Here is a 144179-nt window from a genome sequence, read left to right as displayed (position 1 = left end):
AGATCAGGCAAAATGTAGAACAAGCCAAGGAACACACAGACAAAGCAATAGAGGTACTTAAGAAGATTAGAGAAAAGCAAAATGACAAATATAATAGGCTGAAGGAATCCATAGAGAGACAGCAAACAGAAATCCAAAGGATTAACAATAAAATTACAGAATTAGACAACTCAACAGAAAGTCATAGGAGCAGAATTGAGGCAATGGAAGTCAGAATTAGTGAGACTGGAGATAAAGTACTTGACACCAACTCATCTGAGGAAAAATCGGATAAAAAAATTTAAAAAAATGAAGAAACCCTAAGAATTATGTGGGACTTTATCAAAAAGGAAATTATGAATAATTGCAGCACCAGAATGGGGGGGGGAGACAACGAAAAATACAGAGAGAATTGTTAACGATTTGTTGGCAGAAAACATCCTTGATATCCTGAAAGATGATACGATATCTATCCAAGTAGCTCATTGGACCGCATACAAGGTAGATCCCAAAAGAAAGTCAACAAGACATAATAAAACTTGTCAAAATCAAAGATAGAGTATTTCAAGAGCAGTTAGGGATAAACAAAAAGTCTTCTATGAAGGAGAGTCAATAACATTAAGCTGAGACTACTTAGCAGAAATCATGTGGGCAAGAAGGCAAAAAAATTGCCAGCCAAGAATTATATATCCAGCAAAACTGTCTCTCAAATAAGATTGATAAATTAGGGCATTCCCAGATAAACAGAAGTTTAAGGAATTTGGAAAAACAAAACCAAAATTATAAGAAATACTAAAGGGAGTCCTCCAGTTAGGAAATCAATAACATCAGATAACAACCCAAGACTAGAGCACAGGATAGAGCAACCAGATATCAAACCAAATAGAGAAATCACAAAAATAAATCAAACTAAAACACTGAAAGCAGAGAAACAGACACATCAAGCAATATGTAAAAGATGACGGCATTAAAAAAAAGAGAGAGACTAAATAATGTAGTAATAGATCTTTCATATGAAGAGGAAGTCAAGACAATATAAAGAAATAAAAGATTGGTTTAAATGGAAAAATAGAGGTAAATATTAAGGTTACTACAAGGGAAACTAACAATCCTACACATCAAAAAAAGTGAAACCAATTACATTCTACAAAAAAAATTTTAGATGGTCCTTTTCCAATAGAGCTTAAATTGACTTTCAGAGTTATATATCGATTGAAAATCCTATGCCTTTTTTCTACATGAACAAATACTGGAACATTTTGATTAAAGCAATTAACATGATAGCATTCTGCCCCAGCTAGCTGAAATCATAGAAATGGTAAAAGTAAAGTATATAAATATTGTATCATTCAAAATCCATTCAAATGGGCAAAAGGTCATATACAAGGAACAGGTGAAATAAAATATCTTAGAAGCCCTGGTGGTTCAGTGGTTAAAACACTTGGCTGCTAACCAGTAGGTTGGTGGTTCGAGCCCACCAGGGGCTCCTTGGAAGAAAAGACCTGAAGATCTGCTCTTGTAGAGATTACAGCCTTGGAAATCTTATGGGCAGTTCTACTTTGCCCTATAGAGTCACTATGTGTCTGAATCAACTTGACAGCACATGACAACAACAGAGAAAGAAATAATATATTTCCTCTGGCCTAGCAAACTTCTCCCATTAAACTCCCTTCCAGAGCTGGCTGTATCTGTTCCCAAAGCTGACCCCTGACCATTCTGCACCCAGCCTCTCCCTGCACATCCTGGGGTGGTTACCTCAAACTGCACTTTCTTTACCCCTTGGTACCATGAGAAGATTGAAAGAGCTGGTAGGCAAACAAGTGAAAATAATAGCTATAATTTGCCCCTCCTCCACCCATAACCCGTATTCTCAGCTCTTTTTATACTATACCTCTCTACAAAGAACCTGCTGGCACCTACTTCTTTAATTTTTTCTACTACTTGCCTTTTCTAACACCTTCCAAGCATGTGATAAAAGTTTTAGGATCATTTAAACAGACAGAAACTTCTTCCCCTTCAGAGTAAAAACAAAAGACTTACAATAGCTTATAAGACCCCAATAACATTCCTCCTCCACCACCCAACACACACTTAACATCTCTTGGACTTCATGAAACACGTATTTGTCGCACTGAGTGTATTCACTTCTCCTTTAAAAGACAAGAAAACAAATGAGAGTGATGCAAATCATTAGATGTGTTAAGCATAGATAATTATTTACCTGGGAGATATGTTAGAAAAAATAAGTAGAGCATATATGTGTGAACCTAGATAGAGGGGAATGGAAGACCCAAATAAATACTAAATATTAATGATGTACTTAATATACATGAGATGCACGAAGCACTGAATATTTATTGTATCCTAAATATACATGAGGATATGAGGCACTCAGTATCCATGAGGTCTTGTTTCAGCCACTCACGGGTGACACCCATGCAGAGTTCTACCTGCCCTCTGCCCTGGGGATGCAAATAAAGTCTAAAGCTGCTCCTGAGGTTAACGCTACAGCTCTTGGCCAAGCTCTGCAATGGCAAGCGCGTGTTGACTCCAGGCATCTTTCATTTTCCTTACCCTGTACTCTGGCCCCTGCATCACACAATCAGTGGAGAAGATTAGGGCAGCAGAAAGACACAGGACATACGAACATCATGTAACACAGAATTCAGGTGGTGTGGCCCTTCCATTTGCTCGTAGCCCAGTCTAAGTGTGTTAACTCATTCCATGTCTTTATACCTGCTTCTCACTGTATACATTAAATTAAATTGCTTCAATAAAGTGTGTGATATATGCAAGTTAATTCAGAATGTGAGCTTTCGGGTCCATGAGTGTAAGACTGCTTGCTTGACTATGTATTGATGGTACGGATGGAACTGTGCTTCCCCCAAAATATGTGTTGTAAATCCTAACAACCTCCAGGAGGGACAGTCCTAGGTCCTATAAGCCTGGCCCAGCTTTCCCAAGTCTGGCGTAGCCACATTTGGTTATTCCAAGGACAGAAATCCAACAGATTTGGGATAGGAATTTGGAGTACAAACTAAGAGCCTGGGTCAGTTAGGTGATGGTAAAATATGGGCCAGAGTCAGCTCCATAGCAACCTAAGCCACGTTCCATTACAGGAGCAGGGAGAGCATGAGCAGGAAAAAGCAGGCAGTCTGTTAACCGAAGCAGAATAGAACAGCCCCATCAAAAAAGCAGAGGAGAGAGATTAATGTGAGATTTAGGGGTTTTCCAGATACTGTCACTGACTTGACTGTAATTCCCTTCCTATCCTTGGGTATTATGAGGCTGCCTCTTATACACTTTCAATAAACCTTCTTAGTAACTAAAGTGGTTTGAATGGGCCTTTGTTCCTGGTCATCATATTCCTTGGACACAGAGTGTGGTAAGACTGGCCAAAAAAAGCCAAAATAGGGGCCAACTTAGCAACCTGTTCCCACTCCTAGGTAGCCCAGCCATGACTCCTTTAGCAAGGGCAGGTCCTGGCAATCATGTTTTTACTATACCTGAAGACTCTTCTGGCTCACTGGACCCAAGCTAGGCCACTTCCTTCCCCTCTCCTGGGAATTTAAAACTGGAACTGAAAGATGACAGCTCCATGTGTTTGGAGAATCTGAGAGACCAAGTGTGAAAACAGAGAAGGAATGAGGTAGTAGAGGGGAGAGAGCAGAGGCAAGAGGTCATGATGAATGAGAGAAAGAACAGAAAGAGAGAAGCTGCCAACATACCTGAAGCCTTCATAGGTCCCAGTGCCATCCGTCTTGAATCCTGTACACACTTCCCACCTTACTCCCGTAAGAAGCCCTCTATCCTTACATTAATGTTACCAGGTGGTGCAAACAGTTAAGATTTTGGCTGCTAACAAAAAGGTTGGTGGTTTGAGTTAACCCAGAGGTATCTTGAAAGAAAGGCCTGGCAATTGGCATCTAAAAATCAGCCATTGAAAACCTTATGGAGCACTGAAACACATGGAGTCACCATGAGTCAGTCAACTCAGCAGCAACTGGGTTACTGGTCCTTACATTAAATATGCCTGTTTTGCTTAAGTTTGTTTAAATAGGTTTCTGTCATTTACAACTTGCAAATCTTTGATGAAGACATGGTTGCACTGGTAAGTAGGAGCACAATGTGGGGCCTGGCTTGCATTCAGGAGTGGACAAATATCATGAAGATGCATCAGTGGCCCATGGGGCAGCATAAAGATGAGATTAGAGATTAGAAATATGTGGCCTTCTAGGAGATACTGCATTCATATTCAGTATTAATTCATCAATTTCCACCCCTGAAATGCTGAAAAGGAAGGCACTCTGGCTGACCTTGAGAATGTTGCTTGGTCACTGTGATGGCTAAGGTTGAGTGTCAACTTGTCTGGGCCATGATTCTCAGTGAGTTGGCAGTTATATATGGATATAGTTTGGCAGTTATGTAATGATATAATTTGTCAGTTATGTAATGATGTAGTTATCCTCCATTCTGTGATATAATGTAATCACATTGATGATGTGATCTGATGTGACCAGCCAATCAGTTGTAAGGGGAGTTTCCTCAGGGGTGTGACTTACATGCAATATATATGGATTTTCTGACAAAGCTCGCTGGCTTTTGCTTGCTCTGGATCCTGCATCTGGCTCACCATCATCTGACCTCCAGTTGTTGGGATTTGGTGACCTTCACAGCCTGTGAGACAGCACCCTGCTGTCTGACCTACTGCTTTGGGTTCGTCAGCCCCTGAAGTTACATGAGTCAGGAAAAGACTCCACCCCTGATGCCTGACTCAGTGACTTGGGACTTGCTAAACTGTATAACTGTATGGGGCATTTCCTTGCAATAAATCTCTCTCTCTGTCTTTCTCTCTGTTGCTCTCTCTATCATATATATCCCAGAACCCAGAGCCGATATATATATATGCTTCTCTGGTTTGTCTTCTCTATAGAACCCAGCCTAAGACACTCTCTTGGTCCTGAGAGTGGTTCTAGAGAAACAGAATTGTAAGGATGAGTTTTCTAAATTGGTGCTCAAGTCTGGTTAGTCTTAAAGATGTTGATAACTCTGCTTCCAACAGCAAAAAGGACACTACTAATTCATGGTGTGAGGTAGCAATAGAAACACACAAAATATCACTACTGATAAATCAAGTATTGATAAGAGTTGAGGCTCTGGGTGATTACATGTTTGATAATTTTCTACAGTTTTGTCAGAATGAGAAGTATGAGAAAGTTGGTTGTTTGATCTTAGCTTCACTAGACAAAGTGGTAAAAGAAAGAGATGAGTTCAGGGTTTCAAAGTTACAGCTCAAGTGTTGCATAAATGACCTCAAAGTTGCCACATGTGCCATGAAAGAAAGCCTTGTTTCTTGTAGTAACAGAGCTGATATTGTAAAAAACCTAACCCAGAGTCTTATTGTAATAGTGGCTGAATTACAACACAAAATCAATTCCCAACCTCCAGTGGTGTCTGAAGTTAAAGTGAGGGCATTGATTGGGAAGAAATGGGATCCTGAATCTTGGGATGGAGACATACGGGCAGATAATCAGGGAACTAGAAACATTGAGTCCCTAAATTCCGTTAATCACTCATGCCAGCATAACCAGTCCTTTCACTCCAGTCTGAAGAGTTTATTCCATCTTTTTCTGTTAAGCCATCCTCCCCATTAAAACCATTAGCCCTTCCACCACCAACTGATGAGATTAACACAGCTGTGTCTGAAGAGCCTTTGTCTGAGATACCACCAGGGGCAGTGTGTGAGTCATCACCTGGGGAGGTGTCTGAATCATTGCCTGGGGCATCACCTGAGGCAGATGCCTTATAAAACATTGCTGAGTGTTCCCAGAACACATCCCAACCACCCATTTTTGCTTCCAGACCTATAACTATACTGAAGCCCCAGTGAGCCTCAAAAGGTGAAGTCCAAAACGTGACCCAGGAAGAAGTACGCTACACTCCAAAAGAGCTGCTTGACTCTTCTAACATGTACAAACAGAAATTTGAAGAATATTTGTGGGAATGGCTATTAAGGGTGTGGGATAATGGTGCAAGGAACAAAAAGTTGGATCAGTCTGAGTTTATTGATATGGGTCCACTAAACAAAGATTGTTCATCTAATATTTCAGTTCAAGAGGTTAGGAAAGGATCTAATAGTTTATTTGGTTTGTCACTGAAGCATGAATTATGTGGTGGCCTGCACTAAATCAAGATGAAGTACCAGACCTGCTTGGAGTGCTGTAGAAGAAGATATCCAAAAAAAGGCTTAAGGAAATTGAAAAGTTGGAGTGGACTTATCAGGTTGGACCCACACACACACATAGAGTGTCCAGAGGACACATCTTTTACCACAACGGTGAGGAACAAAATTGTGAGGGGAGTTCAAGGATCCTTGAAGACTGCTGTGATGTCTATTTTATATAAGTCAGATTTGACAGTGGGAACTGCCCTAACTGTATTAAGACACCTAACTACAATGGGGCTAATTGGATCCAGTGGTGGTAGGGGCCCATGACGTAGCATTCAGTAAAGAAAGACAAGGTGGGCATGGTTACCATAATGAACAGCAGAGTCAAAGCAATAACCAGAATATCCTGTCTTGTATGGGTTTATAGCATTGGCTACTTAGTCATGGTGTCCCTAGGAGTGAAATAGTTCAGAAATCTACTAAATATTTACTAAATCTGAACAAGTGGAAGAATTCTGGGTCAAGAGAACAGCAGTCTAACTAAAATCGCTAGAGAGTCACAGCACCTCAATCAATTCCCAGACTTGAACAAGTTTAAAGACCCACACCTCTTGAATGAAAGTGAGGCCAGGTTACCTTGAGGAATGACCCCACTATACTGCCAAAAACTTATACTGTTAATCTTTCTCCCATCCTTTCCCAAAGGGAACTACAGCCTGCAGATAACTACTCTCCTTTTGAGAATCAGCTTTTGGCTTGTTAGGGGGGCCTTAGTAGAGACTGAACGTTTAACCATGGGCCACCAAGTCACTATGCAGCCTGAGGTCCCCATCATGAACTGGAAGGTGTCTTACCCACAGAGTCATAAAGTCAGACATGCACAGAAGCACCCCATCATTAAATGGGGTGGTATACAAAATCCGGCCCAAGCAGGACCTGAAGGTACAAGAAAAGTGCATAAGGAACTGCTCCAAATCTCCATGGTCTCCACTCCTGTCACATTACCTGCCCTTTCCCAGTCTGCACCTACGGCCTCATGGGAAGTTTCTTATGATCAGCTGACTGAAGAAGAGAAAACTTGTGCTTGGTTTACAGATGGTTCTGCATGATATGCAGTTACCACTTGAAGGTAGACAGAAGCAGAACTATGGCCACTTCCTGGGACCTCCCTGAAGGGCAGCATGAAAGGAAACACTCCAATGAGCAGAAGTTCAGGTGCTGTACCTGGTTGTTCACTTTGCGTGGGAGAAAAATGGCCAGATGTGCAATTATATACTGATTCATGGGCTATGGCCAATGGTTTGGCTGGATGGCCAGGGATATGGAAGGAACATGACTGGAAAACTGGAGACAAGGAGGTATGGGCAAGAGGTATGTGGATAGACCTCTCTGAATGGGCCAAAGGAGTGAAGATATTTATCTCTCATGTGAATGCTCACCAAAGGTTGACCTTCGTAGGAGAGAATTTTAACAATCAAGTAGGTAAGATGACACATTCTGTGGAAACCAGCCATTCTCTTTCTCCAGCTACTCCCATCATTGCCCAGTGGGCTCATGAACAAAGGTGGCCATAGTGACAGAGATGGAGGTTATGCATGGCCTCAGCAACATGGACTCCACTCACCAAGGCTGACTTGGCTCCAGCCACTGCTGAGTGCCAAATCTACCAGCAACAGAGACCAGCACTGAGTCCCCTCTATCGCACATTCCTCGAGGCAATGACCCAGTGACCTCGTGTTAAATTGATTATATTGGACCACTTTATCATGGAAATGGCAGTGTTTTGTTTTTCCTGAAATAGACATTTACTGTGGACACAAATTTGCCTTCCCTGCACACAATTCTTCTGCCAAAACTACCATCCACGGATTTATAGAATGCCTTATCCAATACCATGGTATCCCACACAGCATAGCTTTGGATCAAGGGACTCGCTTCACAGCAAATGAAGTGTGGCAGTGGGCCCATGCTCATGGAATTCACTGGTTTTACCATGTTCCCTATCATCCTGAAGCACTTGGCTTGGTAAAACAATGGAATGGCTTTCTAAACACAATTATGGTGCCAGATAAGTAGTAATAATGACTTCTTCATTGAAAAGACCTTTTTTTCACCAACATGGATGGCAACTATACACATGGACCTCACCAGATGGAATGCTCAGGAATCAAGGCGACTGCATCTGTGGAAAGAGACGATGGAAAAGCTCAGTATCAACGGTCAGAACGAGGCTAGAGGCCGACTGTGGAGCTCGTATCAATTGCTCATATGCCAGTTCAAGTTGAAGCTGAAGAAGGTTAGAGCAAGTCCATGAGAGCCAGGGTATGATCTTGAGTATGCTCCACCTGAATTTAAAGACCATCTCAAGAATAGGTTTGACACATTGAACACCAATGACCAAAGACCAGGTGAGTTGTGGAATGACATCAAGGACATCATATATGAAAAAAGCAAGAGGTCATTAAAAAGACAGGGAAGAAAGAAAAGACCAAAGTGGGTGTCAAAAGAGATTCTGAAACTTGCTCTTGAATGTCGAGGAGCTAAAGTGAAAGGAAGAAATGATGAAGTAAAAGAACTGAACAGAAGATTTCAAAAAGGGTGGCTCAAGAAGACAAAGTAAAGTGTTATAATAACATGTGCAAAGACCTGGATATAGAAAACCAAAATGGAAGAAAACGCTCAGCATTTCTCAAGCTGAAAGAACTGAAGAAAAATTCAAGCCTCGAGTTGCAATAGAGAAGGATTCTACAGGGAAAATATTAAACGACACAGGAAGCATCAAAAGAAGATGGAAGAAATACACAGAGTCACTATACCAAAAAGAATCGGTGGATGTCCTACTATTTCAGGAGATAGCATATAGTCAAGAACCAATGGTACTGAAGTAAGAAGTCCAAGATGCACTGAAGGCACTGGCAAAAAACAAGTCTCCAGGAACTGATGGAATACCAGTTGAGACTTTTCAACAAGCAGATACAGCACTGGAAGTACTCACTCATCTATGCCAAGAAATTTGGAAGACAGCTACCTGGCAAACCAACTGGAGGAGATCCATATTTATACCTATTTCCAAGAAAGATCATCCAACTGAAAGTGAAAATTATCAAACAATATTATTAATACCACACATAAGTAAAATTTTGCTGAAAATCATTCAAAAGCGGCTGTAGCAGTATATCAACAGGGAACTGCCAGAAATTCAACCCAGGCTCAGAAGAGGACGTGAAATGAGGGATATCATTGCTGATGTCAGATGGACCCTGGCTGAAAGCAGAGAATACCAGAAAGTTGTTTACCTGTGTTTTATTGACTATGCAAAAGCATTCAACTGTATGGATCATAACAAATTATGGATAACATTGCGAAGAATGGGGTGGGTATGGGGATGGAAATTCCAGAACACTTAATTGTGCTCACAAGGAACCTGCAGTAGTTTGAACAGAACAAGCGGATACTGCATGGTTTAAAGTCAGGAAAGTTGTGTGTCAGGATTGTATCCTTTCACCATTCTTTTTTAATCTGTATGTTGAGCAAATAATCCGAGAAGCTGGACATACGAAGAAGAATTGAGCATCAGGATTGGAGGAAGACTCATTAACAACCTGCGTTATGCAGATGACACAACCTTGGTTGCCGAAAGTGAAGAGAACTTGAAGCACTTACTCATGAAGGTCTAAGACCACAGCCTTTGGTGTGGATTACACCTCAGCATAAAGAAAACAAAAATCCTTACAACTGGACCAATAAGCTACATTATGATAACAGAGAAAAGATTGAAGTTGTCAAGGTTTCATTTTACTTGGATCCACAATCAACATCCGTGGAAGCAGCAGTCAAGATATCAAAAGATGCATTGCACTGGGCAAATCCGCTACAAAAGACCTCTTTAAAGTGTTGAAAAGCAAAGATGGCACCTTGAAAATTAAAGTGCGCCTCACCCAAGCCATGGTGTTTTCAGTTGCCTTATATGCATGTGAAACCTGGATGATGAATAAGGGAGACTGAAGAAAAATTGATACCTTCGAAGTGGGTTGTTGGAGAAGAATATTGAATATACCAAGGACAGTCAAAAGAACAAATAAATCTGTCTTAGAAGAAGTACAACCAGAATGCTCCTTAGAAGCCAGGATGGCAAGACTATGTCTTAACTACTTTGAACATGTTGTCAGGAGGAATAAGCCTCTGGAGGAGGACATCATGCTTGGTGAAGTAGAAGGTCAGTGAAGAAGAGGAAGATTCTCAACAAGATGAATTGACACAGCAGCTGCAACAATGGGCTTAAGCCTAACAGTGATTGTGAGGACGGTGCAGGACCAGGCAGTGTTTCATTCTGTTGTATATAGGGTCACTATGTTAATTTTTTTTTATTTTTTTTTTATGAGTCAGAACCAACCTGATGGCACCTAACAATGACAGCAACGGGTGGCAACACCTTGCAGTGTTGGGGCAATATTTTCCAGGAAGTCGAATATGCTGTAAACCAGCATCCAATATATGATGCTCTTTCTCCCATACTCAAGATTTATGGGTCCAGGAATCAAGTGGTGGAAATGGAGTGACACCACTCACTATTACCTCTTGTGTCCTACTCACAAAATTATTGCTTCCTTTCCCTGTGACCCTATGCTCTGCAAATTTAGGGGTCTTAGTTACAATGGAAGGAATGCTCGCACTAGGAGATACAACATGGGTTCCTTTCAGCTGGAAATCAAAAATGCCTCCTGGCCATTTTGGATTCTTTGTGCCTCTGGATGAACAGACAAAGAATGGAGTGATTGATCCTGATTACCAAAGGGAAATCAGACTGATATTACATAATGGAGGTTAAGAAGAGTATGTGTGGAATACAGGAGGTCCCTTACGACATCTCTTAGTACTAACATGCCCCGTGATTAAAGTCAATGGAAAACCACAGCAGCCCAATTCTGACATGACTACCAACGACCCAGACCCTTCAGGGATGAAGATTTGGGTCACGCCACCAGGAAAGAACCACGATCAGCTGAGGTGCTTCCTGAGGGTGGAGGGAATACGGAATGGGTGTTGGAAGAAGGTCATTCTAAATACTAGTTACAACCGTGTGACCACTTGCAGAAATGACGACTGTAATTGTTATGAGTATTTCTTCCTTGTAAATCAAATATTTTTGTTTTCTTTGCTTATAAAACATATGATGTAAACAAGATTAGTTCATTTTCAGTTTTAAGCATGCTAGTTGTATCGCGTTAGGTGCAAGTATAACTTTGTCATTGTCTTTGCTTGGAGATTGTGTATGGTTTAAGAAGATGTGTACAGGTGCCAATTTGACAAGGGGTGGAGTGTGATGGTTAAGGTTGTGTGTCAACTCTGCTGGGCCATGATTCTCAGTAGTTTGGCAGTTATGTAATGATGTTGTTATCCTCCATTTTGTGATATAATTTAATTATCTCCATGATGTGACCTGATGCGATCAGCCAGTCAGTTGTAAGAGGAATTTCCTCAGGGGTATGGCCTTTTTCCAGTATATATATGGACATTCTGGCAAAGTTCTATGGCTTTTGCTCACCCTGGATCCTGAATCTAGCTCACCATTATCTGACCTCTGGTTTTTGGGATTCATCAACCTCTGCAACCCATAAGCTAGCAGCCTGTCATCTGACCTGCCAATCTTGGTTTCTTCAGTCCCTGCAGCTACATGAGTCAGGAGAAAGCCCTTGGCCAATGTCTAACCCACTGACTTTGGACTTGCAAACCTCTACAACCGCATGAGCCATTTCCTTGAGGTAAATCTCTTTCTCTCTCTATTTCTATATATACATGTATACACACACACATATATATATGTACATATATACGATTCACTGGTTTTGCTTCTCTAGAGAACCTAGCCTAAACAGATATTTACATGTATAAACCACACCTCACCCCTAGACTCAGTCGTAGGAACACTCCCAGGCCCCATAAACAGTCACTTTAGATTTCAAAAACTGCATTGCCGGAGCGTTAGGAATCTCAAGATACAAACTATATTTTGGACACTAAAAGGCATTGGGGGCTTCCCTCAGCTGTGTGGTACTATTCTACCACCGACTCTTTCCCTGCCACTCTCCTGATGATACTGACAGAGTCCGGGAAAGTGGAGGGAATGAGTCACTGCTTCTTTCTACTTCTAGGCACATCCACAGTTTCCCAGCAGCCCATTATGGCCAGAGCTCATAGACTTCTGGCTCAGAGGGTCTCCTTGACCTGCCTGCTGGGGCTCCTCAATGACTTATCCTGGCTTTGACCCTCATACTGGAGGCAGCCCTGACTCTGGGACTGTCTGGTCACCAAATGGTAGTCAAACAATCCATCTTTTATTGTACACCCTGTATATCTTATCACTGAGGATATGGTAAGAATTTGAGGGCAGACACAGAGGCACCTGGAGAATTCTGAGACTGAGCACATCAGGCTGGAAAGTTTATGAGCTTTTGATGCAGAGTGCGCAAAGTGAGTGCTCATCTTCACTTCAGATCTTCCTGGCAGTGATGGGTCTGCAGAGTTGTGCTTGGCTTAGTTCTGCAGAGGCATCCAGCTTATCCACAGACAAGAGGATTGTCCTTTCGGTTTACAAGGGCTTCACGGGGAGGGTCTTAGCTGCAGCGGTCAGAACCCCATCCCTAGGAAAGGCTTGGCTCTTAGTAGGTACTCGGGAAATATTTCCTGATTGAATTCTGCTTTATTCCTGTTCACCCAGTTTCTAAATTCCTTCTTTTGAAGGAATTTAACCCCACTCCAAGTATTTCCAGCCACTAGACCTTTTGGGGGTGTCCACTAATCTCCCTCCTCACCAAATCAGGGACCTCCATGTGGGACAGTCTAATTTGCCATCTTTCACCCTTAAGTATGTTACTCCTTTGCACACTAGAATCCAGGGAAGTTTGATGGAGAGGCAGAAAAGCAAGGCTGCTAGTTTACCTTCCTCCCTACTATACCAGTTCTGCTCCCCTTTTTGAGCACAGAGAAGGGACAAAGGTAAAAAGGATTATGTCCTCACCCAAATGGAATACCTAGGGGCTACTTCCCTAGTCTTCCTCTTCCAGCAACAGCTAGACCGTTTTTCAGAGACCTGGTCTAAGACTCTTTCTCTACCTAAAGTCTTCAATAATTCTAAGTCAATGATCTCAGTCTAAAGCCTGGTTTTTCTTCCTGCTCACGGAATCATTCTTGTCCTAATGTGCGAAGATTCTCACTCTGCCGGTGGGTTAATCTGTCCTTTTTCTTTCCAATTTCAGTATACCAGTGCTGACACATGCCCTTTCTAACATTCTAGCCCTTCTCCCCCCTATAAAACAAAACAAACCAGTTGCTGTTAAGTCGATTCCAACCCATAGAGACCCTAGAGGACAGAGTAGAACTGCTGCAAAGGGTTTCCAAGGACCAGCTGGTGGATTTGAACTGCCGACTAGACAGTTTGGTTAGCAGTCATATTACTTAACCAGTGCGCCACACCCCTCTTAATTGTATCTATATTCCAGTAAAAATGGTCCTAAACACTTTTTTTTTCTCTCTCTTTCTCTCTGAAGAGTGCAGGCTTCTTGCTTTAAGGATAAAGTATATTCCCTCTTTCTTATACATTGGGAGTTCTGGGGAACCTGGGCATGCGGATGGAAGTATGTAACTGTGTGTGTGTATTTGTTAGGAAATTGGGGTGGAGAGTAGCACGTTCTCTCCCCCCAGTAGCTTCTCACTTGGCTGTGTGCTATGGAAGAGAGGGAAAAGAAATACAGTGGGTTTCTTAATTCCTTTGGATTTCTTTGCATGTTCTGTTTAACTCAGTGACATGAGTGCCTCACCACCCTAATTCTGCCTAGTCACCAGATTCCCTAAGGGAATATCAGTTACAGTGGAGGATCTTATTGAGTTCTGCTTGAGTATAAACAACTGCCAGCCCCCCACCCATACCCCACCCAAGATGCAGATTTACATGGCAAGAGAATTGGGCAGGATGCCAGAAGAATTTTTCAAGTCCCACACCGGCCTAAAGGAAAGGTTTATGTCTCTGACATTCATCTTCCCCTTCTTTCTTCCTAATAAACCCCTAGTTGTATGCCATGGTTCACCCCTCCCATGAATGAGTGAGGCCAGATTCTCAACCTTCCTAGCTGAGAAGGTCACAGCAATCTCATATATCTCTTGCCCACGATGGTTTAGGAGTGAGCATGTGACCCAGTTCTGGCCAAGGAGACATGAAAGCATCTGTGACAGAGGTGTCTGAGAAAGCTTTCTTCCCTCCTAACAGGGAGACACAAGAAGAGGCAGGCCTCTGCCCTAGACACGTGGGTGTCTCTGGATGTCTTAGTTATCTAGTGCTACTGTAACAGAAATACAAGTGGATGGCTTTAACAAAGAGACATTTATTCTCTTACAGTCTAGGCTAGAAGTCTGAATTCAGGGTGCCAGCTCCAGGGAAAGGCTTTCCTTCTCTTTCGGCTCTAGGGGAGGGTCCTTGTTATCAATCTTCCCCAGTTAAGGAGTTTCTCAGTGAAGGGACCACACGTCCAAAAGAAGTGCAATGCTCCCAGTACTACTTTTTTGGTGGTATGATGTCCTCATGTCTCTCTGCTCGCTTCTCTCTTTTATATCTCAAAAGAGATTGGTTTAAGACACAGCTTAATCTTGTAGATTGAGTTCTGCCTTATTAACATAACTGCCTCTAATCCTGCTTCATTAACTTCATAGAGGTAGGATTTACAATACATAGGAAAATCACATCAGATGACAAAATGGTGGACAATCACACGATACTTGGAATCTTGGCCTAGCCACGTTGATACATGTTTTGGGGGGACACAATTCAATCCACGACACTGGATATGACTCCTGGAACTCCTGTGGCCATAAAACAGGAGATAAAGCAGGGGCGAACCGAGCAAAGAGTATTGCAGAGAAACAGAGCCTGGGCCTGAAGGGCTGTGTCTGGAACTCATGCTGCTCCTGGCTTTGGGTTATATGTGAGAATACATGTCCTTGTGGTTTAAGGCAGTTTGAGTCATAGTTTCTGTTCTGTTATCTGTAGCTAAAAACATCCAACCTTGTTAGCGATGTCCTTCCTCTCTGTCATCGTCCTGCTGAAAGGTCATCCCAGCTAGGCTGGTGATTCCTTCCCTCTGCCCTCCACCTGCTAATCACCACCCTAGAAATAAACCCTGGACAACTTTTGGATCTGATCAGGGATGATGGGGTGGGTGGTGGACCACCACCTCTGAAGAGTAGAGGAGAGATGGGGCCACCTTCTCCTTCTGACCTGCAGTTCTATAACGAGTGAAGTGGGCTTAGAATGCCTTAAGCCACTGTTCTCTGCTACCCTTATTAGGAAAAATTCCTGAATCAATTAGCATTTCCTGCTCCCAGCATACACCATCTGGAACACAGGCCTCTTGGAGGCCAAGAAAAATCTAGGCCATTCATTTTTTGAGGTTCCTGCCATGTAAAAATAAACAATTCCAATACAAGGTTACAAAAATTAGAGTGTAGCTTAAATGTTTACATTTTACAAACAAATATGTTTCACATAACCACCTCTCTGATCTCTCCTCCAAACGCACACAAAATGCATAAGTGAAGAATCTGGTAATGGGAAATGAGTTTCAAGTTGGAGTTTGAATGTCCTTTTCTAATCTTTTCAGAAATCTTCTGGGACGATAACCATAACCTCATTTGGAGATAATTGTAAGTCTAAATTTGAGACCCTTTTTGGATCACATGCTAATCTCTGCCAGAAGCAGAGATCCCCATCAGCCTCTGACTCTTAAACACCAATTTCCCCCAAGCCCCACCCTTGTATTCTGAGCATCTAGTTATCAGATGTATGAGCTAGAGTATTGAAGGTGACAAGGGCTGGTTTCTGTCTGGTTCATTGCTCTATCCTTGACACCTATAGTGCCTGGAACGCAGTTCTTAATATCAGACCTCAATACATTAAAAGCAAATTTCAGTTCAGTTAAATGATTTCTAGATGGGGATTTAAATCAGTAGATGTATAACTTCTTAAATATTTAGCCCAGACCTAAAGTGGGCACAGCTCAGAGATTAAGCATCAAAATTAACAGGGATTTCAGTTTAGGCATTGAATTCACAGTTCACACACACAACTCAACATCGTTAATTAGGGCCTGTTGCACATTGGGGCACTGCAGCGGATGTTATTAAATTCAGCAAAGTCATACATACACACACGGAACTGTGTTTTTTTTTTTTTTTTCTTAAAGAGCAAATGAGATAGGTAGTTTCAATTCATCTATTTAACACAGGAACGTAACATAAAACAGGATTTGTATAAGTTAGGGAAAGTGTGATACTAAGAATTTCAGACAAATTAATTCAATGTACATCACTGATCCAAATTAATTCAGACCGCAGCCTCATCTCACTGCTCTTCTCCAATTGTAGGGTGATTTTCTTTGTATTATTCAGAGTATCCTCCTCAGCTACTCAGTGATTTATAGACAGTGGTTCTATTTTTCTTTTTTTTTTTTTCCCTTAACTGTTCCATTGTGTTTATAGGACATATATTTAAAAAACGAAGACAAACCAAATAAGTAAAATTACTTGATGACAGTATTTTCCTAGATTAAAACATACACACATATCATATATATGTGTGTATATATATATAATTTGTCATTGTTAGTTGCCATTGAGTCAGTTCTGACTTATGGTAAACCCCATGTGTGCAGAATGGAACTGCTCCATAGGGTTTTCAAGGCTGTGATCTTTTGGAAGCAGATTGCCAGGCCTGCCTTCTGAGAAGCCTCTGGGTGGGTTGCAACTGCCAACTTTCACCTAGTAGTCCAGAGCTGTGGATTAAGATTGTCTGTTAATTTGGCTGGACTATGCTTCTCAGTGTTTATATGTGATCACTCTCATGATGGGATCTGTTAAAAGGGAATTTCCTTGGGCATGTGGCCTGCATCCGAACATAAGCAGACGTTCTGGCTTTTGCCTGCTCTGGGTCTTGCAGCTGGCTCCAGTTCATCTCTACTTCCGGTTCTTGGGACTTGAGCTAGCAGTTTACCTGCCAATCTTGGGATTTATCGATCTTCACAGCCTATGAGCAAGAGCACTGCTCTCTGACCTGCCGATCATGGGTTCACCACTCCCTGTGGCTACATGAATCAAGAGAAGCCTCTATTCTGATCCATGGACTTGGGACATTCCAGCCTATATAATTGCATGAGCTGTTTCCTTGATATAAATTCTCTCTATATTTATAAACTTTAATGGTTTTGCTTCTCTAGAGAACCCATTCAAGTGCTTAATGGCTTGCACCACCCAGGGACTCTGACTTTCTCTGCTATTATATATACATATATATACATAATTTCCAGAAGGCTTCAAATAATCCATTCCAGACAACATCCATGTGAAATCAACTGGTGGAAATTATTGTCATCCTCATTTTAAAGAGCGTTTCTGTTATTCTAGATGCTTTGCTGTGTTTAAAATGCTTCATTATAAAAGCGACTGTACAAGTTCATGTATCATATAGCAGTACTAGGGCAGAAATTGAACCCAACGATCTAGGAATCGACTTGACGGCAACAGGTTTGGTTTTATTGGGTATCTAATACTTTTTAATACTAGGCCAGAACTTTATCTCCCTGATCATATAGTTCTGGCCTTGATTTTTTTTTTTTATATACATGTATAAACCATTTACTTTTTATATTCTTTTGTAGGGGAATCAGAATCAAGAATCTACTATGTAAAGCGAAGAATTCTAATGATGGGGACGATGACAAATGTAAGCTCCTTCATATTAGGGACTATGTTTTAATCATCCCCGGTGCCTCATAGAACAGTTTACAAATGGCAGAAACTCAATGTGTATTTGGATAAAAATGACATGGATACAACAAAAAGTAATTATCATCTGGCCTTAAAGCCCAAATGTAGGTATCCCTCTGTACAGAAAGCTGAGACATCCGTGAACTGCTAAACAATCTGGAGAATACACAATGATAGGATAGGTGATATTCATTTCCTAATGAGGAAGCGGAAAGGCTTGAGCCAGGTTTATAGGGGCATGGTAGGGGGAGAGGATGGGCATTGGGGGGTATCTTTTACCTATCTTGGTACCTGGTCCTGGAGTGAACACTAGGATTGTAACCAAAGTCAGTTTAGATTGAGCATGTAGAACAGTGCTTAGTTCACAGTACATGTTCAATAAATATTTATTATATAAATGAAACATGAGCTCACTAATGGGAATAGGTTGTTATACAGCTTTACATGCAATATCTTATTTAAGCCTATACTAATCCTATGTTCAATAATTGCTGTCTTACATTATAAATGTGCTATAGGTCAAACAGAATGTACAAACCCAAAGATATGAATGGATATCAAAACATCAGCACATAGTTTTTCCCTCCTCCAAGACTATACGTGGTTGGAGTAGGTCCATTTAAAAAGTATAGGAAACAGGAAATATCTACTCTCAAAGAGTTTGTTTATAACTTAATTTCCTCAAGGGGATAATTAATCACTGCCTTTCATCCAGACGTCCCTATAGTTTGGGTTTAAGCCAATTCTCAATTTGCAGAAATGTTCCATTTCGGTAACTAATGGTGGTTTTGTGTGGAGGGGATGGCAGGTGGCAGGTCTATTCCATTGTTTTAAATAATGGGCTCTGAAAACTAAAACCCTAGAAAAGTCTTCCTTTTTGTCTAGAAAGTAATCTAGGAAACAAATCTAATAATGTATACTGAGACATTTCCCAAACCAAGTGAACTTGGAATGGTAGGAGTAAATGTAAAAGAAAGAAAACCAACTTCATAAATCAGTAGGAAGATGGATTAATAGAGAACAATTCTGGTTCCCCAACTTTTCTGACTAGAGGACTAATGGTTGATTTAAAATGTTGAAGGTAAATGAATACTGTCCAAGTTTTTCAACAGTGGAAAGGGAGTTTAGAGTTAAGACTGCTGATCTAAGCATCAGAGGGTACCGAAGCCCTTATCCTGGCCTTAAACGGCACAAGGGGTGGAAAGATAGGAGGTCATGATTCTGTTCCTCAGGAAGAACTCTGTTGCAGAAGTGCCAAACAGCCTTCATTTTGCATGTCAACTTTGATCTATTAGCCACGGCTGCCTAGAGAGCTGAGCTAAGAAATTTGTGAGGTCTCACCCATGCTCAGCTGGAGAGAGAGAGAGCTGTAATGATTAGTGATGTCTCTCAGACTCAGGTAACGGAGTTTGTCCTACTTGCCATTTTGTAGACAGTAGTGTGATGACAGGTGGGCCAGGGCCAGGCCACATTCTGATCAGACCAAACACCTGGACTTTGAACCTGCACATACCCGTGGGCATTGCCAGTACCTGTGTTCATGGCCCTGGAGATCTTTATTTTCTCCATATCACCCATTTGGTCACGTTTCCTGTATTTTTGAATGTATAAACTTAATTGGAAAAAAGAAAAAGCTTCATTGAAATGTAAAGGCATCTGCGAATCTCCCAGTTTATTCCTTGGCATGAAATAAATGGCTCTTCCTGTGGGAAGAGGATCTGAGTTCTACTCTCACAACTCACTTAAAAATTACCCATTTTCCAGTTTTCCACTTGAAAGCCTTCATTCTGTGGGAAGATAGTATGTCTATTAGAGGGCTAGTGTGAGGATTTAAAACAACATACATGAAGCATATGTCATTGATTGGTGTTCTGGGAGCTGAATCCAGCTCCCAGACATGGCTTTAAATTGAATTAATTTTCAGTCTATGTTGTTGTTGTATGCTGTCAAGTTGATTTTGACTCATAGTGACCATGTATGACAGAGTATAACTGCCCCATATGGTTTCCTGGGCTGTATCCTTTATGGGGAAGGAGCCTTGGTGGTGCAATGGCTAAGTACTCAGCTGTTAACCTAAAGGTCAACAGTTTGAATCCACCAGCTGCTCCACTGGAGAAAAGACCTGGTGATTTGCTCCCATAAAGATTACAACCTAGGAAACCTTATGGGCAATCCTCTTCTGTCCTATAGGGTCGCTATGAGTTGGAATTGACTCAACAGCACACAACAACACAAAGGTCTTTACCGGAACAGATCACCAGGTCTTTCTCCAGCAGAGCCATTGGTGGGTTTGAACTGCCAAAGTTTCAGTTAGCAGCTGAGTGCTTAACCATTGTGCCACCAGGGCTCCTTTTATCAATGTATAAAGACTGTTAATTATCACGATAAAATCTGTATCATCCAATTCTCTTTAAAAAGCTGGAAGATCTGGCCCAGCTTTGACTACACTGGTCAAAAAAACATCTTCATTATATTTTCATGGGTTACCAGGAGCCGCTGATGGCTTTCTAACCTTCTAAAGCAATTGAAAGCAACAGAATTCAGCAGTCCAACTGTGGGACAGGGGTTAAGCAGCTCTAACTTTCATATGATCTGTTGGTTGTCAGAACTTGGCGGGGGGGTGCTCCTGGCATCTGGTGGGTAGTGAATGCACAGAATAGCCTCCCCACAAGAGAACTGTCCAGTCCAAATTGTCAACAGCGCCATGGTTGAGAACCCCTGCTTTAGAGAGTGATTTTTAAGAAACTTTAAAAAAAGAAATCTATGAGCAAGCACTGCTAATAGTCTGACTGAGGGGGTGTCGCTTTTTTTGCCCCCCTCTGAAAGTTAACCAAAAGTAAACACCATTTATGACACAGGCTTCTGCAGGAAGCAGGGATTGGATGACTGTGGTTAGTAACAAAAACAATAATAAATGCTTTTGCCTGTCTTGTCCCTTTTTCAGAGTCAGGGATGAGATGAAATGGTCAGTAATTATCATTCAAACTGCTGTTTTATCCTGTATCTATCAGAGCTATTCACTCTGGTTATTCAGAGACACTTGATCAGAAGCCATGCTAAATCAGGGTCAAAGCCAATATGAACATACAAGGCCTGCCTTTTTACCATGCAAGCAAGCGTTAATGACCTGGGCTAAACACCAATGGCAAGTTTCCATGAAAGAGCAATCTGAGATCCTAATCTAGGAATAAATGGTTCTATATGGAATCTATTACCTTGTTGTTAATATTCTGATTTCAGCGGGACCACAGCTGTAAACAACTCTTCACTCCCATTTCTGCAGGAAGTTAATTTGTACTGTGTCAGCACTGCAGGCTTTTTGCATATGTTCAGGACAAGCTGATATGAGCAGGCCTGAAATGAATAATGTTTGGTAAAATCAATAAACCCTATTATTAGTCACTAAGGGGCCTGATTTTATGTCTATAAAAGTCAAACAATTAGAACTGTATTAATGGCAGATTCATCATAGTAATATAATGGAGCCAAGTATGCTTGTCTTTTGGGAATCTTTAATTTACCATTCGGTACTAACTACGTAGTCAGTCAGAGGAACGGCACACATAATATAAACAAGCTCTGGCCTTTGGCAATTCATGTTGTCATCAGCAAAGACAACACTAACAGTAAAAGGAAGAAACAAAACTTCGTTTAGTGATTAACGTAAACCAGTCATGAATAATGTTCCAGTAAAAGCCTAGGGAAAAATTCTTCAAATCGCATTGTACTTTTGTTCTTACGTTTTCTGTATTTATCAGCATTCCTGTTCATTACAGTAGCAGAGTTAAGCATGGTCTAATGCACCAGTTTATAACCCTATCTTATTTAGCCGCCTAACTGGAAGTGATTAAAGCCTGGTAAGTAATAAACATACATCCAGTCATTTTGCGGTTGTAGGTAAGGCTGGTTTCACTATGTATTACTAAAACAAGGACAATCGTCAGTAATTTACGGTATTTCCCACCCACCAAGAGGAACATAATTCCACTGGTGATGCTGTAAGCTGACCTCAGATCTGCTCCCCTGTTTCAACAATAAAGCCTGAGTACATCAGAGCCCTGGTGGCACAGTGGTTAAGAGCTTGGCTGCTAACCAAAAGGTCAGTAGTTCGAATTCATCAGCCGCTCCTTGGAAACCCTATTGGGCAGTTCTACTCTGTCCTCCTGGGACGCTGTCCGTGAGTCAAAATTGACTCAATGGCGACCAGTTTGTTTTTTTTTTTAATCAGTACATCAAGATGTGATCTAAGGACTGAGTAAATTTAATAGCTTTAAAAAAATGACAAGAAGAGTGTGAAATAGTCTTAAGTGTAAGAAAAAACACCCTTTACAAAGCTGTTTATGAAATGCTACACATGGGTGAAATTTTTTAAAAACTTAAAAGTGTTAAGAATATGGACTAGACCTATAAGACAAGCAGCAAATGCAACAGTTTAAGGTGGTCTTTCGAAAGCTGGCAGAAGGAACATACCTTTTTGATGGCAAAATTCTATTCGTTTATGAAGGAAAGGCTTCTAAGTAAGAGAACTAATCAAACGATACTAAGACAAATCCTAGCAACTTAACTTTTTAGCAAACCAAGCCATAGAATGGTCACTAGTAACTGCAGTAAAAGCAGAGAAATTTACAGCTGGGATGAATTGTCGAAATCAACTAGTCTGAACTCACTAGTCACATTCCCACTTCAGAACTTTCGCACTTGCTTTTTCATCTGCCTGAAACATTCTTCCGCCATCTATGTGCATGGACCCTGTTAGGGGGGAATTCTGTCTCCCAAAAAGATATGTTGAAGTCCTAACCCCCGGTTACCTGTGAATGTGACTTCATTTGGAAATAGAGTTTTTGCAGGTGTAACTAGTTAACAGGAGGTCAGTTCGCAGTAGTGCGGGCCTTAATCCAACATGACTGGTGTCTTTATACAGAGAGAGGAGGCACAGACGGACAGACACGCACAGAGGGAAGACCGGTAACGATGGAAACCGAGATGAAGTTAAGCTGCCACAAGCTAAGGAGCATCTGGGGAGATCAGAAGCTGAGAGTGTCAAGAAAGGATCTTCCTCCAGAGCCTTCTGAGATAATGTGGCCTTGCCGGCACCCTGAATTTGGACTTCTAGTCTCCAGAAATGTGAGACAAGAATCTTTGTTGTTTTAAGCCACAGAACTCTGGTAATTTGTTACGGCAGCCTTAGGAAATGGACACGAACCCTTTTCCTCACCTCCTCTTACCAAGGCCTTCCCTGACCACTCTATTTACAGTTACAAACTCTCACACATTTTCTATCCCCTCCCCCTGCCTCATTTTCCTCCATAGCATTTATCAATTATGGAACATACTCTATATTTTATTTATATATTTTATTGTATGTTCACCCCACTCCCTACAGAAAGCACAAACTTTGAGGACAGGAAGTTTTATCTGCTTTGTTCATTGCTATCTATAACCAGGACTGAGTACGATGTCCAGCATAAAGTAGGCACTCAATAAAAATTGTTAGAATGGATGAATTAATGAAGCAGTTAATTTTGTGCATTTGGTATATGCTGGTAAACCAATTTAATGACAGATTAAATAAATGGTTAATTGGTTAACTGACTTTTTACACATTTTATCTATTGTCCTTACCATAAGATTTACATCTTTGGGATATCATAGAAACCTGTAACTCCCAATTTGTAGCAATAGACTGTTCCATGTTTGGATGTAAAAGTAGTAAGTACCCTGTGAATAGGTATACATTCACTGAAATAAGAAAAGTACCTGTGTATCATATCTTGTATATTGCACATTCATAATATTAAGAAACCCTTCTTTGAAAATTACGATCATCAGCCAGCTAAAAAAAACATGAGACAGACAAGAAGCCATTACAAAAAAAAAAAAAAAAAAAAAACCTTTTTTAATTCTGATTGCCAAATTATTTAAGGCAGGTATAAAAAGGAAAGCATTCAATATACATTTTACATAAAATAAACTAGATTACAGCATAAAACAAGTAACCAGGCAATGGCATTAAAGTCTCTCTCTTCTAAAACCGGATAATTGTAAACATTAAAAAGAAAAGAAAAAAAAAAGACTGCAGGACTATTCAAGTAATAGAACAATCAGATGTTTCTGGTACGCGGGCTATTGGGTTATTTGCCATTCAAGATTATCAAAAAATGACACCTCATTATTCACAGATGCTCATTATTTCCCCCATTTTAATCTTTACATTATATACAGCACAGTTTTTGTGGTACTGGCAACCCCATGCCTTCCAAAAGTATATTTTCCACAATACACAAGAACAATGAAACAGCGACTACAGGAACATTTTAACACCAATGCGCTTTTAACAGGAGCCACCAAATTGACATCTAAATTGTACCAAAGTGTCATCATCACAGTTAGCCTTTCTGAGGGGCTTACAGGAAATATCTGAAGGGTATGCAAGGATCAGGCACACTGATACATAACATTATTTATTTACAATTTAAAAGGAAAAGGAAAAAAAAAGTAAACAGCCTTTTGTGGCTAACACTTTTCAACATGACAAATACATTTTTTATTTCCATTACTGAGTGGTTTGCGACTTGGCAGCAGACCCTGTGTGTGCGAGCCTGGTTACTGATACAAAAAGTAAAGAATATATATATATATATGTATATATACATATATGTATACGTATATATATATAAAACAGAAGTTTAATTACAGCAACATTTGTTACTCTGTGATAAAATCTGTAATTTACAAAAATGAAATGACTGGTTTTTGCCTGCCATTAAGGCATTTCAAAATTAACACCATGGAACTGATGTCTGTATAAAGCGCTTCCCCATGTGATCCAGTCACATGACAATGTACATTTCCAATCTTGTTACTCTCTGCAAAAGAAAAGAAAGCTTTAGCATAGGGTTCTATCAGCATTTAACACTGAAAACATGAAAACCATAAGACTGGTAGTTTTTTACTCCTATTCATTTTGTAAAGCGCAAGTCTATAGAATGTAAATAAACACAAGGAAATAATATAGTGTGAAACACAAATTATTTCCCTTTTCAAAACAATTTGTGGGCTAACATCAAAATAAATATCAAAGAATAAACATTATCTTTAGCATAATCAAAATAAATTTCTCTATCTGCAACTTTATTTTTAATAGAATAAAGCAAAGGAAGTCATGGTGAATTATATACAAAGCTGTGGGGATAATCTAAAAAACCTGATCAGTTGATTGCTAATTTACATTAGAGTCAAGGTTCATGGAATATAAATTATATATGAAGAGTAGTAGCATAGTAAGCAAATCCACTTCAGTGATACAAAACCTTAGGAGATAAATTTTTGCTCTAAAAAGAATATATACTTTGCTATTTTTTCCTGCCTATCCATCATCTCCATTAAAATACCTCTGTCTAGAAAATTTAAAATATAGAGGATATTTACCTTCTTTGTGCAGGAAACATTCCTGATGCAGATGCCTGGGCAGCCACCTGCTGAGAGGCAACTAGGGCAGCAGAGGTCAAGCCTAATGGGGGAAAAATGCAGGGTTTCTATGAGATTTAGAAAGATAAGAGTAGATACAGGCTCAGTGGTGAAGGGCTGCAGATTCAAAAGTGGCAATTTGTCCTTTCCTAAACATGCACATGAAATGTTTCACGGAGCAAGGAAGGTGTACAAAATGCTTGGTCTACCTAATATCTATCTCCTTATCCAATTCATTGCAGTTTTCTTAACAGCTATTCAAAGAGAATACAGCACTCCATCTCTTGGGCTCTGCATGGTACTAAATAGTTCACATGCATTCCTGAATAGGAAGCTCAAGAGAAATAATAGATACCAGCTAACAAAGGGAATTAACAGTCGCAGTGAATTAAAGAAGTGACATGCTATTTGCTTAGAATACCATACTTTCATAATAACTTTTATCATTTTAACATTTTTTCAGTGACTGAACATAATGCATCCCATAAGGTAAATGGAATCAGTGAATCAAATTTAGAAATAGTCTTAATTTTACCCTGGAAGAGAAAGGTAGCATGAATGAAACAGCTCCAAATGACATGAAGTTGCCTAATAGGAAATTCCTTTGAATTCTATAGAAAACAGTCCTGGGAAAAAAAATTTAAGAGGTGAATGCAAATCAAGGAAAGATTACTCTCTCCTATGTCATCTGCTTGGATATACTCTATTTTCCCAGGGGCAACTTAAGACATTACAATAATAACATCTTGAACGTGACAAGATTTTCTCCATACGCACACATACTTTATTTATATATACATGGAACGTGTTACAAATAATACATAATTTCTTTTCCAAATTCTTCTCACACTCAATAACAAGTTGATTAGGAAACAAGGAGTGCTCTCTTTTAACAACATTATTTGACATCAAGTAGCAAGAATTAAACAAATACGTGGAACAAAAAATGTACAGATACATGTTGTTGTTAGGTGCCATCAAGTCAGTTCTGACTCATAGCGATCCTATGTACAACAGAATGAAACACTGCCCAGTCCTGGGCCATCCTCACAATCGTTGTTATGCTTAAGCCCATTCTTGCAGCCAGTGTGCCAATCCATCTCATTGAGGGTTATCCTCTTTTTCGCTGACCCTTTACTTTGCCAAATATGATGTAGTTCTCCAGGGACTGACCCCTCCTGACAACATGTCCATAGTATGTGAGACATAGTCTCGTCATTTTTGCTTCTAAGGAGCATTCTGGTCCTACTTCTTCCAAGACAGGTCTGTTCGTTCTTTTGGCAGTCCATGGTATATTCGATATTCTTCTCCAACACCAGAATTCAAAGGCATCAATTCTTCTTCCATCTTCCTTATTCATCGTCCAGCTTTCACATGCATAGGAGGTGACTGAAAACACCAAGACTTGGGTCAGGCACACCTTAGTCTTCAAGGTGACATCTTTGCTTTTCAACACTTTAAAGAGGCCTTTTGCAGCAGATTTGCCCAATGCCATGTGTCTTTTGATTTCTTGACTGCTGCTTCCACGGGTGTTGATTGTGAATCCAAGTAAAATGAAATCCCTGACAACTTCAATCTTTTCCCTATTTATCATGATGTCACTTATTGGTCCAGTTATAAGGATTTTGACTTTCATCAGTAAGTGCTTCAAGACCTCTTCCCTTTCAGCAAGGAAGTTTGTGTCATCTGCATAACGCAGGTTGTTAACGAGTCTTCCTCCAATCCTGATGCCACATTCTTCTTTATATGGTCCAGCTTCTCAGATTATTTGCTCAGCATACAGACTGAATAGGTATGGTGAAAGGATACAACCCTGACGCACACTCTTCTGTTGACGCACACTCTTCTGTTCTGTTCGGACTGCTGCCTCTTGATCTATGTACAGGTTCCTTATGAGCACAACTAACTGTTCTGGAATTCCCATTCTTCACAATGTTATCTGTAATTTGTTATGATCCACACAGTTGAATGCCTTTGCATAGTCAATAAAACACAGGTAAACATCTTTCTGGTATTCTCTGCTTTTAGTCAGGCTCTATCAGACATCAGCAATGATATCCCTGGTTCTGAATACTCTTCTGAATTCAGCTTGAATTTCTGGCTGCAGCCGCTTTTGAATGATCTTCAGCAAAATTTTCCTTGCGTGTGATATTAATGATATTGTTGGATAATTTTCACATTTGGTGGGATCACCTTTCTTGGGGATAGGCATAAATATAGATCTCTTCTAGTCGGTTGGCCAGGTAGCTGTCTTCCAAATTTCTTGGCATAGACAAGTGAGTACTTCCAGCGCTGCATTGGTTTGCCGAAACATCTCAATTGGTATTCTTTCAATTCTTGAAGACTTGTTTTTCACCAATGCCTTCAGTGCAGCTTGGACTTCTTTCTTCAGTACCATTGGTTCCTGCTCATATGGTACCTGCTAATGCCAACCAATTCTTTTTGGTATAGTGACTCTGTGTATTCCTTCTATCTTCTTTTGATGCTTCCTGAGCCGTTTAACATTTTCCCCATAGAATCCTTCAATTTTGCAACTCGAGGCTTCAATTTTGTCTTCAGTTCTTTCAGCTTGAGAAATGCAGGGTGTGTTCTTCCCTTTTGGTTTTCCATCTCGAAGGTCTTTGCACATGTCATTATAATACTTTGTCTTCTCGAGCCACCCTTTGAAATCTTCTGTTCAACTCTTTTACTTTATCATTTCCTCCTTTTGCTCTAGCTACTCTGTGTTCAAGAGCAAGTTTCAGAGTCTCTTCTGACATCCATTTTGGCCTTTTTCTTTCTTTCCTGTCTGTTTAATGATCTCTTGCTTTCCTCATGATGATGTCCTTGATGTCATTCCACAATTCATCTGGCCTTCGGTCATTAGTGTTCAACAAGTCAAATCTATTCTTGAGATGGCCTCTAAATTCAGGTGGGATAGACTCAAGGTCGTACTTTGGTTCTCAGTGACTCGTTCTAATTTTCTTCAGCTTCAACTTGAACTTGCATTTGAGCAATTAATGGTCTGTTCCACAGTCCGTCCCTGGCCTTGTTCCGACTGAAGATATCGAGCTGTGTATTCCATCTGGCAAGGTCCGTGTGTATAGTCACTGTTTATGTTGGTGAAAAAAGGTATTTGCAGTGAAGAAGTCGTTGGTCTTGCAAAATTCTAACATGCAATCTCTGGCATCATTTCTATCACCAAGGCCATATTTGCTAACTACCAATCCTTCTTTGTTTCCAATTTTCTCATTCCAATCTCCAGTAATTAACAATGCATCCAGATTGTGTTTTCGATCAATTTCAGGCTGCAGAAGTTGGTAAAAATCTTCAATTTCTTCATCTTTGGTCTTAGCGGTTGGTGCATAAATTTAAGTAATAGTCATATAAACTGGTTTTCCTTGTAGGCCTATGGATATCATTCTATCACTGACAGTGTTGTACTTCAGGGTAGATCTTGAAATGTTCTTTTTGACGATGAATGCAACACCATTCCTCTTCAAGACGTTGGTCCCGACATAGTAGATAACATGATTGTCCTATTCAAAATGTCCAATACCAGTCCATTTCAGTTCATTAATGCCTAGGATATCAATATTTATGTATTCTATTTCATTTTTTGAGGATTTCCAATTTTTGTACATTCCACATTCTGATTATAATGGATGTTTGCAGCTGTTTCTTCTCATTTTGAGTCATGCCACATCAGCAAATGAAGGTCCTGAAAGCTTGACTTCATCCACGTCATTAAGGTCAACTCTACTTTGAGGAGGCAGCTCTTCCCCAGTCATCTTTTGAGTCCCTTCCAACCTGAGGGGCTCATCTGCCAGCACTACATCAGACAATGTTCTACTGCTATTAAAAAGGTTTTCACTAGCAAAATCTTTTCAGAAGTAGACTGCCGGATCCTTCTTCCTAGTCTGTCTTTGTCTGGAAGCTCAGCTGAAACCTGTCCTCCATTAGTGACCCTGCTGGTATTTGAATACCAGTGGCATTGCTTCGAGCATCACAGCAACATACAAGCCCCCACAGTATGACAAACTGACAGACACGTGGGGGGTACAAATACATAGATTTGTCTAAACTCTCCACTTTCAAAGTACCTTTACAGTTATTACGTTACCTTATATTCACACAACAGGTGCAAAGGAACTTGCAAAGATCCTAGCGAGTGTATCTGGTGGTAACAAGAGTGCCACTATCCGTACTCTGTGAGGTGACAAAGCCAGGACAAATGGCACATGCTCAGCTAGTACACTATGAACTGAAGGCTCCCTCACGGGAATTTTGTGGCTTCTAAAAAAGTGTTTCTCTTTTTCAATTCTCATCTTTAGTGGAGGAGTCATAGCAGTGAAGAGCCATGAAGAGTCCTTGAATTAGGTTGCAAAAAGCGTTAAACTTAATCATGTCACTCCCAGTGCTTCTACAGGAAAAGAGCAACTTAAATGGCCAGCAGAAATCAGGACAAGTAATTTCACCTGACTCTCTCCATCCCTCCCTTTTTATCCTACAATTCCCTTGAAGTAGATATCTGATCTTCTGATTGTTACATTCACTGCCCTAGACACTGGCCACCATTTTTAGCCTGTGAGATAACAGTAAGCTATTGATAACATCAAGCAGTGACAATTATTAAGTAGTAGCTATTTCATGCCTCAGTAGAATACAAAGACGCAAGAATAGCCTTAGCTGTGTCCCTAGGACATATTGCTAAAAACCCTCCCCAGAGCAAAGTTTAACTCAAAACCTCGATATTTTTCTTTTAAGAGATTAAAGGCAGTTTTATCAACCATTTTCCAGAGCAGAATGAATGAAGGCAGAATCACAATAGACCTGCTGACCTTGAAAAGGGTCATATTGACCAGGGATGAGTGGGTAGCCCATGCCAACGTGGGTGTGGTGATGTGTATGCAGGTGCCGCTGGCCGAAGGGGGAATGGCGATCCCTTTCCCTTTCTGCTTCCCGTTCCCGCTCGGTGGTACCCTTTTCCACAGGCTGCAATAGAAAAAGAGAAAATTTCCCCTCTTTAATCATCTGAAAAGAGCCCTGCTGGCACAGTGGTTAAGCACTCTGCTACTAACTGAAAGGTCAGCAGTTGGAACCCAACAGCCTGCTCTGAGGAAGAAAGACGTGACAGCCTTGGAAACCCTATGGGGCAGTTCTACTCTGTCCTAGGGGGTTGCTGTGAGTCAGAATGACTCGACAGCAACAGGTTTTTTTTTTTTTTTTTTGGTTTAATCATTGAAAAACAACCAGTAAATGCTCGAAACTGCCTCTGTTCCTTTGATGATATTGGGTTAGTAATTAAAAAGTAGACCTATAAACACTTCAGATTTTTTATTAATTGAAGGTAATTTCAAAAGGCACACATTAATTTCAGTTGAAATTAGCCAACACTAAAGAACTGCTACACCCAAAGTGAACCACATGGAATCAATGTTTTTCCTCCAATGACTGAAATAAGAGGACTTCTCTCTACACTCACTCATAAATGCAGGTTTAAAATCTACCCAGTTTCTTCCCAGAAGCAACATTTACACACAGATCAAGGAAAAGTAGTTTCTCCTGTTTCTTTAGGGTTAAGTTCTCTAGTTACATTTTCATTCGATTTACATTTTGTGGGGAGAACCTATCCTGTGGCTTTAAACATAAACTGTATCCATTTTAAGGAGCACTGGTGCCACAGTTGTTAAGAGTTCGGCTGCTAACCAAAGGTTGGCGGTTCAAATCCACCAGCAGCTCCTTGGAACATGATGGGGCAATTCTACTACGTCCTATAGGGTTACTACGAGCCAGAATTGACTTGACAGCAGTGGGGTTTGATATCCATTTTGTTCCACTGCAAATGTTCTAAAAAGTCCAGGAACACCAGTGTTCTATAAAGTACAGGAACTCATTACCATTCACAAGAAATGCCTCAGGAGGCAATCCGGAATTACTAAAATTTTGAATGCTCATACAGAAACTCCAGTTTTCTCAAATCACAATTTGGTTAAGGATGGTGTGTTTCCTATATGTTTCTACCCACTAGAACTTAAACAACCTTTCACTAAAGTTCTCTTTCTCATTTGAAAAAATCTTTGCCTCTGAAGGAGTACTCGCTGAAACAAACTCATGAATCACCTTTTCTAGACTCTGTTATAGAGTTTTCAGTAGACTCATTCACATCACAGATCCTATATTCTAATTTATTCCAAAGTTCTCTTTTCTAGCCGAGAACTATCACATCCTTTTCTTGAGTTTCTCTTCACAACAGTCTCTAGGACTAGCAGTTGCTGTTTATGGGAAGAGAGCCATCTTTCACAAACACACAACATTTGCATTACTTCAGCTGAGTTATAGGAATGCGACAATGAGTCAAACAAAAAATAGCAGATGCAGCCACCACTCTTTAGCTAAGTGACTCACTCTTGCATTTGAACTCCACACTGTGCAAAACTCAAAATCTATGCCTGAGTAAAATTACCAGCTATTACATGGCATGGACCCTTAAGCATTGCTTGCAATGAGCCTGGAAACATGTGAATACCAAGGCTCAACAGAAGGAGCTGAACACTCAGATCTCTACAGACGCCAAGCCAACAACATCGATGAGCAGAGCAGGCTGGGCAGGTTTTACTTGTACACATGCTTATACTGATGGGGAGCATGACAAACTGCCTAGAGAGGGCTACCTGCTTCCATCAATTACTGCCACGTGATTTTGGACCAAATTTTATATTTTCTTAACAGAAAGAAGAAATCTGAATTGGAATGTGAAATATCTGACTTTTAAAAGTTGTCTCAAAAGAAAGGGCATTTTAAAAGACTCAATTTGCCCAAGAGGTCAATACTTTGTGGCCTCTGAACTACTCTGTCACAAAATGCTATAGAGTTCTATGTTTTATCAATAATATCTTGGTGGTTTCTATAAATTTCATATCCACCTAACAAGCATCCTCCTGCGTATGCAAGGTATACTAGATTTTGCCACAGAGAAGCTTGCTGCCACACACGCCTTAACATTTTTCCCCCTCACATGTGAAAGCATCATACATTTGAACACTCCATTCTTTATGTATCAGGATAAAAATGGCAGTGAAATTGCAGCTGGGTTCCAAAAACCATTTATATTTCAAGATTGTTTTCTAGTTTGTCCCCTTTTCTGCCCCCAAACATGGCCCTTTTAAATAGCCACAAAAGGAGGCGTACGGCAGGAGACTTGCTGCGGTACTGGTTGGCGTGCTGCTGGAGCAAATCCAGTGCTTTCGATTCAGTGGTGGTTTTCGTGCTGATGCTAGGGCTGGTATTGACTTTCTCTGCCTCTTCTCTCCCTGACATCTTCCCATAAACAGGATAATGAAATCCTGGAGAGAGATAGGCTCCTGCAGATAAACAACAAATGCCACATCAAGTTATAGGCTCCATCTTTTAAAAAAAAAAGAAAAGAATCATTTGGATTACATGAATTTGGGATAAGAGTCAGAGATCTTAAAATAGAGGATTATGTTAAGAATGGGCTACATCATTGTTACATTTTATCTGGGCTCTCCGATTTTCTTTTCCCAGTGAATTCATCCTGATGAACGGAGGTTATAAACAGAATTGAGCTTACAGTCATTTCATACATCTATGTGTCCGCTTAAGTGAAAGGAATAGTAACTATAATGATTATGACAGTAAGTGCTTAGAATATTTTCATAGACAATAAAGTATCTGTCAGTCTAACAGCTACAGCAGACCATCAGAGACTCTGGAAACCATAGCTGAGAGCTGACAGTTCACTTAAAAAAAATATATATATATATATGTTTCATCTTTGGAACTTTAAGTAGCATAAAAACAAGCAAAACAAATGGTATTCTTGAAACTTCCAATTTATCTGGAGTTCTTAATAGTTAATATTTGAACATAACCTCTTCCCTCCAATGTCATTAGAATCCACAACACGTACCAGGGTAGCTGTGCATTAGCACGGGAGAGACAGCGCGGTATGCAGGGTGGCTGGGGTCATACATCTGTGGGTAAGGATAAGCATGCAAGTACTGTATGTATGACTGATGCTGACTCATGGGTGAGGAGACAGCCACCCTTGTTCCCCGAGAGTCCTTCCAGTTCACAGGCGTCTTCCGGTCATCGTTTTTCAGCTTATTCTCTTCCATTGACTGAGAATCGGGACGCTTGGCCTCTTTAGGCTCCTCTTTGATGCTTGTTAATGATACAGGAAGGCTGGACACACCACTCTCTTTATTAGGAGTTTTCCTGGGGCTATCCTCTTTTAATTTTTTCTCTCTATCAAGTTCTTCTGACTTTTGCTGATCCAGGTATTTGGGCTGGTATACGTAATGATGCCATGTCCTTGAATCTGGATCCTGATTAAAACAAGAAGATTTGTTTAAAGTTTTAACATTTATATATGTGCTAGGCACTATGCTAATAAAAAAAAAAAACGAAACCCAGTGCCACCGAGTCGATTCCGACTCATAGCAACCCTATAGGACAGAGTAGAACTGCCCCATAGAGTTTCCAAGGAGTACCTCGGGGAGTCAAACTGCTGACCCTTTGGTTAGCAGCCATAGCACTTAACCACTACGTCACCAGGGTTTCCGCTATGCTAATAGCTTTGCTTATTTTTATTTCTCTCACAAGTTAGTAATGGCTGAAGTACACATTATTATTGATTGCTTTTACAGAAGAGGAAACCAAAGCTTTTATATCTTACACAGGTACAAAGAATTTTCAAAACTCAAACCCAAGCTAGAAATGGTAAATTTAAGTCATTATTATAGCCATTAACATCATTTAGAGAAAAAAAAAAAAAAAAAAAACCTTGGTTTCCTAATACATTTTCTTCATCTACTGCAGCTATGGCTTAATATATTGGCTCACTTTTCATTATGTACTAACATCTTAAACAAAACAAAATTTCAAATTAATGGCACACATTATAGCTTTAGAAAACAAAGCCATCTTTAAACCACAAAAGTTGTATACTTCTTTTGCAACCCTGTGAAGCAACAGCCTGATTAAGGGCCCCAGAAATGGAGAAACTGAGGATCCTAAACGGCCTTTGTGACTCCATTCCATTCACGGTATAAACCCCTTGGGTATACGGGTCCTAAGTGAACACTCGAAAGTTGGGTCTAAGCCCATGTGGCAGAAATGTGTGTGAGAAAAGGATTCTGTCACTCTGGCCCCCCAGGGAATAGCTAAGAATGGGGGGCAGGGGAGGGGGAGAGCTTAAGGGGAACCTGGAGATACCAGAACTAATGATCACAAGGCCACAGTGCATCAGAATGTCTGAACCCTGACAGGAAATGCTAGCACATGTGTGGTTCCACGGTGCCTGATTTTCAGGTGTTTACACCTTCTCTTCACTTATGGACTATCTCGTTATCTGACATTTTGCATTTGTAACAGTAGTAAAAAAATCTACTGTGACAATTTTGTACATTAACGACATACATCTGGCAGTAGCAAATGCCAAGGTACGAGAGTAACACTGGCTGATGGTTAAGGTTATGTGTCAACTTGGCTTGGCCGTTATGGAAAAATGTAGTCATCCTCCACTTTGGCGTAACGCCGATTCTGCATGACTGGTCTTTAGAACCTAACGTTGTCAATAAGTGAGGAGAGGGATGTACACATTTAACTCTGGTTGGCTGACCACACAGGCTCTGGGATGACCATTAAGGTCCACGTTCCTGAACTGCCTCACCTTCCTCACAAACGCTCAGTGCTGAGCTTTACTTTGGGGCATTTTAGACATAAGGTAAGACAGAAATCTAGGTCTCAGACACTAAGTGAAAGACATCTGGGCCCCAAATTTTAGTAAAAGGAGGATATGAGAAATGGGCATTTAGGGACCCAGTTTTAAAACTCCTAGAAGATGCTAAAAGAAATCTGGAAATCTGGTGTAAGAACACATATTTTAGAGATCAGACTCAGAATCTCAGTGTTACATGGGAACTCAGTGGCCATGTGGTTAAACGCCCTCGTTTCAGACTAAGTAGGGAATTAAGGGACCTAGTTAGAGTCACAGGGTCAAGTAAGGGCATGAAGCACAGGCCTGCAAACCTCACGCCCGTAGTTCCTTTTATTACACAACGTGACAGAAAGATGGTGAATCATTTACATTTTAGAGCGACCCAGTAACTCCTGAGAATCTCTAAAAATATTTTTCAAGAGAAGGGAACAAAACCTAATGCTGGCTCATTTCCTTTTTGCGACATCCAACCACAGCAAGCCCAGACATGTACAATGCTCAGACTGCTCTCTCCCTGTTGGGGCCACGCTCCACAATCTTACTTGTTTAAATCTCGAGGTTGGGTCTACACCTGTCTGCTTCATAGAGTCCATGACAGATTTCATTTCTACAGCCTCCTTAATAAGCTGGTGGTTTTCCATCTGCTTAGCTTTGAAGCTGTCGGCCTGAAGCTGCTGCTGGTGATTGGAGAGAAGCTGCGATTTACCTGTCTCCTCAGTTTTATTAGGCACTGATGGCCCTAGTTTAGAATGGTTTTTGTTAGGCTCCGGAGTAGAGGGAGCTTTTGAGATTGTGGCCGATGGCATGTTTTTCTGCTTACTATCCTCCTTGCCCAGCTCCTTCAAAGGGAGATCACTTTTCCTTTCACAGTCTCCTCTCCCAGCTTGGGCCATTTTCTGCTCTGCCAGCCTCTGGTCCTCATAGTACTTCTCATACTGCTGTCTGTAGGCAGGGCTGGTGGCCATCAGGGACTTCTGGTCCATATAGAGCCCATAGGCATACTGGCCGTAATACAGGGACTGAGCCAGGGCAGGGTGTCTTTGTGTGATCACTGACTGGTGCTGAGGCTGTAAGGAGGCAGAATTATGGTCCACTTTCTTAGACTCTAACTGCTCTGCCCTGTCTTTCTTCTCAGCATCTTCCTCAGACTCCTTCTTGATCTTCATTCCCTGTGTACTCCCGCTGTTGCCAGCTGCAGGGGCGCCGACCTGTCCAGGGTGCATGTAACTTGGAGAATAATAAGGATCATACCCATGGTAATAGGGAGAATGGGACTCTTTCATTTGAGATGACTGGGCTGTAGTTGAAGAATGCCCTTTGATAACAACACCATCCTTACTAGAAATAATATCTGCTGGAGAACTGGCCTTTGACCTCATGCCCTCCGACCTGCTGTCAGAACCACCATCATCCACGGCATCAGATATATCCGAATAGGCAGGGCTGCTCGTCTTTGCCACTGAACTCTCTGTCCCATTTTGTGTCAACACATGCAGTGGGGCCATTGGCGCCTGCCCATTCACCAAAGTGCTGCATTCCATTCTTGAGGCGCTCCCTATTGAAGGGCTGGGGGCATTGTCTGTGAAAGTGTAAACCTTATCAGCTTCAGCTTTGATACTAGCCATTCGGCTCTCTTGAGACTCTGACAGTCCATTAGCCAGCCCTTCATTCTTGTTGAGATGGTCCTTTAAAAAATGTCCAGACAAATCTTTCCCAGTCCCCTTGGAGTCCTCTAGCTTCCCCAGCTTAGCATCCATTTTTGGGCTTGCCGTCTCTTTCCCTTCTTTGTCCTTCAGCTTTCGCTTCTCCTTTTTCTTTTTGTCTTTGAGTGACACAAGAGCTGGGTTTACAGTGATGGGCTCTCCCATAATTGTGGGCTTTGGCTGAATGGGTTTCAATGGAGGACTCTTTGGTGTCGCCTGAACAACAGTCGTCGTGAGGGAGGGCAGGCCAGGTATTGTCCCCGTGGTGGTGGTTGTAAAGGCTGCAGTAGGTATCGCAATTAACTGTGGGGGCGTGGGGGCTGGAGCAGGGGCAATAGGCCGGGCAGCTTTAAGTTTAGAAAGATTTTTGTCCATTTTGCAGTTGTTTGCTTTTTTGCCCTTTTCTTTTTCTCCCAAGTTTTTCTTGTCAATTAATCCTTCTGCCTCCAGTTTGGGCATTTCAGCAACCAAATTGCCATCTGCTGTAGAGCAACTGTCCAACGTAGCCGCCATATTGGAGATTACCGGAAGGTTGTTCAGTTCACTGTTCAGGCCCTTCTTTTTGCCAGAATTCTTCCCAGCTTTAGAGCTGACAATAGAACCCAGGCCATTGCTCATAAGCTCTCTCTTTCCTTTTGGAGTCCCAGGGGGGTTCCCAGAGCCAGGGGATGCTGGTGTCTTCACCTGGTCATAAGTCGATACACTTGTGCTTGCCTCGCTGCATTCGAGGGCCACGTTACTCAATGCTTCCTCGCAGTCTGAGATCTTGTCCTCACTGTCAGGCTCGAACTCCAGCTTGTTTTCTGGGTCTAAGTGTGCGTGAGCCTGGTGGTACCTCAGGCCGTTAATGTGCTTGTACTTTTTGTTGCAGTTTGGGTGGGGACAATCAATTAACACTGGAGAAGAGCAGCCTTGGTCCAAAAAAGTAGTCTCTGGTTTTCCTTGAGGGGTGGTGGGAGTGCTTCGAGAATTTGTGCGGACACGCTTCCCAGGTTTGCTGTCCTCAGAGCTGGAGTTCAGGTCCAGCTCCATCGGAGGCTTGTTTTTCCTTTTGTTGGTGGAAGAGGGGCTGGCTTTGATGTCCTCGGCAGCACAATTTGGGGGGGTCCTTCGGCCACTGGCGTTGAGACTGCCCCGCCTCCCTTTCCCATTGGCGCCCCCTCTGTTCTTGTTCTGCAGCCCCCTGGACTCTGTGAAGCTGGCCTCCGAGCCCGGGGCAGCTGCAGCAGACCGTGCTCGCTTGCCTCTGCCCCGGCCCCCTCTCATCTCCAGGTCGCTTGTCGGTGACTCACAAAACCTAGGAAGCAAGTAACACAAGTTAAAAGGAGCATCTCTAAAAGGGCCAGGAGAAATCACAAAGTACACAATGCAGCAAAGAGCAGACAGGACCTCAATAGCTCGAGGGCTGGGCCCAGCCCAGGGAAGGACACCCTATTCTTCCATCCAGAATTTCCACACCTGCAAAAGACCAGGCTACCACCAGCTCCTATTCTTCCTCAGAATTCCAGAGAAAAACAGCTCAGATAGCTCGCTGTTCAAAGTTCTCTTTTGAGGAAAAAAAAAGGACAACAAAGGAGGGAGAAGAGATCTCCTGCTATGAAAGAAACCCAGCATCTGCATTTTACTGTGTTCAGTCCTGAACTGCTCATTTCTCTTTTGTCTGGTTTCAATTACAAGCAGACTTTTATGTATTATTAATCTCTCTATATAGTTTCCTTGTAAAGAGAGAGTGGAGGAGGGAGAGAAGAAGGAAAGAGGAGGAAAAACAGAACCTGAAATAAAAGGCCTTGTGCCTACCTGGGAGGGGCCCAGTCGTGCTTGGTGCAGTCCAGCAGGGTCCCCACGTAAGTTTTATTCCTCCATGTAACATTGACCACTAGGACACCTGTGGGGGTAGGAAATAAAGAAAGACCACAGTTAGTACCTATTACTCTACTTCCGGTCTATTTATTTTCATCATCGTTATTATTTTTACCAGCAAAGTTCTATTCTCATTTGCTTTCAAAAGCTGTGGTTTGCATTCTTCCTCTTTCTGGTTTCAGTGACCTCAAGTTAAAACCCACAGGAAACAGGGTGTATGTGTGAGTGAGTGAGTGTGTGTGTGTGTGGACACGTGCATGTGCATGTGTGGTACAAAGGGGTGAGCCTGTGTGACAGTGTAATCAAGATACTGCTGACAGAAGGAAATGGTTTTTGCCATGTCCTGCTGTAAAACAGCAACACTCACCTCTTAATTTTTCTATTATTACACATAATTGCTTTCGTTTGGCAAGCAGCCAACATAAACTAAGCCTCAGTTACCAGGGCTTAAACCAGAAGGTGACTGAAAAGAATCAGTTTTGTTTCCAATTCAATAATATAATGGTGATTTTTATTTATTAAAAAAATTATGCAGGGTCATAAAAATAGGAATAGAGGGGAAAGTGAGGGCTCAGACAGAGTCCGCATAGCAGACAGTCAGCTATGATTTCTCATTCCAAATCCCTCCTTGACCTCGTGAGACAAGAATCAGCCTTGGAATGGTATCTGTTTCACTGTTTGGTCTTGTTTCATATTAAGGACTCCTAAAATAGCCTCTTAAGAAAATAAATATGCACAATAGATTTGCTCTTGAGGTTATCTTTAGAATCAACCTTAGTAAGCATTTGCCACAGAGGATTAGAAAAAAAAAATCTCAAAACCAACACACTTGTTTCCTGCAAGCCTTTCTGCTTTTCCCAACTGCTTTGCAGACAATTTAATTTAGCACTGCATCTGTGAATTCCTAAACGTAAGTGCACTTAGTATACCAAATGTCACAGAGAACGAAATATAACATCCTCTTTATTTCTCTAGAGTACAAGTGCCATATTTAAAAAAAAAAAAAAAATCAATCCTTTAAAGCATACTTTAAAAGGGCCTAGATTTTGAGACATACATAAAATATTAGGGTAAGGAAATGAAATATTTAAGTGAGCCTTTGTTTTCTTTTCTGCACCGACCCACAATCTATCTTGGAAATGCCAGGGGACATTACTTAAAGTCCATTTCTAGTTAGTTTGCTTACTTGCCTTACCACTGCCATTTTGAATTTTATAGAAACCTGTATTGAGCTCCTTTATGGTAAGTGAAATCTCACAAGGTAGGCCTCATTTCCTTGGGAACATTTTAACAGCGGGTAAAATATTTGCGTGTTTGGGACTCAAGTACTGGGGAAGGAAGGATTTCTTTCAAAAGTCTCAAAAGAAGAGTTTAAAATTGTTTCCCATATGGCCTACGTAGCTTTTACTTAGGTGACAGCTGAATTCACTCACTGCTGCAATAGTCTAGCAGACAAAAAAAAATCTAGGATGAAGCAAAGCAAGCATTGATTCTATTGTAATTCCCTCAGGAAATTTTTTTTAACCGCTGAGTATAAAAACTCACATTGAGATGAGAATCAATGGTAATTAGGCATTTGGTCCAAATTTGCAGAAGACAGAACAATTGGAGGAAAGGATTCTTTATGAGCACATCCCGTCAGGAAAAGGGAGGGGGTGGAAGAGAAGGAGATGGGGAAGACAGAGCTGGTTTTCTCATCATCTGCTCTCTGGGGCACTGTGTGTGGTGTCAAAGACCTTTCCAGCTGTTTAAAATTCTTTAGCATGTCAGCTATATTTACAATCCAGAAATGTGTCTGTATTGCCAGGAGGTTACTGCATTTTAGCTTTAGATGCAATAGGCTGAATCACTGCGTTCCAGAGTCCCTGATGTAGCACAAATGTATAATTAAAATAGCATGAAAGGAAACATGAAAGAAACAACAAACCCTCCATTCTTGCTGTAATAAAATTAAAAACAGGAAAAGTCTGCACAGACACTTAACGTTTGTCTGCAGTGAAAGGCTTTTGTTATTGCTTTTCCCCTAAGGGTTTCGCGTTTCCAGCAAAAGCTGGCCGCGGATTGGCCAGCGCCAGCAGCGAACGCTAGCCTCTGATTGGCTGGGCCGAGGGTAGCCGGCCGGGGCACCCGAGGCAGCGGCCTGGGATAAATGAGTTTCGCGGAGGAAAGAGGATGCAAACCTAGCCACCGGCCGGACGCGCGAGGGAGCCTGGCCCTGGCGGAGGTGGCGGAGATCGTGCGGGAAAGCCGGGGTTCATGGGCAGGAAGCGCCCCGCAGCGAACGCTGCCGGTGCTTGCTTTCTAGCTCTGTAAATCAACACTGGCTTGTTTGCACTAACAAGGCCCGTCACTGTGATGAAAGCGTGTTGTGTTTACCCACCGAGCCCCACACCACTGTGCGGCACCAGATAACACTCTAGCGCATTCAGAACCCTCAGAACCGAACTCGTTGTCTCAGAACAGGATATAGAGAAGTCGGGGCTGGGTAGAAGGAAGGGACTCCAAAGCAAGCAATGAATCATTGGTTATAGAGGGCTGCACTTCGAAGCTGTCACAAAGGCGAAACTGAAGATGCAACTTCGACACTATAAAACTATTCACATCGCCTGCTACTATTTATGGAAGATACAAGAGCAGATTTCTTATCTAAGTACAAGTGATCTTTCTATTACTACTTTTGCCCTCTGTGGGAATAAAATCCTGTAAAGAAAAACCCATTTTCAACTTCAAACGCCCTAAAAAATAAGTCACCCTTATTTTCCAAGAAGCCCTCTGTATTTAAAGGGGCCCTGGTGGCTTAGTGGTTAAGAGCTCCGCTGCTAACCAACAGGTTGGCAGTTCAAATCCCCCAGCCGCTCCTTGGGAACCTATGGGGCAGTTCTACTCTGTCCTATAGGGTCACTTTGAGTCAGAATGAACTGGACGGCAATGGGTTCTGGATTTAAAATAGTCAAAGTAAACGCGCTACTCCAGGGGAGATTTTGAAGTTTCCATCAATCAGTGCTAATTCAATACATGCGTGTATGTCTATTTTTATTTATATGTACAGGCAGCTTCAGAATGCCGCAAAGCACTTAAATCTGCATAGAATTCACGTGCAGATAAACACATGGATATGTTTATATAACTAAATTTGCCTCTATGTTGTTGGAATGAAGGCTTAAGGAATGTTTCTCATATAAACTACAAAGTGTATTGTTTCTTGGTAGGGAAGTCTATGTTTAGAAAACATCGTATTGTGATGGACCGTATAAAGGTGATGTTTTAGCTCTCAAAGATGTAAATGGTTTACCATTTCACTTTAGTCTCAAAATCTTGAACATCTTGTAACCTGTGGCCATAGAAAACAAACTATACCTTTTTTAAAGGAGTAAATGCTCAAAATGAAAATTAGTTCTTTAAAAGTACAAGTCTGAATTTATAAATCTGGGAATAAAGTTATACTTCTCTGTTATCTTGTGTAAATTGGAAATACATGTACATTTAGCCCAAAAAGATTTAATATTTTCTTTTAATGTGCGTTTATTCACTCAACCACCTAGCCTGTCAGATAAGGACACTCTATGCAAGTCCTTTTCATTTTTATATTCTCAAGTACTCCACCAAGTTTACTATCTTCCCCTCTCTACCCATGGAGATGATTCCCCGCCCCCGCCCCCCCCCCCAGAGAACTAGTGCCTGCCCTGTAACATTTTATATTTGAAAAAATATCTGGATATCTAATATTGAATATCACTAATAAAGTAAGAATACAGCTGACAACAGCAATGGACGGTTTGGGAGTGTGCTCTCCACACCGGGTTTTCTTCTTTGTATTGTTAACATTTTGTCTCAGATACTGATACAGAATCTAAAATGCCTCATATGACATATTACCTGTTGTTGTTAGTTGCCAGTGAGTTTATTCCAACTCACGGCGACCCCATGTGTGCAGAGTAGAACTGCTCCGTAGGGTTTTTAAGGATGTAACCTTTTGGAAGGAGATCGCCAGGCCTTACTTCTGAGGTACCTCTGAGTGCATTTGAACTACCAACCTTTTCAGTTAGTAGTCCAGCGCTATGGAAAAAATATCGAAATTGTCAAGGATTTCATTTTATTTGGATCCACAATCAACGCCCATGGAAGCAGCAGTCAAGAAATCAAACGATGCATTGCATTGGACAAATCTGCTGCAAAAGACTTCTTTAAAAGGTTGAAATGCAAAGATTTCACTTTGAGGATTAAAGTACACCTGACCCAAGCCATATGCATGCAAAAGCTGGACAATGAATAAGGAAGACTGAAGAAGAATTGATGTCTTTGAATTACGGTGTTGGTGAAGAATACTGAGTATACGATGGATTGCCAAAAAGAACGAACAAATCTGTCTTAGAAGAAGTACAGCCAGAATGCTCCTTAGAAGCAAGGATGGTGAGACTTTGTCTCACATACTTTGGACATGTTATCAGGAGGGACCAGGCCCTGGAGAAGGACATCATGCTTAGTAAAGTAGAAGGTCATCAAAAAGGGGAAGATCCTCAACAAGATGGATTGACACAGTGGGTGCAACAATGGGCTCAAACACAGCAATGATTGTGAAGATGGCGCAGGACCAGGCAGTGTTTCATTCTGTTGTACATAGGGTCACTAAGAGTTGAAACAGACTTGAGGGCACCTAACATCAACAGTCCAGCGCCTAACCATTTATACCACCCAAGGGCTCCTGGACACATTACCTATAGGACACTTAATAAGAACACAATCTTTATCACATAGCCTCAGTCCATTACTTCTAAAAGGCAGAATAACCTAAGATCTCAAAAGTATTCCACAGTCACTATGTTCTAATTATTATTTCCTCCTGTCAATATATAGCAGTTAATTATTCCCATTGTCTGGCCTATCCTTGAGAAGCATTGGTGATGCAGTGGTTAATAAAGCACTCAGCTGCTAACTGATAGGTAGGCAGTTCTAACGCACCAGCTGCTCCATGGGAGAAAGATGTGGTAGTCTGCTTCCATAAAGGTTACATCCTTGGAAGCCCTAAGGGCAGTTCTAATCTGTCGTATAGGGTCTCCACGAATCAAGATCTACTCGGTAGCAATGGAATGGGTCCCATCCTCATCAAGAATTTACTGTACCCATATAGGGTAAACAGTAGGTACCTATGTGGCACTATGAAGTCCTCCTGTTTTGGCTGAAACTCAATCTAACCTCTATACTCCAGGAGTGAAATTTTCTAACAGTCATACATTATAATCCAAAAGTGGAAGTAGGGTTTTGCATATTACTCATACCTATAGAGAAGTCCCCTTATTCCACCACATTAAATTACAGCCTGGACATGACATTCATACTGCCTATCCTGCTCACAGTCCCTGCTCTGTGGGTAGCCCTGGGTGACCAGGTCCTACACCATGTAATCCTAACCCTGGCTCCAGTTGACTGAGCCAGTGATGGGCACCGGATGCAAAATCAACCAAACAGGGACTTATGACCAAATAAACAAATTCAATGTTATTTCTTCTATGAATCCTCTCTAATCATATACATATCATGCACACCACCAAAAGACCAACCATGCTGTTATGCACTGGACTGTGTCTCCCAAAGAGAAATGTGCAAATCTTAACCCCTATACCTGTAAATATGACCCTGTTGGAAATAGGTTTTTTTTTTAAGTTATGTTAATGAAGTCATACCGGGGTAGGGTGGGTCCTAAACCTAATTATTTCTGAGTGAGTCCTTATAAACAGCAGAATAGTCACAGAGACACACAAGGGGAATAGATCATGAGGAACCATCTACAAGCCAAGGAATGCCAAGGAATACCCAGGGCTAGAGCTGATGCCCTGATTTGGACTTCTAGCCTCCTAAACTGTGAGAAAATAAATTTGTTTGTTAAAGCACCCACTTGTGGTATTTCTGTTTTAGCAGCACTAGGTAACTGAGACAGAAGGGCAAGAGAAAAAAGAAGGCTCTCTCTCTCTCTCTCTCTCTATTGGCTCTGGGGGAAGTTCCTTGTCTCTTTTCAGTTTCTGTTTCTTGGTTCCTTGGAGTTCTTATGTGGCGTGGCATCTATCTTCGCAGTTCCCCCATCTGTGCTTGCTTGCTCAATCTGCCCTTTTTATATCTCAAAAGGGATTAGTTTAAAACAAACCTTACACTAATACTGCCTCACTGACATAACAAAATCTATTCCCAAATGGGATTATAACCACAGGTATACCCAGTAAACCCAGTGCTGTCGAGTCGATTCCGACTCATAGCCACCCCAGGGTTTCCACAGGTATAGGGGTTAAAATTTACAATACATGTTTTGTGGGGGACACGATTCAATCCAAAATACTTCTGACTGCCTAGGCTAGAGATGAGTACAGTAACCTTGGAGGACACAAGTTGAAGACAGCAGAGTCTCCATCTGGGACCCTAAAACTACAACGAGAACCCCGCCCACCAGGGATACCCAACTGAGTCTATTAGGTGAGCAACACATAAACTCTTCCTGTGTTTGAACATTGTGGAGACCATTTGTGTTACCCTAATCCTTAGTCCTTTTAACATTTTACTCTGCTCATAAAAACAGTACACCCATTTCTTCCAACAAGGCCATACCCTTGAAGTAGGAGAAGTATCTGCACCTACAGCACCTGTGAGCACGGTGCCTAGTATATGGTAAGAGTTCATTAAACGCTTGGTAACCAACTGGATGGTGACTGAAGAGAATCTAGGTTTGCATACTACTCAGTCATTTCTTTTTGCTATTTTCATACTTTCTCAATATGCATAATCTCCTACTAGTTTACAGATGACAGAAAGTCTCTGTGGAGAGATTTTGCTTTGAAAGATGTTATAAATATGGTCTGTGAATTATTATTTCTGGTATTTGTGAGGATGTTTCCTCAAGAACTGGGCAAATGCCTGATTTCCCAGTGGATCAGCATAACTCTGTTTGTACTACAGTTTAGAGACTGTTTCAGAGTGTTTGGAGTGCCTCATCCCTGGGACAGAAGTCTTTGCCAAGCATTACAAACACTGAATTTGGAATCAGAGGTAGTGTTTTTGAACTCTTATTCAGACTACCACATCTGGACAGACTGGGCATGATGCACTCAGATGGAAAACATAAGCCTCACTCTAATAACACCAAAATATAACCCATTAGCCATAATCCTTTTTTTTTTAAGTTTACACATTTCTTTCCTTTTATGCTTTTTTTTTCCTAGTAGAAACTTTAGTGACAATAAAAATGCCACCATATGCTGGTTTAGTGAGTACAGGATAAAGTTCATACATCTCAGCTATCATATTACTCTTTATTTTTACTCTATGTGACTACTGTACCAGGTATGATTTATCACCATTTCTTTGTATACAGCTACCTTCCCCTCAATATTGTGTTATGGTTGTATTGTTTTATTCCCATCCTGGTACTTCCTAAAATGCTGAACGTTGAATAGTATACTTGTTCATTGTTCTAGCTTTAGAGCTTTTACCTTCAGATAGGTCTTACAAGTACAAGGTTGAGTTTATAATTATTTAGGAAACGTTTTAATTGACAGCTAAAACTGCCCATAAAAAACTTGCCAGCCAAAAAGGAGAGAGACTTTTCTATTACCTATGCCAAGTATATATGGAGCACTATAACAAGAAAAGTAAACGTTGTCACATGACCAGAAAATGCAGTATTTTTTTAAAGAGCCCTACCGCTGGGCTGCATGTTTGAAGAGGCGCTTTAACCACATCCTGTAATCAAACCATCTGGAACACAGCGCTGCGATTAGTCACCCTGAACATTGGGCTTTATCTGAACAAATAGTGTACGGCAATGGAGCTCGGGAGATAGGGCAGTACTAACAAAGAGAAATGTAATGAAACACTTTATGCCCTAGTATGCCGCCACCCCAGTCATAAACCCCAGAGACACACTGCTCTGGTGTTAATGTACTACTTTTTGAAAGCGCAGGGAGCTTAAAGATTAAAGGACTTAAGGGCTAAAAATTGCTGGTTTGGGTAGATCTTCTCTGTCGGTGGCTGGAATATGTTGGCATCACTCTACTCTATCTATGTTAATTATAACCTCTCAGACGATAGTTCAGCATTCCTATTAGGGTTTGGTGTTATTTTCAGGGCATTATGAACAGGGTTCTTTTACGGGAGGATAGTCATGATTCTTTATTGGCCAGAGGTTAATCTGAACACGAAGACATTCTTTTTGGTTCATCTCAACCCTCAACCCTACAAAATAACAAGAAAAAACAAAACCTTAATCCAAAGAAATATGCTACACCAGTACCAAAATGCAAAAAACAATGCCAAAACGCTGTTCTAATCTATCCTTTAAAAGGTGGTAGTCTTTCTTACTCTACCTGTGTTTATTTCTTTCGAAACAACATTTGATCATCAGGATTCAATCTATGGAGATCTTAAAAAAAAAAAAAAAAATTCTGAAAGGATTTTCTACCCTAACTACACTGAATAATACTTAAAAAAAAAAAAAGAAACATAGCTGAAGCAACCTTGTTTCCCCAGGGGCCTTATGGTTTAATACACAAAAGAACACAGAGCCACTTCCATCACTGTCACCTCCCCGAAGCCTTTGTTCTGAGTCCTGATGAGCTGTATTGATTTGGGAAAATCATTGAGCTTCTTGGAAAACTAGACTCTCGCTTATTCACTGCCATCTATTTCTTTCCCATGAAGACAGGTGGTCAATATCCAGTTGACTGGTCAGCTAAAAGAAGCTCTTCGGCTTTTCTTTTTCTTCCTTCCCTAGTAACATTATCCTTTTCCACTTCTAGAAAACACAATGGACTGTTAAGAAGTCTTGTGATTAAAGAGAAGGTTTTGTAACACACCACCAGGAACACTGAAATGTTGTCCCATACATTTGCACAGGCGCCTGCGCGTGTATCTGGATGTTGGCAGTGTTTTTACCAATCACCTCTTACACATGTTTAAGCACTAATGAAAACTTTGATAATCCAAGATATGACTTAAAAATATATCAAATCAAAACAGATCATTAGAGCTTAATTAATGTTTACTGCAGGCAGAGATGCTTTACTTCTTTTAAAGATTAGCACATAAGTTTTAACAAGTTTCCTAGTTTTAAAATGTCATAGGTGCCATTACAGACATTTTGGAGAGCAAAAGGCATAATTAGAAGAAAAAAAAAAAAAGAGGTCTTTAGAAAGTAATTTTTAAAATGATCAGTAACACTACATTCTTTGAGTTATATAGCCATTCTCCCCCGCACCCCGAACTGCACATGTAGAAACTGTTGAATTGGTGTACAAACAGCAAAATAAATAAAATTTAGAGAAAAAAACTAACAACAACAACAAAAGAATCATTTGGGGATCTAGTTAAAATGTAGGTTCTGATTTGGTATATTGGGGGTGGAAATGCAAATTCTCAGGCGGGAGCTTGTTAGAAATTCAAGTTCTCAGCAGGGGTTCAAATGGGAAGGAACCAGCCCTGAAAATAACTCCAGGGAAAAGACACATGGAAGTAGGTTCAAAGAATGCTGCAAAGTATTTACTACCACAAGCAGATCCCACCAGAGCAACACCAGTCTACCTGATAGGGAGGCTGAGAAGGCTTTCTTAATTCCACTACATTCAAGTGAAGAATAAATCTGCAACACCAAATAAAGAACAATAAGAACGTCAACAAGGGCAAACAATAGGAATGGCATTTTAAGGGCTGAAAAAGCCAACTGTAGGTTTTGCTCCAACTGCATATAAAGGACAGTGAGATATACTTCTGATCTTTGTACCAAAAAAAGGAGGGGACACGTTATAAAAGGTATACACACACTTAATTGAAAAGCTCTTCTCAGACACTGCCACGTTTGATTTCCATTTTTGTAGGAAAAAATGATCAGTAACAAAATTTTGCTGTAAATTAGGCAGGCATACATATTCCAAAGCAGCATTGTGCTTGATGGACTGAGACCATTCACATCTCAACATGCAATCCTTAACGCTAGCAGTTCCTATGCTAGTTTCTGCTAAGGTGTCCAGGGACCCTACTTGGGGACAGACAGGAGGACAGGTTTGGAATGTGACTAGCTCTCCAATGACAGTGTGTTGGGGGGCGTAAGACTTGAGGGGGGCAAGACCCCGGAGCTTGCTTAAGCAAGGGCAGCAAGCCAGACGCTTAAGTAGACTGCATCAAAAGCCACCCCCTATAATCCCCCAAGAAGGTTTTCAGGCTGTGGTCCATCAAGGCCCAGCCAGCACGCAGCAGGGCATGGTGATAAGCTCAAGTAAAAAACACAAGATGAAGGAGAGGGAAGACAGAGGGACAGGGAGTCAGAATAGAAAAAACACAAAGCCTTCTGAGACAGACATTTGGGGCAATGTAAATGCATAAAATGTATAGGCGCATGTAGGTGTCAAGTATCTATATGTACACACAGATACATTTGTATAAAGAGATTTCATTTCTTTTCTCTGATTAAGCTTTCCAGTAAGTAGTAACTGCTTTCCTTTGAGGCCTGGTAGCACAGAGATAACCAAAAGCAATGCTCTGATCCCTAGTGCCAAGTTCAAGGCTTTAATTTTCTCCTGGCTCCTTGATTAGGCACCTACTGGTTTATCTGAAATCTGAGGAGTTTAGCCGATGATTTCTAGTGCTGGCATTCCCCCCGCCCCAAACACCACCCACCCCCCTCACGGCCTCACCCCCCACCTGCTTTGGAAGCACATTTTTCTCATTAGGGTAGCGGGATGATTTCTGTTTTCCCTAATTTCTTTCTCTCTTCATGGGAAGGCAAGGGTTCAATGCCAACTATAACAGAATTGACTCGCCTCCCCCAATCCAGCCTCACAAGATTTTATTATTAGCTTATTAGGAGATCATTTATTCTTCCTTTACATAAAACCACTCAAAAATTTGGAAAAGGCATTTTATAAGTGTTTACTGACCTCCTATGAGCCATAATAATGATATGGTTCTTATTACCTCCTAATACAAGGTTCCTCTTTTAAGGGTGTTACATTGGAAGACTGCTATGTACAAGGAAGCCCAGCCACAGAGGACACGGCCAGGCTCTCTCACAGTGAAGGGGAAGCAGCCTCCACTGACTCCCACTTTCAGACTCACATGTCACTGAAGATAAGCAACTGAAAGAATGCAGGCCTTTCAAATCATCGGTCCCAGTCGTTTCCTGCAGTTAATATTAATTACAGAGTCTTTTCAGCTAACAGCATTTCTACCCCAGCTCTCCACAATGCCATTACTTCAACTGGAAAAACAGATAAAGAGAACAACAAAACCAGACAAAAATAAACTATCTGGAAGGCAAAAACAACACAGGATACTCCCCAAAAAGAGATACTCTAAGGCTAATGGGAAGGGGGGAGAAGGATGTAAAATACTCAGAACTTGAAGTCATTTAACTGGTATCTGCCACTTCCCTATTTTCTGGTTCAGGCAGCCAGCCTGCTTCTTGCCAAATGCTACCTCCATGGAAGGAGCATGGTAGGGAGAGACAAGCAAGGGGGCAAAATAATCACTGAGATGAAGGAAACTAGAAGATGCAAAGGAAATGAAATATAAGAATGAAAGGCCTCGTACACCTTGGAGGGAGGGAGAAGGACAAGGAAAAGGCGGTATGGAGGTATCCATCCTCCCAACATTTCTAATCACCAGTCTTCCTCACAGGCCCACTGCCTCTTGTAGATCAGACACCAGTCTAGGTCACAGGTGATTAGCAGAATTTCAGGTTTAAACGTTATTGAATTGCTTGTCAAAATACATGTAATACAACAAGAGATTATAGGGCTGTGTTTTAAAGTAATTTCTTATCATCCCCAGTCTCGAGATATAAGGAGGCAGTGGGAACCAATTGACAATTATGCTCCACATCAAAAAGCTGCTGCCGATCCATAAATCTCACTGGGATTGGAGAGCCAGCCTTCATATAAATTACGATGCTTTATTTAAAGTCAGAACGCTTATTTGCTTTTGTGCCAGCTCTGGGCCCTTTTCATCTCTAGCTCTGCCCGGCCCAGGAGAACACACATTCCTACAGCTCTGCTGGCCACCAGCTGTGTCTTCCATAAATCATAAAACCTCTGAACAAGTCATTTTTTTTACAAAGGCCAGCAGCATTTACTGGAGATGATCACCCTGCTATTATTCTACTTGTTGAAATTTAAAATAGCAATTTACAACAGCAGCTGAAAACAGGGAACTGGCTCTCTTAACTGTGTGTGTGTGTGTGTGTGTGTGTGTGTGTGAGAGAGAGAGAGAGAAAGAGAGAGAGAGAGGAAGAGAGTGTGTGTGTGTGTGTACAGGAGGGATCTGCATGTGTTTGACATGCCAAAGAGTACATTTTGTGTGTCAACAAAAAAACACCATCTTTGCAAATCTGAAGGGAGCCCCGGTGGCGCAGTGATTAAGAGCCCGGCTGCCAACCCAAATTGTCAGCAGTTCGAATCCACCAGCCACACCTTGGAAATCTTGTGGGGCAGTTCTGCTTTGTCCTATAGGGTCGCTATGAGTCGGAATTGACTCGAAAGCAACGGGTTTCTTTTTTTTTTTTTCAAACTGAAAGGGAAATAGGAATGCTGATAGAGAGAAACTAACCTCAGTGCTCTCACAGTGAAAGGTGAATGAGGTTTATGTCATTGGTAAAACACCCTGTTCTCACTGGGAGGCGGCCTGGCTCTGCAAGCAGAGTGGGAGGTAGTTCACACACTGGTAGTTGAAACCACATAATTATGGCTCAGGTTCAGAATGTAATAAGGAAAGCTGAAGAAATGAACTCTAATCAAGTTTAGTCTGCAGTCAATTTTACTTTGAGGACTAGGGAGGAAGAAAGAATAAGAGTCATCAGTGGTCAAATGGAGCACCCAGACCATCTGAAGGAGTACCTGGGTGATGCAGAAGGTTCAGTGCTCAGCTGCTAAATGTGAGTGGAGGTTCTAGTCCACCAAGACACGCCTCAGAAGAAAGGTCTAACAATTTACTTCCAAAAAATCAGCCAATGAAAACGCTAGGGAGCACAGTTCTACTCTGACACACATGCGGTTGCCATGAGTTGGATCAAATCAAAGCAACTGGATAAGCATCTGAAAACATGACTTTGGAGACAGAACCACCTGGTTCAAAGCCTGCTTTGTATCTGCTTCATCCTGAGCTGACCTAAACCTCCCTGAGCCTAGGTCTCTACATCTATAAAATACAGATAATAGGAATATTAAATAAGCTGTGATTTATGCAGAGCATTTAATAAGGGGACTGGCACAAAACAGTCACTCAGCAAATGTACTTTGTCTTCTTCATCTTTTTAAACTCTCCTATAACCCAGGTCACAAACTGAAGAATGGAAGCAGCTACCAAAATAGTAAGAATTCCACATCCAGAAATGTACCCAGAGGTAAGTTCACCTGCATTCCTTCCAGGTGCAGCAGTCTCAGATATGGGATCTGTACTATGTTGTTGTTGCTGCCATGTGCCATAGAATGGATTCTGACTCACAGTGACCCTACAGGACAGAGTAAAACTGCTCCATAGGGTTTCTTAGGCTGTAAATCTTTACAGGAGCAGGTCACTAGGGCTTTTCTCCAGAGAAGTGGCTGGTGGGTTCCAACTGCCGACTTTTTGGTTAGCGGCTGAGTGCTTAATCACTGCGCCACCAGGGCTCCTTACTTACTGTATAGATGTGGTTTATCCACCTTTTAGAGCTGAGAATTCTACCCTTAAGGGCTTTCATTAATTCTATAACCACCCAATTTCAACCAATACAAGTATCTTTCCTAACAGATTCACAGTTTGAAGCCAACGCTTCCTCATCTGACCACTAAATGGTAATCAAAGCCAATTGAGAAATGCAGTTCCAAATCACTGAAGCCTCCTCTGAACATTTTGAGAGTTAGGAAGCCTCCGTTCAAGTTTTCAGGAACAGCTAACTGAATGCCTGACATGTATAAATTATAAAAGGCAAAATTGAAGCTCCCCAATAAGGCGACAACAGAAACACTGCACGCAAGAAGGCTTTGGCGGACACAGATAGGCCAGAGCAGGTTAAAGACAAACTCATCTTTCCAGTTCCCATCTGAGCAGACCCGTTTTCTTGACAATGGTCACAGGCTGCCTTCCCACCCTCCCCCAAGCCACATTCCAAAGTTCTTATCTTTCAGGGAAGAAAAGGGCCCAACAGAGTTACAAGTATTTCAATAACGTGCTTAGAGACCAGCTCTTTACTGTAAACAAGCCTAATGAAGTGTGACTAATAGTGCTCTCCTAGAGCCCAGCGGAGGTAAAAGGGCCTTTGTTAGCACTTACTGGAGCAGAGTCGTCATCTTGCTGGAGCAGAACAAAACTTAGCCGGTTATTGATTGACCAGCCTCGTCTGGTGTCACTGCTTTACTGTTTCTATATAGTGTGTGTATAAATACATGTGTTTATACAGACACAGAGATGTTTTGCAGATACACACACCCCCACATACACAACCACACGCAGCCGTCAAAGCTAACTTTTTGTGATGTTTCTCTGCAAAGCAGAAGGCATGTTCAAGGCCTCTGAGTGAAATCTAATTCCTCTCTGCTATTTGTATCTCTCCTAGTACTCCACAGTACCTAAATAACACTTTCTCTCAACGCTGTCAGGGTCAGGTGCCTCAGTTTCAGAGACTGTAAACCCACAATCCCTATGGATCTGTAACAGTTTCCAAAGTCATGATGATTTAACCTAACCTGGTTATGACATTCTAGAGGTGATTTACTTTTGTTTTTTAATAAATTCAAAATTGCGGATATCTCCTTTCCCGAAAGCAGGATTTCATCTACCGATTCTGAAATTTGGCTCCAAACAATAATCGCTAAATTATTCTCTGATGACTTCAATTCTCTTCTTCAGTTGTCCTAGTATTATCAATATACATGGCAGGAATACCTGGAATTGGCCCAGACTTCTTTTTTGGACAGACTGAGAAATTCAAGTCATAACCTGCTTTGCTTGGGAATCTAAGCGCAAATATCTGTATAAATTATTGACTGCTCTTTGGCCTCATTTGAAACATTAGCCCTCCAGGCTGATAAGTTCTGACCCCAGGTGGCACATCAACCGTCTCAGAAGAGGCAGCAACATTAGTGCTTTGCACTGGGGACTAAGGCGTGAGAGCCAATCAATCAAGCTCTCTGACAGCTTTTAGGGCCTCTGCGCATTAGGCCCAAGTCGAACTCCAAGACTTCTATTGTTCACATTATGCTCTTCTTCTCTGGTCTGATGAAGTTAGGGTTAAGTCCAAGGCTTCAGTCAGAGAGAAAGGCTATTGTTAGTAACTCAGTCTTTATTGACTCTGACCTGTAGGGCAGCTGACTTCAAGTCTTTTCCAGAAAGTAATGCACTGTTAATTGCCGTTCATCATCAGGGTGTGTTTTATACACCTCTTTCCACTGAAAGAAGACCTGACTAAACATTCCAGTCTTTCCAGGTTGCCTTGTAATTCTCTCAACAGTTATACACACACACACACACACACACACACATACGTGTTCTGGCCAAAAACCTGAATTGTACCCACTGCACTCCCTCAATCACTAAATCTAATACCAATGTAAACATGGAATGTTTGGCTGGACAATGTTAACACTTGTGAACTGGTATAATCAAAAAAAACCAAACCCAGTGCCATCAAGTCGATACCAACTCATTGCCACCCTACAGGACAGAGTAGAACAGCCCTGTAGAGTTTCCAAGGAGTGCCTGGAGCATTTGAACTGCCGACCCTTTGGTTAGCAGCCGTAGCACTTAACCACTACGCCACCAGGGTTTCCGTGAATTGGTATATAGAGCATTAAAAAAAATTTTTTTCATGGCATATATCTGTGGGGATTAGTACACGAGGCAGGAAAATGCTTGATGGAGGAGTGAAGCAGAAACTATTATTTCCTTCTGATGGCCTCTGCTTAAAATCACTGAAGATCTTTTTCAGTTGAAACTCTTGAGAGCGGCAGTGAAAGGAGGAGACTGTTGGCTATATTTGTAAGCAGCCAGCAGCAGACTGCATGGCCTCAGGGTGAAGAGAACAAAATTCCATTCAGGCTTCATTTGAAGAATTCAGCACTCTGAAAGGGTGGCAGAATTATTGGTCCAAAGGCTTTCAGGGTTTCTTTGAAAGAGAAAACAGGAAAACCATTATCTCCTGTTACCCAAACAGGCCTCTCAGGGCAGGAAGAGGGGAAGGCAAGTGGCCCAGTAGAAGGTAAGCACAAGCAAGCCCAAACCTTATGTGTTTTTCACTGCATCAAGGTACCTAAGACCAGGTCTGCCACACGGAAGCACCAAGATGGTGTTGAACAACTGGCTAGAATCTGAATGCTTCCAAGGAGAAATCAGATGTCACATTTTGGAACTAGAATTCCTTGGATACTGAAACAATTACAAAAACCAAAGGGCTTGGTCTTTCACTTAGCTTTTGATTCACACATTTTCTGCCACAAAATCCTTCGACATTAGCCAAGGGATTATCCTATTTTAGAAAATCCTGGCATAGAAATTAGTATATACGAACTAGTGCACTGTTCTAAACATGTAAGTGGAAAGCCATTTTTCAATTAAATTCTCTTCCCTTTGAGTGTTTGATACTGTATTGACCCTAAGATACGTGACCATAATACTAGATTTGATAAGCTTTCTGAAAAGGTCCTGGTTAAGAGAATAGTGCTTCCAATCCTGATAATGTTTCATGGTGCAGAAGATTACATTTTCTGGTGCCATTCAGTCCCACACAACTTTAATTAATATTAAAGATAATTAGATCAAGAAAAACTAAAATCTGCAATTAATCCTTTACCTTTAAAGTCCTGTTTTAAATTTTTTAGAAATCCCTAAGTTTTAACAGTCAAGAATGTGCGGTCATAGCACATTAAACTCATAATGGGCTACCAGGACCAAAAAATGAAAAGTATTCAAAACAAAAGTGAATGTATAACCTGTCTGTTATTATATAAAAGGACTTTCCCCTTGGTAGGCCCATTTCTTACAGCCCAGAAATAAGTTAGGAAAAGATTCAGAGAAAATCAATGAAAATATTCAAGGAGCTACTATAGAAATAAAATGCCCCAGTCAATAAAGAGAGGGGAAATTGAAGGAGACAAAATATTGCTAAAATTTTAAGCCTAAAGACAAACTGAACCTAAGATCTGCTCACTCACTCAATCTTGGTTTTAGCAGAATTTGGGACCTCCTCTGAAGCTTCAAAGACAATTCAAAACTAGTAAAATAAGCACTCTTTTACAGAATAGTAGTTAACATTTGTGTTGTAGTCCCCAGGGGGTAAAGGCAGAAAAGTATAGAGAACATTGATTGAGTGCTTTACTATGTGTTGTTCTCAAAAATAAGTGTTTTTATACAGACAACCTATTTTACTTATTCTTCATAGCCTATGTCGTGGGTTACTTTATTATTACTAGTTTACTGATGAGGAAATTAACTCTCTAAGAAAGCTTAACTGGCTTGCCCAGGGTTAGAAAGTCAGAGATTTGAATGCAGGCAGTCTGACTTCTGATGCCACACTCCTGAACACATTAGGTTAGGTTACATAAACCTGTTTATAAATAACACAATTTCATGAAGGGACTATAAATCCATGGATGAGGACCCACAAAGGTGACTAAGGTCATCTACATTATGTGTGCTGGTCACAAAATTATGATGCCAATGGCACGTGTCTTTTCCCAAATCCACATCCAGTGCCATCTCCTTGGCCACGGTGGAAGTATACACGACAAGGAGAACAGCAAACATGACAAATCAGGGCTTCCCACCCACCTTCAGAGAGCTGGTGTTAAACATTTATTTACCAGCACACGGATTACCTCACATAATGTCACTTGCCAAAGGAAAGAGTGCACTGGGAAAAGCATGGAACCTGGAAACTCTTCCGAATTTACATTATGTGTTTAACTGCTTAAGGGTACTCCTTGTATAGAACTCACTGCACACTACAGTTCTAACTTCTTATGATTTTAGTTCTTGCTTCAAAGGAGTCACGATTCACAATCCTAGACTTCTCCTTTTGTTTATGCACTCATATCTGATCGATCATCAAGGCATGCCTATTCTGACCTACTAACTCCCGGAAGAAGCCCTGGTGGCACGGTGGTTAAGTGCTGCACTGTTTAACCAAAAGGTTGGCAGTTTGAACCCACCAGCAGCTCAGAGGGAGAAAGACGGGGCAGCCAGCTTCCATGAAGATTACAGGCTTGGAAACCCTATGGGGCAGTTCTACTCAGTCCTATAGGGTCGCTATGAGTCTGAATTGATTCAATGGCCATGGGTTTTGGTTTGTAGTAGTAGTTCCTGACTTCATCCCCTCCTGTTCATCCACTATCACTGCCCACATCCAGACCTGAGTTCATTTTCCACTGCACCATGTACCTCTCCCCTGCCTCACACTTCCAGGTGCCTTTAAATGTCCCTGGAATACCATACGTTGTTTTATACTTCCATGATTTTGCTGCTACCATCTGCATGGAAAGCCCTGCCCTGCCTTGCCTAGCTTAATCTTTTGAGTCTATGTGCAGGTGTCCTGAACTCCAGGAAGCTCTTCTCAAAAGCCCCTGCCTGCCCCTGTGGGTATATCTACCATAGGACTTACCACAGTATTCAGGATGTCTGATTTTTACCCTCCAGCCTCTCTCGGTAGACTGAGCACTGTTTTCAAAGTGCCTGACAAAGAGTATGTGGTCAATAAATTTTTTTGAAGGCAAATAAAATATTAAAATGAATAAGAGTATAAAATAGCCCATGTATTCTAGTGATGCATACAAAGCAAAACATAAAAACGAAAACTGCAAAGCCTAAGTATCCATCACCTGATTCAGGTATCTCTTAAGTGAAGGCGCCCAGCTTGGAGGATTCTTTCCATTTTTTTTTTAATAATTTGACTGCTAATACTGTAGGCATAAACAATTTGGCTTAATGTATCTTCTGTTTTTTACTAGAAATTTCTGTAAAATAAGTAATCTTATAAGTTAAAGAAATCAGGACTGTTTCTCTGGGGTTTTGAAAGCCACCCACTTTTATTGAATTACAGGGAAGTCCCTGGGTTATGAAGGCCTGACCTACATACATACAACCTGTAGTTATGAAGCAGCCTCCATAAAGCCTGTTTATCAAAAATTCAAGATACATACAAGAGTTTGTAATAACAAATGGGTCACTGTGTAACACTCGTCAAAACATTATTATTCCTGTATTCTTACGTTAAAGATGTTTTAGTGTATCTGGAAGTGTTTCTTTAATGTTTTTTATGCATAGAAAGGTACCCCCCAAAAAAAACCCCGTTGCTGTTGAGTCAATTCTGACTCATAGCGACCCTACAGGACAGAGTAGGACTGGCCCATAGAGTTTCCAAGGAGCGCCTGGTGAATGTGAACTGCTGACCTTTCGGTTAGCAGCCGTAGTTCTTCACCACCACACCACCAGGGTTTCCATAGAAAAGTACACTGTATACTAAGAAAAACTTTTGATTAACTAACGTTAGATACAAACCGTACCTACCTGTTTAGACTTACTGTACAAATTCGCCTTAAAGACAGGCTTAGGAATGAAACTTGTTGGTAATCCGGGGACTGCCTGTATTACAAAAGCAAATGAGGTAAGGCAGTCCCAGGGTTATGAACGAGATCTGTTCCTAAGTGTGTCTTTAAGAATTTGTAGGTAAGTCAGAACAGGTGCATATTTAGCCTTACTTTAGTGCAACAGAAGGCTCAAAGCCCTTTCAATGATTTAAAAGGTGCATGTGCAGCAAGGGAAGGTGACTGATGAGGAATTTTTGGGGAGTAGGGGTTCGTTCGATCATATCAAAGTGAGGGCAAATTTACATAACATTAAAGGGCAAGCAGGAGTTGTCCGTAAGTCAGACGTTGGTAACCTGGGGACTGACTGTACATTTGTCACTCATCTGATGTAGAAGCTCTAAACACAGACCATAACTGCCCAGACACAGCAGATCTGAGTTGTTGGCCTCTCCCACTACTCCTTGCAATCTAATGAACAGTCATATCCAACAAATCTCCTTCCAATAGCCTGCCAGTGGTTTTTCTCCCAGACTATGGGCCCCAAAGAGAGATTTGTCATTGCTTAAATAAATTTTACAGATGTAATGGATAAAGGCAATAAAGAAAACAGAGATTTTATAAAGCAAAGTTGACAGAGCAGAAAGCTATCTCTCCATAATGGGCACGTACGTCTGTGCGTACGAGGCTGCTTGTGTGTACCAAAGGGAAATAGACAATGAAGCTTAGAAAGCATGAAATGACAGCCTTCTTTGCCTTTCAGGGAACGTAAATTTTATTTGCTGGAAGTAAATCTTAAAAAGCCATGGTTTTCAATCTGCATATGTGATCACCAGAAATTGGTTTCAAGGAGACATAAAATTATTTAACTTATTGCTCAGCAAAGCATATCCCAGGTAACACATTCATGATTATTTATAGTGAAAAACTTAATGTTCTAGGTGATGTTTTCCTGTTGTGATCCTTGTAGGTACAGGTTATTTCATCTGCCTTTTGGTTAATGTGCAGCTACCGAAAGTGGGTGCGTACATCAGTTCACCTTAGCAAGTGGCCCGTGAATTCTAACAGGGACTTTCTTGATGCCACCTGAAATATACAAAGACAACTTTCTCTTCCAATGTATTTTTTGATATCTCATGTTCTCCCAGTAATATAAACACAGTAGTTTCTTTTGAAATGCCAGGTCCTCAGGCTATTAGGAATCATGGACTTGGCTTCTAATATAAGGGAAGAAATATGGAAACCATGTCAATATTCTTGACTTCATAATGCACTAAAAGCATCTTTATTCCAGAAAATTGGTCATTCATTTTGCCTTGTCTCTTCACAACTCAACTGATCAAAATACAAATTGGGTTTGCTGTGTGTGTGTATGTGTGTTATAACCTGTTTAATAAATGGTGGCCTTTAAAGTTTAATCCTAGAGTTAATTAATCTAATTTTATGCTAAGGCATATTTTGAAATAGAAACTTGGAAAATATGTACAAATAACCACGGGCAGACAAATATTCTATAAATTACAATAAAAACTACTAGAAAAATTTTATAGTAATTGCCATTCCAAAAAAAGGCAACAATATAAGTACCAGTAAATGACACATGAGTAAACATGGTCACAATAGAAGCACCCTCAATGTCCTCTTGCAGAGGAGGTTATAGAGACGTAAACTTTCATTTATTTAATATGAATTAGCAATTCAATTCAATGTAAAAATGAATTGCCTGATCCCTGAGTGTAGGAGGTATTTAGGAGCAACCCTTCAAGATAACTTTTACTTAGACTATAATCATAGCCCCAGTTATGACTTAATATCGTTATGGGTTTGGGAGTGGGAGAGGATAAATATTTTTACAAGACATTTACACCAATAAAGCACTTTCCCAACTGCAGGTTGTCCTGCTATTTACATTCCGTCTGACCCCAGAGGAAAGCTGCACCAACAAGCGGTGAAACCGGGCCCTGGGGTGTGGGGCTGGCTCACTGCTGATTCCAGGATATATTCACTCCCTGACCACAGCTTTCCCCAGCCCCCTCAGGGTCATCTTTATTGTAAGGGCTTGCAGTCAGACACCAGCTAGTCTGATGAGCTGTCTGTCGGAAAGGATGCCCAAAGCAACATTAAAACTGTTGTCAATAACTGAAAGACGATTTGTAAGGATGAGGGCCTTTGTCCTTTCTAGGTTGGAATCTCAAATTACAGAGAACATGTTGGCAGGTTAATGAAAAGTACCGTCTCACTGCCTATAACAAATATTACAACATTGGGAATTGTACTTCTATTTGTTTGTTACTTTTACAAGTGAGTATAGAGCTATGTGACAAGCACTATTATAAATGCCTTACAAAAAATATTTGTGCATTTAATCCTCATAACAGCTCAGTGAGGTGGGTACTATATTAGCTCCATTTTACAAATGAGAAGCTGAGGCTCGAAAGCAGAAGTTACTGCCCAATGTATTATCCAGTATTCCCACGTAAAAAATACAAGAGTGTACATCGTGAAGACATAGAAGAGAGTGAAATACACTCCTGGCCCTCAACTCATGGGGTTTGTCCCTTACTTTACGGCTAAATACACATGACAAGGTACACGATTCACGCAATAAGCAGCATCGTATCATGTCTAGAATTTCCATAAAGCAAACAACTCCCCAATCATATAATCTTCAAGCAAAAAAGGATCTTGGGAGACCATTTATTTCAAGTTCACTCTCTTTATTGAGAAAGAAACTAAATCCCTGAGAGGTTAAATGACTGGTTCCAGGTCCCAGGCCTAAATAGAACAGAGCCAAAACCATACCCAGGTCTCTGACTGACTCCTCCTCCAGTGATCCTTTCCCTCCTCAAAGCAGCTTGCGGGCCAGGTTGGCAACCAGAACACCCACTGACTAGATCTCGTGCTTCTCCAATAAGCATGAGGTCCCTTCAAAACTCATCATACAGCTGAGTGGCCTGACCAACAGCCAGGAGCCATTTGGGAAATTTGCCCCAGTGAGGCTAACACACATCTGAGCGATTAGAAGTTGCATTGAAGAGTAAGGGGTATCAAGGAAAGGCTTCCTTGAGAAAGGAGCCAGTTCAATGAGCAACAACCAAAGCCAAGTGGTAGCCACAGAGAAGCCAGGAATACCTCTTTTCATTTAATCAGTCCTAAACTTCTTGGCCCACCTAATGGCCTTTAAGGCAGCTAAACGTGAATGTCTCGATTTTATGGCACATAAAATGATTGAAAATAATAAATCAGAAGACTATCTGCTGGCAAGGGCATACTGCTAAAATACAATGCGTTTAGTGCAATGTGAAGAAAAAACGGCAGCTGACAAGAGTGCCTCCAGTGAATGTGACCCTGGACTTCCCGGGAAGCCTTGATAGGAAGAGAGGGGCAGGTGGTAGAAAGGAGCGAAGGCCTTGGTGACTCACCCCTCACTGTCTGTCTGAGGGAATGATGCACACCTCTGTGCTGACAGACATCACATTACAAAAAGGAGTTGGTTTACATCTGCGTCCCCAAGTGTTCCTCATTCACTGCTTTCCAAATGGATGAGATGCTCTCAGAATGGCCATCGGGCACCACGCCCTCTGGTCTAATGGTCTAACTGAGAAAGGCATGGCAAGAATGGTGAGTAAAACCCAATACCAAATCCAAATGAGGTGAGAAAGGGCAAACTTAGTAAAAGCAAATTCTACAAGCTTTAAGGTTATTGCTTTTTCTGAACACTGAGAATCGGGATTCCATTTTTGAAGGAAACATAGGGCAGGTTTCTTAACCTAGATCTCTGGATGGGATCTGTGAACCCTTCCCCCAAATACACACACACACACACACACCCCTAGAAGATGATATATATGGGTTTCAAAACAAGGTCTGTCAGACTCTAGCGTTCTCCCAAACTCACCCAATGATAAAAATTCCCTTCCATGCTTGTTAAAAATAACTGATTCCTAGGTCCTACTCCAAGCTAAAAGGTCAGCAGTTTGAATCCAGCAGGCACTCGATGGAAACCCTATGGGGCAGTTCTACTCTGTTCTATAGGGTCGCTATAGGTCAGAATCGACTCGATGGCAGTGGGTTTAGTTTTTTGGTTTTTTACTCCAAGCCTATGTCCAGAAGACCCTAGGGTTGTTTATTTTTAACATGAAGCTAAATTGACTTATCACAGCCACTAGGCTAGCAAGACTTTAAAGACAAACGTACGTAGTATGGAATAAGATATACACAAACCACGTTGAGCTCTTCCAGGAAAGAAATGGAGAATAACAATTCTGATTAATTACTTTCCAATATTCTGGAGGACGGAGTTGCAGGTAGGAGGTATTATGCTCTTCTTTTGGGAAAAGTCACCAAGGAGCCAGCAATGGGGCTAGGAATTTTTATCTGCCTTAGCCCTTTGACAGGAGTATTCATACAACACTTTTACTTGGTTTAAAGAATTATTTCGCCATACACACTAATCTCTCTGGCAAGAGGCAGAATTCTGCTGTGGCTACTCACAAAAGATGATGGAGTCTAGCAATCTTTTTTTCATTGAGTGGAACTAGGGCTTTTCAAAATATTAATATAATCTCACTTATTAAGATAAAACGATGTGCTAAAGCACTGCAAATTCTCACACTAGAGTCACAATCTATTTTCTTTTTTGGACAGGATCTACAAATAAGAATGTCTGTTTTCACATCATTGCCTAAAAAATATTATCATCTTGATACACTACAAAACTGTGTGCTCTTTTTACCAGAAGTGGAATAACTGACAGGTCACAGTGCAAGATAAAATAAATTATAGCTTATAGACCAGAGTAATAGCAAGGCTAGTGTCTACATTGTTCGGTGTAAGGTTCCTCTGCTGGGACCAAGCTCCTAACAGAAGGGGGTGTGCCTGAGGGTAACTTCTAACTCCACCTCATCACCCTATGTTAGAATTAAAGCCCTGTTTGGAAACACTGGTGGCGTAGGGGTTAAGTGCTACAACTGCTAACCAAGAGGTCGGCAGTTCAAATCCGCCAGGCGCTCCTTGGAAACTCTACGGGGCAGTTCTACTCTGTCCTATAGGGTCGCTATGAGTTGGAATCGACTGGCAGGCACTGGGTATTACCCTGTTCAAAGGCCTTTTCTTCTAAATGGAGAGAAGGGAAGAGAGAGAGAGAAAGCGCTTACTTCTCTACACTGCTCCATCACAAAAACCTCTTGTGAGGTCTTCAAAAATAACAATTCAGCAAGAAGTGACAGCAGAGCAACCACTGAGTCAGCCCTTATAAGTCCTTTTCAAAAAGCTGCTTTCAGGGAATCAATTTCCAATGTTGTTTCAGTTATTCTTAGATAGCAAACTTTCTACCCCCTCCCCTTCTCCTTTGGAAATTTGGTAACCATAGTTTCTGTATCCTGCTGAGACTTGATATGTAGAGCTGTATTCTACCTGCTATTAAGCTGCTGATAGCAGTGTTTCTGTTGCAATTTATGAGCAATGTCAGTTGAAGGCAGAGAGTATTGTACACACTATATTTTCCCAGCTGGAGATCTCCGTGAATGGAAAGCAAAAACATGAATACACACGCACTGTGGGCTTGAGGGAATGAAAAGACAGGGAAAAAAAAGTCAGCAGGCTAAAATCAGGTGGGTGGTCTTGATTATAAACCAAGTAGATAATAAAATATTCAAAGGAAGCACTAACTAATGGTCAGGAAACAGAGATGCACAATATAAAGGAAAGCCCAGAAAGGTTTTTTTCTGCCTGCACATCTCTCGCCCAATGCCTAGGCTGGTAATGTGCCAAGACTCACCTTGCCACCTGGCGTTTTAAATAACTTGCCATATCCAAAGGGTCACTTGAAACCACAAAAACAAATCTCATTCCAAATTAAGTCCCGAATAAGTACGACAGCACACACTTGAGTTCAATGGGTCCAGTTTCCAACCTGCTCTTCCGAAGACCTCACCACACAGTACCTCAAAAATCCGTTTTGTCTCCTTTTCCTCTAGCAAAAATATTTTAGAGACAGAAGCTGGGTTTTATTTGCGTGGCTAACAAATGTACACACTGTATTTTGTCCTTGGGCTTCTATATTACAGACTGCCCAGAAAAGGTAGCGGCTCTCACAGAAGCCCGGCACTACAGAGAAAACCCATTGCCATCACGTGGATTCTGGCTCACAGTGACCCTACAGGACAGAGTAGAACTGCCCCACAGGGTTTCCAAGGAGTGGCTAGTGGATTCCAACTGCCAACCTTTTGGTTAGCAGCCACAGCTCTTAACCACAACCGCCAGGGCTCCCTGAAATGACCAAATAATGGACAAAAAAACTGCCCAGCAAACTTATTAAAAAGCAGAAAAACTTTTCTTTCCCTAAAAACTCTAGTGAGGAATACGACATAAAATGTTAATAGGCGTCTAATTAAATAAACTTGATTCAACAATTTCTCGGCTAAATAAAATGCAGAATTGGTTTGTCTATATCAGTGGTTCCCAATCCTACTGCACACTGAAATTGTGGGGGGAATTTTTTTTTTCTTTTTTTTAAATAACCATGCCACAACCTGACGCCTAGATGTTGTGATTCAGTTGATTTGGGTTCCAGGCCTAGTGTTTTTGAAGGAAGTGCTTCTAATATGTAACCCGTATTGAAAACCACTGGTGTATGCTCTTCCTTCACAGAAACAACGAATCTCTACAAGGACTGACCCAACTATGCCCTCAATTACATAATAGCATACACTGACCAGGAAAACTGTCTGATTCTAACGGGAAAAATGTGTGCCAAATGGATAATTACAAAAAGCAAAAAGATCACTCACCTGTTTTCACTAGAACATGGCTTACGGTATTCCCCCAAACAACACTGGCGCTGATCATCAATCTGGGTGTTTCCTAGTCTGGGTTTAGTTTGTTTTTGATCCAGACACTCTATCTCACACTACCAACAAAATAAAATAAAAATACCAAGCCTGTTAAATTTACCAAGCCCAGAGCTAAAGCAGGGGAAAAGTAATTACCATTTAAATGGCAACATGAAGTTCTTTGAAGGAACAGCCTTTTGATGTCAGTGTCTCAAATGCTAAAAGGCAAAAATCTCAGATCTTAACATTATTCAGAGGAAGTCCGGAGAAGACAAATATACCTCCCCAAAAATCTCTTTCATCAAAAAGAAGTATGGGCCCAAGTGTTTATCAGAGGCTTGTAGTCAGTACATGGTGACGACAGTAACGTCCTATTATTAAATTAACGTGATGCTAAGAGAAAAAAGAAAAAAAAAACATTGGGAGGAAAGGGAAGTCTAATGAACTGGCAATTCTTAAATTGCAGGAAAAAAAAAAAAGAGAGAGCCTGAGCAGATGCAATTAATCCATTTCAGGAACCTCCAGTATCTAGCGAAGGGGACTGCAAGTAATACCTAGGAGTACGGACACACCCCATCCCCACCATCAGTGTGAGCACGGCGTGTGCATCCTTTCAAACAGATTGAGCACAAAGCACGGAAGGCCCCTCATTACTAAACTCAGTCTCTGGGGAAACTTTCTCCTGCAAATGACCAGAAACACCAAGCAGAGTGACACTGGTTAACCAGCTGGTAGATTAAACAGGTTGTACATGACATAGGCACTATCAAATGTTTACATTTATCCTTCAGTCACTAGAGATGGTCTTATACTTTTGATTTCTTTTCTAGTGGCTTACACAATGGGCACACAAACAGAATGCAATGAATTCTACTGACTGCCCATGGCTTTTCTCCTTCCTTCCTCCCTCCTTCCCTTCCCCCTTTCTCTCTTTCTTTTTAAATACGAAAACTGAATATCTCCACAATGAAATAGGGTGAAACGCAGACAAGTTTTCCACAGCTCCAAATTTTACAAAGACTTGACTGGGGCGGGGGGGAGGGGATTCAAGTTCAATGAGAATTTTTCATCAGCTTTGGTTTAATTATCTGTGATATGCCCAGTCATTATAATACACAGTTGAGAATCTGCCATGTTCTATGATCAAATGTATCTCTAAATAGGCTGTTTATTTCAAGGATTTGTAATTTATGTAGTTTGTGATCATTTAACTACAGAAAGAAAGTAATTATAATTGTTCATTGAAATTGCATGATTGGACACCTTTTGATGCTTATATACACTTTGCTGAATCTGAAATTCTTTTTTTTCTTTTTAATTATTCAAAAGACAGTGCATGCCTGCAAAAAGAGGCTTCTCTGCTCGGAGGCAGCCCAGGTAAATTGTAAGAAAATCTGCCCATTGACCACAATACAGCAACAAGTGAAATACTTACTGAGCCAGGGCCATGTTCCCTAAACTTTCCTGATTTTCAGCAAGCACCTGTGGGGGCTTGCAGTCCCCCAACCATTCCTCCAGAGATTCTGGAGTGGTGCCCAGGAATCTGCATTTCACCAAGCACTACAGGTAAACTGTATCATCAGGTAAATCTGGGGAACTGCTAAATTAGACCTATCTGTGTCTGGCACTACATTCACTGGTTAGAAAACTTTGATGTGCATTACAATCACCCGGAGAGGAAGGGGCTTTTAAAAATGCCCAGGCCACCTTCCATCCCAATTTATACCATAACTGCTGGGAAGAGGACCCAAGCACCGTGGTTTAAGTTCTCCAGGTGATTCCAATGGACAGCCCTACATTTTCAGAGCTACTGTGGTGTTCTCAACCCTGACTGTTCATCTGAATAACCTGTAGGAAGTTGGGGGCGGGAGGGTAATGCCCACTTTCCATCTTAAATCAAATTTATGAATCAGCATATCTGGATGGGAGGCCTGGTCGATAGTACATTTTGAAAGCTCCCAATGTGCAGCCCAGATTGAGAACAACTGGGCTAGCAGAATCTAAGTTTAAGAAGAAAGTATTTAAGCAACTTAATAAGCTTTTATCCAAATACCCTTTCTCTGCAGAGCACATTGCTATGTTTGTTCAATCCAATAAGAAATTAAAAACAAAATATTCTCTACTTTCAAAAGACTGCAACTCAGCTAGCCGGGTAAATAACACACCTAGATGAACTAACAAGAGACTATTACAAAGTTTTGGCAAGGGTAAAATTTATAGAACTCTGAATAAGTAAGTGTCGAGAGGAAAAACTAAAAGTGTTCTCAGCAAGTTTCCAGCTCAAGTCAACTAAAGTGCACAAACCTTTCAAAGATGTCCAGATTCTTGATGAAAAAGACTGAAGCTGACTTGGAATCATGAGTTTGAGAAAAATAAAAGGTCTCCTGGAAACTTCCAACCTAGCCAGTGCTTTACCTTTGAACAATGTTGTTTTCCTATAGAAAAATTCTAGAACACTTTCAATCCAAGCTCTCTTCAACAATTTTTAGGCCTAATATAGTCAGTGGCAGCTTACATAATAACATCAAAAACACATCTTTTCGACTTTTTTTTTTTAAAGCACTTTTATATTTACCGGTGGCACAACAGTTGAGCGCTAGGCTGCTAACCAAAAGGCTGGTGGTTTGAACCCACCCAGCGGCTCTACAGGACAAAGACCTGGCAATCTGCTTGCATAAAGATTACAGCCGAGGATACCCTATGAAGCAGCTGTAGTCTGTCACATCGGGTCACAATGAGTTAGAATTGACTGGACGGCACTCAACAATGTTTTACATTTATCACATTCATAACCCCATTTTACAGAGGTGGAAAATAGGGTGCCAGGAGTTTAATGACTTCCTTAAAAGTCTCCTGTACCTAATAGAATTTATTCTATGAAAGTAGAGCCACCCTTTACTTAGCAATACCCTTAAGTAACAGGTAGATACCTGTTATTTAAGGAAAATTCATTTACTCAATACATTCTTATGCTTCCACCCCTCATGTACTAGGTACTCCTGGGTGCTTGAAACACAGTAGTGAACAAGACAGAGTCCATGCCCACAAGGACAAGACAAATAAAATCCAAACAATTTTAGGTAACAGTAAGTCCTCCAAGAAACTAAAGTAGGGTAAGGTTTAGGAAGTGATAGAGGAGAGGCTCCTTTGGGGATGGCAGTCAAGGAATGTCTTTCTCGGGAGGTAATAACTGAGTTGAGACCTGAAAAACTGAGGCAGCTAACCATGCAGACCATCTGGGAGAAGAGGGCTCCGGGCAGAGAGAATTGCTGAAGGAATGCCTCCAGGCAGCAAGCAGTTCAGGCTGCAGAAGTAGGGGGGTAGAATTCCACAACCAGTCACAGTTAACTCCAACTCACGGCAACCGCATGTGTGTCAAGAGTAGAACTGTGCTTCAGAGCGTTTTCATTGGCTGATTTGTCCAAAGGAGGTGACCAGGTCTTTCTTCTGAGGCAAATCTGGGTGAACTCGAACTTCCAACCTTCCAGTTAGCAGTAGTGCATGTTAACCATTTGTGCCACCCAGGGATGTAGGATTCTACTCATTCAGCAAAGCCATACTTGAAGAGTGGGATGTATTTACTGAGAACCTAGTGTGTCCTCCTCAGCTTTATATGAAGCCTAAGCGATGCCATCAAAGGCCTCCAGTGAATGTTAACAGAGACTTAACCAGAACATCTCAAGAAGTTTGAGAGGTCAGTGCAAACAATAAACACGCTTGGAGTACAGGAAGGGAGAAGGGAATGGGGCACACGTAAATAAGGCAGGCATTTCTTTTTGGAGGTTTTCTTTTCCTTGTGTTAATCTTTTTGGTCTTAAACTTTTGGTTGACTTTTTAAGTTGTAGTTTTAACAAATATTAATGGAATGCATGTTGTGGTACCAATCACTTTTATCTGGATCACTATTAAGAGCAGAAAAAAAAAGCTACTGTGCCTTTATACTGTTGGGTAAATATGGGCCTTTCTTTGAAGTGGGTAAAAAATGGTCATTCTGTAATACCTGGAATATTTTGTAACATATTCTCTTAGCAAAACAAACCTTAAAAAAAAGAACACTGTTTAAAATAGACTGGCTTGTATAAAAACTGGCTTGGATATCAGGAGACACATACAGGAATGTTCATAGGAACAACATTCGAAATATCAAAAAAGTGGCCACAATCCAAGCATCCGTGGGCACAAGAATGGATAGATAATAATGGTGTATTCAAATAACCTGGTGCAGAGAGAATGTGGACTGCAACTATGTGGATAGAGCTCAACGCCGAGCAGGAAAAAAAGTTGAGAAAATATACTGTATACGATCCATTTACATAAAGTTCGAAAACATGCAAAACTAAACAATGTATTATTTATGTAGGGATTCAGGAAGGATTGGGCGTGAGGGGTTTTCAAAAGTACTGAAACCAAATTTTCTATTTCCTAATCCGTGTGGCAGGAAATGTATGTTTATTTTTCATGTTGTTCTTTCTACCTTGCACATATGTTCAAAATATGATTTTGCATTTCTTTTCTAAAACTGATTTGGGAAAGCTCAAACTTTTTACCCAAATACAGCTCCTGCTGATTTCATATTTGTATACAAATTCCTTTTTTAAGCTTAAGTTTTACACCTTTCCTGCCATTTACTCAATATTTTGGTGAACACAGCCGAAGAAAAGGAAAGGTAATACCCCTCGATGAAGGGAAAACTCCTTAAAATGCATAGAAAATTGTGAATTAAAACAGTTTTCCTCTAAAAAGCCGTAAGCAACAGAAGCTTTTCCTGTCCTCTCTGACAGAACATAGTCTATGCTGTCCGCATCCAACTGAGACAACACAGGGTCTGCAGCAACACTCGCTCATAAGTGTGTACTTTACAGGAAACCGAGGATTAATTTTCCCAAGGCTCAGAGGCAAGTACTTCCAAAAAAGGGAAAAATAAAACTATTACAAATCCGTGCAAATCAAAATTCATAGAACAGTGGCAGGCAGCCAACTCAACTATTTCAGGTCTGCTATCCCATCTGGTTGGCCTGTTCACTGTCGGGAAATACAAGCAAATTGCTTCTTTTGCAACTAATTCTCGATAGGGCTCCTAAAAAACTAGACTTCACGATGCAACTTTAATAAGACAGAACAGCTAATTATGACCAATAAAGCAAAGCCTTCCAGCAGTTGCAGAGCCAAAAGCTGGCTCCAATGTCTCTCGGATGGACACAGAGCATGGATTCGCTCCTTCCCCAGCACTGCAGAAGGCCCGGGGCCAGGAAACATTCACACACCAGGAAGCAGACCTGTCCCGATTGCTTTCTGCATATGAACCCAAAGGCATTCTCATCCTGCTAGATTTTATTATCCCCAATATATGGTAATTAATTTACTGCAGCCTCTTAATTCATAAATGGCTCAAATAAAGCCTTACATGGCTTTTGGCAGCTAACCCTTAGTAAATTATGGTGACTAGAAGTTTGTTCAAATGCTGCCCATAAGTCAGCCCCCTCAGCTTGCAAAGCTCAATTAGAGAGTTCTTAGTTTATCGTGTGCCTTAGAGCTTCAAAGAAGGCATTCTTCATGCAATTTTTCCATTGCCAAAAAAGGAAAGCTGGCAATGAAGCAATTCCTAGAATGTTGATCCAGGCATTAACAAGAAACTTTAAAACTTCAACTCTCAGTCCTAAAAGCCTCCACTTTGGGACACAATCTCAGTGAACTGTAATAGACTAAGATTAATCCAATCAGCAATGGAAATCTACCTAACAGTAAAAGTTCTGACCAAGAAGGCACAAATATAACCACCTACTTGGGTCTCTTTTGCTATATTCCTATTTGCAAGTACCATGTTACAAGTGTAAATATAGTCTAAATAGGATGGGAATTTAACTGGAGGCCCAAAAAAGGACATCTTGGAACTGCTGTTTCTACAATGGACCATTATCTCAGTTCATGCCCACATCTAGGACCGACAAGCAAAGTCAGGGGTACAGCCTGTCAGAGGTCTGAATTTGACCAGCATCTTCTGAAGTTATACATTAGCTGATGTGTGTTTTCTTTAAATGCTGTCTGTGTCAGACAGGGCTAAATGGAAGGTCTGCCCAGGGCTCATGGACCAAGAACATTCACTCTGTTGCTTCTCTTCTGGCAGGTAAGTGACTAGACTCTAGTTTTCCTCCCATGGGAGGTTCTGTGGTTGTCCTCAGATATGAAAAATGACTGGTATATTACCCCAGGAGTACACCATTATTAAGTCAGAGAAGTCCTGGACAACAAATCTCCATGCCTGTCTGCAAAAGAAGAATTTGGTCCTGCCAGTTCTGTAGACACCCCAGCTTTTCCTATTGCTGTGCCATCGACTTAGATGAAGGAGCAGAAAAACAATTCCACTGTGAGCTACTGCCAGGGAGGCCAAGGCTCTAAATCTCCCTGAAGCTGAAAACAAATTAGCAGCTTTGCCTGCATCAAGCTGGCCGTCTGAAAGGAGGCTCCGTCTCACTCCAGCATTACAGACCGTGTTCCTGTAAGATAACACTTTTAAGGATAAAAACGTTTCCTTCAGCTTACTGCCTGTCACCTTATTGACTCGTCTGACAGAAGAGGGTGTGACCCACACAACAGGCTCCCTCTGAGCACTGCTAACACCAGGGCTTGAGCAACATGGGGGAGAGGTACAGAAGGAGGGAGGGTTGTTTTTAGTCACTGCTTTTTAGGTTGGAGGACAAAGTCATGGGTTAACTTGAACTCCTTTCTCTTCATCATTCATTCATTCAGGTAACATAAATTTAATGGCAGATGCCCAGGTGTTTGATACTGGGGATACGACAGTGAACAAGACAGACCAAAAAAGATCTTCTACGATCTTTAAGCTCAAGGAAGGAATAAGTACCCTTTATTCCTCTAAAGCAGGTGGACTAAAGGAAAAAACACCTTTCTCGGCTAGGAGGAAAAACTGGAAAATAATGTACTTGCATGAACTTTGGTTAAGTGAGCAGAGGGCTTCCACTGTTGAATACACCCTGCCCAAGGCGTTGGTTCTACCACAGAAAACAAGCAGTGGACCTTGGCTTTAAGAAGGTATCTTCAACACACCTGGTCCCTGATGTCTCAACTCCAGTTCAACTCTGACCTGTCTCTACTTGTGCTTTTTAGAGACGCAGGTATTAAAAGGTTGCTCTGGAAAGATGGGGATAAGAGTTTTGCTGCAAGCATTCAAAGGAATTTGTGAAAAAACAACTTGGTGAACAACTCATGTAAGCTGAGTAAGGCTGGAATGAACAGAGGTCAAAACCCAAACAATGATTTGGGGCAAGCAAGAGTCAATTTCAGTCCTAGAAGGGAATAGTGCTGACGTTAGGAAAGAGTCTGTCAAATCCAAAAGCTACTGAATTTCTTTCTTTTTTTTTTTTTTAATAATGAATAAACAAACAAAAAGGTCATTTGGTGTCATCAGAAGTTTCATTTACATGCTGGCTGTTTTAAGTTCCCAAATTTATAGTCTGTCTGAAACAACACATAACTAATCTAGGCTAAATAAACCATGACAACAATAAAGTGAATAAGATGATCTCTCTATAGAAGTAAAATGATTATGATAGCACATTCCAAACTGAGTGAACTCATCTCAGTTTCAGGTCATAAAATAAATGGCAACCAAAAAACCAAAACTGTTGCCGTCAAATAGATTCCAACTCATAGCCACCCTATATAGCCAGAGTAGAGCTGCCCCATAGGGTTTCCAAGAAAAGGCTGGTGTATCTGAACTGCCAACCTTTTGGTTAATACTGAATGCTTAATCACTGCACCACCAGAGCCCCAAAAGGAAACCAAAGGAACTTAAGGCTATGAGTTTTCTCATCTGTAAAATGGGGATAATATCATATAAACCCATTGCCACTGAATCGATTCCAACTCACAGTGACCCTATAGGACAGAGTAGAACTACCCCATAGGGCTTCCAAGGAGCAGCTGGTGGATTCAAACTGCCAATCTTTTGGTTAGCAGCCACCAGGGCTCCATAATATCATATAGTCATTTAAAAAAATAGGAAGATTAGGTCAAAGTTTATATAATGGAAAGCCAAACCCTCATCCATCTTCCCCCTTGGCTCTGAAAAAGTTAGTAGCCAGGAAAACAGAGAAGGTCTTTCTAGGGAAATTGATCAAAGCAAGAAAAAAGACATATAGAAATGCACAGCTGGGGGATGTCCTGGAGGATAAAACCACAGATCTCCCTATACTGAGGCCTACCATCAATAAGCTCCACCCAACGATGTGGAAATTCAAACCAGCTTCTTAGCACACATCACTCTTAGATAGACACAGATAGCCAAGGATCATCAGGCATTAGAGGAATGTCTCCAGAACAAAATCAGAAGTCAAAACAAACAAAAAAGAGTTTGGAGAAATCAGAAACAATGCTGAGAGAAAAAAGATACTACCATTCACGAGTAGACACTAGAATGGGCAGCTATAACAAAGGCAACATTCCAATAACAAAAAAGAGCTTCTAGAAACTAAAACACACACACACATATATATATACACATATGAACAGAAATTTTTTCAGTGAAAAAAATTTTTTAGAAGGTCTAAAGAATAGTCCAGATTGGAGCAGACCAGAAGACTATGGAAGAGACTAAAAGATGAAATGTATAGAATACTTGATGTATACTTGAGCCAGGGCTTTGAACTTGCATTTCTAACAAGCTCCCAGGTGATGCTAATACTGCTGGTTAGGGACCAATTCTGAGAACTACTAGTAGAGCAGTCTCAAATTTCATTATATGTAAGAATCACCTGGGGGATCTTCTTAAACTATAGATTCTGATTCAGTGTATCTGGAATGGAAATGCAAAATTCTCAGCAGGGGTTCGAACCAGAACTAACTGGTTTGAAGCACTGATTTAATCACACTGGGAACCAATTTATAATTCTAGCAGGACAGTTTATGGTACATCAGTGGTGAGTAAAAAGAACACTAAGCGAACAAGAAATAAAACATTAACTCTAGAGAGAAAGTTGAATAAGAAATGAAACAATCATAGTACATGGCTGTGCTGTGAATAATACATTTAAAAACAAACAAACAAACCTGTTGCCATCCAGTCAATTTCAACTCATAGCAACCCTACAGGACAGAGTAGAACTGCTCCATTAGGTTTCGAAGGAGCACCTGGTAGATTCGAACTGCCGACCTTTTGGTTAGCAGCCATAGCTCTTAACCACTACGTCACCAGGGTTTCCATAAATAATATACAGTCACAATAATGTGAACACTGAATATCGACCTAACCAAAAACTACTTGCGGTAGACAGCTTCTAAGGTGGCTCCAATGATCCCCATCTCTTGGTATTTACACCCTTGTGAAATTCTCTCCCCTTGAGTGTGGGCTGGACTTACTGACTCACCTCTAATGAACGGAATAAATGGCAGAAGTGATGGGCTGTCCTTTCTAAGATGAGGTTATAAAAACACCGACTTCATCTTGGGCTTGCTCTCTCCTAGATCACATGTGCTAGGAAAGCTAGCTACCATGTTGTGAGCAGCCCTGTGAAGACAATCATGTGGCACAGCAAAAAACTCAGGCCCTCAGCCCAACAACCCATAAGGAATTAAAGCCTGCCAACAACTACATAAGTGAGCTTTGAAGTGGATCTTTCTGTCCCAGTCAAGTCTTCAGATGACTATAGCACCAGTGACAGCTTCCCTGCAACCTCATTAGAGGGCCCGAGCTAAGCCGCTCTCAGATTTGTGACCCACAGAAACTGTGAGATGTTTGTTGTTTTAAGGTACTAAAAGTTTTGGAATGAGTTGTTAGCAACAGACAACTCACACATTTCTATACAGTTATATTAGGAATACGGGTGGTGGTAAAATATATCTGTGTTTGCAAGAAGGCTAGTTAAAAGAGCTAAATAATCCTCATCCACAATAAGAAGTTAATAGAAAATACCTAAAACTGAAAAAAATTGAGAAATAAGCATACAGACATGTATTTTCCAAACATGGAAAAAATACCAGCTGAAAGAGTAAAGCAGAAATTGTTGCTGTTGTTAGGTGCTGTTGAGTCCGTTCCGACTCATAGCGACCCTATGCACAACAGAATGAAACACTGCCTGGTCCTGGACCATCCCTACAATCGTTGATATGCTTGAGCTCATTGTTGCAGCCACTGTGTCAAGCCACCTCTTTGAGGGTCTTCCTCTAGTCTGCTGACCCTGTATTTTGCCAAGCATGATGTCCTCCAGGAACTGATCCCTCCTTGACATGTCCAAAGTACGTAAGATGCAGTCTCGCAATCCTTGCTTCAAAGGAGCATTCTGGTTGTACTTCTTCTAAGATAGATATGTTCCCTCTTTTGGCAGTTCATGGTATATTCAGTATTCTTCACCAAGGCCACAATTCAAAGGCATCAATTCTTTTTCAGTATTCCTTATTCACTGTCCTGCTTTCACATGCATATGATGCTATTGAAAATGCCATAGCTTGGGTCAGGTGCACTTTAGTCTCCAAGGTGACATTTTGCTTTTCAACACTTTAAAGAGGTCCTTTTTTTTGCAGCAGATTTACCCAATGCAATCCATCTTTTGACTTCTTGACTGCTGCTTCCATGGCTGTTGATTGTGGATCCAAGTAAAATGAAATCCTTGACAACTTCAAACTTTTCTCCATTTAGCAGAAATTAGGTGAAGGGAAAGGTGGATAAGAAATTCCTGTTTTCCATTACGGGCCCCGTAAAACTGTAGCTTTTTAAACTACATGCACATATATCTTGAATATAAGTTAAAATGAGAATTAAACTACATTTATGTATTAACTCTCACGTACTCACTAAATTTTCCATCTCACGATAGTGTTTTGGGCATTGTAAGGAATCTAAGATATAGATAAAATAGTGCTAGAAATAGACAGAACTTGCACAGGCATATTAGACTAGGAGTTCTAAAGCCTGCTAATGAAATTGCTATGACTCTTAGAAATCTTATCAGATAAAGTCTTTAATGTGCTCATTCTTCCTTGGAGAGTATCGGAGCATAAAATAAATAGCCTACTCAGACTGGATCCTGTTTTACCTGCATTACTGCTAATAGTTCAATAAATGACTTGAGTAAATAGTCCTAAAAAATAGATCTATTTCTGGAGACTCAAGTCATGCCTACTGGTTCACCAGGACTTGACACTAATCTGGAGGGTTATTTAAGGGTCATGCTATCAAAGCTGACTCTTCGCTAAAAATCTGCTCAGCCTCCTTTGAGTCTGGAATGATTTCGGCATGAAGAACACCCTAGGATCGTCACACTCCTTTGCTACCCAAAGTTCAGAGATTATGTACTCCCAAACCCGCACTTTACACATGAGGAATGTGCGGCCCAGAGCCAAGGAAACACAGCTAGATGGTAAGAAAAGCGAGACTACAGCCCAGTCTCTTGATACCTAGACCAATGTTTTCTTCCAAGATTCTTGTTTTTCTTTGTACCTTATCAAGCTTTCCCAAAAGTCCAAAGGCATTTCTGAATTACTTAATATTATTCAGCTTATGTAAAATATGTTCAATTTACAGAGAACAGATGATAGGATAACGTCAGCAAAAGCAGAAGAAGCAGGAATGCCCAAAAGGAATATAAAGATCAATATCTATATATGTGTGTCCATGTGTCCATCTGTCTGTCTGTCTGTTTAGCCATCCATCTATCTATAGCACTTTGAGTCCACCCAGAGGCATCTCTGAAGAAAGGCCTAGCAGTCTGTTTCCAAAACATCAGCACTGAAAACCCTGTGGAGCACAGTTCTACTCTGACACACATGGAGTTGCCATGAGTCCAAATCAACTTGATGACAACTGGTTTGTTTTGGTTTATATCTATAAATTGGGAGGTGGAAAGTAGGTCTTGACAATAGAAATTAAATAGTCACACAGCCTTGTTTTTCCTTTTAATTGGTCCCTCTCTCTTCTCTTAAGACCAATATGCTACAGTAAACTCAAAATTATAGCAATCACATTACACGTTTTAATTTGGTTTTTCTCACGGTTTAGTAGCAGGTTTTCTCTCAAAAACTTTATTTAGTAGTCGTCATCACAACTGGAATACCAACAATTCTTGGGGTTTCTGCAACAATACATTTTCTTTTCAATCTGCTAAATGGGTATTAGGATATTGCAGCCAAAAAGATAAAGGAGAATTTTTAATCAAACTATTACAGGTGCTTCTTATGCAAGCATACCCTTCCAGAACTTCTTCACAAACACATGTGGTAGTAAGTGGAAAATGCAGCTTTTGTTTTGTTATCACAGGTTACTGCAAAGAGGTGCAACTTCTTGTATGCTCGTTTAGTCATATGCTGACACTCAAGATGCTTTTCAATATTCATGTAACCAAAAAAAATTAAAGAGAATTCCATAACACAATAGAAGGCTTTGGCTGCTTTCAAGATGTTTTAATATTTTCATTTTTGGTTCCAGTCCATCATATTTTGTTTACCAACTGGTCTGGCACTCCTGCTATTCCTTTGTCACTTTTCATTAATAATCACAATGAAACAAATGGAGGAATAACACCCAACACTGACCCATCACAAACTAAAGCTGCTAGCATTTGGGTGGGGTGGGGGGTAGTCAAAGAACAACACAAAATTAGGCCCCTAGACCAGAAAAAAACAAACAGTTGCCACAGAGTCGACTTCAACTCATAGCACCTCCACGTGTGTCAGAATAAAACTGTGCACCACAGGTTTTCAATGACTGATTTTTTGAAAGTAAATCACCAGGCCCTTCTTCCAAGGTACCTCTGGGTGGACTCGAACTTCCAACTTGTCAGTTAGCAGCTGAGTGCGTTAACCATCTGCAACACCAGAGAAATCCTAAAATATGCAAGTAATTTGCACTAAGTAAATGCACACAAGTTAAAGATTGCATACCCCCTGGCAGAATGTCTCCCTTTGGTAAAGTGTAAAGTGTAGTGTAAAGCCTACTAAATTGATCAGGAGAGATAAGGATGGAAGTCAAACATGAAACAAAACGTAGCTAGCCTGAACACAGACCCTCGGAGTTCTGACTTGGCTGCCAGGCCTCACTTCCCAGAGGAGGGGGCCCTGCACAATCCAGCTCATCTTATCTTCAAACCTTGAGCTGAGCACATGGGGGCAAAGCAACTCTATCCTTCCCAAGCCATCACTGAAGCTTCTGAAGTTGTATGGCTTTTAATTCTACTTTAGGTCTTGCCTTGATTTCTGTGCAAGTCATCATCTTCCCATACCTCACTTTCCCCACTATGAGGAAATAAGGATGGTGATGCTAACCACAGCCTCAAATAGTTAACAGTCACACTTGACATAAGAGTATTATGGTATTCTTATTTGAATACCATACCTGGAAATTTGCTATAGAAACTTGATAGACTAAAGCTCAGGAATGGTATGACTGATGCTATTTAAGAAGGCATTTAATTCAAAGCTAGGTATTAAGTGAGATGTCCTAGAGGGTACATACTTCAGCAATGCTCTAGTAAATAGTAACTGACTGGTGATTTTGAGGAATGCACTCCTGAACCATTAAAGATTAATGTAAAGTCAATATAATTTTAAGTAGCCCACTGCATTCTATTTCTTTGAAAACTGACCCTCCATTCATTCCCAGCTAATCTCATTGGGTTATTTGTCCCACTATCAACTCAGAACTTACCACATTTTTTAAAACTCCCTGTGAATGTGATAATGCCTTTCAGCCTTAGTCACCCTACCAAGCAGGGGTCTTTCCAGAAGAGACAAGTTCAGCATGGAACTGGTGTTCTGCAATGAAGACTGTCACACTTTAGGTCTAGTCTCCTAACTTGTCCGCGTTTCAGTAGCCAAAGACTCAGTGAATTCAACCAGCTTGGTTTCACGCTGAGAGAGTGCCAGCCAGGCCAATACCTCCAATCTCAGTTATGGTTCTTCCATGCTTCCAGTATCCACCCCATATATGTTTATTTGGACAGGAAATAATGTCTTTATGTGTAAGGTGCAGGTAAGAAGCAGCTAACTGTGTGCACCTATCTGGAACTGGCTGGCTTTTCATATTCTGAAAAGTTACTCAGTCTTCTCACAAAACTGTGGAAAGCAGCCCTTGTTCCTTCCCTTTAAACAAGCTGGCCCATGTTGCTCAAGTGAAATAAGACACACTAAATGTTCTCAGTCAGCTCTTTCAACTTGGGTTACTTAAAAAGTTGCCTGTCAATGTGGATATCGAGAAGACACCTACACAACAACATACAAACTGTGCAGATGTGCACACGAGTCCCTGAAGAGCTGGCAGGGACAAGCTGCCCACTAAGCCAGAAGAACATGTAGTATCTAAGGCCTCTCTGCTGCTTGGGGGTGGCTGGCCATGTTTTTTTTTCCCCCTTGCTATGAAATACATGGTTTTGAAGCACATTTGAGATGTTTTTATAAAAATATTTGGTGAATATTAAATTTTAAAAAGCATTTCACTCTATAAGCCAAACTGAATCCCTACATTTCAGTCAAAACCTCAAAATGACAGGAAAATGTTTGCCTTTTAGCATATTTTTAAAAATAACTGGTTATATTCATACACACATAAACACGCACACTCAAAACGGGGAAAGGCTGGTCATGTTAGGTAGAAGCTAGAAACCCGGAAAAGCCACGCTCCGCAGTCATTTTATTTAGACTGCACCTCAATTTCTCCACAAGAAAAATAGGGTTCCCCAAGCAAAAGTGGTTAATTATTCAGACACACCAAACGTGTCATGTGTCATGTAATGGAAACGGCCACATTTCTAATGCCCAAGCACTGAGAGACTATAAAAGTGCCTCAAATATATATGGAGTCCAAAGGTTTAATTATGAAGTGAATATATATGTGTTGTATATAGAATTGTTCGATGTACTCTTCAGTTATAAGCACTTATCAAATGAGCAATAAGGGCCTTGCCTACCTCACAGCACTTTGTATCCATCCCCCTCTTGGGTCTCCTGACTAGTCTGTGTTCTACCAGACTTTGCTAGACACACTGCAATTGTGCCCATGAGCCTAATTCTCCAAACTTTTTTTGCTGAGGAGGACTAAACCAGTGATATGCATTCTCCCATATTATAGCTTATTTTCCTCTCACCAGGAAAAAATTAGCCAAACTTATGCGAGAACAGGAAAAGGGCTGGGGGTGGGGTATACATGGTAATGTTCTGGTAGATATTACTTTTTAAAACTACCTGGATAGCTAGCTTTTCCTCTTGCTGCAATGATACACAGAAAAAGACAGGTGGAAAGAGACTATGGGAGGAAGTAATGTTGGAAGCAGCGGGGGTGGCATGACAGAAGAGGGTATGCCAGGGAAAAACCTCCAAAGTGCCTGAATACGTCAAGTGACAAATTATACATTATAAACACATATGAGATGCAAACATTTCCACACAGATCTTGTCCCTCGTCCTTCCTGATACTGAAAGGAGTAGAACCCAAAAGAAAGATGTCTGCAGTGACAGAAACATGCGTGGTTCAGATTCCTCCTAGTTCAGAATGGATGCTTGACAGGCTAATTTTCTCCCCTGGGTGTCTGAATTCCTCATATCTAAAGGTCTCTTTTAACTTCTTTCACTTGGGAAAAAGCTGTAAAATGTCATTCTAGACACAAGCAGAAGTGAAAACCAAACCTTTCCATCATCCAGAGCAAAGCCCTCTACCGAGACAGAGCCCCACCATGCGCTCCCTCGGGAGTATCACTTGCATACTTGCTTTCTCTTGCTGAACAATTTTGATTTTTATTGCAAGGAGAAGGTCTCATTCCCTTTCTATCTAGGGTAAGACTCTGGATCTGGAAATGGGCATTGAAAGCTTTATATTTGACCTACAATCTCATCTCTTTTGTCATCAAAATGTCGCCAAGTCCAAAGTTGTGGAGGGTGAGACAGATGCATTCATACAGCCAAGTGTCAACTGGTACAACACTTTGGCATCCGTTAAGCAATATGCATTCATGCACATTAAAACTGCTTGTATCCTAATGTAAACTGGTAATTACAGACCAATGTGCATTGCAGCACTATTCACCATAGCCAAAAGGTGGCAACAGCCTAAATGTCCATCAGCAGATGAATGGATAAATAAAATGTGGTACATACATATGATGGAGTATTAGTCACAAAAAGAAACATGCTTCAACACAGATGAACCTTGAAAACATTATGCCGAGTGAAAAAGTTATAGAAGGACAAATATCACATGGTCCCACTTTTACGAAATATGTAGAATAGGCAATGTATCAAGACCAAAGCTTATTAGTGGTTACTAAGGGCAAATGGAAGGGAGGGGGGAAGGGGGACTCACTGCTTAGAGGACACTGATCTTTTGTTAAGGGTACTGGAAAAATGTGGAACTGAATAATGGTAACAGTTAAACAATATGATAAACATAATTAATGTCATTGGACTGTACATGCAGAAAATCTTGAAATGGCAAATACTGTTACATACACATTTACCACAATTAAAAAAAAAGGTTATGTCCTTTGACTCAGCCATTTAGTTTCCTAAGAAAGGTTCCTAGCACAATCTAATTCCAAATTCAAAAAACAAAACAAAAAACTTCATGTGCAAAGATGCACTTCACAGTGCTATTTATATTTTCCTAGAAAGTTGATAACAATCTTAAATATCCATCATCAGATGAATTTGAGTTAAATTTTGGTATGTCCAGTTAACGGAATATTTTATATTAGTGGAAATGCTTCTTAGAAAGAGCTTCGATAACGTCAGAAATGTGTATATGTTAGTATTAAGATTTTAAATATTGAAAACAACATTCAAAAGCATATCTACCAGATGATCTCTCGACTATGTCTTCCAAAATATATATATTAAAAAAGGTAAGAAAGAAGTAAACCAACATATTAAGTAGCTGTTGCAATAGTGGGATTATAGGTAATTTTTTCTTTTACTTTTTGTTTTTTCCCCTCAAATATTCTAAAATAGCCATATATTCCTTTCATAATCTGAAAATAAAAAGCATACTGAGGATGTGGAGGACTGAAGGAACAATGCAAGCCAAATATTTTTTCCCCCTCTTTGCACACACCAGTCTAATAATAGCTAAGTCAAAAGCCAAAATATAATCAGATAGGATTTATAGGAGATTTTTTAAAATCATCAACAAAGTCAATTTCTAGAACTACATTTTCCATATTGTCTACACCAAACTTAATTTAAAAGTTACATATTCCTGACTGGAAAACTACACTACTCAAATTTAAACAGGTATCAAGGCCATATCACTCTGTTCCACGAATTTATTCAACATTCAGCAAGTATGTATGGTGCACTTACATTGTGCCAGGCGCTGCGAAGCCAACAGTGAACAAAACAGATGGAATTTGTGCACTTAAGCTCACAGAATAGTGGGGCTGGAAGCAATGGTTTGTATACATCAACCCAGCTGAAGCTGAACCAATTACACCTGCCAAAATCAGATGATATAACTACAAAGAAATTCCTGTGGTTCCATCCTTTAATAAAACTTTGTCACGATGTCACATTTCACTCCTCTTTCTAAACAGCACTTTCTGAAGTGTAAGGGAACTTTTGAGCAGTAGATAGAAATCCAGAATACCTGGAGTAGGTGAGAACACCAAGGGCTGTGAAAGCCCAACTAGCCAGGGTTCAAACTCAAACCCCACCACTTGTCAGGTATGTTGCCTTGCACAGGTGAATCTCTTTCAAAGTCTCCCTTATTCAAATATATCTAATGATACTGAACTTACTTTGAATTTTGTTTTGAGGATTAAAGAAGATCATGGCCTGGTAAGTAAGCTTACTCAACACAGTGTAAATCAATCATTTCTTTTACTCATAAAATATACCAAAAAAAAAACCAAACTGCTGCTGTTGACTCAACTCCAACTGATAGCAATCCTATAGGACAGAGTTGCACTGCCCCATAGGGTTTCCAAGGCTGTAAATCTTTACAGAAGCAGACTGCCACATCTTTCTCTGGAGGAGAGACGTGGATTCAAACCACCGACCTTTTGGTTAGCAGTCAAGCGCTTCAACCACTGTGCCACCAGGTCTCCTAAATATACATGTTTACATATAAAACAACCAAGAATCAAGTAAGGACAAAGATGTAAAAGTCAATACAGTGAGGGGTCAGGAGAAAATGGGAATGATTACTAATGGGCATGAGTTTCTTTTCGGGTGATGAAAATGGTTGCCCAACTACGAATACACTATTGAACTGTACACTTTAAATAGGTGAATTGCATGGTATAGGAATTATATCTCAATAAAGCTATTAAAGAAAAAAAAAAGTCAGTGAAATACTTTAAACAATATACCCAGGTGGGCCAACAGCAACTCTTTGCAACCCATGTGACCATCTCCACAACAGGAAATATATCTTCAGTTCAAAGTCACCTTAGCAGTATGGCTCTTTCAAGACTTCCTTACCAACTACTTTTTTATAGGGAAAGGGTGAACAAGCAGACAGGACAAATCCACACATACAGATATTACAAAACAACTTCTTATATCTTTAACTATACTGAAGTCCTAAGAAAAGCTTAGTTTTAAATGTTTTGTATTCTGTTTTCACATACAAGAATAAGTTTAGCCACAATATCAGCCAACCAAAAGGGGTAACCAAATGCTTTTACACTGAATTTTAAAACTTGTTGCTTTAGTACTTAATACCCAATGTCACCACCAAAATATACACAAATGACACAAAAGGACAAAGGTTTGGTCCAAAAACATTAAGCTGAAACTTGCCTAACTGCAGCTTATTTTTCACATTGACAAGAGGTAAAATAAATGGCTATGTTAGTGCTTTCCAGCAAAACACACAATCATTTATCATACCAAATTTGGGGCCCGTTACCTCAACAGGGAGATCCAAGAGTACAGCAAAACCCAAGAAAATAGCAAGGACAAGCTTTCCCTTGCTCCCTTCCTTTTTCTCTTCTTCATTCATTAAATCTTTATTGAGTGTCTACCATACGCCTACGTGAAAACCAATCACCCATTTTTATTCTCTATATTTTTCTGTGAAGCTGGAAACATTAGTTTCATTAATCTTAAAAACAGAAAATACTTGATATGAGTTTTGCTGTTTATAACATATCCTTAAATCAATTTTATTTTTATTTAAAAAAAATTTATCACAGTACTTAGGACAAAGGTCATTAAGATGGTGCAACGATCCCACAAATATATGGATCTGATTTTCTATTTGGGTTGCTGTTTGCCTGTGAAAATGGGAAGCCCTTGTGCATTTTGGTACAGTGGTTCCTTGGAGCTACTCTGCCACCACTAGTGATTGGTCTCCCTAAACCATTCCACACTTTCATTGGCCACCCCTAGAACCAGAACTCACACTAGCTGGCCCAGGAAGGTAAGGGGGAAGTTCATGGCCAAGATACAGAGTGGTACTAACTTCAGTCCCTCCAGTTCCTCAAAACCTCTGTGGAGTTCATGTTGAGGATCAAAGCTTGGCCCTTTTTCTAATCAGAGCAATGATTAAATAACCGATGCTCACTTGCCAAACTCTCATACTGGGGCCGATTCATGTCCATTTAACATAGTACTGATGGGGAGCACACTTCCTTCACCACCTTCAAGTTCCCCATTACTGAGCAGTTGTCATCACTGACTTGGGGAGTACTGAAATGCAGAAGTGAAAGTGGTCATCTTACTATTCTTGTGGGTCAAGGCTGAATATATAAAATCACTGGGAATTATCTCAATCAATAGAAATATTTCAATTAGTTAAATACTGTACCAACTCCATGCTCAGTTACTGAAAACACAAAGTAAGCCTGGACTAATATTTAAGCTTTTCTCAAATGAGTCAGAAGTTGAAAAGAAATGTTCGTGTTAAGTAATAAGATGGTAAGTAAATGCTACAGAATAGGAATAGCCATCCCATACTTCAGTTCCATTGTCATTAATGCTGAATCTTTTGCTTTGAAATGAATTAGCTTGAAAGCCCCTATATTGCACGTTTAAACACTGCTCTTCCGTACTTAGGAGATAAAGGAAAAGTAGAAGAATTTAGGAATATCTCTGGTGGTTTTAAAAGAAAACCATTTACTTCTCCAGTAATTATCCTTAAATATTCATTCCCAAGACCACTTTTCTTTCCTTGGAAAATACATAGAACATCAGGTGAAGGAGCTCATATAAACAAGCATTTATTTTTCCTCTAACACATCTGGTGTTAGGTCTTCTCTTTAAAACTACATTCACTGTTGCAGGTTGGCTTTGTATGCTCTGAATGATTTTCTGAGTACCATTTTCTATTGGCTACGCCATTATTTTTTCTTAATGCTCCAGGTTGGTGAACTATTTCAAAGTAATTCAGTGGAGGCCACACAGAAATAAAACTATGTATCTGGCTCACTTGAGAAACCTATAGTAAGGTCCACACTATTGTAATACATTAGAAGAGTGGTACCAATTAGTTGTTCATTCATCCCCTCAAATCCTCTGTGGAGTTCATGTTGAGGATCAAAGCTGGAGCCTTCTTCTCATTAGCACAGTGATTAAACAACTACCCTCACCTGCCACTCTACAGCACCTTGACAGACACTAGTTACCCTGTGAGGTAAGGAAGGTGGGTATCTCTCACCTGTTTTATATTTTAAACGAGACAATAATTCATCTGACTTTCTTCAAGGGAAAAGGTCAAGCAATTTGCAAAGGGCTAGGACATCTGCTTTCTCCCCGAGACACTATTCTTAACTTTGTTTGCACATTAGACTTACTTGGGGAGCTCTGAAAATACACCAACACCACGTCACCAAACCAGACCAATTAAATGCCTGGAGGTGATGGTTGGACATCACCATGTTTTTTTTAAAATTACTCACGTGATTCAAAGGCACTGGCATAGTTAAGAACCACTGTCTTATAATCTAAAATGACATCATTAGCAAATAACAGCTTTCGTTCTCTCAATTCCTTTTCTTCAGTGGCTTTGCTTAACCAATAGGAGCATTAAGGGACATGACAGAGTGGTGGTAAATGAAGGACATAATGCTGAATGATGGACACAGCTAAACCAAGTATGTTCTTGGTTCTAGCAAAAAAAAAAGCCCAAAAAGCAACAAGAGTCAACGAAAATCAGACAGAAAATGCATCCACAAAAGCTAAAAAACCAACTTCAACACATATGTGTTTACACACATGGCTGGATACACCATTTTTTTCATCCCCCCCCCCAAAGGAGAAAATTTTGAAACAAATAACTATACATAGGCATATGTGTCCCAAATGTCAGGAATGAAATGCTAAGGAAATTCGTTGCAACATCTGCGAGTAATTTTGTACAATACATCATTGCTCCTATGTGTTCACCTTAAAGAAAGATCAGAGTAGAATAACCAAACATCCAAATGCGGTCAGAGTTTTTCTCTCCTATTAAGCATGATCTGAAACCCACTAATTTTTTCCAGAGGGTGCTTCACTCGTAACACTTTATTTCTGAGTACAATTTGGTTCTTAGGCAACCAGGACTTCGTGTATTGGCAGTAAAGACACCAAGGGGAAAGAATGTGACTAAAGGAAACCTTCTCTAATGAGGAACTGCAAGTATAAGAAACAATTAAGTGTTAAGTTGGGATTTCAAATTCCAGTCTTGCAGTTCCCCACCACCACCCAAAGGAATAGGAAAAGTATTCAATATTCCCCCCAAAGACTGCAGATACGGACACTTGAATTTTCTAGTATCTTAAAAAAAAAACTAAAACAAACCAAAAACACATACATGGCCTTCACACACACAATACGCACACAACTGCGCTAACATATTTCGCTTTGTGAAAAATAGTACTCATCATCTAATGCCTGCAAAACACAAATACCAGGGAAGTGATTTTATTCAATTCAATCTAAAGGACATTAATCAAAGGCAACTGACAGTTTTATAAGTGGCTTGACTTGAAGCTCTTTGTTAGTGAAACTTCACACTACAAAACTATTGAGGTTTTCCCCTCCCTTTTGCCCCAAATCCGTCTCTTTTAGCTCTGCCAAATAACTGGCTCCAAACGTGTTTGTTCTGTGTCTCTCTTTGTTTTCCACAAAAGGAAAAAATTAATGGTTAAGTGGGTTTAATTTTTAAATTGGTACAAGAACTTTAAACACGCTGTACTGAGAAAAAATGCAAATGGAGCACTCTTGAAAATGGTTGCACGCTAAACACACATCTTATGACCCAAGCCTTTGCTAGAACGAATTCTTAAACTCTGTGGAGGTCAGAAGTTTAGTTTATTCAGCAAGAATAACTCTATTAACGGCTCCAGCTCCTTCTTGTCACCACAGTAAACATCCACACATTCCAAATCTTGGAGAATGTGAGGCAGTAAAGACAAGGTTGTGGCTGCCAAAGGCTCTGCTACTGTGCCTGAAAACCATCTAAAGCTACTGGCCTGCTGCATGACTCTACGGAGCACCTCCCCAGAGATGACAATGAGAGCATATAAAAGCAGGTACACATGACTCAGGAGATTGATTTTTCAGTAAACAGGGTGGAGCCCTTTGCAGTGAGGCTTTACATATATCACCGCCAAATAATAATAATGAATAATAATACTTCAAAGTTATTTAAGCACATGGCCAATCAAACCCGTGCCGTCAAGTCGATTCCAACTTATAGAGACCCTATAGGCCAGAGTAGAACTGCCCCATAGGGTTTCCAAGGAGTGCCTGGTGGATTCGAACTGCTGACTTTTTGGTCAGCAGCCATAGCTCTTAACCACTACACCACCAAGGTTTCCAGCACATGTCCGGAGTACCAGAATTCCCCATCAACCCATGTACTGCAATAGTTTTGAAACACAGATTTTTCGAAATAAGCCCATCTTTAACTGGAGGCTAGGGTTGAAAGTCAAAATTAAGCACACTTCTAAGCAAAGTAAAGTGAGAAATAACCCAAGCCTTACAGCTGTCCCAGAGAGTCTGTGGCTAATTTTACAACATCTACCACCCAGTGTGGTGACACTGCAGGAACTCAATCCTATCCCACACTTGAATAAATAAAATCAAGACAAGCAATAAACTGACGGGCGCTAAGTCATGACTAAGAAATGGTAGGACAGTGCTCCACTCTAACAAGTCAATCATCCAAGTACAAGAAAATCTTACTTTCAAGTTTATTGAAGATTAACCCTATTCTTTCCAAAGCCTTTCCTTTTCCTGGAAATATGCACATCAACTAATGAACTGTGACCTTATTTAGGACTTAGCTCTTTTTCTATATTTTCTCACCAAGATACCAGTCTGAAACCCTTATCTACCTCTCAGATGTAGGGAAGACAACCAGGCACAACTCAAAGAGGGGTAATGAAGAGAGGCTGTTGCCCACACTGGGCCTTGCACTGCAGGGTGTCTGTACAGGGAAACAAAATGGGAAAAATTGAATTCCACCTCCTCTTCCTTCAGTTCCTCCCAATTTGGTTTCATGGTATTATTTCAAATGGCTTCCCATAAAGGAACCCTGGTGGCACAGTGGTTAAGAGCTATGGCTGCTAACCAAAAAGATCAGCAGTTTGAATCCACCAGCCACTCCTTGGAAACCCTATAGGGTGGTTCTACTCTGTCCTGTAGGGTCACTATGAGTCAACAGTGGCTCAACAGCAATGATTTTTGTTTTCTTTCTTTTTTTTAATCCCCCAGAATATCTGAAGACCCAAATTAAAAAACAAAAATACCAAGGGGGGGGCGGGGATACAAAAAAAATTCTAAAGCCAAAAGCAAATTTAACTCTCCCTTCCACCTGAGCAAAAAAGAGGGCTCACCATGTCTGCTGCTTTCATTCCCTTCCTGTGCTTCCTTCCTGTAGAATACAGTCCTTTTGTTCTTTACTATCTAAGAATTTTTTAGTTACAAATATAGTATACAAACAAGCATATTGAATGTGATAGGTGGAATTAAAAGATTTGAATATGAATTTTTGGTTTTCTATCTTGAAATAGCTTGAGCTGTTCTCTGCCTTCTAACAATAATAGTTGCACCTGTCACCTAATTTTCATTCATTTTTTTAAATAATTTTTATTGTGCTTTAAGTGAAAGTTTACAAACCAAGTCAGTGTAATTTTCATTCTTTTTTATTCTCTCCTTTCATTCCCCAATTTCTCACATCCTTAACTACTTTCTCTCAACTACCACGTCCCCCAAACACCCTCCAGGCACTTAGCATCTCCTATCTGCCAAGCCTCTTTTGCATATTTGTATCTTCTCCCTTTCATTTTCAATCCTCAATTTTTTTCCCCTTGATACAGAGGAAACTGAACAATGACTTCAAGTCTCAGATCCTTTTTATCATTTTCATCCTTGTCCTCACTCCTCTCCCAGTCGCATCTCTAGGGTTGGTGTCACCCAGTGTGGTCACCCTCCCCTTCCTCATGGATCTCTTTCCATACCAGACCATACACAATCCTCAGTAATGTTTTTTTGTACTGATGTTACTTGCAAATCATAATTCCCGCGTAGCACTCCTTCTTTTCCTTTAATTACTACTTCACTCTCAAAAGGAATTATTGATATAGGTTCACAAATACTAACTACCACAATATTGTAGCTAAAGCCCCAGAAAATTAGATGAAATCAGTGACTATAAAAACATCAGTGGCAACAAAAACAACAGTGCATGAAGATGAGACCATGTCAATTGTGTAATAAATGACGGCTCTGACCAGAGCACATCAGAAGTTTCAAAGAGTAAATTAGCATAGAGTTTTAGCCTTGTAGGTATACTGATACATGTAAGCTGGACTTATGAAAAATGTTTTTGTTGTTATAACTAACTTCAAGGATAATTTCAGAGACAGTCATTCTGGTGTCACCTGCCCCCTCTGACAGTGTCACCCGGTACAGCCTGTACCCCCATGCTCCCCTGGTGACACCACTGTCCTCTCCCAAAATAACTATGATATTCTGGATTGTCATTTCCTTTACCTTGGAGACCAATCTAGCTTTAAGGGGGAAAAAAATCTTTCCTCCGTGTCCTTCATTTTACTCTGTTCCCCTGGTGGACCCTGGCGTACCCTCTTCCTTATCTTTTCTACTGTCCTAGTTCCCCATGTAGCAGCGCAGCTCTTTTTTTGGTCTGTAGTTTTCAATCACTCTTGGCCTCTGTTAATGACACTGGCCACTGAAACACATCGTACCTGATGATCATGTGCTATGACATGTGGCCAACCATGGTTTGGATCCACCATCAGTGTGGCATATGCTCTGATTTATTTTCCAACAGGAATGATAAATTAAACCTAACTCATTTCTCTCGCCCCTTGTTTCCCACGTGACTAATGGACTGCATTTGCCAGGTGGCTGGCTGAGTAAACGGGCAGGGAAGGGGCTGTGTTTCCACCACACCTTTCAGGGGAAAGAGTAACCCTCAGCCTGCTTCTCCCCATCCTTCATCATAGCACTTAAAGTGGGGAACCTCTCTCAGGGACACCTGATTCAGCCTGAATTTAAAAACAGCTATGAACAAGAGGCCAAACACAGTTTTTGTTCCAACAAAATCCACTTTTCTTTTCTCTCTGAATACCACAAAACAACTCCCCTCAAAGGTACACATAAACACAAGAAGGGTGAGGAAGGCATGGGGAAATAGATAAAAATAAATTGTATTTACCTTCTTCTGTTTCATGCCACACGATCCCTTCCAAATTCACACTGGTCCCAGGTTCACAGGGCCCAAGACACTCTGGCTCTGTCACTACTCCGACTTCACACGTATTGACACCCACAGAACGAGTCCGAACCAAAAGCTGTTCAACCGGTGCTGCAATATTGGATGAAGATGGGGAAAAGTAGGAGGGCAGAATCTGAGGCGTGAGACTGCTGGAAATCGGTGGTGGCGGCGCCGGCACTGTAAACAGGGGGTCAACCTGAAAAACAGACAGGCTTACTGCAGTGGTGCTGCATTCGGTGGCTGCTTGTCAATGTCATCTGTTCACATCACTTCCAGAATATACCATCATTCCAAATTCCACTGGCAACTACAACTCATTTTGATTGTCTGAACAGTGCCAAAATGTAAAGTAGAATAGAAACGCGGATTTTTACTTTTTCATGCCAAACAAAATAAACATTCCAGCTCTAGCTTCCTGAATTACAGGCAGGCCTTCAAAGAAGTCTTCTAAATTCACCAATGGCAACCTTTAGCCCAAGGAGACTTGAATGGAAATATGCCTTTGCAAAATTAAAAGGATTTCCCACTAGTGATGAAATCTTATTTTTAAAATTGTAACACATTTGCCAAAGTAAAAACTCCAATAAATGCCACATACATCTTACTGGACATTTAAGCACGAGAGATGGACTAAAATTGTATTCCAAGTGTTTTATAAACCATAATGAATTAAATCACTACTAATATATATTAAGTTACTCTGCTGAATATACAAAATACATAAACTCGATTACACACAGTGAATCACGTAAACTGGATATTATTAGCATGTATTAAGCAGTAACTCCTAATTAAATGCTCTATTGCAAAGTTTGGAAACCCTGGTGGTGTAGTGGTTATGAGCTACAACTGCTAACCAGAAGGTTGGCAGTTCAAATCCACTAGGCGCTCCTTGGAAACCCTATGGGGCAGTTCTACCCTGTCCTATAGGGTCTCTATGAGTCAGAATCAACTCAACAGCAATGGGTATGGGTTTACTGCAAAGTTTACCAGAATTACTACTGGAAGAGAAATGTGTGTGCCCAGCACCAACAGAACTTGGGTTCTTCAATGCACAGGCCCCTTTAGTGGCCCAACTTTTAAAGATCCCTAAAGAGTCTGACCAAGGCTCAGCAGCTTTCTAAGCCTAGGAAACAGAAATGACAACCAAAGACCAGATCTTGTGATGCAATGATGTCTCCTTTGTGCCCCCCTAAGGGGAGGGGGGTGGGGACCCTCAGGACAGCAGCAAAGGAGTTCTTCACCACAAAAATGGTGGGAGTCTGGCCATAATGAAATCTAAGGCTATACATGTACTAAAATACACAGATCACCAACCAATCTATTCATTCATTTGGCCTACTGTGAGGGCTGTTAATAACTGCCACTGAATAGCTTTGACCCGGCTGAAGGCTTATCAATTGTGAAAAAGCCAAATGCAAAGCACGTCTGCATCAGGACTCCAGATTACCTAGGCCCTCATGTTGCAGATAGACACGGCCTACATAAAAAGGACGACGTCCTATGAGAAGGGCACACAGAAAGTCATTCTGGTAAAACATCATCTTGTCAGTTGTCTACATATTCCTAGTTAACCTTTGTAGGAAATCAACACTTCGCTACAAACATACAGCCTTAGTCGTTTTGTTTTGTTTTTAAAGTGTATTTTAAGAGAAGTCATATGAGGAAGTGTACTCTACTCCTAGTTAAACAGCTGAAGCAGTCATCTGTGACAGCTCCTTGTTCATATGACTGTAGAAACTATTTCTACAGTTTGCATTTCACTAAAATGATAAACTGACGTTCACTTGCCTGAGTAATCCAAGACGCAACAGAACAGCCCTTCACCCATCTGCATGTTAAAGAAACTTAATTTCCTGCTCACAAAGCTGCCATAAAACTTCCTTTGCTCCATGCTTTTTATTGTTCTGCATTCTTGATCACATGGCCCAAGAAAGAAAAGCATTTAACAGCTCCAAATCCCAGATATGGTGATTTATGCTTTCGTGTAAATGCCCCTTAATGTGGATCAAAGTTCACACTGATAGTTACTATTTTAAAACTGAGCTGACAAAAGGAGAATGAGGTTCTGAGGAAGGAAATTTAAAGGGGGGAAATCCAATGCTACCTCACAGTCTTTATCGCAATTAAAAGATGGTGAGAGATTAGAATCTTTTTCCAAAATTAAAGATGACTAAGGTAACATCAACCAGCTACTCTGCCCTTTTTTAGTTTTTTTTTTTTTTTGCACGTTTCCAAACAACTTCTGTATCTGTAGAGTTAGTTGCAAACTGACTGCACTTTGATGTTACACACATAAACTGAAAATTTTCAGTATTCTGAAAATATTCTTTACATCACCTAATCGACAACAGATATTAATACCAAGAGAACGAGTATAGCTTCAATTGGATAAACAAGACAAGGGAATAGAATAAAATAAAAGAAGGAAAGAGGCCTAGCACCAGTTCTCTGATTTGGGAAATGAGCACAAAATGGGGCAAAGCATGCAGCAGAAGTCACTAAGATTTGGGCCCCAACTCTGTCCCTAACTAGCTTAGGACATCGAGAGAGCCATTTAACCTCTCAGAGGCCCATTTTCCTCAATTGGGAAATATATTCTTTGGCCTTCCAATATTGACGATAAATACCATCACAACAGGATTTCTAGAATAAATCCCTATTGTAATATAACTTTGTGAGTATATAGATATACATACACCTATATATTTGTGGGCACCCTGGTGGCACAGTGGTTAAGAGCTCAGGCTGCTAACCAAAAGCTCGGCAGTTCGAATCCACCAGCCACTCCTTGGAAACACTATGGGGCAGTTCTACTCTGTCCTATAGGGTTGCTATGAGTCAGAGAATTGACTCGACGGCAATGGGTTTGGATTTTTGGTTTACACATTAAGGGAATAATTAAGTGATTCCAAAGATCAAATATCTAAAGAATCGTGATGGCCTGAGGGAGGACCAGTAAGTACGTTATCTGTGTTTATTTCCATGAACACAATCCAAATGTGTTTAGGTGATGATTATTTATAAAACCTTAGCAGGACCTTGGAGCTCTGTTCTCACATACTTTAAAATAAGGCTAAGATTCAGAGTTTGACTATAAATACTAACTTAATTGTACACAGACCACCCGCAATGTAAAAATAGGCTCAAACTCTGAAACTTGATTGGTAATATATGGTTTTAAATGTTCAAATCTTTGACTTACACAAATCAATTTCTCTCTTAGTTTTTCCATTGCACTGGCTTCCTCATGAGAGCTCAGAACTGCCATTCCCACAGGCAAGTGGATCAGCACTCCTAACTGCTCCTTTGAACCTAAGCCAGGGACGAGGGGAGAAAAAGGAACCCTTCCCTCGCTGTGGGATTTCAGGATTCAGGATAGGGACTCAAGTCCAAAGCCCACCTGTGTGGTCTACTGCAGCCCCCTCTTTCCCAGAGGTCATCAAGTGGAAAGGGGGCTGGGGGTAAGTATGCTACTTTTGAAAACACTCCAATTTTTGACCATCATTAAAAAAAAAAAATACGGAGTAGTCTGAATGACCGTTAGCTCTTAAAATAATAACTGGAGCAAGTGCTGTGCTGCGTACATACCCCTTGTGGCACCAACTGACAGTGCTGAGCTGCAGCCGCCTTCCCTTCAGCCTGACGGTGAGCTGCCTAGCAGAGGCAGTGAAGTTCAAGCCTCCTGCTTTTCTGGAGGCAGTCACAGAATATTTTAGCTAGAAGGACATTTGGCCTAACCTACTCATTCTAGAAAAAAAGGAGGTCCATTTTTGTGCAAAGGCAATAAGCTATCTGGTGGCAGCCCAGGTGAGCATAAAACAGTAGCATCCTATATGCGGAAAATGTACAGGAATTCAACACCAGAAGACAGAAAATGATGGGAGGGAAATAACTGAAACTGTGTGGCCAATTCTTCCCGCTAGATAATGCCCCCAGTGGGAGATGTTCCTGTAAAAAAACATTTCCATTCTTCTGTGCATCTCATGATGTCTAACACAAAACCACATATACCAATGCAAGATTTTAAAGGATTTTCAATAGCTATATTTGCCTTACACAAAAGATCAGTTCCACTGTACCCTGATTTCTCTGGTCACTGGTCCATACACTAAGCCATAATTTCTGCAAACCAATGAAGCTAAGGTCTTCCCGGGAGGAGGCAGCATACCAAGTACAGAACCTCTAATTGTTAGCACACAGGTATGGGTTCAAATCCTGGCCCGTCGGCACTTGCTGCGAGGGCCTAGAGCAAGTTACTTGGCTTCTTTAAGGTTCAGTGTCTGGACCTGGGAAATGGGAATAATAATGGGAATTATGAATATCTTCCTGTAACATCTATCTGGAATAAAAATGTAATAATAATGACAACTAGGAATAACTCCCTGGGAACAAAACTCCCTGGGAAGACTATTAATAATCATTACTCCCAGGTGGCTGCTGTGAGATATAATTCATGCACAGTAAATGCTCAGCACAGTGCTTAGCTCAGTAAACACAGACTTAAAAAAAAAAAGTCCTTGGTCTGATATTACAGCTCCCTAACCCTACACACCACCTTACAAATCTCCTTTTTATATCCTACTATACTTAACATAAATCTATAATCCCCTTCAAATGCACGGTTAACTGCAGTTAAAGTATGTTAAAAGTATAAGTAAAAGGGCTTAAACCTTAGAAGCTCAGCCTGGGGAAATAGTGCTTCTTTCATCCACTGACATCTGGCAGTAGTCAACCCACTTAATCCACCCCCATCTTACAGCAATCTCCATGAAGGTCCTGATTAGCCCAGTATTGCTGCACAATCTCATCCCACTAATCTTTTGTTGCACCTTTGTCTTGTATTGCTCTCCCAAAAGTCTCCTCCTACTCACCTAAACTCTATCACACATCCACCCAGTAAACAATTATTGCACACCTGCTGTGTGCTGCACACAGTGCAACCTACTAGCCGAGCAAGAGTGTGAAAAAGCCGACCAGTCCCTACCCTCAGGGACTCACTGCTTAGTGGGCAACACCGTGGCACTCATCAACTAATCACGGAAATACAGCAAAATTGGAACTGTGAGAACAGCATCCATATGGCTGTCCACAGAGGCACAAGAGAAAAAAAGGGCAGGGGGAGGGGGGAAAGGAGGGATGCATGAGAATGGGGAAGGGATCAGTCTTTGGAGCTGGAGTCTAAGCTCTACCATAAGCTGCATAACCTTAGGCAAATCGCCGGATTTCTCTGGGACTCAGTGCCTAGATCTGTAAAATGGAAATAACACCTGGCGAAAGTGACCATATGAGATCATGCAAATAACCATAGCACAGGGCCTCGTACAGTTACAACAAATAATAGCTACCCCACTGTCAATATTAGAAACCCTCGTGGCGTAGTGGTTAAGAGCTATGGCTGCTAACGAAAAGGTCAGCAGTTTGAATCTACCAGGCGCTCCTTGGAAGCTCTATGGGGTGCTTCTACTCTGTCCTACAGGGTGGTTATGAGTCGGAATCAACTCGACAGCAGTGGGTTTATTGTCAACATTATTATCATTATTACAAATATATTTGAGACCTAAACTAAAATAAAATTGATAGACGGTTCAGTCCTGTAGGGACAAAAGCTAGGATTCACTACATTCAAAGACAATTCAAGAGGCAATTATGAATACCTTTTGCAGGAGGGGGAAAAACCCCTAATATAGTTTTAAAGAGATATTCCTCATTTACAAATAGGTGGGGGATTATTAGTCTAATAATACTGATAACTGGAATAAAAGATCAGAACTGAGAACTGACTGGTTTTAGCAATGTTCCCTTGTCAAAGCTCTTTTCCTGTCATCTTGATGGGACACTGATGTAACCTATTAGAGCCCAAAAGAGGAAAGCAGGAAAGCAGCCATCTCCAATGGAAAAAAAAGACCCATAAGTCTAACAGCTGGTGGTGGCAGCCTGTCAAACCGAGGAAAGTTAATGTCAAGAACAGACGCAGGGCAGTCCCTCACTGTTATTTTTGCATGATTATTCCCAGGTGTTGGTGCACGCCGAGCAGTAGCCTGGCTATTTATCACACCAGAGTGCCCAAGAGTATGGGAGTGGGGAAGCAGGGAGGATGGAGGGAGGCGGGGAAGAAAAGGTTATTTACACAGAGATAGCAGCGGCACTTAGGGTGTGTAATCAGAGGGCTGGAGGAAAAAAAAAAATCTGCAGAGAGATTCTGGCAATATTTTCTCTGTTCACCTTATTTCAAGGGCTTCCTGAGTGCTGATTAATAAGGAAGGCTCCAAAGCTGGAGTGCTGTTTGTGGCAGCTTCTCATCACTCGAGCATCTGACTGTGTCAGCCGGTGATGGTTTTCAGTACCAGGAAACTGACAGCCAATGAGGGAGGCTCGCCAGGGCAGGACTGGTGGGTACTCCTGAGAGCACTCCTGTTCCACCCCACCCCAACAAAGAGCCACTCGGGTGGCTCTGCTGCATGAAACAGCTAGTACTGCCAGGCAGGAGGAGAAAGGGAGAATCCAGGGCTGAAGACAAGCCAGCCTTCCCCATGTACACATTCCCTCCCACGTCCCCGTGTCATGTCTAAATGCTGACAGGGGAGCTTGCCCCAGGTTTCTTCCATCTGTTGCCACGAATCTCCATACTTATCCTACTATTAACCCCTCAATCCTAGGATCCTCTGAACACCAACAATCTGAGTGGGAATGGTGTCTTAGTTTGCTCAGAGTCATTATTTTTACATTCTATGAGCACGCAGGGGCACTATTACTTAACGCTCACGTTTTCTCCATATCCTGGTATTTGGCTGTTTTATGAGATTGCCCACAGTCACCTTTTTAATTTAAAAAGCATTAGACAGAGACTGCACACCAGTACAGGGGAAATCACAGCTCTTTAAAGGTGACCATGGCCGCAGTCTCTTACTTTGCATTTCCACCACCCTTGTTGCCTGACAGCATAGCTTCATTAACAAAACCAAGGAAGCTTAAAAAAACTGCTTCCGTGAGCACTGATTTTTTCTTCAAAATTAACTGTCAAGGGTGAATTTCCATCTGTGACAGACAGACCTGAAACAACTGTATTTTGGTCATTTCTTAATCTGTGTCTCCTAAATGTGGTTGAGACTTTTCCTCTCAGAACCATGATCTAAATAATGTATACTTTACAGCCTGCTGTGGGAATAACATGAGCAAATTCTTACTAAGGGTCTCCTGTGTACCAGACACCGTACATATTCCAACCCTTTCATTCTCACAGTATCCTCATTTAACTGAGGCAGAAGCTGAAGATCTCAGAGGATGGCAACTTCTCCAAGGAGTTGAAATTCAAGGCCAGCCCTCTCTGATTTCAAAGCCCATAGGTATTCTCTTAAAAATAGTAACAACAGCAGCAGCTACTATTTTGCACAATGTAGAAGAGATTTACTGAGTACTTTTTATGTGCAAGCTCCACAGCAAGATTGTGAAGGGAGGTATTTTACAGATGAAGAAACGGAAACGTGGGACACTAACTTAAAAGACCACTTAAGATTGGTGGCCGAGCCAGAACTTGAATCTACAATGCTCTACCATCAAAAGCAAACTCTATCTAAATGTTAAAATAGAACAAGAAATGGAAAGAAACCTTTCTCCAAAGGTATTTTCTGACCCTTTTCTGTATGTTGGAAGCCACATATCTTAAATCACCTTATTTTGTACATAGGTTGGAATAGGGCATCTCGGTACTTCCAAGCAAATACTGCAATTCCTTCAGAGACCTCATTTAAAAACCTCAGAAACCAAACCTCAGGTTTTATTTTGTGGTTGTCACTGCTGTTTTAAATCATCCAATCCTAAAGTCTACAACTAGGCACACTGACTGGGAATTATTATATCACCATTTCCATTTTTTCATCCCAGGTATGAAAACCACTCCAAAAACCAAAGCCAAACTCATCGTGACCCTCTAGGATAGAGTAGAACTGCCCCCACAGGGTATTCAAGGAGCAGCTGGTAGATTCGAACTGCCAACCTTTTGGTTAGCAGCTGAGCTCTTAACCACTCCACCACCAGGGCTCACACTGCCCTAAATAAAAAGCAAGCAAAGACATCTTAAAAAGTGCTGCTATAGGTTTAGTAGCTTGACTGGGTAAGACTCTGCCTAGGGATGCACCAGGGCTCTTGCCCCAAGTCCAACAGAGCCAAGACAGGTGCTGCCATTCCCAGCCAGGATCCCAGCCACGTTAAAACCACAGGCAGAATGCCAACCCAGAGTCTCTAAGGCGCTGCAGGGGGAGGTGTTCATTGACCATTAGCTTATCACCCTAGAAATGGCCAAATATGCAGACCCCAAAGCAGAGGCACACATGGGCCAACCACATGTGTAATGCATGCCAGAAACAACGGTGACTATTTTTAACTTTATCCTCTAGCAAAACAGAAGGTATTGCATATATAAAGACAAAGAGTAATTAAACCACTCTATTCAGTGTCTTAAAAAAATGTTTTTGTTTTGAATCTAAGGCAAATTCTCCCCTAGCAGACCCTCAATTGTGTAGCGTTCCGTAGCCAAGTGATGCTGCTGGAGGTGGAAGAGGGGCCTCGGGACTCCAGCCCTGAGGACTCTCTCCACCACACCACATCGGTTGTCATACACTTAGCTTCATTTGTGTTCTTTGAAAAAAAAAACCAGTCCTACTGCTGAAACACAGATACTTAAGCTGTTTTAAAAGTGCCGCTGACATCTTTCACTGCTCTGAGAGCTGGCTGTGCTTTAAATAGTAGCAGTAAATGATCAGTGTTTTCATATCTTACCCATAAGTGTTCTCTGATTTCCTCTCATCCTGCCTATTCCAAAGACACTCAAAAACACAAAAATAAGCCGCAAAGAAAGAAGACAGTGACAAAGGTATTAAAAAAGCCTGTCTTCTTGGATTAATCCTTTTCATTAGTCCCTTTACTTTGTACAAAGCTGAATTCCTCAAAAGTTCCAAGCAAATCCCTTTCTATCAATTAAATCTTTTTCCCAGCCCCTTAAAAGTGAGAGACTTTTAAAAACCTCAATGCTAAGCTCGGGATTTTTAATCCTGGATTTTGCAGTGTTGCAAATGTGTGGTGCACCTATATTAGTGAACAAGCCATTTCAAAACCACCTGAATACTGGATGTATCTTAATAGATACTGCCCATAAATATACTGCCTGTTTTTAAAGGCCCCTTAATTTTTCCTTGTAAGGTAAAGAAACATTGAAGGCCTCATACTCTCACTCTTTTAGACATGGGCATGATTTAAGAAGGGAATGTGAAGGGGGTAAAAGGAAAGAAAAGCCTGTTTGGCGAAGAGAATCAGTTTACTCTCATTCCTCTCAACAGCAGTTTTTTTTTCACCTCATATTAGTGAGTCTCACTTGTAACAACACAAATGAGTATTTTCAACTAAAAATTTAGACAACTGGATTGCTAACACGGTACATGCTGGCTATAACAAACTAAATAATAAGGAAGTACCTGGGTCGCATGTGGAACTAAAAAAAGAATGAAAGTAAGGTCACGTTATGTGGAAAGAGTCAAAAACCCCTTTTACAAAGCCACAGAAGGGGACATTTTTTTTACTCCCTGTCCATGGTACCATCTTGGTACCACCATGTACTCTCCTCCCTACAAAATCTTTAACAGTTTCCACAAAAATCCATCATATTTCTAATGAGACTTAGCATGGACTTCTTGTCCCTATTCCTTCCAAATACTGATTCAAAATACTGACCAATTTCAAGAAATTGAAATAATTTTCATGTCGTACTGAATCGCAATAAATCACTCAGTAAAGTGCTCCACAGTTTATAACAGAAATGGAAGTGTGTTAAAAGAAAATCATAAAAGCTCCTACGGTCATCTATGTACCTATTTTCAAGGGCACTTTAAAGGACTCAGAAACCCTGGTGGCGTAGTGGCTAAGTGATACAGCTGCTAGCCAAAAGTTTGGCAGTTTGAATCCACCACGTGCTCCTTGGAAACTCTATGGGGCAGTTGCCCTCTAGGGTCACTGTGAGTCGAAATTGACTAGAGGGAAACAGGGTTTAAAGGACTCACATTCACTCTTACTACAGCTCTACAGAAAGGCAGGCGTGCGTTTTCTCATCAAATATTTGAAAATGGAAGTTTTCAGAGCTAAGTTAACTACAGAGTCAGAAGCAAAAGTAACAGACCATAGACTACCCTGGTGAGGTTTGCCATGTTCTCTGCCACATCTACACCATAACCCAAGCTTTAAAGAGTTCCTTCTCAGAGTCTCACAGAAAAGAGCTGCTCATAGGTCCAGAATTCTGTTTTCCCAACGGCAGACAGAGCAGATTTTAAAAGCCGATAGATCACCCTCCAGAATGCCTCCTCCTAGAAATTGTATCCATGTGAGACACACCAAGGAGGAGGGGATTATATGTCATCCTAAATCCTTCTGTGCTGCTTGAAGTTTAACATGATCATGTCTACTTTTAGAAGGGGGGACCTTAATATTTTTATAAAACGATGCTAAGCCATTCTACTTTAGAACAAAAGTAAACATAAGCTAAGGCAGAGGAGAGAGGGTACACGATTGAATATTATTTCAACCTCAACGAGCGAGTCGGGGATGGTGTAAGGGCCTAGTTTGTGTGACAGGGGGACATGTTAATCCCATACCCTCCTCCTCCCCCACAAAGTTTGCTACTTAAAGCCACCTCACTGTTGGGGAAGTCATTCCCTCAGGCAGCAAACTTTCAGCAAGTGACCGTATATATGCTCCTAACAGAGCCCCATGCTGGCAGAGGAGACAAACAGTGGCTGCAGTGCAGCGTGTGGCCTGGGCTGGATGGTCAGTTAAGCCCAAGGCATTGTGGGAACACCAAGGGGGTGGGGCAGGGAGTGTTCACAGATGGATGAAGAGATCAGAGTGTGGGCAGAGCTGAGTGGCTCTGGAAGTCACTTTTTTTTTAAGGGGCTCAAAACTTAGGGGGTCAGGAAGAATGGGAAGAGGTGAGGCTGGAGAATCAGGCAGTTCACAAAGAGCCCAGGCCAGCCTAAGAATCTGAGGTTTTACTGTGAGGTCAGAAGAGAGCACTGAGGATTTTTAAATAGGGAAATGAGAGGATCAGATTTTCATTTGGTGAAAAGCACACTGGAAACTGTGAGGAAAACAGATTGGGGGGGGTGGGGTGGAGATTGTAAGAAGAAAAACTACTTAGGAAGCCATTACAGTACTCAAAAGAAGAGAAGGCAGTCTTGGTAGGGATGGAGAGGAGAGGCTGACTGGAGGTGGGGGAAGGTGAACTCAAAGATGAGTCTCAGGTTTCCATTATGGTTGGTTATGTTGTCATTCCCTGTGATGGGTAGTGGAGGTAGCGGGTGGGCAGAGGAATGCCTGTGAGGAAATGTCTGTCAGGAAGCTCTAGGATTAAGAATGTCTGGAACTCGAGAAATATCTAAAGAAGAGTCACTGGCATAGAGAAAACTTCATTTTCTCAGTGAAGCCAGGGGAGCAAATGAGATGGCTCAGGAAAAATGTAAGGAGTACGAAGAGGGCAGAACCCTGCAGTCCTCAACATTTATGAGGCAGAAAGAGGAAAAGAGTAGCTGTTGAAGTCACAGCAAACTGGAGTGTAGAGTGACAGAAACCAAAGGAAAGAGGAGCTCTGAGATCAGGGTGGTCTCACAGGTCTGGTGTCCAACTCCAGGGTGAAGGCAAGAAGAGACAGTGCCTGCCCTTGAGAAGTTGTTGGCCCAGTGTCCCTTCCTAACTTCCACCTTCCAGAAAAACAGGGCTTCTAGCCTACTTAAAGGCTGCTGATGCCCAGAATATCCCATAATTTCACCCCAGCAGCTGTTGGGGACCCAATAGTGCAGCCCCTACACCTCCCAGAAACCTTCCATTTCTAGGCTTGGAGCAATGAGCATTTACAGGGGAAGAATACCAAGGGCAGCTTACCCTGCTCTGGGTTTCTCTTGAGCCAGTCTAGTTCAGGGATCAGCAAAACAAGGGCCTGTGGGCCAAATCCAGCCCATTGCCAGTTTACGTAAGGCCTGCAAGCTAAGAATGTTTTTTTTTTTTTTTTACAAATGAACTCTTGCAATCAGTCGACTGGATGACAGCAAACACTACCTTTGAATTCAATTAAGTGAAATGTTATTCTTCCTTCCCCCCCCAAAAAAGAATCCATTATTTTCATTGTTGTTGTTGTTGTGTGCCTTCAAGTGGATTCCTACTCATAGCGATCCCACAGGACAGAGTAGAACTCCCCGATACGGTTTTCTGGGCAGTAATCTTTATGGGAGCAGGTCACCAGGCCTTTCCCCCTCAGGGCAGCTGGTGAGTTCAAACCACCACACTTTCAGTTAGCAGCCAAGCGTTTTACCTACTGCGCCACAAGGGCTCCTTTTTTCTTTTCATCAGTAGACCTGTATTACAAAAAAATATACACTTAATTACCACCGTAATTTAAATTTTATCAATAAAAACTGTGAAAATCTGCTTTCTCTCATTATATAAGTACTACATAATATCCTTGATTTTGCCTCTTTGCCCATGAGGTCTAAAAAATTTACTGTTGGCACTTTACAGAAAAGGTTTGCTGATCCCTGTTCTAGTTAATGGGAAATGCTTGTATTTTTAATAGTGTGCTTAGGTTTACCTTGGACTTTACATGTTGGCAGTTGGGGAAGGGGGACGGGAGTGTGCTGGAAGAGGGCAGAAAGGAAGACAAAATAAAGAGGGTAGAAGAGAAGTATAGGGAACAAGAAGTACAAATAAAGATCTGTTTCTGAGTAAGGGGGAAAGAAAACAAATTAATATACCCACTACTCCTAGCTTTCCTAATAAAACCCAGAAGCCATGATCCAGGAGAGACATGAGAAGCTATGTATCAGTTGCTAACTTAAAGAATCATAACTTAAATCATTCAATAAATATTTACTGAACATCTTTTGATTATGCCAACCATTGTCCTAGGCACTAATATAATGATAATGAACACAGACAAGATCGCTGCCTTCGTAGTGCTTACAGACAAATGAATTTTCATATAAATATATATAAATAATGTATGGACTATATATAAATATAGATCATTTATTGACTATATATACATACATTCCTTCAGGAATAGAAAAAAACAGGCATCTTGTGTAATTGCAGCGTGTTTTTCGTAATACTTGTAATCTTGAAAGCAGAATGCTTAGTTTTAATTTCTCTCACAAGTGAATGAATTAACTGTAACAATTACTGTTCTCAAACACATTTTGTTGGAGACTGGAAATGAATCAGGCAATCCCAGAAATTTGAAAATTTTTCATCCAGAAGTTTAGTCATAGATGGGACAACTAAAACCACCAATTCCAGCAGAAGTTACTTCTCAGAGCATAATGGCAGACAAGTCAGTATCACATGCCAAGTGTCCCACTTATGCTTCTGAGCTGGGTAAGATAGTGTAATAGGTAAAAGTGCCGCCTCTGTGTTTGACTCTCAGATTGAGTACTTACTAGCTACATAATCTTGAACAATTCACAGAGCTTTTCTAAGCCTCAATTTTTCTACCTATAAAGTGGGGATCCCAGGATAAACTGTTGTACTTAACGTAGTAGGCACATTAAATGAGACAATCCGTATAAACCCCTATTACATCCATCACAAAACTGTGCTACAAAGGTTGTCGACTATTGTTGTCCCCAGCATGCACTGTTCCCACAAACCTCAATAAAATATGTTTATAAACCCATTGCTGTCAAGTCGATTCCGACAGGTCTTGTTTAATTTGTCACGTGGCTAAGCCAACATATTAAAAATAATGCCACAGAGGTCTCTGAAAATCAGAGGATAGTTCTCAAATTAAATAAAAATTAAAATACTCAAAATATCTGGGGATGGATTTATAATTGAAAATTCACTTATTTAGAACTGGTCATATAACAAGATTTCATTTAGGGAAAATAATTATCTTCTCATTTTCCAAAAGCTGGTGTCCTGGGAGGAATCCTAGTATAAGAATGAGGCCAGGACCTTCAAATGTCAGCATCCACAAAATGGAATTAAGAATGCTTGCCCTAGCTATTTTATAAAAAAAAAAATAGGGGTACTTAAATAATGAAATGAAATAAACTTGGTGAAAATGGTCTCAAAAGAATACACAAATGTAAATTAAAATATTATTAGCATCCATTTATACTAGCAAGGAAACCTGATGGCACAGTGGTTAAAGTGATCGACTACTAAGCGAAAGGTTGGTGGGGCTCAAAACCACCAGCAGCTCCATGGGAGAAAGATGTGGCAGTCTCCTTCTATAGAGATTTACAGCCTTGAAACCCTTGGAAGGCCTATGGGGTTGCTATTAGTTGGAATCAACTCAACAGAAGTGAGTTTGGGTTTTGGGTGTTGCTTATACTAGCACAGTCACTGATCCAATCTAGGTATTCACTATTGAAAGCCAAAAAGGAATGGGGACGGATGGGGAGGAGGGGGATACAGTCACACTATTTAGCACTCATATTTCCAGACTATTTATTCATTTTTACATATGCCTTTTATTTCAGAACAGATTTTATACAGCTATAACTGAATATTAAGACTAATAATTGGGCAGTGACTTACCCAATCTCATACCTATCGAGTAGTACCTGTTTTAAATCTTGGTCACACAGAATCATATCAGATCAGCTCCAAAAATCAACACGTGACCACAACTTTTATTGTGGATACTGTGACCCGTTTGAGATTTCTTAACCAATGAATAAGAAATTTTGTATGATGTGATGATGACAATGGGTGACATATTCTATACACTAATATCAAACTGTAAGCAATCTGTGGGTGAGGAAGCTTCCCATAATTATATCAAAATATATATTTCTATCATGTTCTCCCTTAATGTTAAAATAATTTCCAGTTAATCTTGATAAACACCTGCACAGACTTAGCATTAGACTAAGCTAAATTTAAATCAAGCTGATTTGAATCATGATTTAAATCATCAGTCAAGAAGAACTGGTATCATTTTAAAATTAAAGAATGCATACTTATTTTTGCCAAAATTGTAATACATTTCATAAAAGAAGTTCTGTCAAAGTATGTAGACATGTACAGACTCTTTAAAGAAAATATACACATATATAAACTTTTTAAAGAAAATATTATTTAAAGGTGGTGTAAAAAACTCTTAAAATATTCCAGCTATTTTTATTTTTAATATCATCCAGCCCTTACATGTGCATACATATTCTGTATAATCAAAACCATACTCAATACCTTTTAATGCAATTTTTTCATATTTTCCAGCTGCATTAGACACTCTAATGCAGTTGTTTTATGTATTATAACTAAATGGAGCATCCATTTAAATCACTGAAAGACTATCTTCTGAAGTTAATAATGGATTTTTCCCACAGTACATTAAGATCTAATAACTATAACCAAAACAACTTATGTTTCAAATGTTTTGTTAAATAAAAAAAAAAAGGGGGGGTTATGTCCTTCAATCACAAATCATTTTACAATAAGCAGCTTAAGTACTTCTGTTCATCAATGTTAACACATCAATTATCGTTTACTCCTTGACTATGGTGCTAATTTTAACTACAGCCCTAAAATTTACTAGGGGAAAAGAAGGGCTTATGTCACAGGCAACTCTCAGGCAGTTAAGGAATAAAGTTGGTGCCTAGAATTGAGGACACAAGTGAGAAAATACATTGGAGAAATGGTTTGACATAAACATCACACATTATATTAAGAGCACATCTATTAAGCATTTATTAACCAACAACTTAAAGTATTTTTAATAATAACTGAGCATCCTGAGGTCTTATGTGACTTCTGTTTTGTGTTTTGTTTTGGTAGAAACCAAAAAAAACCAAACCCGTTGCCATCGAGTCGATTCAAACTCATAGCAACCCTACAGGACAGAGTAGAACTGCCCCATAGGGTTTCCAAGCAGTGCCTGGTGGATTCGAACTGCCAAACTTTTGATTAGCAGCCATAGCTCCTTTTTTGGTAGAGGAGGGTGGGATTTGTTCTGGAAAGCTGGTGTGAGGTGTATTCTCCTGCATTCTTGTATTCTGGAACGCTAATAACTCTTAATTATAACAATGTATTAAAACCCCAATTCCAAACATTGCCATGTAACGTAATTTTATTCTGAATAGAAGTTGTAAATGTATTTAACCTCCGGCATACTTTATAAACTTCTCTTAATAGCAATTTAATTTCTTTTTAATCCAAGTTAAAAACCCAGTTTTAAAAATATTGACAAATAACTCTGATTTAGGAATCTCTTTAAAATCTAATAATATTATATCTCAAAAATTAAGTGAAGATTAATTAACTAATGTTAGCAAAAAGGCTTTGTTTGAGGGGCTCTGGGGCAATGTAGCCCAAGGATATTGCAAAATTACAGAATGATAAGAGGCACAATGACCTTGGAAATTATTTTGTCCTCTTTAAAAAAAAAGTTTTATAGATTAAGTTAGCTCAGGCCTCAAGAGTTTGTGACAGAAAAGGGGCCAAGGCTCAGTGGAGATTCCCAATCAAGGCCCAGTGTGTGGGCAACATGTCACCTGGTTTCATTTCTACAGCACCCGCAGTTCCAGGCACACAGGGGGCTTCGGGTGTGTCTGTGACCAACATTGTGTCTCCATTATGGGTACTGAAAGAAGACAACAGATACGATTTCTGTGGGGTTACCTCTTCCTCTTATAAAACCTTCTTGCTTCCTCTTACCCTTCTATAAAGCAGAATCTTACCTTGATGCAGGGGTTCAGTATGTACTATGACCGAATAGTCAGCACAATCTCACAGTTCTAGAAGGCCTACCCTTGCCATGTCACAATCTGACTACAGGCCCACATGCTGAGAACTTCTCCCTCACTGGCTTCTTCTTTCAGAGTATGGCCCCCAGAAACTTCATTTTGGAGTGAGTAGCGAAGGCAAAAATGTAACCTGGCATCCCAACCTGCACGTCTTCCCATCGAGAGTGGGTAATCTTTCTCTGCCTATCATTCTCTGAAAGTCTTGTTAGAGGAACAACAACAACAACAAAAAAGACTCTTTTATGTGCATTAGAAAGTCTAATATTTTGTCAAACAGAAATGAAAAATAAACCTAATCTAAGCTGTCACAGAATCATGAAATGCCTCTGGCAGTTCTATCGAAGTATGTAGACATGTACGGACTCTTTAAAGAAATGAAACTGCAGTTTATCAAGTGTGATTTATAAGCAACAATGATTTAGCTGGTAGATAACACTGCTGTCTAATCATTAATAGTCAGACAACAGCCATGTGAACACATCAATTATGGGCCACGGCCAAAAGCCCTTGAGATCTTGGAGATTAACAGCCAATCCTCTGTTTTACAAGCTCACATCAAAAAGAATATTAATAAGAGGAGGGGCAATGTGAAAGCTTGTCAGTAATTCCGCCACTAAAACAAGGCTCCCCCCCCCCCCGCCCCAGTTGAATTGGCCCAAGAAAGAAGCTGGCATCAGCTACAAAGTGTAATGCTGCCAATTTCTTGGAAAATGTTTTCCGCCAACACATGGGAACTTGTAAGGGTCTGCACAGGGGCGGATTATCCAATAAGCAAAGTAAGCACAGGCTTACTTGTGCTTACTTACTAATCTGTAGTGAACAATTTCACATATTTTCACCACATCAAAGATTCTGCTTCTAGGTATGGCTGGCAGCTCTCTCTCTCCCAACCCCACAGCGATTTCCTACAGAATCAAAACCTCTTTTCAAATTTACACTCCCTGACGGGCAGATGACTCAGTAAGCAAGGTAAGCATGGCTTACTTGTACTTACTTACTAACCTGTAGTGAACAATTTCACATGGGTTTCACTTTGATGTGGTGCGGTGAAACCCATGTGAAATTGTTCACTACAAATTATTAAGGAAGCAGAAGTAAGCCCATGCTTACCTTGCTTATCGGATAATCCACCGTTGGGTCTACAAAACTGCTATTTGATGACTAAAGATAGGAGAGCCTTCTCCACGTCCCTTCTTTAAAGCTGGAATGAAACAAATGGAGGCATGATCGAATTCTTTTTAAATTCACATACCTGATAGATATGTACGACTTTTTCCTGTAGCCTCAAAATCAGACATTTTTTTAAAACATCACATATACCTATTTCTAATACTTCTGTCATCCACCAATATTTAATTTACTAACCTGCCCATTCATGAGTTTCTTTAGATTAACATGGCTTTTTCCAATGTGTAACAAAAACATGTGGTCTCTAGTTTAAGTACTTAAATTCCTTCTTCCCAACAATCTCAGGAAAACAGATATAAGTCTCACTGCTATTTCGGCAATTAGGATTAAACCAGCTCTCACAGCCCATATATAGCAAGCATTTGCAAACGTATAAGCCATGGGCACAGCATTCATTTCAGTTATATCAGTATTTAACATCCGTGCCAGTGAGGACTGCTGTATTTTTGTAAATGATCAGATTAAACCAAACAGCTGGCAACCGACGGTGTACTGGGGTTCCAGCAGGCTCCCTAATACATGAACATAAGCCACACTACACAATGTGTGGCCTGGGATTCCCCCGCTACTCAGAGACTTGTGTGCGTTTACATTTGTGGAACATTCTATATTTACAAAGTGTTTTCCTATTATTTCACTTGTTGTTCATCATTTCAAAATCAGCATGGGGTGGTAGGAAAAACATTAGGGGAGGAAGAAGAAACATGGGATTCTCCTTGCTTCTCAGTAGTTAAGCTGTTTAGCCCCTAAGCAAGTCACTTAATTCAAGGGCTTGTTGACAAGCAATTGTTAAATCAAAGATGCTTTACCTGGGGTTCAAAGACTTTGTGGAGTCTGGGAAATCCTGTAATTACAGAAGCTAAGGTCTCTGTACATATGTGCACTTTTTCTTTTCCCCCTGGAGACAGGGTCCATAAATGCTCAATTAAAGCCAAACCTAAAAAAATCAGAGTTAAGAAGCACTGAGCCTATGGTAAACTCAAGGGCAGGAGTTATGGCTCTTTTTCATTATAGTGAGCACTCAATATCCATTTGTTAAACTATAAAGGTACTGCATTAGAGCTAAACCTCAGTTTCCTCACCTGTAAAATCAGAGCCATCACATGTACTCTGATGACCTTTGGAGGCTGTCATAAAACCAAACAGGATATCACTTTGGAAATACTTAAATACAGAACAAAAAGTGTTATTCAGTTCAACAACTTGGGCAGCTAGATGCCAGGCACTGTACAGTTATAAAAAATGACTGAGTGCACTTTTGATATTAGAAAGGGAATAGCCTTCCAGGAAACAATTTACCTGAGGAACTTAGGGAGAGGGGGGAAATGGGGTGGGGGGGGTCTCTAAAAGCACATCTCTAAAGGAAACTGCACCCAGAGGCTTTGTGATGCCATATAGAAGCTCACTCCAAAAGATGTCAGATTTCCTATTAAAGGTCATCATCACCTTTCATGATACCTCTGATAAACAGATTCTCTTTTTCTGCCACATTTCCAAGTAGCAAAAGTTCTCTTAATGTCCAAAAAGACATCTTACTAGAGATTCTAGAAGAATCACAACTGAGCCATGACTATCTAACACAGCTACACTAGAACTGTTTCAGCTGAAATAGACTTTCACCAAAAAATGTATCATTTCAATCTATTACATGTATATTGGCAACTGTGTTTTTCGTAGGAATTTATTTTAATAACATGTTGGGTTTAATGAGTAACTTCAAGGCAAAAATCAAACCACTGTTCATTTTAACAAGTTATGACTATTAATGACATGTGATTGTGTTCATTTATTATACACCAAAGTTTTCAGAATGAGCTGTGTTCCAAATCCTTACACAAATTTCAGCAGAGATTAAAAAAATAAAAACCCAAACTCATTGCTGTTGAGACAATTCTGACTCATAGGGACTTTATAGGACAGAGGAGACCTGCCCCACAGAGTTTCCAAGGCTGTAATCTTTATAGAAGCCAACTGCCACGTCTTTCTACTGCTGAGCAGCTGGTGGGTTAGAACTATCCACTTTTTGGTTATCAGTCAAGCACTCCACCAGAGCTCCTTCCAGCAGAGATAAAGGGGTCAAATTCACCCCTCAGTTTCTAAGATCTTATTAGGCTCAAAACTCCTGGGCTGCCACCCCCTTTTTCTTTTCCCAAATTAGATAGTTAACTTGGTATAAACCAGGGCTTCATACTGGTTCCATCTGGTTTGGACCCCTGCTGGCAACGTGCATTTCTAATAAGTTCCCAGAAAGTTATATATAACAATCACCCGGGGGCAGGGGTCTTGTTAAAACACAGATTCTGATTCAGTATACCTAGGGTGGAAATGCAAATTATCAGCAGGAAATTTGTTAGAAATTCAAATTCTCAGCAAGGGTTCAAACTGTTTCCTTCAGGGTCAAACAACTTTCCCAAGGTCACACCTAAGCTATAAATTATAATATATACTTCTTTCTTACTTCAATAATGAAAGGCATTTTTATAAAAGGGAGCCTTGCATTTTAGCTCTGAGGATTTTCTGGGTAACAAAGAAGTCATCAGACAAAAAATCTGCCAGGAAGTAGGATACCATTGCAATCTGTTATTCTGACACAGTATAGCCCTTCTGGGTAAAGCATCTTTATCTTTATTCTTTAAAATTCAACAGGCAAGGGGAGGTCAGCACAACTGGACTAAACTAATAGCAAAGAAGTTTCCCGAATAAACTGAATGCTTTGAAGGCGAGTGTAGCAAGGGCAGGGGGGTGGGGACCATGATCTCAGGGGACATCTAAGTCAATTGGCCTAATGAAATCTATTAAAAAAACATTCTGCATCCCACTTTGAAAAGTGGCGTCTGGGGTCTTAAATGCTAGCAAGCAGCCACCTAAGATGCATCAATTGGTCTCAACCCACCTGGATCAAAGGAGAATGAAGAACACCAAGGACACAAGGCGATTACGAGCCCAAGAGACAGAAAGGGCCACATGAACCAGAGACTACACCATCCTGAGACCAGAAGAACTAGATGGTGCCCGTCTACAACCAATGACTACCTTGACAGGGAACACCAGCAGAGAACCCCTGAGGGAGCATGACAGCACCGGGATGCAGACCCCAAATTCTCATAAAAAGACCAGACTTAATGGTCTGACTGAGACTAGAAGGACCCTGGTGGTCATGGCCCCCAGACCTTCTGTTGGCCCAGGACTGGAAACATTCCCGAAGCCAACTCTTCAGACATGGATTGGACTGGACAATGGGTTGGAGAGGGATGCTGGTGAGGAGTGAGCTTCTCGGATCAGGTGGACACTTGAGACTATGTTGGCATCTCCTGCCTGGAGGGGAGATGAGAGGGTGGAGGGGGTTAGAAGCTGGTGAAACGGACATGAAAAGAGAGTGGAGGGAGAGTAATTGGGAGTGTGTAGCAAGGTGTATATGGGTTTTTGTGTCAGAGACTGACTTGATTTGTAAACTTTCACTTAAAGCACAATAAAAATTATTTAAAAAAAAATTCAACAGGCATTCTCCACCAGACCTGGGGAAGCAAGTACAACAGGACCCGATTACATACATGACAGTGCTTTTAAAAATTTAAAAAACCCATAAACGCAAGATATACGAAAATCCAGGTAATTCCCAGCAATGTTTTTGCCTGTGATCTCCACATGGAAGACAAAAGTTGTGGACCCAATGGAGCCAGCCTCGAGGCCCTCCTGTGCTCTTCAACCCAACTAAAGAGAATCATTGCAACAAATGTTTACTGAGAATTTCTACTATCAGGGACAGTGTCAGGTTCTGGAGAGACAAAATATAAGTAAGATGAATCAAGTTCCTCAAGAACCTCAGCTGGAAGAGAAAACACACATTCACAGAAAACTGAAACAAAACAGGAAATATAAAAGACAAGTGTCTCCAGGAGCTTGGCTAGGAGTAGAGGAAAACCATCCAGAGATGGATTATCCAATAAGCAAGGTACGCAGGGCTTACTTGTGCATACTTACTAGTCTGTAGAGCACAATTTCACCTGTTTTTCAATGTGGTAAAAAAGCCCATGCATACCCTCCTTACTGGTTATTCCGCCCCGAGTGAAACTTCTGAGAACTGAGACTTGACGGGTCTGCCTTATCTCTCCATGTCTTGCAAGTTTTCCACCTTTGACAGGGTGCAGTCTTAACTACTTTTCTTTCTTTCACTCATTTTAGTGGAAAATTTGAGTTTTCCCTCTCTGACAGATTTTCACCTTACACAGGTCCCAGATTTTGCAGGTTTTACTACAAACTCTTTTAGTCCTGGGAGGACATTCAGAAAAGGTAGTCCAAAAAGAAACTAAGTCCCAGAGACAGTGGCTTTTTCCCAGAGTCATCAGGGTAGTCATCAAAGCCAAAGCATCAAATGGGACCCAATCTCCCATTTTCCAGTTCCAGAGGTTCTCCCCGTGAATCAGGAATCTGATGCAGGCAAAAATTGAACCGAAGGGCCTGCAACAGGGAACAATCCACCTGCAACAGGGAACAATCTACCTGAAGACCACATGCAGTCAGCAGGACTTGGCCAGCTACGGAGAACAATCTTCTTGAAGACCTTATGCAGCCAACAGCAGCAGAACTTATCGGCTATGCTCCACTGACTAAGAGGGCCCGATAGCAAAGCGGCAATTTTCTGAAGCTCACTGGACCAGAAGAGGTGACCTCCACAGATTAGACCTACAGCAGTAATACTTACAACTGCATACTTTATACACTCTCAAAACATTTCTTCCTGCCTCCGCGGCAATTATCTACATGCTACTAAACCAAAAAAGCTAACTAAGCAAAGCCATGGCTCATCTTTACTACTTAAGCAGTTTATTTGTGCAGGGATGCCTCTGCCCAAGGATCCAGAAAACACCAGTAAGAGTATTTACCTGGCTATAAATATTCCTGGGGCTGAAGCTGCAAATTATCAGTCCTTCCTGCTCCACCCCCCATTTGACCAAGTACATTAATTAGCCACTGGTAAAACATTAATGAAGTCATGTGTAAAGCAAGTGCTGTGGAAATTCTTCTATAAAGAAGAACCTTTAAAAAAAAAAAAAAAAAGTGAATCCTAATAACCACTCCTAACATCTGCCTTTTGAAAGAAGAAAAGAGAGAGGTCTTCAAAATAAATATCTGAAGCAATGAAGGAGACTGCTCTAGAGCTAAGAATCAGAATAAGGGGCAAGGGACCTGGGAATGATTATTTGGGGAAAGGACAAAAATTACACATTCTTCAGGTCATTCAGATGCACAGCTCTGGTTAAGAAACAACGCTTAAATGAAAGGTTCAAGGATTTTAGATACTGGATCAAAATTATTATGCAAGTATGACCCCAAAAGCAAGTAAGGTGAAAATAGCTCTCACCTTTCTGTTGAAGACCATAAATATAGTCAACTACCGTAAAGGAAAAAAAAAGTTTAATAATCTTGGAGTAAGAAAGGTCTTCCTAAACTGACACAAAACACAGAAGCCATAAACAGAAGTAAATTATAAATCTGACAACACAATTTAAGTTATTTGTGCAGGAAAAAAAAAAAAACCTAGCATAAACAGAACCAAAAGACAAACGAAGAAATGGGAAAAATATTTGCAAAATACATGAAAAGGGCTAGTTTAATTAATATACACTGAAACACTTTAAAATCAGTAAGAAATAGCTGACATCTTACTAGAAAATTAGACAAAGGTCATAAGTGATCACTGTGTAAGAAAATAAAGAAATACAATGGTTTATAAACTAGTAAAATACAAAATAAAATAATGGGTTACTATCAGATTAGCATAGATTAAATTATAATTCACAGTATTAAGTAAATTGTAGGAACACAGGCATTTCACGTTCCACCATTGGTGGAAACGCAGTCAAGTTGGGGAACAACTAAATTTGGAAACGTATGTGTGCAAAGATGATCACAGGAACGTTTTTAGTAATTGGAAAAAAAAAAAGACTGAAAACAACTTAAAACTTATTTGTAGAGGACCACTTAAAAAATTATAGAATCAACAGAACAGGGACATTGGAACATATGATCTCCAGGACACACAGCTACATGAAAAAAGAAAGGTGCAGATCAGTTTCTTTAATATGCTCTGATTTGTATAAGGAGACAAGAAATATAAATATATATGCTTGAACATATGGAGACTATTTCGGGAAGGATACATCAAACTGTTAAAAAGTGGTTGACTCTGGGGAGCAGGCTGGGGTTTAAAGGGGAAGTAAAACCTACTTTCCATTATATAACACTTTAGTACAGTTTAAACTTTTACAGATTCATGTTCTCTTTTTAATTTATTTTTTAAAGTCGATTACAAAGTATTTTTTTAAATGTAACTAGTTTCTCAGAGCTGTGGGCCAGTTTCCAATGCAGGAGGCATGCTAAACCCAGGGAGTATGCAAGGGATCCACTGGGGTATAAGAAAAAGAAAAAAAATAAGACTGGAATTTCTATTTATATTATTCCGTCACCATTTTCAATTTCTACTGTTTACATTTTAGTAACGATGGGCTATATTAAGCAGTAAAATATATGTGTGTGCATGTGCCCATGCGTGCACACGTGTACAACTAGAAACACCTGGAAAACATTTGCTCTGGGGAAATGCTCTCTTTTAACGTCTTCTGAAGAAGGTACCATTTTATCCACTCTGAAAAAGCCTGTTAATATTTATGATCTCGGAACTGAAATCAGTTGGTATTACGCACACAAGGTAACACTTCCATTTCCCCTAACCACTTCTAAACAAGACAACACGCTCCCCATGCCTATTTCAGGGCACCTTACTCCCTCTCTCTTTCTGGTAATATCAGCTTTTCTCTCTCTCCGGTATCATTCCCATCAGCATACAAACAGGTTACTAGAGTTTCCGGCTTAAAAGAAAAAAAAAAATAGACATTAAAGCCTAGGTATAGCAGATGATATAGATATTCCCTAATTTCACACTGTGCCTTAATAAAAAAGGGTGCTATACTCATTGTGTTGTTTTCCTCATCTCTCACTCAAAATTCAAGCACTCCAGTTAGGTTTTCCTCCATTCCCATGCCACTTTTTTTAAGGTAACCAATGGCCTCCATTTTTCCAAATTCAACAGTCAGTGCTGAATCCTCATCTCAACTGACTTCTCAGTAGCATCTGACACAGCTGATCAGCACGTACTCCTCCTTCCCGGAATAATTTCTTCACTTGCTTTCCGGAAACACCAGACTGTCCTGGGTGCTCTGTGTTCTTCTCCATCACTGGGCCCTAGACATTTTCTAACTAGGTAACCTCTTCCAGCGCCATGACATTAAAGTCCAAATCTATGTCTCCAGCCCCAGCCAACCATTGAGTATCACCACTTAGCAGCCTCGGGGTGTATCAAAAGTGTGTCAGACCCTACAAAGACCAAAAAACGAGTGTATGATCACATATGGATGGGTATAGACATATAGGTATATGGGTAGCTACAGATGTATATGTATGCGAGAACAAATAGAAGTATCTACATGTAAGTGTAAATACAGATATGTGTGTGCAGGCACATATATTCATTAAAAACACAACTACAGATACTCCTCAAAAAAAATCCTCAGACATAATAAAATACCTTTCGAGATCAGTTTTCTAGGTTTGAAGGCTTAGGACCATAGTCTCATGGGACAACTCAGTCAATTGGCATAATATAGTTCACAAAGTCCAAGTTCTGCATTGTAATGAAGTGAGTAGCATCAGGGATCTTAAAATCTTGTGAGCAACCATCTAAGAGACAACTATTGGTCTCTACTTGTCAGGAGCAAAAGAATAAGAAGGTAATCAAAATCTCAGAGAAGAAACAAATCTACAAGGCTGACAGTCTACAGGAGCCACGACCTCATCAACCCAGAGACTAAAAGAACCAGATGGTGCCCGCTACCACCACTGACCATTCTGACCAGGTTCAGCTGGTCCCGGATAGAATGGGAGAAAAATGTAGAACAAAAATCAAATTCTTTAAAAAAGATTGGAATAACTGGACCAGTTGAGATCAAAGAACTCCCTGAGACTATCACCTTAAGACACTCTTTAAATTTTGAATTGAAACTATCCCTTGAGATCACCTTTTAGCAAAATAGCAAAGTGGCACACAAAATAAAGGATATTACCCTCACAGGTAATTGATGCTCTCCTAAAAAAACCATCTGTATGAAACTTAAAGGTCAACATTTACTCTAAAGCAAAGATGAGAAGATAAGGGGGCAGGGAAACTAGAGTACTGGAAATGGAACAACCAGAACACAACTAAAGAGAATGTTGACACATTGTGAAAAACATAATGCCACTGAACAACTTGTGTGTAAGTTGCCAAATGGGAACCTAACTTGCGATGTAAACTTTCACCAAAAACACAACAAAATATTATTTAAAAAAAAGATTGTATCAGAGCTCATGAATTGGCCCACCTCAAAAATCTTAGGTGTCATTCTTAATTCTCATTCTCTAATGACTCCATATCCAAGTCTTGTCCTCTCTACCTAATGCAATGTGACCACTTCTCACCACTTCCATGATGACCAAAGTAGTCCATCGTCTCACTTGGACTACTGAAACTGCCTTGTAAGTGACTTCCCTCTTCCTCCTCTTGTCCTTCTATAGTCAATTTTCCACACAAGAGTCAAGAGTAAGCTTTTAAAAACAAACCAAATCATGCCACTTCCTTGCTCAAAATTCTGTAAAGGTTTCTCAGCATATTCAGACTCAAATCCAAACTCCCTGCCTTAGCTTGCAAGATCCTGTATGATCTGGCCTGTGCCCAACTCTCAATCCAATCTGGACATGGTTTGTCCAGAACACATTCCATGTGTGTTATCTGAGTGGATTTAACAGCATGTGTAGTCAGCCAAGAAACACACTGAAAAGCATGTCCAGAAAAAAAATGCAAACGTCCAATCAATTGGGAGTTCAGGCATTGGTTCCATTCTTAATTCCATTGCAGTTGCTGAATCTGCTTTTTCTCTCCCATCTTAAGTTTATACTTGACACAGCTTCTAACCTATAATAGGGCTTCAAAACCATAGCTACATCAGACCTTGCTTCACCCTCATTCCTTACACCCCATTCCTAGCTTTAAAAGTTTTAAGAAATGTCAACAGAAAAGATTCTCAACAAATAAGCAAATCTACCCCATTTTCCCAGTGAACTTCCTCTCCATTGTATCTTAAGATGTGCCAGGATTTCCAACAGAAAGAATGAACAATAGTGTGCTCTGCCAGCCCCGAAATCCTATCCTATCCCTAACTCAGGGAAATAAAGAGTTCCACCAACCAACAGTTCTTCAGCACAAAGTGTGGGGAGCTCTGGCCTACAGTGAATTGAGAGAAATCGAGAGGTACGCTGATGCTTCTGTCATCTATTCTATTTCTGACCGTGGTGCCTGGGGTTCCAATAGCCTTGACCTTGACAGTTGCCCACACAGCATCTTTTTCAGCTGTGCACACTATTTCTATTTCTCAAATCCATTTTATCAGATATATCTGAACTTTAAAGAAAAACACAACTTACATGGAAGTACGCACAGGCACACATAAAAAAACAAACCAGTTGCTCAATCAAGTTGATTCAGACTTCTGGCAACTTTCAGTTAGTAGCTGAGCATTTAACTGTTGCACCACTCAGAGATTCACACACACACACACATATATAAAAACCAAAAAACCAAACCCAGTGCCGTCGAGTCGATTCCACATATATATATACATATATATACACACATATAAATATGGAAAGCAGAAATACATGAAATTTACTCTGCTCTCAAGTCTAACTCAAACCCTAATGATAATACAAATTCTGAGAGTCTCATTTGCCTGTTAGGTCTCTACCTGAATTTCACTTCTTAAATTTGCCCTAAGTCGCTTAAAATGTTCATTGTGAAATCAGAAAAACAGACCCTATTTCAACCTGAGAAGACCCAGTGACACAGTGGCTGCAACAATGGGCTCAAACATAGCAACGGCTGTTAGAATGGCGCAGGACCGGGAAGTGCTTCCTTCTGTTGTACACAGGGTCACTGTGAGTCGGAACTGACTCAACGGCACCTATGAACATATAGAACATATAAGAAGGTAAAAGAAAGCTATTTTTAAAAGGAATTTCAGCAAGGGGATCAAAGCAAAGACCACCTCTACTTCGGGGAGGATGGCCTTTTGTTTACCTTGCTCTTCCACGGTAGAGAAAATAATAGTCTCATAGACCTACACTTACACCTCCTCAGGAAGGCCTTTATCTTGGCCTACCTACCTGACACAGGTTTTCCATAATCTGAAAATCACTCTCCCAACATGGCTGATCTAATGCATATCTTCCCTACAATGCAGGGCAACCTCACGATAACCTCCTTGTGCCTTTTAAAATGCTAAGGGCTCAAAAATCAGACAAAAAAGTAACTGATTATGTGGCAAATGTAATACATATAAATTTATGTCATTTTTCTACATTTCTGTATTATAAAATGTGTTTACATAGAACTCTTTGGGCGTATTTCCACTCATGTGAAAGACAAAGTCTCCACACTGCTTGCCTTGTGGACCACTGCATATAAACCCCACCCACTCCACTAAAAAAAAGCTCACCCTACCAATAGCCCTGTGGCCTCACCTTCTCCTGTCCTACTGCTTCTTACATGATAATTTACTCTTCTTTCCCCCATTTCTCTCCATAGTTCCAGGTAACACAAATAAAGTTCACTAGAGATCCCTGTTAGCCTACCAACCTCAAAGCATTAAAGGCATGATTCTTTACTACCCCAAGACGTAGGTACACTGCATCCCCATTACAGAACCTGTTACGGTCAAGTCGATTCCAACTCATAGCGACCCTATAGGACAGAGTAGAACTGCCGCATAGAGTTACCTGGTGGGTTCAAACTGCCTACCTTTTGGTTAGTAGCCAGAGCGCTTAACCACTACTTTACCAAGGCTTCCGCCAACTACAGAATGTGGCCGATTTCTTTCTCTTATGCTCCGATTTGCATAGGAAGAAGCCAGAGGAAAAACAGAGTCCTGAGTAGCTTTAAGAGCACCAGCTCAGATTACTGTACTGTTCCAGTAATGCCATCCAACAAGAGAACTGTGAAGAATAAAGGGATACTAACAAGGAGGCTCATCCTTAAAAAAATAATCACCATCTAACTGACCCTTTCTGCAAACTTAAGCCCTCTTTGAGCTTCACAGCTGTGGTTTTGGAAGAGCAGGCTGGCCCAGGCCACAGAGAGCACCATGGCCAGGGAAGACCTGCCAATGAAGTCCTGGACAAACTGGTATTTGCAGTAACATTTGGTGAGGTAACTACCAATGCTCCTTAGCCAAGAATAGTCAGTGACAAAAAGTGGTGCCACAGCACACTTGAGAGAAACTTATTCCAAGGCCAGGAAAGGCCAAACACACACATACTAGGAAACACTTGTGAACAGAACATACTAAAAATCATTAAAAAAAAAAACCCACTGACGTACAAATTCATTCTCTGCTATATCCTATTTGTTTACGAAGACTATTGTAATAAATTAAGCTTTTCCTTGACTATATATACATATAAAGGTCTATGTGTATTTTTAAATATATATTTGTGTTTATAGATATGTAATGTACATACATGCTATATTTAGTGATTTATGGCTACTTTTCATTCTTTTTTGTTGTTTAATTGTTGTTTCCCGCCCTCCCTGGAAGGGTACTTTGAAATCGTTCCAGTTTTTACAATTAAACCTAACCATCTGGACAAAAATCTTCACATTCACTAAATTAGTCACAGATTTTGTGGGTAAGCTGAGAAAGTAAATGCTATGCTCACTGCTAGGATTTAAACCACATCTACCGCAGCAAAACACACTCTCTCTCCAATAATCTCTCCAATTATGCACGCACATTCAGGCTTAAATAACACGGAGGCAACTACACCTCAATGCGCAGGATATTTTTATAGTATTATTCTCTAGATTCTGAACTGAGTTACAACAGAGCCAAAGTGAAATTCTTCAAAAACCTTTCAGAATTTACTTTACTGACAAAAGGTAAAAACAGTGCCTATTTTTCCATCACCATTTACTTCCTATGAATCAGCATAGGCTTGATGGCAACTAGCAACAGCTACTGGTGTGTGCTGGGAAGCTGCTCACAAAGTTCAGAGGTAATTTGAAGAGGTCTGTATTTATGCGCTGAAATGCATAAAAATGTGATTTAAATACACTGGATATATTTTCTGTATTTTTCAAGCACTGCACTGAAGTCTTCGAACCTCTTCAGATTGCATTGTAAGTGTCAGAAAAGGAAAATTCAACATGTTTAGGATTCAGGGTACTTAGGGGGCTGAAATCCAACAAGGGCAAGTGATTTAGTGTTGTCGTCCAATCACCGGTAAATAACTGCAGCTATTACAGAACTTCCATCAGTCTAAAACTGGACAGGGCTATCTACCGGAAGTAGCTCTGCAGCTGTAGTAACTCCAGGCAAATGGAAAACACTAGTTTCTACAAGGAAATAATGTGCCTGAATTTATAGCAGGCTTATGGATTCATATGCTAGCCTTTCAAAGGAGACTTTAAGCCTTTAATATGAGCTTTTTTTAAGATCGAAAGTATTAGACTTTGGTGTAAGCAGGTCTATAAAAGTAATTTTCAGAGAGTCTTAGAAAGGTTAACATTTTTCCTTTCACATTTTACATGTGCAAAAAAAAGGATCCACTTAAATAGTATATAAAAGAATAGAGAGGAGGAGCAAGAGACAAGAGAAGCCCTTGTTAATATGAAATTTTAAGGTAGAGGAAGCTCAGTGCCCTTTGTTCTTTATGCTACACTGGGTTCACATGGACCACACAGATGATATATTTAGGTGGTGCATTTTTAAAGCCCACAGCCATATCTCAAAGGCCCTGACGTTTTGGTAAAAAGCGTTCTTTTCAGGGAGGATTAAAACTGTAAAGAGATTTCAAGCTTCCAAAGCCTCCAGCCTGTCATAAATATTAACATGAGCCATGGTTTTTATCTTTGCACATTGTTTTTATTTTGCTAAGTAAATCTAGGTTGAACACATATTGACATTCAAACAACAGCCAAAGAAATCAAATTTAGGTGAGCACTTACAGGATTCATTTCACCTATTTGGTAAATTACTGCATGGTTTTTTGTTTGCTTGTTTTTTAACTTATGTAAATTTTAAAACTTATTTATACAAATTTAATCTACTTAGTGGCTATGACAGGGCTAAGTTTTATGAGATTTAAAAGTTTGAAGTTTAAAAAATTATGTTGGATGCTCTTAGAAATGAAATCAATTCTCTTTCCTCACTAATACCAGAAATACTAATAGAAAAAAAAAAAAACATAAGAAATGAACAACAGCACATTAAAAAGTCACCAGTTTGACAAGACAGAAAACATTTAGGCCTAACATTTTATACCTTCTTTGCTTCCCATTCTATAATCCTGTTGCTCACCACCTCCCAAAAGAAATAGATCTGTAAAATGAAGATACCGGCCATGACCTGGGCTCAGAAATCATGCCATTTCAGAAGGTTCATAACACTAAAATAATAGTACCAGAACTTAAAGGGGAAAAAAACAGAACAAAACAAGATCACCTTAAGTCAATTAACATATCAAAAATTTCAATTTATCAGCTATGAATTAAGTAGCAAACAAATGATTTTAATGTTACAGAAGGAATGGGCTTTTTCATGGCCCAAAAATAAAAATTACAAAGACATTGCAGAAATAACACAAGTATCCTGAGTTATCAGAAAGGGTGACAATTTACACAAAAAAAGAGCAGTGAGATCAAGGGTTCATTCCCCCAAGAATATAAAAATAAAAACAGTGAACTGTGGAGTGTTTAGAATGATACTTCTAGAAGACAACACTCTACTAGTGATTTCCTTAAGCCTATTTATTCCTAAAAGGATTAGAAGGACAAACTACAACTACAATGGGCATAAATACCATTATTATGATTTCTGGTCTTCTACTGTTAAATACAGTCTAGTCCTTAAAAGTGGGCTTAAAAAAATAAAAGCACCCTGAAATTCAGTCGGCTGGTCAACAGCTCTTCGCCCAAAAACTGCTGTGCCATTTTACTACCACTGCTGGACAGGTCTGCTCTATTCAGTAACATAGCCACTAACTAATGAAATAATGAGAAATTTCTACATTGCTGTTGTTCGCTGCCATCGAGTTGATTCAGACTCATAGGAACCCCATGTGTTATAGACTAGTATAGCTCCATGGGGTTTTCTTGGCTGTAATCTTTTACAGAGGGAGCCGTGGTGGTACAATGGTTAAGCACTCAACTGCTAACCCAGACAAAAGGTCAACGGTTCCAATCCACCAGCAGCTCCTCAGGAGAAAAGGCCTAAAGATCTGTGCCCATAAAGATTTCAGCCTAGGAAACCCTACGGGCAGTTCTACTCCGATCTATACAGTTGCTATGAGTTGGGATCAACTCGATGGCACACAACAACAATCTTTACAAAAACAGATCACTAGCCCTATATTCTGTGGTACCACTGGGTGGGAACAAACCGCCAGTCTTCAGGTTGGCAGATGATGGCAAACCTCTTGTGCCACCTCAGCTCCTTGAAAATGTTTATAAAAACCAAAACCAAACCCACTGTCATCCAGTCGATTCTGACTCATAGTAACCTAAAAGCTGTCCAAATTATTCAAGAGAATGTATGATCTAGGGCCACTTCAACAAAGGTTCTTCACTACCCACCCCACTTCCCACATTTTTTTTTTCTACTTTTTACATCACACCTCCTCCCACCATCCTTATTTGGAACAGAGAGGAAAATTAAGCAGCAGCCTTTGCTCCTCTCTCAGCTAGAAGAACCTTAAATTTTTAGCTTCTTGACCACGCAGCCAAAAAATGACAACCTACTTCCCTTCCACGTACCCACCCACCCCCCTTACAAGCTAAAAAGTACACTTGGCTGGGCAGTTCTCACCATTAAACAATTCATTCTTTTTTTGTCTCCTTTGTGAAAAGGGTAAGAAACATCGGAGCCTGTTCACAAAATATAACGCTAGGCATTCAATTCCTGTACCTTAAGGCCTCATTCTTTCACCTCCTGGTCCATAGGATTTGGTGACCGAATAGGTCTTAATCTGTAAACAAATGGTTTTGCTCCACAATTAAACCATTCATTCTTTTTTTTTTTTTTTTAACTGCTTGGCGGCTGCCCAACCCAGAGACTTCTAGGTTCTTCCATTATTTAGCGCTCTCAATGGTTAAAAGGCAATAAGCTCATTTGGAGTTTATAAAACTATGCACCATCAACAAAAGCATGTAATGCTTCCAAGATGCACAGTGGCTTCTACATGCACAATGGGGAGCTGTGTGTAGTCTCCCCCAAAACAAAAATGTCCAGCCCCAATTAAGCACCCTGGGGGCCTTCAAAGCAGTTATGCTAAGTTGCAAATACAGCAAGATCCACTTGAACTCCAACTGTCTGTGTGCTTTTCCTCCTAAAGCAGGGAAAAAGCCAGGCCAGGCTGACCTCATTAAAGGGTAATTAGTGAACCCTGGGACTTGAGGGGCTACCACAATCGTGCCTATTGTGAGCACTTCACTATAGGGCCGCTACTTTTTTTTTTTTTATATAACCCAGGAGGTCTCTGCAATCTGTAAGGCCCATATTTTAAATTTTTAAGGATTTCAATCTGGGTATTTTTCTACTAACAATCATTGAGTAAGAAGAAAGGAAGCAATCCAGAAAGCACTCCAAAGTCTTTTGTAGAATTCTGGCATTGTTAAAAATAAGTTTTTAAAGATTTTGTTTGAAGTAAGTGAAATAAATGCTCCACCTCCTGGCTACAGAGTTTGAAAACGAAAAACTAAACCAAACCCGTTGCCTTCGATGTAGAGTCAATTCAATTCCGACTCCAAAGCGACTTTGTAGAACACAGTAGAGCTATCCCATAGAGTTTCTAGGGCTGTAAATCTTCACAGGACCAAGGATTGAAAATAGTACACAAAAGAATGACATTATAAATCAATCACTATAGAGTTTTTATGATTATATGTGACAATGATGTTGGGGGGAAAAAAACAATTGGTGCACCCATTTACATGAGAAGATGTTATTCTCAAACTAATACAGAGTAATGTGATCAGGGAAACCACTTTATCATGGAGAAAATCCTTCACACCTCTTTAAAGCCTATTATTTCTGTTGATATCAATCTGTCAAGATGCTGACTGAACTCTACTACAAAATGCACCAGTAAATATACTTTAACTTGAGTATCACCTTTCCACATAAAATAAGCCTGAGATCCACTGTCTCGGTATCATAATCCTCCAGCACTTGAGAACATAGTTTTTAGACAAGTAATAAATGTAGTCTTAACGACTTTTTCAGCAACCAAGACTTAAACAACTCTAATATTTACATATTTCAGGTGGGTCAACATCTTCACATACAATCAATGAAAAAAAGAAAACAGAGTTGGAATGATTATCTTCTTCAAAGTGGAACCATCCCAAAACCCTAAAAGAAGCGCATCCCCTTCACCGCGGATTATGTAGGGGAAAAGGGACTACTGAAGACATAGGGGAGTCCCTTGGTGGCACAAATTGACTACTAACCAAAAGGTTGGCAGTTCAAGCCATGAAAACCCTATGGAGAAGTTCTACTCCACACATATGGGTCGGAATCTACTCACAGCTACTGGTTTAAAGTCAAAGAACTCATGGCACTTCAAGGGTGTGCTGTAAGGACCTATACACATTAATGCACACAGTGACATCTTTAACGCTGCCCTTATATTTGTCAAGCCAATTAATTATTCAATTCTTTTACTTGGATTTACAACTTTTTTGCATATCAAGCAAAAAATTTAAAAGTGTGCACAAAAGTCTTTGTGTTTTTAGCCAAGTATGTTTAAGCTATATTTAGAACTAAACTTGTGAGCATTTGTGTTATATTAAAACTGCATGGGGCCCCTCCGTTAAACTAGGCCAAACCTTGTTTTGTTTATTTTAGAAATACTACAAAACTTATTTGCATAACTTAAACATATGTAACACATTTTGAAAAATCTCAAAAAGATGGAAAAGGCTTATTAGGGAGGAGGAAACCCCCAACATAGCTGTTTGTTTTTTTTTTTTTTTAAATATGCCCAGTATATGAGGCTTTAAGGAAAAATGTAAATCCTGGAAGTCATTCCAAATAGTTGGAAACTCTTCCTCTTAAAGTAAATCCACAGGCTCAAAAAATAAATATTCAAGAGCATTAATTTGTTTCTAGATGTGTGCGTGCAACTAAAACAGCAGTCATAATGTGGAAATTTCAGTCACATTTTGCAACTAATTGGAAGCAGATTAGAATTCTGCCTCAGGGGAACGTTGTCAAACTAGAAGCGGGAGCAAATGAAGAAAGAGGTGAAGGCGTCGTGAAGAGCTGACAGATTTACAGTGCTCAGGGCCATAAACGGGTCCTGGGCGGGAAGGAGGGCGCGGCCCCGGCTACGCGCCCCCGACACACCGCCGGGAGCGCGCAGCCCTGCCCTGGACGCCAGCGGCCACGCCCCCGGTGACCCTGCGCTTTCCAGCTGTACCATTGCAGCAAACAAACGGGCTTTCTGGAGACACCAGTGGTACCGATAAGATATAAGACCTGCAGACTGCTAAACTGGATGATACAGAAGTCAAAGGGAGAAACGGTTTCTTTATTTTTAAAGTAGGGGGAGGGGAAAGAAAAAGAGCTGATCGTGGAGGCTAATACAGCAATGGAGTAACGGAAACAGCTGCTGGCTTTCTACTTCAGTGTCTGGCATCTGCTGCGGCATCATGGGAAAGGCTGGTGAAGGATTTGGGCAAGGAATGTAAATGGAGACAATTGGCCAAATGGAGTTTGATGCGGAAAGGCTCAGTTGCTCCGTTATAAAATCTTGCTTTTCCCTTTGGGGAGCAGAAGCAAACAATATTACTTAACTCAAATTCCACCTCCGGAGCAGCTTAAAGATTTGGGAATGCGAATTTCTTTTCATTCGGTTATTTAAGATGTGAAACAACACGTGGGATAAAGTCTAGTTGTTGGAGCAGCCTCCATTTGTCAAAGTGTTCAGCTCACCTTTCACGTATCTTCAAAAAAAAAGTTATATTGAAGCACTTTCCTGTGTATTTCACGTCATTTGGAAAAAAAAATTTTTTTTTTTTTAAACCCGTCACCACTGCTTACTTCCAAACTGGCTCAAGGGACAATTTCTATTTGTTGTGTCTATTTTCCCTTTCGCTGCTAAGATTCAGTTCTAATTTCATTCCATCACAAAAGAGTTGGCAAAGAAATAAAATGCAGAAACACATAACTAAAGTGTTGCTGCCATAGTCATAAGCCTATAATAAAGCACAGATTTGATAGCATTATCCATGTACTGTGGTGAACCACACACAAATAAACAGTTCTCCATGAAGAATGAAAACCCAAGGCTCCAGTCTTTCCAATTCAAACATTATTGTTGCTTTTAACATGAGCCATCCATAAAATCAGCCAAGGAGGTGACAGGAAATCCAAAAGCAATCTGGTCTGGCTATGTACACTTTGCAAAAAAAAAGTTAGAAGATGCTTTCCAACTCATCCTCATGCTGTTTTAGGTGAAGAATGGGGAGAACTGTAAAAACTAGGCATAGAAACAAATAATACTTTTATCCTAACTGAATTCTTGTCATTCATGACTGGTGTAGCAACCAAAAAAAGGGAAATGGGGAAAGCTTGCTGACCTAACTAGGAATAACTTAAACACAACCTTTGAACCATCAGTGACTAATGTGAAAGACAAAAGGTTGTACCCAAAGCAACCAGAAGTCCAGATGTGCTTTCCTGAGAAACCAAACCCAGAGTTTTCTTTAATCAAAAGAATGGAACAGTGACTTCTAGGAGTTTAGGAAAGTGTGACCAATTGGAACTTAGTCTTCTCTGTTGCTAATTGAAGCATATAAAAGAATCTATTTCTTAAAACATAGTACAAACACTTTGTTTTGTTTTGTTTTTAATTCACTGCCACATGACGAAAACCAGAATCAAGTTGACTGGTAGAAGATCAGTACAACCAAAGAACAAGCTATTATTTCAAACTGTCAAGGGAAGGCAGTAAAATTGCTACCAGGTCTCCTTAAGTTACCCTTCAATAAAAGGAAGCCATCAGGGAAATAAGAGGAAAAGAAAACACATCAAAACCTTAAAAGTTCCTTTAAGTAAAATTATACGTCTGTGGCACCATGCCATCTGCTCTCCGGTTAACACAATAAGCCAAGTCCACAACCTAAATATCTGCTTTCTAAAATCACTATGTACAACACAAAATGTAATCAATATATTTTTATTTGCTTCTTTAAACTGTAAAAGCTGCATTCACATGGCATTATTGGAATATGCCTAAATGTCCCTGTAGGCACATTTTTCTTAAGTTGCTAGCTGACAATGAGGATTCCCAGGAGGCAAAAAGCTCAGTGGTTGAGCTAGGATAGTCACAGTGAATAATAATCAAACTGGGGCTAGCGGAGAGGGGGGCAAAGGGAGGGATGAGAAAGAAAAGGAAATAGCATTGAAAAATCAACAGTAGTATTTATTAATCATTTCTAACCCATTTCTTCTACTAGAAACATTCTTCACTTTGAATTCACTATTACAATTCCTTTTGTTTGTTTGTTTTTAATTTTCATTTAGCTTCAGTGGGGTGGGTGCCTTCTGAATACCAGATGAGGTCCACATAGTTCAAGGCCCACAGTAACCTATGCAAATGTAAGAAGTATTTGCTTTGTGATCATTTCGGTTTTTCAGGCAAAACCCGTAACTTCTTTTAATACATTACCAAAGATATTTCTTACCCATATTTAGCAAATATGCAGAAGTTAGCTTTAGGAGCAAAGTGCCAGTCTCACCCTCTAGAATATCCTTTGAGCTCTCAGAATAACATTACAACAGCCCAACTGCTGGTCAATCTACTAGGAAGAGTTTTAACGATCTTTCGCCCAGTTGCAAAGCCTTTGTTCCGATTGCCAAAACCTTTTGCTTAAATAAAAAGAGCAAGTAGACACTAGTGAAACTTCAGCCCAGAGAGAGAATTAGAGACTCAGGAGCTCATTTACCACGCAGCAGATTAGAACTCAAAATCAACAGTGACATCTTATTTAATAAAGATATGAAAGCCCATACTAACTAAATACCCCCAACCAATTCCCAAGCGAGCATCTAAATATGCAATTACAGCATTTATATACACACATCTATGAAATGCCAGAGTTAGAGGGCACCAGTATGATTCTTATACTATTAATCTATAATGATGACCCAAGTCATTCCTGTGGCAGGGATCACACCTATTCTCTTTCCCCTAAAATCTTAAATGAAGTAGAGACAAAGAGGGTACTATTATTATTAACTGAGAACAATCCTGGTGAAGGAAGGTTTATTTCCACTAAGACGTCAATAACAGGGTTAGCCCAGGATTTCCTTATTCTGGCTTCCATTTTTAAACAGGAGAGCTATACAAGTAATTTAGGAATAAACTCTTTAGTATTCAAACAAAACCCTTCATGTTCAGATCACTGGCAAGTTCAGAGTACTGGCAATGAAAACTATGTTGTGCTAGAGTAATTACCATGAAAAAACTTCCAGTGCTTAATATTAAAGAATAAAATAACATGATCCTTCCACCTCCTCTACACCTCTAGAGTGTGCTCAACATGGCAATTATCTTTGTTCATGAAGCAGAGTTTAAACTGCATTGAAACTCAATTACACCCATGACTTTTTTAAACATACACTTCAAAAGGCAGGTTTCATCACATTCAAATCACTGAGCAAAAATCTCTTACCTAACTTACAAAAAATATATAGTACCCACACTCACATGCAACATCTTCAGGTATAAAAATGACTCCTTTTTAGGTTTTGGACCCATTTTTCCACTAAATTAAAACAGAGGGATGACTGAGCAATGACGAAAGACAAAGATCCCATCTAATAAAAAGTCCTAGAACTGTCACGATTTTAAAAAGCCAGATCACACACTTGTTAACAAAAAACACATTACTTTGTTACTTTTAAGAATGCAAAGGAACTAGGAGTAGTAGATTTATGATTTAAGTGCTTGTGGCTAAAATAGCTTTCCAATTATCAAGGGCCTCTTAGGAAGAGCAAAAATGCATTATGTGTTAATGACCACAACCAGGGGTCCCTTCTCGACTCTTTTGTCAGAACCGGAGCAGATCCTCCCCGCAGCTTCACCATTAACATGTCTGTTTCCTGTCAGCCCACTCAGAGATAATGTCATTTATCTCAGGGAGGCACAAGCCCAGTCATTAGCTTCAATAAAAGACCTCAAACAAAGGCCGGATAATGTTTTACCCAGGGCTCTTACTAAATCCAGAACCACGAATTTTAGCGTTTAGAAGTCAGGGACTGAAAAGTTATTGCTGAAAGAGTATTTTCCTCATTATCAACAATCTTACACTACAGCTCTGAGCAAGAAGAGCAAGGTCTATATATAGTAAACACCAGTCCAAGGCACTAGCACATACAATTAGATTAACTGATAAGCGCTGACCAGAGTTAGCCTGTGAGAGCTCTTTCCCCCCCTTGCCTCCAGGGGAAAAACTGACAGAATAATTCAGGTACTGACTAAATAGTTAGATCTTTGAAGAACTGACCCCTCATTGTGATTGCCTGCAGGAACTGAATAACCATTATGAAGTGTTCAATGGCTTGGCTTCTGGAAATCTTTTAAATAAAAGTGGAACTGGTTAAAATAAACGTAGGAACATGTGTTTTCGCAGTGTTGCTCATATTACTGCAATCTGAAGTTTCTGTGAAGTTCCAGGTGAACTTTTTTAAATTAAAAAAAACATACACACACAGACACAGTCAAAATTGGAGCAAATCTCCACCATTCAATCCCTGCTTTTCATGCTGAAAACGAAGAACAGATGGTACTTTCCATGTTGTTTGAATCTGGTTATTGAACACCTCTGTGGTTAGGGAGATTTCTGCTTAGCACTTTGGACATACATTTCATTTACTAACTATAAAATGCTGCTTAGGAAAAGTAAGTCTTTATAACACTCTAATTAAAACAACCTTGCAGCCAAGCAATTTCACTTGAAGAGCATTCTTAACCTCATGACATTTAGGCAATCAATCCCTTCCCCCCTCCCTTTTTTTTTTACAGACTATTGACAAAGTTATTAAAAGTTGCTAAACATTGCTTATCTCCTTATACACCATCTTGATCAGTTGTGTGTGTGTATGTGTTTTTAATCTCTTCAGGAAACCCAAAAGATTTTAAATGCTAGACAAAGAAAAAAAATTCAGTTATAGGCCTGTTCACACAAATACTCCAAGTTCCATGGGTTCTCACAGAAAACTTCCTTGGGGAAAGGGCATCCCCTCTGCACCCACCTCAAAAAGCCCTGTCACCCTCCAAGGAAACCTATAGAAAAGTAAGGAGCTGGATCAATGCTGACTGGGAGCCACCCTTAGTTACCAAAGATTTTAACAGCTAAATCCCTTATGTAGCTTTCAAAACAGTTTGCTGTCGGACAACAATGGACTTTGTTCTTTAATTATAGCAAGTGACCTTTCTGCCCTTTTACTTCATAGTAGATAAACTGCACTCACTAAGCTGAGTTTGTAGGAGGCACTATATTTTTAAAAAAAAGCATATCAACAACCAGAAAACTCATTAATCAAAATATGTTCTTAAGCTGCTCACACTCACTTAGAAAATGCACCAGAATTCCCTAGTGAAGTGTATAAACACTTCTGTAAGAGAAAAAAAAAAATGAAATGAATGATATCCTTTACAGACGGGTTCATCTGCAGATAGCAGCTTTAGGATGTCAAGGACCATCTCAATGAAAGTAATATGATATTAATGAAATAAGCCTTTTCTTCAGAGTATTTACTGAGTAATTAGAACCATAAGACACAACTGTTAAGACCTCCCGTGCCTTCGTTTCTACTTAAGTATCAGCCGTTTCTTAAGAATTTTTCTATGTATTTTCAAGTTTTCCCACAATCAAATAAACCCATGTACTCTATATAACTGTTTAGCCCAGCTGAATGCCTCCATGTCTGATGTAAGACTGCTAAGGAGGATACATGAAGAAGCGCCTCAATACAAGGCTATTAGGCTTCAAAAGAAAGGAGGGGGGAGGAGGAGAAGCAGGTTTTAACAACCAAAAGCCAACCCATCAAATCTACTTATTCAGACATGTCACTGGTGGCTTAACCACAAAACAGGCTATAGAAATATAGCTCAAACATCTTAGAATTATGGCATGTTTTGATTTTGTTCACGTATTAAGGGAGTGGCAACTTTTACAACATACTTGTGGTTTCCACATAAAGGAGTAGAACACTCATTGATTTAATTAAGTTTCATAAGGTCCAATTTATCATGTTTTACATGACTTTGTGTAGTGAAGAAACAGAACAAACAGACCAAAAATAGACATTTAAGCATGCTGTGAAAATTAACCAGTGACAGCTAGTCTTATGAGTCTCCTGTGAACCTTCCAACAGGGAAAAAAAGAAATGCACACACACATACAGGTTTTTGGTTTTCACATTTGGCCCTTCATAAGCCACATCTGATTGCTGAAAATTAGTCATCTTCTCTTTTAAGGCACTTACTCTTCATAAACCCGGAAAGTCAAGAAAGGTTTAAATTAAAACACTGCATAATATGCCCAAAAGAAACCTTTCTTAAAGACGCCTCCTGTTGAAATATTTTGTCAGGTAAAGCTTGTTCTACTAAATCTTTACTTCCTAATAGGTATTCTCACATCATTAGGAAGTATTTTCTAAACTAAGGCCTAATTTTACACAACCCTGAGTTAGTGGAATTAGTTACTTCCTTGGGTGGCATTCAGACAAGGACATTTCTGTGTGCCAAGAATAAAAGCATTCTTAAGAGAAGCCTTTTGGGGATTTGGGGGGCGGGGGGTGTTAGGGAGAGGAGTCCTAAGGAATACTGTTTAAAATCCTGAGGCAACGCCCAACAGAGAATGGTCAAGCCTGTGGGATTCAAGGCCCTCGATGCCATCCCCAAAGGCCGCCTGTACCAACACCAAAGGCTGTTGTTGGAAGTGCAGCTTCCTCTGGCCACAGGGGCCAGGAGCAAATCTAAAGGCAACGCGCTAGTCCACTCCCTCTCCCCTCCTCCACCCCAGACCCACCATGACTTGTTTGCTCTTCATTTATGTAATTCATATTATTACATGTATACTGCTCGGACTGAAGATGAGTTTCATGTATATGAATAATTTAATTCTTCCATTCTTCACCTAGTTTCCTCTGTGGCTGGAACGTGAAAAGGACACAAAAACTGAAGAACCGACACCATGCTCTAATCTCAGTTGCCATGACAGCAGCCTTTGAAATACTGAAATGTTCCGATTGCCAGCTAAACAAAATTGTTGAATGTGAACATTTGGCTGGAAGATTAAAAGGCTAAGGAGAATGCAAAAGGGCAGTACCTCCCACATTCCAGGCAGCCAGTGAATCCAATCAAATGGCCCTGACTCCTTAACCACAGCCATTGTGCGCACTGGATTAGGGCAATTCATCTAGATAGTTAAAGCAGATTAGAACTGCAATTTGAAGACGATTGGCAACAAAAGTAAATGCCCTACTGTACTAAGTTAATAAAAAGACTTCAGAATGCCTTTTAACAGAAATTATGTGGAACTATACATTTAAACATAAAAATTGAAACGTGGGATTTTTAAAAATTCATTTAAGCTCATCAATTAAAATATTGTCTGACCAAGGGGGTATGCACAAAAGAAGAGTTCAGGGGCTTTCGGACTTTCTGCTTTATCTCTACCTTAATTGTTACCTTCATAAACTTCTAAAATCACAATATCAAAACTTTATTCCTGTACTCCAACTTAAGATCTGAACACAAATACATACATATGTATGTGTATATATATAGAGAGAGAGAGAGAACAGTAAATAATTTTACTCAGAAATAACTACCCAAACACATTATTGCCGCTTATAATTCTGATCAAGTCAGAAAGAGCAAAAATCAAATTATTTAATAAGCATATTTCCAAATAACCATGCCACAAACCACATCAGGATATAAATTTTGCTTCTGCAAGGCACAACCTGTAGAATTAATCTAAGGGGTAATTTTATAGAAACATCAGTCACACCCCCAGCTCTCTTCCGACCTGTCTGGTGGACAGAGCACTTTCTGTTCCCAGGCATTACTCAATGCACAGCAATAACTAGACCAGTAAGACAGGCCTCCATCCCTGAGCAACAAAACACTGGAGCAGTTTATCAAAGGCAGTGTCTAACTACAGACTAAAGATTTTAAAGTAATGGCAAAGATGGCAGGAAGGGTTCAGATTGCTCAAACGCAACACATAATTCTAGCGTTCCACTTTACTATTACCACTCACATCCCCTTGGGTTATGTTTTCACATTTCAGGAACACCAAGTCTATTTCGCTTTTCTTGCCAACCTTTCAGCTCCCCAGGCAAACCAGAAACCCAAGCTATCTAGCCCCAGAGTGATCCAAAGAGTGATAACGCTCTTAAATCTCCATCTAAGAACTGGGCGAGGGAACAAGTGTAGAACCCTAGCAGCCACCAAAAGCATTCCAATCTTTACGCACAGTTTTGAAACCAATGACCCAAGGACACCAAGGTTTGACTCGGGACCAATAACAGGAACCCATCCAAGGGTATCCTTTGACAGAGCTATTTTGGAGAAAGAAGTGGGTCGAGGATAGGCTGAAGCTGGAGTGCAGACAAGAATCCTCCACGTGCCTCTCCAGGGAGGGAATGTGAACCCTGCACCTAAGGACACATTACCAGAAATACTAGGATGTGTAAATTAAAACAGAAGACAGTTATCCTCAGGGGAGAAACCAGGACAAGAGTCAAGCGGGTGCATGAGCAGGTTTTCTATTAAAAGCATACCACATCTAGCTGACTGGCCTGGCTGCCCAAGTGCAGAGCAAAAGGGACTTGTCCTAAGAGCACTCAGTCCCTCCCACCTGGGGACTCAAAACACTAACACCACAAAGCAGCAGCAGCAGAAGTAGAAGCAAGAGCCAAACACTGCACACAAGGAAGCTCTCCCATACCAAATTTTAATGTAAAGGATACATATAACAGAAACTTCACAGAGAACCAGAAAGCAGGAGTAAGAAATGTAAGGCACACAGAGGCACACCCCCCAACACACCCACACAAATGCACACAAAGAGGAAAGTGGGAGATCTAGGAAGGCGATTTTATCCTACCTTCTCAGTTTTCAGTTTCTTGATTCGCCTGTGGCTCTCTTCCTCCTCCTCTTCCTTCTTTACCAACATAGAGTTTCCCATGAGCCCTGAATCCGGGGCACTTTTGCTAACTTCCCCTGCAGCGCCGACGCTGCCACTCCCAGTGCCCCCGCAGTGGAAGGGGCTCGTGCCACCTCCATTGCTCTTGGCCCCAAAGCCATAGAGGTGCCCCCCGGAGGGGGCCTGGCCGCCACTGCCATTCTGGTGGCCCTGAAGCAGGTCGTGCTTGTCCTTCCTGGATTTCCCCGCATCCTTATCCCGTTTGGCTCCTCGGCTGCTCTGGCTTTTACCTGGCTTCTCCTCTTTGCTTTTCCCACAGGAGGCTGCCCCCGCGGTGACAGCGGAGGTGCCGGTGCTGGTACTATTGCTGTTTGGGTTGCCGCCGCCGCCACTGCTCACACTTTGACCCAGTGCTGAATTCATGCCAGTTGCCTCTCCAGGGCGCCCTTGGACTTCCTGCCTCTTGCCAGTGCTGCTGATCTCGGGAATCCCATACAAGGCAGCAGAAGGCAGAGATTTATTAGCATCCTTAGAAGTTTTACTCCTTTTCACTTTTGATTTGCTGGTCTCTTTGTGTGAATTCCCCTGGGGAGCAGAGGGCTGAACAGAAGCAAATTTTAGGCCATCAGCTAAGGCTGTGGTAGTACCTGCCCCACTGGAGGCCAGACCTCCACAATCCTTAGAGTTGCTGCTGCTAGTGGTGTTGGTGGAATTATTCATCTCAAATTTCTGTCTGTCCTTCTCCAAATCAGCGTCCAAATCAATTATTAAATTTCCAACCCCGATTTCCCAATCATCGCCACTGTCATAAGTATCAACCGTATTTGGATCCACACCTTTTCCTGCAGTAGAAATGTTCACTGACATCCTGAAGATGAGCTCTCTAGAATAAAAATCCGATGAACTTTCCTTTGGAGATGAGGGGACATTCGTTTAGCTCCGCTGGGCTCTCTTAAAGAAAAAAAAAAAAAAAAAGAATCTTCTAATCTTCCTCTTCTTTTTCCTGCCCCAGGAATGTGTCCAGAGATTTTACACCCTTCAGTCCAGGTCCACCTTTTCCTGTGAAGGGGGGAAAAGTCGAATATTTCTTGTCTGGGTGTTACCAGAATAAAAAACGATTAATACTGGGGAGTCAGTAAGGGGTACAGGGAAGGATGAGGAGTAAAGTGGCTCATGTATTGTCTCCACAGTCCAATATCAGGTTTAAAGGAAAATAACCAAACCCCAAAAACATACCCATGGCAGTAAGCATCTTACAGTAGCTAAAAAGAAAATCCCTTTATCAACAACACAAAGAGAATCACTTTTTAAAAAGCATTAAACTGTCTAAGGACCTGATTCAAGTCCAAAGAGGTTTAAAAAAAAAGAGTTTAGGATTTTTATCTAGCACATGTGATATCTCAACCCCAGAAACACAGCCTGAATACTTAGAAGACAGTGAGGAACACGGTTTTAAACATCCCTAAACATTTCCTAGATCTTGCCATTTAAAAGACCAGACCATGGAAGTTCTCTAAGGCTAGTTTTGAAAATGCCGCTGCCTAAATTTTCCTTATTTCTAATTTTATTACTTCTTACAAATTGTCTGGGCAATCTGTTTTTTGTTCCCAGTAAGGAACAGAAAAAACGACCAGTATACCCCCACCACATACACACAACTCCCTCCCATCCTCTTTTCCCCATACAGTTTACAAAGATTTTGAAATACACACACGTCTTTAAGAGCATTTCTCTGTGGAAAAGACAGTGTTAAATAAAAGGTTAAACATCTGCCTTTTGAGAGAAAAAAAAATACATCTAAACAATTCTACCATATTCCTAGGTCACAGAATTGCTCAGTCTGTTAAATATGGTGCTGACTGTACAGGAAACTGATTAAGACATACACTTTAAGTGATCTGCGCCAAGGTGGCCTCAATGACCGCAAATGAGCGTGTGTTTGACAAAGATCAGTTAAAACGGTTTTTAAAGGGATCAGCCCCCTTTTAACAGTTGATTGTCAAGAAAAAAATAATAATAAATATACATACGCACACACACAGACATCGCTTACCTTTAATCCTTTATCATATTTTAATTAGGCCAGCAAATCAAAATGCCTTTCCCACTCCACTCGGCAAACAAGCCTGTGCCTCATTTTACTTAAACACCAAATGATCAAGAAGGAAGAAACCAAATAACACATCTCAGCCAGAATAATCACTCGATAACATTATTCCACCTCCCCACCCCCCTTTTGGCAAACAGATCAGGAGTCCTTTTCTCCTTAAAAAAATGTGTCACTGTACAGCTGGAAGATAATGTTTCACATTCACAACAGAAGCACCAAGGGCTTTTTTTCCTCTTAACAAGCATCGAGAATAATAGTTTTAAAAAAGAGAGAGAGCTTAGAGAAAAAAGTTTTCCCAACTTCTCATTCCGCCTTCAGTTCCAGACTTCAGAGTCACCGTGATCAGTAAGTAATGATCCCATGTAGCAAACCTACAGGCGTCCGCTAGTAACAAGACAGAATGTGCTAACATCGGGATAAATTAGTGAAAGGGAAGAAAGAAGAAGCAGAAAGGACTGAAAATCTGGGCTGGATTCCGCCTGCTAGTCGGGAAGTGGCATTTTTCCGCCCGTCCAGACAGATTTGATTTCTTGAACTAACTTAAGAGAAAAGGAGGGGGAAGGAGGACGGGAGGAGGAGGAAAAGGAAGAAAGGGTGGTATGAGAAGCTGGGTAAGAGGAGAAAAAGAAAGGTGTGGAGGGGGAGGGGAGCAGTGATAAACCAGTTATAACAGCATTCGCTCGGGGCGGGGGTCGTTGGGGTGGGGAGAATAACGGCGTTTAAATTGGTTCAGTTTTCTAACCCTAAAGGATGTGATGTTTTCCTGTCTTATGTTGTTATAAAAAAAAGGAACCGAGTTCCTAGCATAGTCCCGGAGGGGAAAAAAATTCGCGGTCGCTCAAGCCAATCAGGTCATGTGGTAATTCGATAATTAGAGTAAAAAAAAAAAAAAAAAGATTTTTTTTTTTTAAGGCGACCTTTTTCAGGACAGATTTTCCCCCTGATAGTCGCAGCAAACGGTGCGTCTCCCTCTTATTTATTTTTCTCTCCTTGTCTCGCCCTCTCCCTCCTGTGTTTAGTCAGATGGCCTCGGAGCTTGGCTTAGTATTTTTAATTAGCTGGCGTTTGGAAGCTAAAAGCTGTAATGAATTGTTGATGGATTGGAAGTGGAGAGTCGCTTTGCTGGAAATGTCGGGGCTGGGAGAGGGGGATGGGCGAGTTAGCAACAACCAACCATCTAAAAGGAGCGATTTTGTTACAGTGCAAGCCTTTCACATCACGTGAGGATCAAGGGCTCAACTGGTTGTCGTGAGAACAAAAATGGTGACAAGCGTATCAAGAAAATACTGATCTGGTCTTTAAAAAAAAGCTGAAGGTCTCTCCCCTCCCCTTGCACACAGCCCCCCCCCACCTCCGCCTCCCCCCTACAGTGGGCACAGCTACAAGTTATGAATGTGAAACATTTCTCGGAGATCTAGGATCTCGGAAGTTAGGAGGGAGTGAAATGTAATGAACACAAGAGCAAAGCAGATGTTTTAAAGAAACACCTTATAAACCTTTCCTCAACTTATCTCCAATTTGTCGGCTTTCCCAGGGGCTTGGGACTGGGACGCCTGTGGGGGAGGGGGGTACCTCCGAGCCACTTGGATTTTAGGGACCCCTCATGTATTACACAAAGAAAAACATTTTGCTAGCTCCCATCCAGATCCTGTAATAAACACACCATTGTTACTATTTGTGGGTTTGTTTGGGTTGGGTGGGGCTTCCCCCCCCCCATGGTGTTTTCGCTACTAGCTTTTTTAAGGAGGTGGAAAATGGTAATTATAACCATTACATGTCATGGGTGGCTATTCCCTTATTTAATATTAAATTATTGGACACTAGGCTGTGACAGGCGACGGAAATCGGCTTGTTCTGCCCCTGCCCCCATTTCCCTGGTTCGGTTTGGAAGGGGGTCTGCCCTCCAAGGATAGCAGAGGGAGGTGGTGAGGTGAGCTGGAGAATGGACACTGCAGAGCAGGATATGTAATTGTGTCACTTTTATTCTCCTTTGGATTAAAGCCCAAGAGGTAATTTACTCTAAGTTACCCCGAGTGCCCAGTCAAGCTTAATTTGTGTGAAGAAGTTACAAATACTTCACCCTCCACTGAATTAAATTCACCCTTCTTGGGTTGTTGTTCTAAATGCAAAAGCCAAACCCTGTAACTAGTTCCTCATTTCAATGCATAAAACTCGCACATTCCCCTGCATGAAGTCCCCGCTAAGTGCTATATAGAGACACACCACGCAACCGTACTTACGGTCTGTATTGGATCGAGTTGACCTTTTCCTTCTAACTGCATTGAATGTGTTTGGTTGCAGCCGCTTTATTTTGGAAATTATAATCTCTTCAACAAATTTATTATTAAAGAAGATGGACCATCAAATGTCACAGACCGTCCCGTGTATTTTTTATAAAAGCAAAAATAAAAATAAAATAAAAAAGAAAACAGAAGTCCCCCTGGTGCACACACACAACAAGCTTGTTCTGCAACACTGAAATCAGGACTGAAACACAACACACACACAGAGGGAGTGGAGCAAAAGGAGCTCTCAGCGTCTATACCTGAAAGGGACTTTTCTTTGTTCCCAATGCCCTTTCGCACCGGGCCAATCAGAGAGCAGCTTTTATGAAACTGGGCTCTCTGATTGGGTGGCTGCTTTCTCTTGGCTACTGTAGGGGGTTGAGATATACACACGTATAAAACACACAGTGAGAGCGGGTGGGGGTGCGATGGGGGGTGGTTGTGGAGACAAAGCGTTTTATTTTGCAACCAGATTGGGGTTGAGGAACCTCCTGCAGTAAGAGAAAGGAAAGAAAAAAAAAATGGTGCGCCTGTTTCAATTACTACATCATTCACATGAAACACTTATTTATTAAAACAAATCTCAAACAGGCTGCGAGGAGAGGATGTCGGTAAATACAAGTTTGATTGTGTTATCTTGGGGGAAATAATGTATGTGATCGCTCGGTGGCAGAGGGAAGCCAAATGAGACACTAGCGCGTTGCGAGGAGAAAAGACAGGCTAGCAGTGTGGAAATGACTGGGAGCGTTTTGCTGGCTTTCCTTCCTCGTTCCAAGGACTCGGCAGCGCAACTTCCAGGACTGATTTTCTGTACTGCAGCTCCTGGCTTTCAACCCTCCCCCACCACTTTGCCCTTCCTGCAATTTTTTCCCCCTCTCTGTCTCTCTTTTTTTACTCACTGATTAAATAAGAAAAATCGATCTGGGGGTAAAGGCGGTGGTGGGGAAACAAGTAACCCTTTTGTTTCCAGTCTTCTGGTCTACCAGCACTGAAGTGTGAACGCTGGCAACCATCTAGCCACCACCGTGTGAACTGTTCTTCCCTGGTATTAGAAACAAATCTTTTCCACCTGGTCTTTGCGGCGCCAAAAAATAAAATAAGCTTCCAGGTAACCATATTAACACCTCGGGCTAGCCTCATTTTCCAAAAATCCATTTGTGGAAATAAATACACTAGAAAGATTAACCCCTTAAACAAACCCACTCCGTATTTTTAAACTGATCGTCAGAGTTCCCCTTCCCCCAAATCTGTAACCCTGTCTTCAGCGGTTGCAAGTCCTCTGAATGCTACATCTGTCAATCCGCAAGAATACGGAAATATTTTAGAATTCGTTGAATTTATTGTAGGACAAATACCAGCAAGTTAATGGGACTCTGAGGTCAGAGGATAAGCGAGGTTAATATAAGTTTGGCGTTGCACTGTAACAGCTAATATTTTTAAGGTATTTATATAGATAGTCTTTAGAACATGTTTTATTTTTAATTTTTCATTGTTGTTTTTTCCTTTATTTTTAGGTACCATAATATAGATATTCTGAAGCCAAAGGACACTCTGAATCCAATCAAAAACACCATTATGCCAAATTTTAAGAATCTGACATACTGGAATTGTAATTTCTGCATGACAATTACAATTTAAGAATGTTTCTTAACTGAGTCAAAGAAACATAAACATGGATTAGTACTATCAGAAGATAGCTTATGATCTAAACATTCAGTGATGACTTTGTAGATCAATATAAATATTTATGTCACATGTTTTAAGTAATGGCTATTGACTCATGTTTTAGCTTTCAATATATTAGTCCATAAAAACATTGCCAATTAGTTGTTTCACAACCCCAGATGAACTATATTAGATGCTGCAACTAATAAACAGCAGTTTCCACCCTTTACTGAGGTATATAAACTGGAGGAATGCAATCTATATATTAGTGCTTAGATCTCCATAAATCAATTTGTATTCAAATCAAAGCTGTACATTAACAAATGAAATGGGGCAAATTAGATATCTGATATCCATTTATCCTCCCTTTTAGCTTTGATGTTTTGTCTTTTTGAGTGTACAGATTTTACAATTTGCCTATGTCCCATTAATAATAAGACAACACCATGTGGTGATTTTAAAATTTTCTTCTTTTAGAAGAGTGGTTCCGCCTAAGACCAGATCACTCTTGAGCACTTTTGTGTCCCTGGGGTGTCAACTACATTTCAGCCTTTGGGAGCCCACGGCTACCCCATATGCTATAACAGTTTGGAAAAACCAATGGTCAGCTCTTAAAAACAATAGGATTTCAAAGGGCATAGAAAATTGGAGAAGAGTGTGAGCACTCCTCAAACACACTCGCTTCTTAGCAAAAGCAAATCACAGAGTCCGCAGCACAGTTTTAGTACAACTCTAAACAAATTTATGCTTCCTCATTCTGAAATAATCTGTTCTAATCTTAAACCTTTTTAATGAGCTCCACTAGCCAAAAATGAAGATTTAGGCAGAAATGAACCACATGCTTAACCCACAACATATTGATAAATTTAAGCATGTTCCTTCCATTCCAAACAGCCATACTCCATTTACACCCCACCCCCATCTCCTCCCCTCAAAGTTATTCCAGGAGACTTTTGAATAAACCGGTGTTGTTATGCTGGCTTTGCTCCTGTTTGTTTTGTTTGACAAAGGGGCCAATCAAGAGAGATCAGAGGGCTATCTGCTAATTGATGACTGAAACTAAGGTGATTAACTACCAGCTTTGAAAATCAGAGCTACTCTGCTCAAAGAGCTGGGAAGCTCTACTTTATTTGTTGAGGAAGAAGTTTTATCTTAATGTTTTATCTGTGTAACAGGAAACACTCTTTTCTCCATACTAATTTAAAAAAAAAAAAAATTCTGTTGAGGTCAAGTGGATTCCAACTCATAGTGACCTTACAGGACAGAGTAGAACTGCCCTATGGGGTTTCCAAGGAGTGCCTGGTGGATTTGAACTGGCAACCTTTTGGTTGGCAGATGAACTAGTAACCACTACGCCGCCAGGGTTTCTAGATACTTGATGATACCAGTGCACTCTTGTATAATTGTGTGCACTTCGTAATTTTACATTTTAGTGCATATCTACTCAGAAATGTGGTAGACGAAAAAAGTCTGAAAACGAGTCTTTGAGGAATTGAGGGGCAGGAGGAGCATGAGAATGGTCAGTTAAAGGGAGTCATCTCACCTCCAATAACCACTACCACCTCTTCCCTGGGTCCCACGATCAAGTGCTATGTTACTTACAAAGTATTAAGAAGGTCCTCCTTTTTCAGGGCAGACTAGCTCAATGCTGGGGCAGGGGGTGGGATGGGGGGGTGGGTTCAAGCTGTAACAATGTATGACGGCCTTTCTTTGGTGCCTACTTTTTTTAATTTGGGGTATATTCAAAATCAGAAATAATTTCTTGGGTTTCAGTTAACATGGAAGGGAGTCTATACCTAATCCTAGCTGTTCTAAATTCTATGCCAACATCAGCTTGGAGAGCTACTGAAGACCAAGGGGAAAAAAAGTAGAAAGCAAAGTAACGAACAATAAGGCTTACCTGGAATAAAAGAAAAGGAACTTAATTTAGACATAATGAGAAACTTACTTGCTACCCAAGAAGATTGTGGAGAAAGATTAATACCTGTGAGTTGGAATTGTCTAGACGATGGCTGGCTTTTTGGAGTTGTTTAAGAACAGGCCTGCCTCAAGGCAGGGGAGCAGGTGACCTGTCCTGTTTTCTAGGGAATGTAGAGTTGCTGATTTATTAAACACCCACACAAACACTAGAAGGCCTTCAATCCTTTCACCTACAGGCAAAGTCCTAGCTTCCTGCCCTGATAAAGGACTTCTGGAGAAAACTCTTTCTCTGCATTTTTAAGTTCCTGTAGAGTACTTTTAACAATATCCATCTCTAGATAACTGTCACCCGAAAGAGACCAACAGTGCCCTTGGTCAAACATTTGCCACTTTTTTCATTATCCTGAAATTTCACTAAACCAAGATAAAGCTCTTAGATGTAGGTTACAGTAGAGACCAGACACACTGAAATATTTCAGGTCTTTCCCAAGTGTTTCTAGGGAAGAAAGATACCAATGGTATTCATCCTGTTACAGAAGACTAGTGGACATTTCCAGTAGATGTGTTGTGGATATGGACATTTATATACTTTGTATAAACACCCTTGTGTTAACTTTTCAGGTCATTTCTATGCCCTATAATTTAGCTCACCTTCAACTTAAACTCCTTGGAAGTTTTATAAAGGGACTCTGGAGCCAACGGAGGGAAAAGAATGACTGTCTTGACAGATCTCTGTGTCACAGTTTAGCTTATACAAATTGAGCTGATATGAATTTTACATGGTCTGATTTAAGGCTACTATGATTTTAATAGTAAACAAATCTAAAATTAAAGAAGGAGGCCTTCTCCCCATATGCTCATGCATTTCCTCATCCTTTCTCCCAGTGCTTCATTTTAAAATAGTCAAGAAAGATAAGCAGCTAATCCTGTCCCTTTTATGCCTTGCAGCTCTATAGAGCCAAACAAAATATTGCAAAACAGCACATTCTTCTAAAGGAAAACATTTGTATACTGCCTGCATTAAGAGAACTGCAATGTAGGTCAGTGTTAAGTGTCTGAAATATTACCTCTGCTTGGCCCAGGCTCTTGTGGTGTGGTGTGTGCTACTATATCTGAACGGGTGCCCAAGCAAGGTCTGTGGATCTGTTAGCAAAGTAAGGCAATTTACATCACATGTA

At 40.6% G+C, this 144179-nt stretch overlaps 1 protein-coding gene across 4 annotated transcripts; it reads right to left on the bottom strand.

The window, feature by feature from the left end:
* Positions 1–23905: 23905 nt before the first annotated feature.
* On the bottom strand, positions 23906–139659 carry ZNF608 (zinc finger protein 608). Of its 4 annotated transcripts, none has more exons than XM_049873544.1 (10): positions 139372–139659; positions 134983–136080; positions 90673–90928; positions 38651–38738; positions 35693–38150; positions 33339–33756; positions 32597–32769; positions 30247–30400; positions 25388–25469; positions 23909–24825 (listed from the first exon to the last, which is right to left on the bottom strand). In XM_049873544.1, exons 2-10 carry the CDS (start codon positions 135886–135888, stop codon positions 24819–24821), a joined length of 4542 nt encoding a protein of 1513 aa, XP_049729501.1. In that variant the 5' UTR covers positions 135889–136080; positions 139372–139659; the 3' UTR covers positions 23909–24818. The 4 variants fall into 4 exon arrangements, with proteins under 4 accessions (XP_049729512.1, XP_049729501.1, XP_049729507.1 ...); XM_049873550.1 differs by lacking the exon at positions 139372–139659 and adding an exon at positions 137075–137317; XM_049873555.1 differs by lacking the exon at positions 134983–136080 and having other exon boundaries at positions 23906–24825.
* Positions 139660–144179: the final 4520 nt, after the last annotated feature.

The sequence above is a fragment of the Elephas maximus genome, chromosome 2 (genome assembly GCF_024166365.1).
Source record: "Elephas maximus indicus isolate mEleMax1 chromosome 2, mEleMax1 primary haplotype, whole genome shotgun sequence".
Taxonomy (NCBI): domain Eukaryota; kingdom Metazoa; phylum Chordata; class Mammalia; order Proboscidea; family Elephantidae; genus Elephas; species Elephas maximus.
Note: the sequence above shows the minus strand (reverse complement) of the source record. Positions and strands in the feature narration are given on the sequence as shown.

Excerpts from the sequence above, each read along its gene's own strand:
- ZNF608 (XM_049873544.1), bottom strand. The coding sequence starts at position 135,888 with ATGTCAGTGAACATTTCTACTGCAGGAAAAGGTGTGGATCCAAATACG. Across the intron at positions 33,757-35,692 it reads CAACCTCGAGATTTAAACAA|GATCCAGATTCAAGGACATG; the intron begins GTAAGATTGTGG and ends TGTTTTAATCAG. Across the intron at positions 30,401-32,596 it reads ACCGCAGCAAGTCTCCTGCC|CCTGTGGAAAAGGGTACCAC; the intron begins GTACGCCTCCTT and ends TTTCTATTGCAG.